Genomic DNA, 144,179 nt, shown 5'->3' with positions numbered 1-144,179 from the left:
ATCTAGATGAGGTTTAGGAAGGCTCGATATTAAATGTTTGACAGAGATTACCTACAACCGAAATGTATCTTATAAACATATGAAACGTTAAATAAATAATTATGTTCTAAATTTAATAAAATTCTTCTCTTTTGTGCCAAGAAGTATCGTCATTATTTTTCCAGCAAGGTATCGGGACTCACAGAAGTGGTAACTCATTAGAGGACAAAACTTACCTCAGGAAAGGAGGCAAAAGTTTGTGTCTTAGAGTAACACTGAGGAGGCCTAGAAAGATAACCTGGGGTGGCAACAAGTTGCCAGCGTGGAAAGGGGCAAACTTTTTCAGTAAGGGGAGTCAGGCCGAGAGGGACCCTTTACTGGTGACAGGAGGTTATTCTATCAAACAGCCTAGAGTTTTTCCTTTTTTTTTTTTTAAAGAAATTTTTATTGATTTTACAAAACAAAACATACAGTATAACACTGTCCCTTCGTTTTCCCTCCACACACCGGTCCACTTCTGCCACCAGTAGGACCCGTGTGCTTTAAGAATCAAAGGGGTCCAATTATGAATTGAGTTCTGCTTCCCCCCTCCCTCCTCCCCCCATATCCCCCCCCTGCCACTGAGAGAACAGGTAGGGAAGAGTTATGGGGATCTGCATCCCCCAACTCTTTCATAATCATATTAACAAACCTAAAAGAAAAAAAAGAAAGAAAAAACAAAAGAAAAAACAGAAGAAAAAAATTGGGAAGAATTCAAACTTCCCAGTTCTTATTATTTTAACATCTTAATTGCGACTCCCTCGGTGGTCTTCCTCATGGTTTTCCAACAAAAACTGATTACTTGTGGCGAATTTTCCAACTCAGTTTCAAATCTTAATCTTATAATATTAACTCAATCCTCCTCCTTTTTCATGCTGTCCCCCCACAGGTCCCCTCCTGCCACAAGAGGTACCTGCAGGGTAACAGCACTTCCAAGGTTCCATTTCCTCCTCACCCATCTGGGCACCCCCTGCCACTGAGTGCCTCAGAATAAGAAGAGGAGGGTGGGCAGCTTTCTGCCTAAACACCTCACTTAACCTGCAATAATTTACAATCACTTAAAAGTTCTTTCCCAACCATTCTTATACTCCCTTAAGGAAACATAACTTTTTTTCCCTTTCTTTTTTGCAGTCCATTTCCTCTCCCCAAGTCTTTTTCCCCCAATTGGTTCAGCGTTTCCATTGTCAAGCCAAGATTTCGAAAACCGTCTTTCAGAGACCAAAACAATACCTTTTAACTAAAGTTTTTACCCCACACCCATTCTTTCCCAAATCCATCTCCAGACCTTTGCCCCCCTCTGCCCCTGTCCTTCCCATCCCACAAAAACCCCACTCCACATTTTAACCCTTCCAGGATCTTCAATTCCATTAGACTTTAAGTCCCTTTGTCTCTCATCTTCTTGTTCTGCTTGTTTTTCTCCCTTTTGGAGATCATCTTTTGCTTCATCCCCAACAAATTTGTCATAGTCCAAGTCCTCTTCAAATTGTTTCTTATCACCCACAGTCTCAGAGTCAATAATCTCCAAATTTGAATTAACCTCTAAGTCCTGGACTTGGACTTCAATTTCAACTGGTGGTGAGTTGGGATGTTGCCGTTCCTTGTAAAAATCTTCCCATGACAGCAAGTAGTTCAGCACAGTCTCCTGGAAGGCTCGAGAAAGTTTTGTTTTCATACCTCTCGTAACCGCAAATAAACAGGGTGTAGGGAACAATGGGTACTGGAAAATTCCTTTCTCAGACGATCGACTCCATTTTAGCTGTTCTTTTTCTTAGTTCTTAACTCAGTCCCAAATCCATTCTTACTTCCAATTTAAATAATTCTTTGACAATTCCAAACGATTTTTCCTGTTCACAGCAGTGCAATCAATCCACCCGGTCTTTTGACAGTTTGACAGCTTTTGACAGCTGTCAAAACGCTCTTCCCTTTAATACCGCTGTACCTCAAGGGGTGCCGGACTCAGGGGCTGAGATGGTTCCAAAAAGTCTTTTTTCCCTCTCGGGTCCACAGTTTCAAATTCTTTTGTTATTCGGCTTAGGATTTTTTTTCCAAACGCCTCCCAGTTTCCCATTAGGAAGAGACCGGCTTCCGTTTCTTTAAAGTCTCTCCTATTTTCCAGTCAGCAAATTTAAGGTCCAAATCAAAGTTCCACTTACTTCTTTAGGAATCTTTAGTTTCAAATCGGAAGAATCCGCCGCTTGCCGGGTCAGGACTCGGAGCTTCGCTTCCCGGAGGCAAGATGTGGCCCAAAATGGCTCCCGCGGTTCAACCCCGCCGGCTCACGATCGCTCTATTGAGCTCTCGGGCGGCGGGGGATCCGCCAAACGGAGCGGCCGCTGGGCTCCTGAGTCATCGGAACTCTCGATCCGATGTTTTTACGGGGAGTCCGCTCGCTCTGCGGACTTCCCCCCCCCTCCGAGAAGCCAGAGACCTCGGCACGCGAAAGTCCCTGCGTCCTTCTCACCGCCGCGACGAACCGAAAGTCCCTAATTTTTTTTTTTATTGCGCGAACGCAGTCCCCCACTACCACAAATTATGCAGTCGAGTTTCCCGCATTTGGGGAAATCGCAGGGGTCAGCACACCCGCAGTGCAATGGATGAGCCTCACCCTGGGAAAACCTCCTTCATGATCAAGGTGTCTCCCCTGCCTGGTAGAGTTTTTCTTTGATACCAGGCCACGTGAGCTGGAAGGAGAGTCTCTTTACTTATAAACTCCCAAGAATAAAGTGGTTTATTTGGGAGGCGGCGGGAGAAGAGTGTGTGTGGCTTCACCTCTGGATTCCTGTGTCGCATTTTAGTAATAGATGGGGACATTCGTCGCAGGTTCCACATAGTCACAAAAACAAATTACCTAAAAAAGCCTCAAAAACAAAAAAAGCAAAATCAATAGCAAAAACAAAAGCCACAACAGGTTTACCACTCCTATCAGCCCATCACCCATTCCCATCACCCACACACACACCCTCCGAATATACATAAGGGTCTGGTTACTTCTGTTTCAGTGTATCTGAAGAAGTGTGCATGCACACGAAAGCTCATACCAAAATAAAAACTTAGTTGGTCTTTAAGGTGCTACAGAAGGATTTTTTTTTATTTTGTTTCGACTCAGTCCAACACGGCTACCTACCTGTAACAAAAACAAAAGCATCAAGCTTAATCCGTTCCAGAAGTTCGTTCGACTTCCGAAATATTCAAACACCAAGGCGCAGCTTCTGATTGGTGCCCCAGAAACAATAGCCGACAACTGTATCGGATGTTCGGCTTCTGAAAAACGTTCAAAAAGCCAGAATACTTACTTCCGGGTTTTCGGCATTTGGGAACCAAGGCATTTGAGTATCAAGGCGTTTGAGAACCAAGATACCACTGCAGTAGAATGCTTGGTATCTGGTGGGCGGGGCTTGTGTGCTTTATTCCGGAATCAGCCCCTCCCTTCCGTGTGTGTTCAGTTCTGTTCAGTTAAGAATGTCTGTTAAGAGGGACCAACTGTGTCTTCTTGTTTCTTGCCTCCTGTTGCTGCATTTAGTTTCTCTCATTATGTTATTCTGTTACAGTTTTCATTATTATTTACATTTATGCGAGACACTTTTTTTTTCCAAAGAAAAATTCATGGGTGGGCTGGCCTTGCATGATGTCATTATGGGCATGGACACTGGTCTCTGTTCACCTGTAAGCACACACCTTTAGTTTTTTTAAAAATAAAATACAAGTTTCTTAATCTACTGCAGGGGTCGGCAAACTAAGGTCCGCGGGCCAGATCAGGCCCAATTGCCTTCAGGATCTATCGGCCTGTGGGCTGTCCATGGATCAGCGTGGGGATTCTGTTTGTTCGGGCTGCACTATTTTCCCCCTGCGCCATTCCATTCCCCCCCCTCTCCCTCACACACACCGCCGTGGCGCCTTCTCCCTCCCTCCTCCTGGCTTCTCCCCGCTCTGCTTAGAGGAGGAAGGGGGCTGGGTTGAGCTGGCTGAGCGCCATTTTAAGCAGCCCCTCTCTGGAGCCAGCCCTTTCACGGTGCTCATCTTCCCTCCACCACTGTGGCGCCGCCCTGGTGCTCCTGTGGGCCAGAGAGCAGAGCAGACAAGCTCGCTCTGCACCCCCTCTTCTTCCAGCCCCCCCCCCCCCCGGTGCTGCTTCTCCAGCCTGCCACAAGGTCTGAGGGACAGTGGCCTGGCCTGTGGCTAAAACATTTTGCTGACCCCTGATCTACCAGCTTTGCACAAAACAGAAGCCATGTGTGTGTGGCCAGGACACAGGCCTGTTATAGCTTCTGGGCTTGGGGAAGGATGTGAGCCTCCCCTGAACCTTCTCCAGCTGAGGAATCAAACACACACACCCCAAGCTAGCGAGCTCCACCTGGGCTGCCTTCCCTCAGAACTGACAGCTGTAAGTTCTGGAATCCTGAGATCAGGGGTGGTACGTCCCATTTCGCCACTTGAGGCAGAACAGGAAGTGCCACCCTGCTCTGCCACACCACCACCACCACCCATGGGTCACTCACCGCCACTGCGCCACCTGCCAGTGTCACGGCTACTGTACCATACCCTCCAACATTTCTCCAATGAAAATAGGAAAGTCCCATTCCATAATGATAATTTTACTATTTACATCCACACATCTTATTGGGCTGTTATATGTGTTGGGCAGCTTCCAACACATATAAAAAACATAACAAAACATTAAACATTTTTAAAAAACCTTCCCTGTACAAGACTGCCTTCAGACAGCTTGGGGGTCAGATAACTCCAAACCCTCCAACATTTCTCCAATGAAAATAGGGACATTCTACCACATCGTCCAGCAGTTCTCTGATGAAAATAGGGACCTCCTAAGGAAAAAGTGGGTCCCGGGAAGTCAGAAACCGGGACTTCTTCTCTAAAGCAGGGACATCCCTGGAAAATAGGGACACTTGGAGGGTCTGCTCTGACTCAGGCCAGGCAAAGAAAACTGAAAAACATGTGACTGTCTCATAGAGCCAAAGAAATGAACCACAGATAAATATTGACTAATTAATAGAAAATTACACACAGAGACACACACACATGTAAGGTGGGATGGGGTAGAGGTGTCCTAAAAATGAGTTGCCTGTACTCATATATTGATCAAAGTGTTATGGGTGCCCTGGCCCACATAAATAGCTGTACTGGTGAGATCTCTCTCTCTCTCTCTCTCTCTCTCTCTCTCTCTCCTCACACACAAGCCTGTTGTTCAGTGCAGAAATGAAGGATACCAATCCAACTGAGAAGAATCTCTAAGACATTTTTTTCCTCGGGCAATCATTCCCAAAAGAAAGATTTGTGTTGACAGAGCTTACACCGTGCAGTGTATTTGCTCTACAATATTTCAGCAGTTAAGCTGCTACAAACGATACAAAGCCTTCAGTGACCCTTTGCAGGCGTCCACTCTCCCAGGAGATATATAACTTCTGCAACCTTTTAAGGTGCTTTTTTCTAAAAAGGAAAAGGAAAGGAAAACTGTGGGACCTGAAGGGAGGGGGACAACAGTGCACCAAATAAGTGAATTTGACATTGTGTGGTTTGATTATCAAGCTCTATGGTTCCCTCACACCCTTAGGTGAGAAACATCTGTAGTTATTAGAAACTGCTCCAAGCATGCTCTCAGCTAGATCATTATGTTATTTTAACGTGCCTCATCCAGGATTTGAACTTCTAGAAGGCATAGCATGCCCCTATTTATGCAGGTGCAGTAAAAGATTTTGCTGTATTTCATCTCTGCCTGTCTCTCCTCCCCATGCAAATGGGAATGCTTTCCCATGGAGCTCCCTGGCTTCATGAATTTTGACAGCACTAGTGATGTCTCTCCCATGAAAACCCATGAAAGGAAAGAACACCTGCACAGTAAACTTATTTGCAGTAAAATATCTGACAACTGGAGATAAATGGAGGTTGTGACTGTGTCCTTCTCTGATATCGTTTTTACCCTTTCCAAATAAAACTTTGTATGATTGCTGGATTTGCTAAGCAGAGAGAGAAGCGAGGCCAGGTGCATATTCTATGCCTGTCATTACTAGGGTGTGTATTCATGGATATCTTTGTATTGCAAGAAGACTGGTGAGATGCTTTCCTACACAACGGTCGACAGACACAGAGTTAACCTGGGATAATGAAGATGTCAAAATGCCATGAGCTGGCCCTACTCCCTCTTGTTACATATCAGACAGGTGCTGTCTCTGTTGTCCCCCAGTGCCAAAGGAGGCCCTTTCTTCTTCAACAAGCCCTTTAAGTGGAGATCTTTAGCCCAGCCATTGGATCTGAAATTGTTTTTGCACATGAAACTTCATTTAGTTGGATTCATACATGAAATGGCCTATTGGTTTTCACTGCTGATGTTTTTAATGCGAAATCTCTTCGATATAATTTAATTCATAAACGGAACAAAAATAAGAATGGAGGAGGAGGAGGAGGAGGAGGAGGAGGAGGAGGAGGAGGAGGAGGAGGAAAGGGAAGGAAAGAGATTGTTCCGACCTCCCTTTTCCTTGCTCACAATACACTTTCCCACTTAGGAATGAAGTTCTAATTATAGTGAAGATCTAACATTTTAATGGCCACTGGTGGAGGCTTACTTTGGGAGAAGTCGTGATGCTGTGGGCAAATGTTTCAAGGTGGAGATGCTCTGGTGGAAAGGATCAAATTTCCCATTACCAGTAGACCACATGTAGAGGTAAACGGTGTTCTTCATTCTGTGTATGTTTAAAGATGTGGTGCTGAGACTGCTAAATCATGCTCAGATTGAACTAGGGATTTGCTTCCCCCCCCCTTGATTTAAACAATGAATCCTTTCTACCGCATGAACAGTAGAGGAACAGTAGAGGCGGAGGAAACTCCATAGATCAAGAATAGTCATCTGACAGCCCGCAGACCAAATCCAGCCCTAGAGCAATTTTATCTGGTCTCTAGTGGTGGTACCAAATTTTAATCATGGTGATAGAACAGGGTTGCTCACAGCTTCATTCCCAAATAAAATAAAGTGCTTACAATTTGTTAGGGAGGAAATGTTATAGAGTTGGAAGGTACACTGACGGTCTTCTAGTCCGAACCCCTGCAATGCAGGAATCTGATAAGAGTCATAGAATCATAGAGTTGAAAGAGACCACAAGGGCCATCCAGTCCAACCCCCTGCCAAGCAGGAAACAACATCAAACCATTCCTGGCAGATGGCTGTCAAGCCTCTGCTTAAAGAGCTCCAATGAAGGAGACTCCACCACACTCCTTGGCAGCAAATTCCACTGTCGAACAGCTCTTACTGTCAGGAAGTTCTTCCTAATGTTTAGGTGGAATCTTCTTTCTTGTAGCTTTAATCCATTGCTCTGTGTCTGCTTCTCTGGAGCAGCAGAAAACAACCTTTCACCCTCTTCTATATGACATCCTTTAATATATTTGAACATGGCTATCATATCACCCCTTAACCTTCTCTTCTCCAGGCTAAACATACCCAGCTCCCTTAGCCGTTCCTCATAAGGCATTGTTTCCAGGCCTTTGACCATTTTGGTTGCCCTCCTCTGGACACATTCCAGCTTGTCAGTATCCTTCTTGAACTGTGGTGCCCAGAACTGGACACAGTACTCCATGTGAGGTCTGACCAGAGTGAAATACAGTGGTACTATTACTTCCCTTGATCTAGATGCTAGGATGTCACCTATCCTGTATTTGTGCCTTTCATCCCCCCCCCAGTGCAGTACTTTACATTTGGCCCAGTTGTCTAATCTGTTAAGATCATTTTGAAGTGTGATCCTGTCCTCTGGGGTATTAGCCACCCCTCCCAATTTGGTGTCATCTGCAAACTTGCTCAGGGTGCCCTCAAGCCCATCATCCAAGTCATTGATAAAGATGTTGAATAAGACAGGGCCCAAGACAGAACCCTGTAGCACCCCACTACCGGTAGTCACTTCGCTCCAGGATGAAGAGGAGCCATTGATGAGCACCCTTTGGGTTCGGTCAGTCAGCCAGTTACAAATCCACTGAATGGTAGCATTGTCTACCCCGCATTTTACCAGCTTCTTTACAAGAATATCATGGGGTGCCTTGTCAAAGGCCTTGCTGAAATCAAATCAAGATAGGCTACATCCACAGCATTCCCTTCATCTACCAGGTTTGTGACTCTGTCAAAAAATGAGATCAGATTAGTCTGACATGACCTATTTTTTTCAGAAACCCATGCTGACTTTTAGTGATCACAGTGTTTCTTTCTAGATGCTCACAGACCGTTTGCTTAATGATTTGCTCTAGAATCTTTCCTGGTATTGATGTCGGGCTGACTGGGCGGTAATCTCAACTAGATCATCCATGGCAGATGGCCATCCAACCTCTGCTTAAAAACCTCCAAGGAAGGAGAGTCCACCACATCCCGAGGGGGTCCGTTCCACTGTCAAACAACTCTTACCATCACAAAGTTCTTCCTGGTAAGGCTTGGTTTCCAGACCCTTGATCATTTTGGTTGCCCTCCTCTTTACATGTTACAGCTTGTCAATATCCTTCTAAACAAGGACTTCTAAACATGACAGCATCTGATCACTCTAAGGCTTCAATTTCACTATATATTTGAAATAGTATCAAACCACTTTCAACAGTCATGGCTTCCTTCAAAGAATCCTGGGAACTGTAGTTTGTTAAGGATGCTGAGAGTTGCTAGGAGACCCCTATTCATCTTCCAGAGCTACAGTTCTCAGAGTTCCCTAGGAAGAAGGATTGGTTGTTAAACCACTCTGGGAATTGAAACTCTGTGAGGGGAATATCTGCTGTAGAAATTTTGTGCCCTATCAACTGATATTGGTGGCATGCCTTTAAATCACCACACTTCTCAGTGGCATCGCTTTTGACACATGTAGAAAATGCATGTGCTACAACTCTGGAGGAGAATCCCAGGCTTGGGGGAAATGGTTTTGGCCTAGCTCTCCTGTGTGCTAGCTTTCTACATGCAGAAGGCATGTAGGCCGGCCCTACCATTAGGCTGCCTGAGGCAAAGGACAAGGTGGTGCCTTCCTCAGCCCCAACCCTCCATTTCACCTACAGAAGTCATCCAGGATGTCATCTCCCGAAACAACTCTTGCAACCAAGCAGATTGTCTGTTCCACATCTCCAGAGGTTATCTGTTAGGATGTCTTCACTGATGTTATTAGGGTAGCGGGTGCTGCTGGGTCTAAATGACTGAGCTTCTTGGGCTTGCCAATCGGAAGGCTGGCAGTTCGAATCTGCGCCACAGGGTGAGTTCCTGCTGCTATGTCCCAGCCCCTGCATACCTAGCAGTTCGAAAGCATACCAATGTGAGTAGATAAACAGGTACCAGTGCGGCAGGCAGGTAAACGGCATTTCCGTGCACTCTGGTTTCTGTCACGGTGTCCCATTGTGCCAGAAGCGGTTAAATGATGCTGGGCACATGACCTGGAAAGCTGTCCGTGGACAAATGCCGGCTTCCTTGGCCTGAAGCGAGATGAGCACCACACGCTATAGTCACCTTTGACTGGAATTAACCATTCAGGGTACTTTCCCCTTTTTACTGATGTTTTTAGCATGAGCGGCATGGAGAGGGGATGAAAATGTAATCGGCACATATATACTCGTTCAATAATGTCTCCATGCTCTGCTAATATTAATTAATTAATAGGGAGAAAGGGGTAAAAGTCTGTCCCCACCCTGATGTCCCACTGTCAAGATGCAGGAATATAAGAAGGGGGAGGAATTAGTTAAAGATTGACTCTTAAAACAAAACAACAACAACAACAACAACAACAACAACAACAACAACAACAACAACATTTTAATAATACATTAAAACATCAGTCATTAAAAACTTCCCTAAAAGAGTTTCAATGCGGGGTCTTCTTCTTGCCATTCGAGACGATGCTGCTGTAATAGTTTCCCTTGCTAGGCTTGGCAACCTGTGAGAGGTAGGTAGTTATAATTTCATACCAGCTCACAAAGTCTAGTGCCCTTATAGGAAGAGCAATTATATCCACCCTTTAAGCAGCAAGCGGCAAAAATAATTAAATGAGTAATTACATCCCCACTTTAAAGCTGTCACACAATTAAACTTAATTAGACATTCTCTATACTCCGCTAACCTTATACAAACAGCACAAGGTAAGATGGGTGGGGCAAGGAAGAGGAAAGGAGTCAAACTAAAAACTTATTATCTCTGTTATGATGAAAGAGGGGAGCTGTGCGGATCTCAATTGACCTGCCTCTATAGTAGCGTAATAGATGAGGAGGTTCCACATCGGAGGAGCAAAAGTCATAGTGACATGAGACAAAGAAAATACTGGAGGAAGCCGTGGGGACATAGCCTAGTAGCTCAGAGCAGATTCAGCTAAACAGTTATCCTAGAGGGAGCAGTGCAGTGAGTCCCACTAGTGCAATGGAACTTCCCTTCCTTCTTCCCTCCAAATTGGTTCAAGAGGCGTCAGGCTCCCCCCCCCCCCCAATAATTTTTATTAAATTTTCCATTTTAGAATATTCATTTAAACCAACTTAAAATATCAGTGACTTCCCTTCTTCCCTTTCCATGGTTCATTTTGCGTAACATAAATCCCTGCATATTTTATATAAACTAAACCATTCAGTATTCCATTATTATATCCATCAAAACTTATTTACACTGTTGAATTTATCTCAATGCTGCCCACATTCTCAAATATACACAATTTTCTCTCAAATGTTCAACAAACATTTTCCAATCTTCTTTAAATGTATGTTCTTCTTGTTCTCTTATTCTGTATCTTAGGTCCGCAGGCTGTGCATATTCCATCAGTTTAAGTTGCCATTCTTCTTTAGTTGGGACTTTGCTTGTTTTCCATTTGGGGGCTAACAAAACACTGGCCGTGGTAGCGGCATACATAAATAACCTCTTTTGACACCTGGGAATTTCCATCTGAATTATCCCCAGCAAAAAGGACTATTTTTTTGGGGGGGGGAGTACTTTTTTATATATAAATCTATTCATTATGAATTATTTCCCAATACTCTTTTGCATTGCCACCACATATGATAGAATGTACCCTTAGTCTCATTGCATCTCTAACACTTATTTGATTCAGTCTTATACATCTTAGCAAGTCTACTCGGAGTTAGATACCACCTGTAAATCAGTTTGAAGTAGTTCTCCCAGGAGGCCTCAGGCATGAGGCAGGAAGTCTAGCATAGGGCAGCTTTCCTGCTTGCCTACACTGTCCCCAAGGCCACATGCTGGAGCAACCTTCAGGAAGACCATCTCCGCCATGTGGCATCATTCACCATTAAGCCCCTGTGGCATGAATCGGGACTGACAGAAAAGCACTACTGTCTAAGGGCTCATCCAGACTTCCTTTTATGCTTCATGTCTGACACATGTCCACACTGTCTTACAGGGGGGCGCCCCCCCCCCCAGGATGCGCAACCGCAGGATGCGTGGCGCGCCCCCGGGACACGCCCCAGCCACACACACACCTGTTCTCCACTCCAGGGGGTTGCAGCATGTTGCTCCGCCACTGCAGGTCCATGTTTTAAAGCTCCGTATCTAAGTGCTTTTCTTTTTTTTCTTTTGCCCCAGCAACTTCATAGCCTCCAACATTTCTCCGATAAAAATATGGATGTCCTGTTCCATCATCATCATCATCATCATCATCATCATATTTATAGCCCACCCATCTCACTGTGTTGCCCCAGCCACTCTGAGCGGCTTCCAACATGTATAAAAAACATAATAAAACATTAAACATTGAAAACCTTCCCTATATAGGGCTGCTTTCAGATGTCTTCTCAAGGTTGTATAGTTACTTCTCTCCTTGGCTCGGGGGTCGCATCACTCTAGACCTTGCAACATTTCGTCGGTGAAGATAGGGACGTCCTAAGGGAACTTCAGGGATCGAATCAGAAACTGGGACAGCTTTTGTAAATCCAGGACAGTCCCTGAAAAATAGGGACCCTTGGAGGGTGTGTGCTTTCCCTGCAAAAACCTGCTCCTCATCACTGAATCAGAGCCAGAGGTGGATTTAGGGGAATGTGACCAAATCAGTCGCAGATCAAGGAACCTTGGGGGTGCTGTGGGGAGCGCCACAACTATCATTTAGAACGGAGGGCAAGAGGCAGAGGGTGCCGAATTTTGGCATCTCACAGAGTGCCACTGAAATTTGAGACACCAAGATCTCTGCGCAATCCACAGAAATCCTGAGTTGCCATTTGTTCAGATTCAGCATTAATGAGTGGGTTTTCTTGAGGAAAGCGGAGCAGGGGGGAGCCTTCAGGCATGGGGCTTTGAAGTGTGGATCTGGGCAAAGCACGGGGCAAAAAGGAACTTTGGATGAGCACTAATGGGACCTGTGCTGGGAAATTTACCAGCCATTCATGGCTGCTATTTCTAGGAGACTTAACTTGCATTATTTTATAGGAAAAACTTGCTAGAGAGATGCAATTTGTTGTTTAAGTTAGGCTCATTAACCAATTTGCTGAAACATCTGAGCGGGCCCGGTTTTCTACACAGAACATGCATCTTTTCTTCTCTATCTTCTTCTCTCTCTCTGACTTTTATTACCATTTCATTTATGTGCTAATTAGCACTTGAAAAACATGCTTGGGAAGGTTCCCCTTTAATTAAAAATTTATCTGAAGGCTGAAGAATCCGCACCCAGAATGTTATCCTTTTCGCTTTTTTCTCTCTCTCTCTCGGAAATGGATGCATCCCATTATAGTCTGCAGAGCAATGCGGAAGCCCTTGTGCATTTATGACAGCTTTCCTGTTCCATTTCCACACTTTGCTGCTTTGTACACGCTTGGAGGGACTGTTTTTCATCAACTTAATAGAGACAACCACAACAAAAGTCCACATGACGGTGATTACATGGCTCTTGTATCAGTGGTTTGTCAGTAATCGTATTGCAGTCGGTCCATAGCCTGTCGGTGGCCTCTGCATATTTGGAGAACATGTAAAAGGAGAAGCATGGCTGCATCTGCAGGCCCTGTTTGCAGCATGAACATTCGCAGTGGCTCCGATCTCAGACATCCATGCATTCAGCAAAGGTCTGAAGGGGCCTGGGTGTGAGGGAGGGAAACAGGCAGAGTTTGCATGCCCATTCAGCTGCCTGGCGGCATTGTTCCATTGTCTGGCAAGGTCACTTCCTGGTTCGCGCGGAGAAGCCATTTTCAATGGAGCCCAGCCACGGAAGCACGCAGCTGTATTGAGGCGGCTCCAAGTGTTGAAATTTTGTGCCCCCAACCATTTTGCACCCAGGGCAACTGCCTCTGTGGCCCCTCATGTTATGCCACTGGTTCCGCTGCACTGTATACAGAGCCTAGAGGGCACCACAACTATGATGTGGTGAGCAGAATGGAAGGCGATGTTAGTATTTCATGCCTCCGATGCTGCAGATGAGATTGCTGTAAATCACATGCCTGTCTGGAAAGAGTGTGGGAACAGAAGACAGTCTTATCTCTTACGCTGTGTGTACAGTACTATTGTACTGTACTTTTGCTTTTACTTGTTCCTGTTCTTCTCTCAGAGCTGGAGAGAGAGGATGCCATGACTCTGTTGTCTGTACATAGTGTGTAAATAAATACATAGATTAGCTCTACGATGTCTCACGCCTCTTGCTGTGTTATGCTAGAAGATTAGTGTGCATGTATCATTTGATATATGTCACTGAAGCGCACTGGAGAAGAAGGGAAATGCCTTTTCCAGAGGTGCACATACCGGAGGAAGCTCGGAGTTCGGGGCTGCAGGGGCACCCCCAGGTCATTTTCCAACAGGCGAGAGGCAGGGGGCATTGCATTTTGGCCTCACACAAGGCACTGCTGAAATTAGAAGGAATCAAGTCTGCCAGGGGTGGTAATGCTTGCACTGGAGGCACAGCCTGGGCATATAGCCGTGCTCCCCAGGGCCAGCCTTGTCATGAGTCATGTGGCCCAGGAGGTGCATGAGGAGAGGCAATGAATTGTGCCCTCCCTCCATCTGCTGCATGCTGGGCCAGCTGGCTGCCCTCTACAATTCACCAGGGGGACAACCCTGCCTGTTCACTGGTGCCACTCTTGCCTCCTGCTGCTCCACCCACTCACACTGCGGAAGACATAGTCTAAAGTGGATGAATATTAAGGTGTGAACCAGCCCTACCTCTCCTGCAACAGGAGACACTCTCCCATTCAAGTCGACACAAATTATGACAGAAACTCACATAGTAGGCTATCGTTTCACCAGCACTCAACGTCTCCCCTCTCACCTTTCGCTCTCAGAGATTCATAATTGGAAGTGGTGCAGTCATAACTCTTTCAACAGCAGCTCTCCAAATGTATTGAACAGAAAAGAATTAGACAATTAGGCTTGCATGGCGCCATCATTATATAGCTTTAGGTGCCAGGCAAAAACTTTCCTCTGTAACCAGGCCTTTAACTATCAGTGGCCTTTTAGACGTGGGCAGGATGTTTTTAATGTACAGGCCTTTCATCTGCTCACCTATGGCAGGTGAGAATTTCTTCCAGCAGCAAGGCAGAAAAGCTGGTTGACCGTTCCAGTGTGAACATATTTGCAAGGCTGATCTAGCCTAGGAAAAGTGATACAGTAATAATTGTGGCACTCATAATAGGCTTATCTCACAGCTTGGTTCCTATTGTTAGGCAATTATTTAACATGGGAAGGACATGATCTGTGGTCCCTCATCACATCACTTTTTTTTTTAAAATGATCTCATTATGAAAGCTAAATTGTGGAAAACTTTTTCATTAAACCAAGCCTACGCAGACACATAACTGAGTTACTTAAATTCATTCGAAAAGTTTTCCTGTTTTCGTATGTGTTTAAATGGCGTTTATTTTAATAGTTTTGTGAACTTTACCTGTGTTTTATCTACTGTTTTACTGTGCACAGAGCTTAAAGAACTCTTTGATTAAGTGGTCTATAAACCTTTCTAAAGAAATAAATTAACTCGCATATAGAATGATGCCACCTACACATTCTGAACTTTTTGTGATGTGGGGAACAATAGATTGGGGGGGGGGGGAGTCAATGTAAGCCTCACTGTGATTATTCATTCTTGGAATTCTGCACTATGCGCATGCCAACTTTCTGCTGAAAGGCAGCTCAAAAATAGGAGGAATCATAACTTGAATCCAAATAATTAAGCAATCCAAACAGAAGAGGGAAACATGTTGTCAGGAGATTGATAGCTTGAACTAGATATTGCAGCAGTGCTTGAATGGGGTTGGCACAGAGGTCCCAATACCTTCTGTGGTGCTTTAAGCTACTGACTTTAGCTACTGTTTTTAGTATAACTGGAGCAAGTCTGAGGTTGAGGCTTGTGGATTTCATTTAAACCCCTCCTCTACTTCCTCTCCTCAACTCGAGCACTGTGTTACAGAACAGGGAGCAGATCGGTGGCTCTGATGTTCAGCAGCTGCCACATTTGTCATACTATCTAAATGTGTATTAGTGAAAAGTTTAAACATGGGTAGGGTAGACTCCACTGAAACTTTAGAAAAGCAAGGAGAGCTCTCTCTTTGGTTTAATGAGTTGATAATTAACTAACTGTGTGTGTGGTGCCATGCCATGCGGTGCCCTGGCTGATGTGATCTGCCTGAGGCTCAGCCCGGGGCACTGGCGCACGCCCTTGCCAGGAACCAGCAGAAGCTGTTCATGGTGGAGCTGATTGTCTGTGTGGCCGGCAACTGCCCTCTTCCTCCCTGTCTTCTTTCCTCCTTTCCAACATCATAATATGCCCCCTGCCCCCGTGGAACGCCCTCCCATCAGATGTCAAAGAAATAAACAACGATCGGACTTTTAGAAGACAACCCTGTTTAGGGAAGCTTTTAATATTGGATGAATCATTGTATTTTCATATTCTGCTGGAAGCCGCCCAGAGTGGCTGGGGAAACCCAGCCAGATTGGCGGGATATAAATATATTATTATTATTATTATTATTATTATTATTATTATTATTATTAATGTTGGCATATCACAAGGTTTAGCTGGAGAAACATTATGATGTTGGAAAGCAGGTATCACTCAGCCCTATTGTCAACAACTCCTTCATCCTCATTAAACAAGCTGCAAAATACATTTTTAGATTTGGTACACTCACCCCCCTCCTTTCCTTTGCATCTTGTAAAGCTTCATAGGTTTTCCCCTTGCTATATAAACCTAGATAAATATTTTTGCCATTGTTTGAACTGCAAGTCATTAGCTATAACATGTAATGTGCATAGGAATTCATTCATATATTTTTTTCAAAATATAGTCCTGCCCCCAACAGGAGTTTGAGGAGCATTGGGAAGGCACCTTTAAAATTTTGATTTTCAACTGTGCATTTTTATCTCAAACACTAGACTATTATAATACATTAATGGCTCCGAGCATTGTAGTAGAAAATCACCTTGGACTGCAAACCTATTAACTGCTCCATACGCATTAGGGGAGAAAATAAAGACATGGCTATGCACTTCCTGAAATAGTCACTCTGTCACATCATGATCGATGAAAGCAGTGAAATAAAACCCCTGGCAGCTTTGCTGGCCTGGAGTGATATGCGTAAACTGTTAGCAGAAGCTTTGCTTCTGCAAATATTTTTAAAAAGGACCCTGCAAACACACACACACACACTGCATCTTTCAACAGTGACCTGTAACATTATCAAAGAAGCCTGAACTCCCTAGATCCCGGTTGTTGTTCTCCATTTAATCAAAAATGCACCTCGTTTCAACTGCAGAACCTACTTTAAACATGACAAACGCTAAGTGGGATAGAGAACAACCAAGAGTTGCCTAAATAACCCTGCAGAAACCCAAAGAAGTAAGAAGAAAAGTATTTATTTTCAGGTCCAGCACCAAGGGTCTTCTAGCGGTTCCCTTCCTGTGAGAAGTGAGGTTACAGGGAACACCCTCCCATCAGATGTCAAGGAAATAAGCAACTACCTGACTTTTAGAAGACATCTGAAGGCAGGCCTGTTTAGAGAAGTTTTTAATGTTTGATGTTTTATTCTGTTCTTAGTGTTCTGTTCGGAGCCGCCCAGAGTGGCTGGGGAAACCCAGCCAGCTGGGCGGGGTATCTATATCCACTTTTCTCCGTAACCGCTTGACCGATCGTCCTGAAATTTGGACACAACGATCCAGGCCACTCCTAGAGCATTGTTGGGGGCAAAAATCCCTCAAATCACACACCTGCGCAGGTACAGAAATGATTTCCCACCAACTCAAACAGCGCCCTCAAGTGGCGTAGTACCCTCCTCCACCCCCTCCCTTCCTGAGAAATCTAAGCCACACCCACAAACCGAATGACATCATCATCAACCAAGCAACTTAAACACACCAAGGCAGCCATTTTATCTAGGACTTTGTTTTAGGCCCCTGACAGGCTGCCACTGGATATCCATCTGTCAGAGGTATCCAGTACCTCCTCGGATATACCCAACACCAGCGTCTGGACCTCCTAACAACCTAAAAGTATACCTTTCCCTCTCACAGTCCCTCAATCTTCCAACCTCTGATCCATTCCCACTCAAACTCACATCCTCCCACAGACACTCAGATACTCTTTCAGCAACCTTGCTCCTTTCCTAACCACCGTCCAAAAAACCTCTCCAGCACGTCTTGCGATCCTTTCCCTCTCAGCATCCTCCGATCCTTTCCCACTCACAAATACACCTCCCCGCAAGCCCTCACAAACTGCTTCCTACAGCTTGCTGCCCTCCAAAACATCCTCCTACAGTGCTCTCCATCATCCTCCGATCCGATCACTCTCACAGGCCCTCAGATCATTTTCCCTCCGTCTTCCTCCCCTCCTAAACAATGCCATCCGAACCTCTGCAACACCGTCCTCCGACCCTTTCCCTCTCAAAATCATAAACCCCACAAGCCGTTAGAGACGCTTTCCGCCATTTTGCAACCCTCATTAACAACACCTTCCAAAATTCTCAAGCAGCGTCCTCCGATCCGTTCACTATCACCGTCCTCCAATCCTTTCCCTCTCAGAAACACACACCCCCACAGCCCCTCAAATACTATTCCGTCCATCTTCCACCCCTCCTAACCTACATTCTCCAAACCTCTGCAACACCCTCCTCCGAACCTTTCCCTCTCAAAATCACACTCTCCTCAGGCCGTTAGAGATGCTTTCTGCCATTTTCCAACCCTCATTATCAAAACCCTCCAAATTTCTTCAGCAGCGTCCTCCGATCCGTTCCCACTCACAAACCTCCAAGCCCTAAAACACTTTCAAACCTCTTAATACCCTCCTAAGCAACGACCTCCAATCCATTACCTCTCACCCTTCTCCGATCCTTTCCCTCTCACAAAAACAACCCCCCCCCACAAACCCTCTCAGACGCTTTCCGCCATATTCCTGCACTCTTAACCAACGTCCTACAATACTCTCCATCAGCGTCCTGCTCTCCGTCCCTTCTCACCCTTCTCCAATCCTTTCCCTCTCACAATCACCCGCCCAAACCCCATCAGAAACACTCCCTTCCATCTTCCTACCCTCCTAACCACATTCCTCCGATCCGTTCACTCTCACCGTCCTCCGAGACTTTCCGACTCAGAAACACACGCCCGCACAGGCCCTCATATACTATTCCCTCCTTTCCAGCACCGTCCTACGACCCCTTCCCTCTCTCAAATACCCCAAAACATACATATACACTTTCCAAAAATTTCCTCCCCTCCTAACCACCTTCCTGCAAAAATCTCCACCACCTACCTCTGCTCCATTCCCTCTCAAAATACCCCCCATGCCCACATATACACTTTCCGCCATCTTGTTTGCCTTATAACCAACAACCACCGACCCTCACCACCAACATCCTTAAAACCATTCCCTCTCACCATCCTCCGATCCATTCCCAATCACAATCACACCCTCTTACCATCACTAAACACCCCCCCCCCACAATTTCCATTATCCAAAAAATCAATCAAATGACCTAATAAACAGGCAAAAAAAAACCACGAAGGGACAAAGCCCACTCCTCCACTTAAAAAAGGACTCTAAAGGTAAGATACCCCATCTATACCCCCACAAACATGAATTCCTTACTTTCAAAAATTACCAGTTTTTCTCCTTTATACCCTAAATAAACCCACCTCCCACCCTTTAATTGCAGGACAATCCAACATCCATTCACACCTTCAAGAGATCCAGGACAACCCCAGGATACCCCACCTTCACCAAAACTACAACTCAACCAATTCAAAAATAACTCTAAAAGTAAGATACCACATCTCTACCCCCAACATTACTTCTAAAATTCCTAATATTTAAAATTCTTTCCATTTCTTATATATATAGATACTCACATAAAATCCCTTCACAAACCCACCTCCCACCCTTTAATTACAGGACACTCAAATAGCCATTTGGACCTTCTCAAGAACCACCACACACCAGGATAAACTTCTGTCAACAAAACTACAACTCCACCACTCAAAAAAGTACTCTAAAGGTAAGATATATACCCCCACAAACATGAATTCCTTACTTTCAAATATTACCAGTTTTTCTCCTTTATACCCTAAATAAAACCACCTCTCCATGGAAAGTCTAAACCAACATTCTTTATTTCTTACACTTTTAACAATATCACGAAGACAAATCAACCACAACAAAAACTTCAACAACCACGTAAAAAAAAAAAAACAAGCATCCAAAGAACAAACTCTAACCCAAACATTGACTGAATATATTCCTACTTTTCAAACTACAAACACAACGCCACAGCAACGCGTGGCCGGGTCAGCTAGTTAATAATAAAATTAGTAGTAGTAGTAGTAGTAGTAGTATTTTCTGGGAGATGCTTTGCTATTATCCTACTTGGGTAAGCATATAGAAAGCAAATAGGCAGTAGATTCTCTGACTTTTGTACATTCAATGTTTCTGAGACATTTTGAGTGCTTCTATAGAAGGAAAGTGAGAGAAAATGATTGGCAATATTAACATTGGAAGTGCAAGCCAATTTTTAAGAACATTCCCAACCCTCAAGTATCTTCCTGTGTCATTGGCCAACCATTTCAAATAGTAACTTTTACTCCTGGTTTGTAAAGAGTTTTGCTGCTTATTGAAGTCATGAAGAATTAGGGCTGGAAAGTGGAAACATAGCTGGATGGTACTGTGTTAGAAAATTGGGGGGGGGGGCAGCAGGGAACAAAGATGGGAGAGTGGTGGAAAGATGGCAAAAGAGTAGGAGTAGGGTGAGGAGTAACAATGGGTTATTTTCTGATTGATTAAAATGGTCCTAAACTGGAACATGTTATGGAGCTGACTGATGCATCTGGGAGATCCGGAGTCCAGGGGAAGGGAGGTAGAATTAGATATAAGTGGTTAAAGGTTAATATGATTATTATTTGAATGTATGGAAAAATTTTGGAGTATAAATTGTGATGCTAAGGGAAGAAATAGAGATGGATGGGAAAATAAATTTAGATTTGGATTAATTAATGAATTATAGGTTGAGGATAGTTGATGTTTTTCTTTTCTTTTTGTAGATTAGAATTGGTTGTGAGATAATGGAAAAATTGCATTAGAATGATTTAAGATGATAAAGGAAAATTGCTTGATTTAGATTTTAAAATGGACCCAGTGTGGGGGGATTCGAGGAAGTCCACAATGTCAAGTTAATGTAAGAATTGATATGTTTTTCTTTCTTTTTCTCTTTTGTTTATGTTTTATTTTTATTTTATTTTTGCTTCTGAAACAGATGAACAAACCTTGTTTACTTTGCAACTGTTCTGCTTAGTTTCCTCTTGACCCGGTGTTATCCCTCAGTGTGAGCGACCAAAAGGGAGGAAAGAATAAAATAGGATGTAATATTTGCTAACTGTCAGTGCTATTGATAAGTATAGATTTTCCATTACAGCCTGCTTTGGTAATAAGTGTTAAAATCCATCCCTGGGTGCTAATCCACCCAAATAAAATATGGGTTGCCTAAGAAGCTCTGCACCTGTCTTTCTGCTGTCTGGAGCTAGAGAAATAGTGAAAAGAGTACAATGCTCTGCTTAGAGAACACCCACTGATTTTAATGGGGCAGGAAGGACTGCAGTCAGGTATGGGAGCTTATTGAAGTACATGATTAAAAAGCAACTGCCATTGTTGGGAAACCTATGTGAACACTTCACAGCTTGTATTAGAACCAGGGTTATCATTCACATTTATTGACTTGGCACCATTTTTGAGGGAAATTGGGCAAAAAAAAAAATCAGGCCTCGATGACTTAACCTGCAGAAGAAGATTTTTTTTTAAAAAAAATCCCTGACCCACAGGTCAGAATTTCACCAAAAATCTGAAGTTATCCAATTCACTGAAAAATGGTGCCAAACTGTTGCAAATCCTCCCCTGATACATTTGGCGGTGGAAACAGAAGGGTTTTTCTCATAGGCAAAAAAATCAGGCCTCGACAACTTCACCTGCGGAAGAACATTTTTTTAAAAAAATAATAATCCCTGACCCACAGGTCAGAATTTCACCAAAAATCTGAAGTTATCCACTTCACTCAAAAATGGTGGCAAACTGTTGCAAATCCTCCCCTGATACGTTTGGTCATGGAAACAGAAGGGTTTTTCTAATAGGCAAAAAAATCAGGCCTCAACAACTTGACCTGTAGAAAAACACTTTTTTGAAAAAATCCCTGACCCGCGGGTCAGAATTTCACCAAAAATGTGAAGTTATTCACTCAAAAATGGTTTTCCACAGGTTAAGTTGTCGAGGCCTGACATTGGGGGGAATGAGAAAAAATCTTCTGTATCCATCGCCAAACGTATCAGGGGAGGATTTGCAACAGTTTGGCACCATTTTTGACTGAATTGGATAACTTCAGATTATTGGTGAAATTCTTTTTCAAAGAAATGTTTTTCCGCAGGTTAAGTTGCCAAGGCCGGATATTTTGGGAATGAGAAAAAAATCTTCTGTTTGGCACCATTTTTTAGTGAATTGGATAACTTCACATTTTTGGTGAAATTCTGACCCGCGGGTCAGGGATTTTTTTCAAAAAAGTGTTTTTCCACAGGTCAAGTCGTCAAGGCCTGATTTTTTTGCCAGTCGCATGAGCACTACACTACAGCATGGACATAAACTCATACGTTCAACCACTGAAATAAACACCCAATATGCAGCAGTGGAGATTTATGTCAGGCTACTGCTTTATGAATATACACTGTATATTGTATACACTGTATACAAGTTCATTGGTTCATTGCTTAATTGGTTTGGCAGGCCCCCGACCTGCTCAGGCCCCCGGCAGATTTTTTCAAAAATATTTTTTCGAAGGTGAGGGTGTTGAGGCCATATTTCTTGATTCATGATTTTAAAAAAACGGTTCGATTTCCACCTCCAAACCTTTCAGGGGAGAATATGGAAGAGATTGGCACCATTTTTGAGTGAATTGGATAATGAGTGAATTGGATAGGGTCAGAATTTCACCAAAAACGTGAAGTTATCCAATTCACTGAAAAATGGTGCCAAACTGTTGAAAATCCTCCCCTGATACGTTTGGCGGTGGAAACAGAAGGGTTTTTCTCATAGGGGAAAAAAATCAGGCCTCGATGACTTGACCTGCAGAAAAACATTGTTTTCAGAAAAAACCCTTACCCGCGGGTCAGAATTGCACCAAAAATGTGAAGTTATCCAATTCAGTCAAAAATGGTGCCAAACTGTTGCAAATCCTCCACCGATACATTTGGCGGTGGAAACAGAAGCGTTTTTCTCATAGGCAAAAAAAAAAAAAATCAGACCTTGACAACTTAACCTGTGGAAAAACATTTTTTTGAAAAAATCCGTCGTCAGAATTTCACCAAAAATGTGAAGTTATCCAAGTCACTCTAAAATCGTGCCAAACTGTTGCAAATCCTCCCCTGATACATTTGGTGTTGGAAACAGAAAGGTTTTTACCATAGGCAAAAAAAACCAGGCCTCTATTTGCAGGTTTTCTCTCAGCAAAATCCACTATTTTCTGAAACCACGCACAATTGGAGCAGTATTTCTTGATATCAGTAAGGCAACCGAGATGATCAAATGTCTGGAAACTGAGCCTTTTGAGGAATGGTAGAGGGAGCTGGGTATGTTTAGCCAGGAAAAGGAGAGACTCAGAGCAGATGTGATGGCCATATTCAAATATCTAAAGGGCTGTCACATGGAAGATGGTGCAAACATGTTTTCTCCTTTTCCAAAGGGTAGGACACAAACCAAGAAAGTAAATTCCAACTAAACTTCAGAAATCTATTTCTGACAGTAAAAGCTATGATCCATGGCTAGCTGTGATCCATAGCTGTTCTGCTCCATAACTGTGGAGCAGACAGTGGAGCAGAATCCTTCAGAAGCTGATAGACTCTTATTCATTGGTGGTTTTTAAGCAGAGCTTGGATGGCTATCTGTCATGGATGCTTTAGCTGAGATTCCTGCAATCCAGGTAGGTGGCCCTAAGGGTCCCTTCGAACTTTACAATTGTATGATTCTATGTTTGCCCACCTCCTCCTGACCTGCTTTGCTGGCACAATCAGGAGAGGGACTCTTGGCAAGTTGTGAGGGGAGGGGATATTATAGATTGTGTTTTGTGGAATCTGTGATATGCACCTGAGAGAAGGACTCATTGAGATCACACCCTTCCCCCTAAGGAGCCACAAAAGACCCTCACATGAAAACCCCACTATCATCTCAGATCTGATTGCTCTCCAAGCAAACTACATGCCTCACACTAAGGTCAGGAACCTTTAACAAGCCTGGAAGACAACTGTTAAAACTTAGAATGAAGAAGTGGAACCTGCAAGCAAAGGCCACGGTGCATCTTCACTCCCTAACAGGTATGTTTCTGTTCTGAGAGCTTGGTGGGCATGACTTCTTCTAGAATAAACTGCCTGAGGCTCAAGCAGGTGTCATGGACTAGTTGCAGCCCAGAGAGTGGTGGGACGATGATGAGTGGTCAGAAGGAGAAGACAAGGAAGAGGTCTCAGAAGCTGAACAGATAACAGGGCTTAGTGAGCTGGGAGTGTCTGTGGCAGACAGAAGTCCAGAATCAGAGGCGAAAGCTGAAGCAAAAGAGTGGGAAGAGAGAAGCCAAGAGGCAGAGATGAGCCTGGAGAGTCACGGGTATCTCCTGCTGCTGTGACAAGCTCCCCTCTCCACTTGTCTCCCAGGACCAGAAGAGGCATGAAAAGGATGAGGCAGCAACAGGCTCCCATCAGCCCCCTTCAGCATGGCCAGTGGTCAGGGATGGTGGGAATTGTCTTCCACATGATCTCTGACAATATATTGTGCTCTATTGTGATGTGAGGGTTATAAAGGAAGCCCCTTATACACAGAAAAATCAGGAAATGAGAAGTAACCAGTATTCATATGAAGAAACTCATCCCCAAGGGCTGTAAAATCAAATTATAAGCCTGGCTAGGAAGACTCTGGACCTCTTAACATTTATCGCAAGTGCTAAATTAGTTAAAACATAATTGCATTTAAAACGGTGAAAGTGAATTGAAGATGGAGATGCTAATTATTCTCCCTGGTTTATTTTATAATTATGGGTTCGTTGAGTTAATGATAAAGAGACAGCAGCTATATTTTCTATTTCGGGACTACACTGGGGCTCAAGCTTGCCTACTTCACATGCTCTCTGTACTTAAAAACATAGCTCCTGCATCCAAGAGTTGATTGAATGCTTGTGGCACTCTCCACATTATTATTATTATTATTATTATTATTATTATTATTATTATTATTATTATTTACACCCAATCCCTTTGACTGGTTTGCCCCAGCCACTCTGGGTAACTTCCAGCATAATAAAAACACAGCAAAATGTCAAACATCAAAAGCTTCCGATACCCGATACAGGGCTGCCTTCAGATGTCTTCAGAAAGTTGTGTAGTTCAGTGAACCCCTTTCCTTACTGTTGTTTCACATTTTAGTGCCTGAGCTCTGTATTTGTAGACACAATGGATTGTATCCATCTAATTTTTACTCAGAGCAGACCCACTGAAATTAAGAACCATGGCCAACTTAAATCCATTTCAATGGGTCTACTCTGAATGTCACACATTAAAAACTTCCCTGATCAGGGCTGCCTTCAGATGTCTTCTAAATGTCAGGTAGTTATTTATCTTTTTGACATCTGATAGGAGGGCATTCCAGAGGGTGGGCACCACTACCGAGAAGACCCTCTGCCTGGTTCCCTGTAGCTTTGCTTCTGACAGTGAGGGAACTGCCAGAAGGCCCTTGGTGCTGGACCTCAGTGTTCGGGAAGAACAATCAATCCACCCTGGCCCTATGGCTCATTTGACTGAAACTCCTGCTAAGTGGTTGGAAGTTCATGGGAGAAACTACACTGCCCTATGCTTGTATCATAATTATATTCCTATGTTTCTTTCTTTTCTTTTAAATCAAAGGGGCTAGCACACATGCAGTTGATCTCAGCAGGGTAGCCTTACCAGATCTCCAGCTTTGGCTCAGACATTCCAGCCTCACAGCCCAACCTTCTGAGCTCTGGGCCAACTACAGGTTTAGGAGGCCCTGGGAAAGTTGTGCTGTGCTGTGCTGTGCTCTGCAAGCACACACATGTGGCAAACTGCCAGCAGTCAGCAAAGACCCTGATGGTTATGATGTAACAATATAGTAGGTTCTTGTTCTTCCGTTTCACAATGCTTGATTCTTACAAGATAGCATATGTAATGTCTTGGAGGCTTCAGATATATGGTGGTGTAGGGGTTAATGTTGCAGATGAGGCTCTGAGGGACCAGAGTTGAAATCCCCATTCAACCATGATGCTGATGATGATAATAATAATAATAATTTTATTATTTATACCCCACCCATCTGACTGGGTTTCCAGCACATATAAAAACAATAAAGCGTCAAACATTTAAAATTTCCTGATACAGGACTGTCTTCAGATGTCTCTTAAAAGTTGTGTAGTTCTTTACCTCCTTGACATCTGAAGGGAGGGCATCCCACAGGCAGGGCGCCACCACTGAGAAGGTCCTCTGCCCTATTCCCTGTAACTTCGCTTCTCGCAGTGAGGGAACCACCAGAAAAGGCCCTTGGAGGTGGACCTCAGTGTCCGGGCTGAACTATGGGGGTGGAGACGCTCCTTCAGTGATCTTCAGCTAGTCCTTCTTTCTCAGCCCAGCCTGCTTCACAGGGTTGTTGGGAGGATAATGTGAGGAGAGGGAGAAATGTATATACTACCCCGAGCTCCTTGGAGGTACCTTTAATTGATAAGTTTAGTTAAACTTACTTAAGTGCTACACCAGAAACAAATGAACGAGGCCGTTTTTTCTTGGTGCTTGACTTTGTCAAAGCACCAAGCAGAAGGAGCACCCAAATCTGTTTTGTGCCTCTAGTTAAAATCTGTGACACTCGCCAATGCTATCAACACCGTCTCTTTAAAGAAAGGCACCATGAGTGGTCATCAAGGTAGTGGCATGAATTCGTCAACAGCGAGAGATTGTTGTCAGGGAAACTCACCAGAATGAGCTGTGTGGCGGGGTAAGGAATCAAACTTCATCTTAAAAGGATAACTAAAGACACTTCTTACAAACTCAAGATAAGGAAACAAACTGCAGGACATTCTGCAGAGACTGAAGGGCTCCTTTGTGGTCTACAGTGGTACAATCCAAGCAAAAAAATTGTGGGTGCCTGGGTCCCCAGACCCCCCTGGAGATGGTGCCAGTGACGGAATACCCGTGTGGCCCTCCAGGGTCCCATCATCCTTGACCACTTACTTACTTACCACTTACTTGCCATGCTGGCTGAGGCTAATGGGAACTGGAGTCAAACCACATCAGGAGGGCCGCATGTTCCCCTTCCTTGCGGAACTGACCTTTCCCCCCTCATCTGCCATGGAAATTGCATACCCACAGAGCCCTCCATCAGAGCTGTCTTTGCCTGGGGGGTGGGGGGTGGGGGGTGGGGAACCAGGAGCTACAACCTGTCCAGCTACATAGGTGAAATATATTGTCTCCCACAGAGTCAAAAATGTCACAGTGACCCTCCCTGCTGGATCAGACCAAAGGCCCATCTAGCCCAGCATCTCGTTCTCATAGCAGCTAACCGGATGTCGGTGGTAAGTCCGCAACCCGGACATGGTCGCCAGGTACCACACACACAGGGAGAGGGAGATTCTCCTCCATGGTTACCAAGGAACCCACAAAGAGCATCATTTGAAACAGCCGCAGGGGTCTTGGGATTAGACATCGTCCATAGCTGTTCCCCCAGTGCCTGTACAAGCCATCACTGCCTTTTTAAAAAATAATCGTATTCTACGTACACAGGTTTTCACTTGGAGCTTCACTGTCTAGTAGAAAGGCAGGCTATAGAATCATCAAATCAGTTAATTGTATCCACGTACAGGCTCAAATGCCCTTATTATACAAGACCGAATATAGCAATCTTGGCTTTCAAGAACATGTTTAGGGGGAAAAACCTTCTCATGTGGGGCCAAGAGGCTGTCAAAGATGTCCCTTGCATTGTCCTAGGATCATCCTGACAGAATGGGCACCTGATATTTCTTTGCCATGCCATTTTGAAGCTGTCAATTGAGGGATTTAGCAGCAAGACTCCCATTGCAGCCAGCAGGAGACGAGCCATTAAAAAGCCCTTGTGAGAAGCTTTAGAAGCAACTCACTAATGTCCCCATTTCTGTGTCCAAACAGAACGGTTATCTGTCAGTAAGGAGGCGGCGGGTGGCACATCAAAACTTGGCTCTCCTGTTCGACAGGAGCTTCCATTTGCACACAGCAGGATAATTTGGGTTCTCTCAAAGCTTGGTTGGAAGTGTTTTAATTCTTCTCTGAGCGGACATAAAGATAGGCCTCCCAGATCTGGCCAAGGCTCCTGACCGCACCGCAAGGCCTCAGTCCCCCTTTGCTCTGTACTTTTCTACAGTCTTTCCCTTGAGAGACAGCCTCTTCAGCTGACCAAAGCATCAGGTCCTATTCTGGGGAGAAACAGACCAAACTGCAATGATGTCTGGGAAGGAAAGAGCGACAGTGAAGGTAACTGTCTTCACATCCGTGCAATGCTTTGAGTACAAAGTGGCTGGGGAAACCCAGCAGGATGGGTGGGGTATAAATAATAAAACAATTATTAATACAAGGCTTCTCAGCCCTTTCCCAGCCCTTAAACGTACGACTTACCCTTTGCGATCAATCCTGGCTACAGACACAAATCCCTCAGGAATCCTCTCCCCTTTCCGTTCCATTTGCCACAATCACATTATTCATATTTTAATTGCATTTTTGTTGCTGCTTTGATTTGGAGCATCACATGGCAGGACAGAGTCTCAAACAAAGATGTGCTCTTCCAAGCCCACAAGCTCAGCATGTTTGCACTCCTGTCTCAGCGATGTCTACGCTGGCTTGGTCGTGTGCACAGAATGGAAGATGGCAGGCTCCCCAAGGACGTGCTTGAAGGGGAGCTGGCTTTAGGCTCCATTCCTTTAATGTCTTCATTGGCATCCAGTGTTGGTGCATAAGCACTTAAAATAGTAGTAGCCTGTTGGTTTTTTGGTAAGTTTTATTTGAAAGGTTGAAAGTTGCTCATTAATGCCAGTAGGGACTTCACAAGATCATTTTTGATAGCAAAGCCTACCCCATGTATTCGATGTTCTTTTTTCAGGTAGACCTTTCCAGAAGAATGTATAACCTCCTCTTTCTTCCTTCAGTTGTCCCTCGCCTGCTCTTTGAGTTTCTTGAAGCGCTGCAATATCGATGTTAAAACATCGCAACTCTTTTGCAATGATGGCAGTCCTGCGTTCAGGACGCTCATTATCTTCGTTATATTGTTCTGTATATTCCATGTTCCAAAGGTCAATTTTTATGACCTCTGGGTGGTGACTCCACTGAGTGCAGTAATCCAGTCAGGGGGAAAGTGAGGCAGGCTATGTCTAGGGCACCTTTTCTAGCCCTTCCCCCTTTTGGGGGTAAGCAGAGTGGATCCTAAATAAGACTGCTCAGTCATGGATACAGCTGCCAAGCTACTCAGCTGCCTCATTCCTTGAGTCAGAACAACTGAGTCTGTATCCACTGCCCATGTGCCATGACTAGGAGCTTCCAGATTTCATGGTCCTTTCCCCGTTACCATGGGACTTTGCGGGGTTTGGGTTTGGGATGGGTTTTTGGAAAATGCCTATGCATGAATTTGTTTTATTTGTGTATTTATTTATTTGTGTAGATCAGTGCATGCTGACCAGCACATCGTCTTTGCAGTAAGGCTCTGTTCTGATGGCATGAATGTCACAATGACTGGTAGATTCTTATCTGCTGCAGCCCCCATCCACCTTCACAGCCATTGTAACATACCACCTGTTATCTTCTGCCTGTGCTGCCATTGAGAATTTCTTGGATCATTCTTTGTCTAGCTCCTCCCCCTTGACCTTACCGCCTTGGGTGACCCTCCTGGGAGTACGAGACTCTCCACAAGGATCATAGGAAGGTGCAAGCCCACTCACTACAACAAGGTGATGATCCAGCGAGTGATCCAGACGCATGCAAATTCCGAAGAGTGATTTTTGCTTAACTGAGCTTCAATTCAGTAGATAAGATTGGATTTTTGCAAGGTGCAGAGCAACGAGAAAAGCTCTCGGATGCCGGGAGAATTAATTGGTACACAATACAATTAAGAAAACGGGCCAAGCAAAAGTGTGGATGAGCACTCAGTGGAGAATAAAGCATTCTTGATATGCTCAAATCCCAACTTTACTTCTGATCTTCCAGGACTGTGTTGTGGCTCAAAATTAAAGCCTCATTATACTATTCATCTACTGACTACAGTTCTACACGACTCCTTCATCACATGCGCACACAAGGCAATAAAAATTGCTCTTCTTAGTTATGCGTTCCCCTTCCCCTTGCCAGAAGTTCAATCAAAGCAAAAGCTCTAGCTAAAGACACGACTTGGAAGTCAGCTCCTGGAGTGGCCTTGAACTTCTTGACTCTTCTCATTAAGCAGCTTGGCTCAGGAAGGGCAGACTGACTGAAGCCACCGCAGTGCCCCTTCGTGCAATATCCAATTACAGCCGCTTCTCTTTCAGTCTTTCAAACTACTAGATAGCGGGGGGGGGGGGAAGGGTGCCACTCAAAAGCTAAATTTGGCACCTAGGCAGAGACATTATGATCTCCCCACCGTCTGATTCTTCCTTAGACACATGACATAATGAAGTGGCAAGGCCTGAAATGTCTGACTTGAGTTCCTACCAATTACAGCAGGCTTCCTCTGACATAAAGACCCTCGCTGCGGGTGTGACAGTATGATAAACTTGAAACAACCATCTGCATGAAGTCTGAGCCTAGGCATGCACCCCATAATACACTCCATCTCCATGTCAACCTCAGACTAGTTGACCTGCAGAGGTCAAAGTCTGAATTGCTGTCACTGGGTTAAGATATAAAACCTGCCTGCAGCAAGTATTCTGCTCATATTTGTAAAGTGGTACCTTGACTTACGAACGACTCGACAACCGAATTTTTCGACTTACGAATGGGGCAAATGGCCGCACGCTTACGAATTTCTCGACATTCGAACGGAAACCGTGGCGGTTTTAGATAGGGTTTTTTTCCCGACTTACGAATTTTTAGATGGGGCTGCTCTGACTTACGAATTTCCAATGCATTCCTATGGGAAATTGCGTTTCCAATGGCGCTTTTCGACTTATGAATTTTCCGACCTACGAAGGTGCCTTCGGAACGGATTAAATTTGTAAGTCGAGGCACCACTGTATCTCAATGTGCTGCATGCAGCTTCTATGCTTCTACCACAGGATTTTTTTCTTCAGTGTGAAATTCAGCATCTCCTGAAGCACATAGTAATCTTAATGCGATGTCCCTTAGGTTAGGGTGGTGTAACACGATTTCTTGCACTGTCCCCCACATCCCAATCATTGCCCCAGCTCCTTCACCTCCAGCTCTTCACTATAACTATTTCACCATGCAAGTTATCAAGATTTTGAACAGCCGCTTCCATTTCAACCTTGTAGATACATGTTGAAGTACAAAGGTCGAAATCACAGCTAAGAAGCTCAAATCATATACATGACTGACACTCTTCTTTGGAATGTCCAGACTTTAACATTCAAAAACTTGCATGTTACACTAGGGTAAAGTGTGCCTGTAAATGTGTAGCTCAAGAAAGCCATAAACAGAAAAGGTTGTGGGTGAGATGTTTTGTTGACTCCTTTTTCACTCTGAAGGGACAGCTAAAAACATTTGGTCATCCTACCTCACCTGGGCTGCATCAATAGGAGTATAGCATCTAGATCAAGGGAAGTAATAGTACCACTGTATTCTGCTCTGGTCAGACCTCACCTGGAGTACTGTGTCCAGTTCTGGGCACCACAGTTCAAGAAGGATACTGACAAGCTGGAGCGTGTCCAGAGGAGGGCAACCAAAATGGTCAAAGGCCTGGAAACAATGCCTTATGAGGAACGGCTAAGGGAGCTGGGTATGTTTAGCCTGGAGAAGAGAAGGTTAAGGGGTGATATGATAGCCATGTTCAAATATATGAAAGGATGTCATATAGAGGAGGGAGAAAGGTTGTTTTCTGCTGCTCCAGAGAAGCGGACACGGAACAATGGATTCAAGCTACAAGAAAGAAGATTCCACCTAAACATTAGGAAGAACTTCCTGACAGTAAGAGCTGTTCGACAGTGGAATTTGCTGCCAAGGAGTGTGGTGGAGTCTCCTTCTTTGGATGTCTTTAAGCGGAGGCTTGACAGCCATCTGTCAGGAATGCTTTGATGGTGTTTCCTGCTTGGCAGGGGGTTGGACTGGATGGCCCTTGTGGTCTCTTCCAACTCTATGATTCTATTACTCTAACAGGACACAGCCTCAGAAAACATATTTGGAACAAATCTAGGATGATTTATTAGCCTAATTCAGTTCAGGTTCTCACCTTCATATCATACAGACTCTGCACACACAGCAAAATGCACCTCAGGAATGCCCTTCTTGACAAATTCTTACAAGTAACAAGGGTAAGCTAGTTTTGAAACTCACTGGGGGAAATGGCAACAAAGAGAAGAAATCAGATATCCCTGACCGATTTTTTGGTGAATATAATATGCCACACCTTCAGCAGGAGGTTCCCAGATAGCTTACAAACACAAGAGAAAAATACAAGACAATAAAAAAAATCAATAAAAAGCAGAGGTAGATCAGCAAACTCAAGATGCTTTTAAACAAGTACAATATATAAAAAGCTGAGGAGAATTTTTAAGCGCTGGTAACTCACCAAACCAGGCCCTGAGTCAACAACTGCAGAGATTATTGTGATCAGAATCTAGGGGTGTGAATTAAGACCTGAATTTGGCTACACTTGTACGCCAGTATTACGAATGGGGCCTGCAACAGGATTATGGGTGTGCCCCACACAACCCCTGATTCCTGTCACCTCCTTTTCCTCACCTGACACTCCATTTGTGACTCTCTCTTTTGACCCCATTTTTTTTGGGGGGGGGGAAACCTTTTCATTAAAGATTTCTGAGTTTACAAAAATACGCACATTGTCTCTTTTTTCAAGTTGTGTTACAGATCAGTTTCATTGGTTGTGAGACATTAGTGTTGCATACAGTATTAGGTTGGGAAGAAAAGAGGGGGAGGGTGCATGGGGTCGTGTGGTAATGCCTCTATCCTTCTACTTAGTGTATGTGTGGGGTTTTATGTCAGCGTCACTTGTGTGGGTTCCTTTTTCTGTTCACTTGTTATATTTCCTTGGGGGTGAGGGAGGTTGTGGGTGGCCCAGGGTTTGGTTAGTTGTCCTTGGTTGGCAGATTCTTGTTGTTGTCTTGTTGGGCTGTGTGTGATGAAGGGGAACCATACCGGAGTGAAGGCGTCTTCTTCTATTTGTCCCCGTGTCAGCTTCAGTTTATTGGTTAACTTTTCTAGTAAGGCTGTTTCCCATATTGTTTGATACCATTGGTCCATGTTTACTCCTGACAGCTCTCTCCAGTGCCTGGCTATGGTGCTTCTGCGTGCTGAGAGGTGGTGGGTTATGAGTTCTTTATAATGTGAACAGACATTGTTATCTTGGAAGATGTTGAGTAGGGTCAGTTCTGGGGTGACTTCTAATACCTGCTTAGTTATTTTGTGTATTTCTTATATGACTGATGTCCAGAAGAATTGGATTTTGGGACATTCCCACCACATGTGGAGGTACATGCCTGTGGAGGTGCAGCCACTCCAGCATTTTGGTGAGGCTCCTGGGCGTATCGGCGCTAGTTTCCGTGGTGATAGGTACTATCTGTAAGTGAGTTTCAGGGTTCTTTTCTTTTAGCTAAGATGGATTTAAAGGGGGGTTTAGACCACGCCCAATCCATTGGGTGAGGTTAACTCCATAGCCTATGTCGTCCTCCCATTGTTCTTTGATTATGTCGATGGGGGCTGTGGGATTTTGGTGCCGTATTTTTCATATTGTGGATACCATTCCCTTGCCATGTCCCTTTGCTGTTAGGACGAGGTTTTCAAAGGTTGTCAAGGGCCTGGTTGATGCTGATTTTACTACTGGATTGTTTAAGAAGGTATGTAATTGGTGGTGTGTTAGCCAGAGTATTTGGGTGTTCCCAAGTTTTTCTTGAGGCCACTTGATAACTCACTGCACCTGGTGGCAAGAGCTGGGAGGGATAAAAGCTCAGCATTTCCCTTCAGCTCTGCCACAGCAATGCGATCCCTGCCTTGTTGCATCTGGCCTCCTGTTCTTTGAGCCTTCGCCTTGCTCCTCGACCCTTGGACCTTTGCCTTGCTGACGCCTTGCTCCTTGACTCCCAGACCTTCGCCTCCGCCTTGCTCCTTGACCCCCGGACCCTTGCCTCCGTGACACCCTGCTTTCCAACCTTTGGTTCCTCGACCCTGCGACTGCCTGCTGCTGGACCCTCAGCCCTGCACCATCCGGACCCCATTCCTGCTTCCACACCACCATCTTGTCCCAGGTCCTGACGTCCTCAGGCGGGCCTGCTACCTCCCGCCAACCAGACCATGACACCAGGGGGATTAGTGGGGATGGTGTTGGGGACAGTTTGCCTGCTTCTTCCTTCCATGCTTTAAGTATGGTTTTGACCCCATTTCTAACCCCATCTTGCTCTTCCCTCCTTCTAGTCCTCTCTCCACCTTATCCACTTCTGCCCTTCTAGCTCTCAGCTGCTCATTCACCTCTTTCTCCCTCTCTGCCACCTTCTACCTCCTGTTTCCCCTCCCCAGCATGAAGAATCAAGCACCTGAACAATGTTTTCTTTGAAAGTGAGCCTTGCTCACACGAGACCAGAGAAAGTCAGGCCTGTCCGCACACATGTGTCATTGCCTTCTAAGCCTTCAGTTCCCATTTTGCCTACAAAGATGTTTGCACAGGTCACCCCAAGTTCAGCAATAGAGGGAGTGACCGAAAAGAGTACCACCTGCTCTTTTGGCTTCAAAGTTTCTGTGTATGCCAGATACGAAAAAACCCTAGTCAACAGAGTTGCAATTATGTGTTTTCCACAACAGGGAAATGTTCAAGTCAGTATCTCTCTCTCAAAAGGAAGCATTCTTCGGAGAGAAGCTGAGCTGCTTTTCTCACAGGTAAATATAATAATAATAATAATTTATTATTTATACCCCGCCCATCTGGCCGGGTTCCCCCAGCCACTCTGGGCGGCTCCAGCCACTCTGTAAAAATGCTTCTGTAATTCCCTGCTGTGAAATATTTGCTAGCAGCAGTGCTCTGTCACTACAGAAGATAGGCAGCACACTGTATATTGCAAAGTAGATCTTGTTATTTTGGTATATTTTGTATTCTGTCATTCTCCTTGAATGAAGATTTAGCCTTCCTCCTAAATGTTAGGCTGGGAGACAGCAGCTTTCCCAAAGCCATGCTGGGAGCCTCTTATTGGAACATAGATTTGAAACAAGTTTTCCAGACCTGAAGCCACATCTAGGCCACTCAGCGCACTGCAACACAAGTTGTTGATGAAATGCAGCCCTCTCAAGTGGAATATCCACTTTGATATGAATTCCATAAAAAAGGTGACTAAGGAACTATGACTCTAGGCACTGATCAGAGAACCTTGCCATTCCTTTCTACATTCTACAGTGATTCCACTCCTTAAGGTGAAACACATTAAAAAACGCCTTGCTGGATCCATCCAAAAAGTTTATGGCTTTGGAAGCTCACAAGAAGGACTCGGAGGTGGCCAACTTCTCCTGTGGTTTGCCCCAGCATCTGGTACTCATAGGCAGATGGCCTCATAACCTTATATTTCAAATTATTCATTAATTCATTGTTGAGAACTCACTGCTTGATAAGGTACTGGAAAAACCATTATCAGGAAGGACTCTGCTTCCCTCATCAGGACTGTACGTTTGTCTACAAAGGCTATTTAGTTCCTCTTGAAGCTACATGGTAGAGAGTAATTGGTTACACATGGCTAGTGTATGGCTTAGAGGCCTAGCTGGGAGGATGCTATATTCACTTGACCAGAGCAGTGAGGTGGCAAAAGTCTTGCAAACTGAGGCCAACAGAAATTATTGTACTCCAAATAGGTCACTTATTTCTAAGAGTCCATTAACTCCTGCTTAACCAATGATGAAGAGGGTCGTATAGATAGAACGGTAGAGTTTGCCCGAATACTAACTAATAGATTAATTCATTTATGACCCAAGCCATTACAGTTAAGGGAAAATGAAATCTTTTTTTAATGGAGCTGTAAAAATATTATAGGCACAGCAGATGAAAGGAGTCTCTGTAATAAAATGGGCATTTTGCTAGCAACCAGTGACCTGATTCCTCCATTAAGTCTAACATTAGTTATTACAGAATGACAAGTGTTGGATCCAAGTCCCGCAGGTTCATCAAGCTCCAGCTAGCAGAGCAATCAGGTACTTGCTGACCTATCAGAACCTCCCTGCTCAGCTCTTGTGCACCTCGGTTGTCAAACATTTCGGAAGTTGTACGGTCTTCCAGAACCAATTATGTTCAACAACCGAGATTCCTTTGTACACACACACACACACACACACATATACACACACCCCAGAAATAAAACAAGGCCTATAGTGCTAATCCAAACTATCTCTCTCTCTCTCTCTCTCTCTCTCTCTCTCTCTCTCTCTCTCTCTCTCTCTCTCTCTCTCTGTGTGTGTGTGTGTGTGTGTGTGTGTGTTTGGAGCAAATCCTCCCCATCTCACTTAAAGGATAAGCACAACAAGAGGCTGCATATGACTAGATACCCTCCAAATTAAGGATCAAACTTTTGGATAAATTAAAACGTTTTTACCTGTCACCTAAAAGCAATTGATGGCACCAGACATTCTTCCCTGGAGATAATGTTCCACAGACAGGGAGCTGCTGAAATGGCCAGATTTCTTTGTCGTCACCTCTCACACCTCCCTGAGAAAGCACATGGAGAGGGGCCCGTGCAGTCATACTAAGACTGGTGATGCTCGGATTGTCTTGCCCCAGTGAGCTACTGAAATCTGAGCTGCAGTTTCCAACCATCTTCAGAAATTCATTGAGGTAATCTAACCTGGAGGTTTTCTGTCAGCCACAACTGTACAGTGGTACCTCGGTTTATGAACACAATTGGTTCCGGAAGTCTGTTCATAAACTGAAGCATTCATAAACTGGAGTGAACTTTCCCATTGAAAGTAATGGAAAGTGGATTAATCTGTTCCAGACGGTCCGCGGAGTAACCGTTCATAAACTGAAGCGAACTTTTCCATTGAAAGTAATGGAAAGTGGATTAATCCGTTCCAGACGGGTCCACGGAGTACTCAACCTGAAGCGTACTTAACCCGAAGCATGGGTGTAATTGGTTCCGGAAGTCTGTTCATAAACTGAAGCGTTCATAAACTGAAGCGAACTTTCCCATTGAAAGTAATGGAAAGTGAATTAATCCGTTCCGGATGGGTCCGCGGCATTCGTAAACCGAAAATTCGTAAACCGAGGTGTTTGTAAACCGAGGTTCCACTGTACTTTACACATTTCAGTTTGTGTAAAGTCATGCTTACGTATTTAACATCACACACACACACACACACACACACACACACACACCGCACATCAGGGTAGTCGGATTGTCTTTGTGAACTTTGAGAGAGATACTGTGTTGCATGTGTAATTCTTCAGTGTTGTCTGGAAGTAAGGAGAATTTCCCCAAATATCATGTGTGGCAAAATGTATCCATTCATGAACCAAAATATTACATGTACACTCTGTAATGCTGCTACACTACGCAAATGTCTATAACATACCCTCCAACATTTCTCTGGTGAAAATAGGGACATCCCATTCCATAAAAATAATTCTACTGTTTATACCCCACAGATCATACTAGGCTGCCTCAGACACTCTGGGCAGCTTCCAACATATATAAAAACATAATACAACATTTAAAAAATCTTCCCTATACAGGATTGCCTTCAGATGGCTCAGGGTTGGATAACTCCATACCCTCCAACGAAAATAGGGATGCCCTAAGGAAGAGTGGGACATTCCAGGATCACATCAGAAATAGAGACAGCTTCTCTAAATCAGGAACATCCCTGGAAAATAGGGACACTTGGGCCAAAAGTTCCTGTTTCAGTTAACTGGTAGTGTAGTAGTGTTGTATTGTTTTTAATATTCGGTTGGAAGCCGCCCAGAGTGGCTGGGGAAACCCAGCCAGATGGGCGGGGTATAAATAATAATAATAATAATAATAATAATAATAATAATAATAATAATAATAATTTTATTTTTATTATTTATTATGTGCATATTGAAGGGAAACAGGTGCTACTATCCATAGCAAGTACAAAAAAGTTTCCCCATAATTTTATGAAGGTAAAATTGCATGACTAAACTTAAGCCAGGCCTGCCTTTAGTTTAAAAAGGGGGGGGGGGTTTGAAGGGAAATCTTGCTTGGTTTTCCACACATGGTTAATGGACCCTCCCTAAAGGCAGATGAGATCAACTGTGAAATGTCATACACTGTGGAAAAACAACTTGGTTGGTATTCAACCAAGTTTTATCCAGAGTGGTCTTATTGAAATTAATGGAAATTAGTCATGTTCATTGATTTCTTTGTTTTGTTTTGTTTTGTTTATACTTTTCAAGTATATACATTTCATTAGTTTTACAATCAAATTTAACATTTCAAAGTTTGACTTCCCCCTCTTTCTGCGGTTCCTTAAATTTATTTTAGTATCTTCTGCATATCCAAATCCATTTAATTTGCTCATTTAATTATCTACTTTAAATACGTACTCTTATGAAACTGCAGGTTATTACAATAAACCTGCTAATGTTTTTATCTGTTTCCAATTTATCTGTAAATATTTAATAGACCATTTCCATTCTTTTATAAACGGTTTATTATATTGATTTCTTATTCTTCTGGTAAGTTTCACCATTCCTGCATATTCCAAAAAAAAAAAAAAATTGTATCCATTCTTCCTTTGCTGGGACTTCTGCTTCTTTCCACTTTGGGGCAAGTAGCATTCTTGCTGCTGTAGTAGCATACGTAAATAAATTTCTATACAATTTGGGTAGTTCTATCCCTATAAGTCCTAAAGAAAAGCTTCTGGTTGTGTTTTTTTTTACAAAAGTTATTTTGAACATCCTTTTCAATTCATTTTATAGCATTTCATTGTATATCATTAATTGAAATTAATAAACATGTTTAATGAACAGGATATATACCGTATTTTTCCACGTATAAGACGCCCCCATGTATAAGACGGCCCCTATTTTTTAACCCAAAATTAAGAAAATTCACTATGCACTATCCATGTATAAGATGACCCCTTATTTTAAACTTCAAAAAATTAGGAAAAAATATAGTCTTCTACACGGAAAAATACGGTACATGTCCACTAATTTCAAGAGGTCTGCAGTGAGTAAAACTTCACTAAATATCAGGTAGTGGGGCAAACATCAAGAAAGAAGTGGTTTTTTTTTGTACCTTGTTTGTGAGTTCTTTGGAGACAACTGCTGGACCTCTGTTGGCTAGCAAAACAACCCTATGCATGTTTACTCAACAATAAGTATTCAATGGGGCTTACTCCACTGTGTAGGGGATTGCACTATGTTGCAGGAAATGTTTGGACTGTCATCAACCACACTTTGATTTCTGGATAGTTCTGGTTGATGTAATCAGGATCCCACGGTTAAGTGATACACAAGTTTCCTGACCTCAGAACCCAACCCAGGCTGTCAACATTTTTTCCACCAGTTACCAGTAAAAATATTTTCTCCTGTAGCAGTTGAGCATCTACTGCAGTATTGCCTGGCAACCACAACAGAGCCCCTGTGTTCCAGCTGGGTGGAGTTAAGTCTCCAAAGGTGTTGATGAGATTATTCACATTTTATTGAAGTAGATTAAAGGCAACCCATGGAGATGAGATCCTTTTATCAAAGCTGCAGAGCTGTGGAGATGAGAAAAGTAACTGAAAATAAATTCTGACAATGTTTGTTCTGTTTGTCTAAGAAATAACCCAAACCCCCAAAGCACAGAAAAATTAATTATTACCGTACCTTTGATGGAAAGACCAATGCTGGGGGCTTCTGACAGCAAGCAAACACCTCCGAGGAGCAGGAACATTGATGAAAAACGATTTCCATGGTTTCACTAGTAAGAGGTTAATTCAATGTCAATTTATCTAATGCTGATGAAAGGCTGGTGTCAACCAGAGTTATGATGATAAAAAGCTCAGCAATACTTACAATACCCCAGGGTCACCATGCAAAGGGGTAATTTACAGGCATCCAACAAGTCACAAGATATAATCAGACTTCTGAAATGTGTGTCGGGGGGGGGACACAATGGCACAAGCAAGAGTTGGTGAGAACAGGAGTTGGGGTACATAACTGATCTCAAGTTAGCTTTCTAAAAATGGAGCTGAATAGGCACTCAAAAGCCATTCTGTGGCAGTCAAACAGTGATTGTGATAGCGCTTACTAGCCTGGCTCTATGATGGGTGGTATGTATGTGAAGCCCTATGTATTAGGAACACAGGAAGCTACCTTACACCAAGTCAGACCATTGGTCTGTTTAGCTCAGGATTGCCTACACCAGCCTTCCACACTTTGGGGGCTTCCAGATGCTTTGGATTACAACTCCCATTATCCCCAGTTAGCATGGTGCATATTTAGGAATTATATAGGAGTTGCAATTGAAAAGGAGAGCAACAAGTTGAAGACTGGCAGACAGTGGTTCTCCAGGGTTTCAGAATTGGGTTTTCCCTAGCCCTTTTGGAGACAGGTGCCAGGGATTAGATCTGGGACTTACTGTACTGCATGCAAAGCATGTGTACTACAACAAAGCCTAGAGTCTGTCCAAATGGATCCTCCTTTGTGACCCGTTGGTGAACTAGTGTTGACCATTAGCGCAGAGGAAGCTCACTAAACTCCTTTCCAGCCTTTCCATTACTGGACATGGTGGTCTTCGGCATGCTTTTGTTGAACCTTCTCCAACTTGGCACCCCCTCCAGATGTTTTGGACTAAAACTCCTGTACCATATGTTCAACAGTATGCCATGCTGCTTGGGACTGACCTGAAGTATAGTCTCTGATATGATTTGGAGAAAATCAAGCCTAACCCTGGCTAATGCTTCATTGCTTGAGGGGTGGTCCCTGTTGTTTTGAAAGAGCCAGTGGTGTTGCTCCCAAAGAAATTAGCTCTGGACCCTTTAGACTCAAGCAACTATCAATCCATATCAAATATACCCCTTTGAGGAAAAGAGAGGGTTGTGGTAGGGCCACTGCAAGCATTCTTGGATGGCACAGATTATTTAGATCCATTCCAATGTGGCTTCAGGCCTGATGGATGATATTTGCAGAGACTGGGACAGGAGGAGTGTGACTTTGCTCCTGTTTCTTATCACCTGTTGTCTTTTGATACCATCAGCCATGGTATCCTCCTGGACTGGCTCTGGTTAAAAAGGCAGCCTGGTTCTTGTTGAATGGTATGCAAGTAGCAGTTGCCTTATGAATCCCTTCCTCACTGGTTCCATGTCGACATCCATTTCTCACGCCCTCTAGCTGCATTTTTTCCTGCAGGTCAGCTCAGCAGGTTGATGCAGTAATCTTCAAGCTCCATAGGAAAGAGCAGAAGTTATGACGAGCGCCGGAGGCAGAAGCAAACATTTGGTCATATTCAGCCTTGCATAGATCAGAAAACTGCCAGACATTCATGCAACGCTAAGAACACTGTCCTAGTTTGGGGAGAGAATAGGCTATTTGGAATGTGGAATAAAGAGGATTGATTTTTCTCTCTCAAGACTGTCAGCACTTTTCTAAAGAAGTGCAACATCGGGTAGCTTCAGATGGAAGCACTTTGAAAGGTATTTATCAAAATGTACGGTATTATACAGGGAGGAATTATTGACTGAATTCCGTTCTGTGCAAAATGTAAACCAACAAGCCAAACCAAAAGAGAGACTTACATAGTTTATGGCCTCAAAGACCGGTGGTGCAATTATCTCATTCAGCCCAAAGCACAATAAAACACTGCTTTCAACAGGTGAGAGCTCTTAAGATGCTTCCAGGCATCAAAATTTGGGCTGATACTTGTAACATTTATGTTCTAGCAGAGGATGGAGTTGCTTTTCATTCTGACGATGCAACTCTAGTGATTAACATGTAGAGAGGGTTAAGCAAAAATTACTGCGCTTAAACAGCAAAAATCCTTTGGAAATTACATATATGTGAAAGTTTTCTGCATTCACTAACCAGTGAAAAAGTCCATGTCATACATATATGCTATGGAAAGCCCACCTTTGATTAATTTAAAAATAAAAATCTGCCTGGGGGAATAGGTCCCCCTGATCCAGAAGCCCCACCCCTGAAGCAGAAAGGTTATTTGGTTCCCAATTCAGACATTATGGGTTGGCTCTAGATCAGTGGTTCCCAACCTTTATTTGGCCATGCCCCACCTAAGCATCTCTAAAATCCTGATTTCCCCACCCCCACCCCCCGTGACATATAATTCTTATTATTCCAAAAGTGAGCTCCTATTCACGTGGAGGAAGCCTTAAAGGCCATTCACTGTTAATAACTCATTCTTGAATTGCCCCACTTAAAAATCAAATTGCCCCACATTGGGAACCACAGATCTAGATGTACAGAGTAATTGTATGCATATCTACCCAGAAGAAAGAACAGGGTATAAGGACACAATCTCTGCCACCCAATTTAAACAAACAAGGAGCTTTGCAGAAGGCTCCTTGCTTCCAAGGTCATCCTCTACAAGTTGGAGAGTGACAAGAACAGTCATGAGGGGCAATGAGCTACCTTGTTCATCTCTAGACACCCATACCCAAATGTGGAATTAACATTTACATGTAACTGTAGCCAACTTCAGGCAATATTACAGTCACCTTTATTTCAATGAAAATCAAGACATGACTTATCTTTTCCCGCTAGTTTCAGTAGGATCTATATGCTATGTATTTTTTATATATTTTTTGTATTTTACTTTTTAAGTTGCTTTCAGACTTCCTCGACTGGGGAAAGCGATGAATAAATTAAGTCTGGATTCAACTCCATAGGTTGGATCTAGCTAACCCACAGTACTAGCAGAAGCCAGTACAAAGTCTCCTGCTAGCACAATGGGGCTCCCCCCCACACACTTCTTGTCCCCACATCTGCTCTGAAGGGTGGGGAAGAGAGCGGAGAACACTCCCTTTGGCAACCAGAAATGCTTGCGCTTATCATCTTAGCACAAGGTTGAATTCCCCCTATGAGTCTACCCTTATTTGTTCAAAACCTTCATACAAGTTCCTTACTCACCTGTAAAACAGGGAAATGGTGCAATTCAGTGGCAATGTATATGTTTTTTGCAGAAAGATATAGGTTCAATCTGCAGCTTTTCTGGGGACTGGGAAAGAGCAACTTGGTTGTAGAACATACAGTGGGGTGGGCTGGAAGAAGCTTGCCCCGAAGTTTGCAATTTATAGCAGTCTTATATTGGACTGCAGAAAGATTTATGAAGATTTTACTGGATTGGCATCTATTCAAAGTGAGGAGAAACCCTCCCAGCCCCACAGTATTCAGCCCTCTCCCCATGTCTTTTCTTCCCATAGCTATGAATTATAAATGCAACCAGCTGGAAATATGAGGCCTATGAATGATATACATTAATTACAAACATACTTTACTTGGGTTATCAATCACTCTCTGTTCCCCTCCTCCCACCAAAGTAATGACAGTTTCTTTCAGCTGAAGAGTTGTGGCTGAGCTAATTTGCTGCTGCTCACTGTCAAATATATTGTGAGTCGGGGAGAGAAAATTCAGAATACAGTTAAGTGTTTAATTTGTGATCCTCCCAACAGTGAGAACAGGAGACGTGAGGGGTAGACTGCAGCAACCACATTTGTCAAGGACCCAGTCATTGCAGAAAGAAGCTGTTTTTAATGCAGGCAGGGCAGGAGTTTCACATACCTTTTAAGAATTCACTTTCCCCCCATTAGCTTGCATCACAGTGCCCTCTGCTGCACAACAGCCAAAGCAAAGCATTTCTTTCTCCCATAAGCTTTGATTTAAAACAACAAGTGGGGAAGACAGAAATAACAGGCCTGCCCACTGGCACTGCAAAGCAGATATACAATTTCTGGGAGGTGCCAAAACTCATGTGACAATTTTACCCTGCTCCTTTCATGCCCAGGTTCTCTGTGTGTGAAATAGAAGCTAGATTGTGCTTCCTCTGGTAACTGTTCAGATTTACCTATTCCACACAAATTGCAAAAACCGAGTAGTAAGATCACCTTGCGAGGACTACCTAGTCAAAAAAATGTATGCTATTCAGAAGCACTGACACTGGAGGACCATCACAGTGCTGTGAAGAAGAAAGACCACATACTTTCACAAAAACAGCTCATGGTGCAACATCACCCTCTTCTAAATCATCCATTACCTTCTCTTGCCTCACACTCCCTTTTCCACTCTTGATTTGGAGAAAAGCAGGTGCTTCCTGGCTTGAGGCACATCTGACAAGAGAACAGCCTGCTCTTTCCAGTTAAAAAGTAGTAGTAATTGGAGTTGAATTGAACTAAGTTACCAGGCTTGGCCAGAGGGGCTAAATACTAGGTGCTTTGATTAAAGACTGGGTGAAGGAGGAACAGCTTCTTCTCGAACTGAGGTGGATTGCGTGCCAGGGGGTGATGCCTGCTTTGATCATTTAGTTGGACTCAGGTTGCCATAATAGATCTTTCTCTTTCTTCCTCTCCTGCAATCAATTTGTAGCATTTGAATAAGGGTAAACAATGTGGTGCCTTTCCAGATGATGTTGTACTACAGTTCCCATTAGCCCCTGCCATTGTGGTCAATGGTCATTCATAATGGGAGTTGTACCACGTGGGCTATGGCTGCATTAGAGCTCAAACTTCTTAGGGCTAGCTCAGAAACGGCATGGGCCCACTTGCTTTGTGAAGACACAAGCAGGAAACAGGAAGCAAGCAGCCAAAGCACTTCACATGCAATTGTTTTACTCAGCACTCGGAATGTTGAGTCCTATTTGTGGAAAGAGAGTTGGTACTTTGTCTCTTGTTTATTGCACAAATCTCAGCCTTGACTTTAATCCTTACCTCTAGGCTATTTAGTATACAGTAAGCCCATAACTTACATGCATGTAACTTGTGCGCATTTAGCTTTATGTGCTTGACCACTTTCTTTTACAATTAAAAAGTGGGCGGGTGTCGAGGAAATAAACTTTGGATATCCCAACTGCAATTGCACCCCATTTGTTTTGACTATATGCGATTTTGGCTTTAGGAGCAATCCACGGAACATAACCTCCACGTAAACTGAGGGCTTACTGCAATCCATTATGGGCTGGAGTAGACCAGTTCCTCTCCTCAAGCTGCCTCTTCCATTGGGTGCAGTGGTTTGATTGCTGGGCCTGGACATGGGAAATTCTGCTTTAAATCCTTTATGTGTTCGATGGGTGTCCTTGCCCAAGCGACTATCTGCCTAATGTACCTTACAGATGAAGAGATGCTAAAATGCTATTTGGAAGAGGACATCCCATGTAGTACAGTAGACAGGATGTTGGGAGTTAGGACTAGAGCAGGCATCCCCAAACTTTGGCCCTCCAGATGTTTTGGACTACAATTCCCATCTTCCCCGACCACTGGACCTGTTAGCTAGGGATCATGGGAGTTGTAGGCCAAAACATCTGGAGGGCCGCAGTTTGGGGATGCCTGGACTAGAGAGAGCTGGGGGCAAATTCATACAAGGCCTTTGAGCTCGCTCACGTTGGCCAGTCACTTTATGAAGGTGTTAAGAGGATTCAGCCAAGAAAACACCAGATCCTTGGAAAACATATGGCCTACAAATGTAGTAAGGGTGGATACAAAAATAAGTATTTACACAGAGCTAGGTGCTAAAGAAACACATGCTGAAATCACAGAAGGCCTGACATTGTTTTTTATGAAAGACAAGGAGTGAGTGGAGTGCATACTACATTTCAAGAACACGTAAGTCAACTCCCATCAAATGTGTGTGGGGCTTCAAAATGTGTGTCTGGATTGCAGTGTTTTATATCCAATGAAATCCAAGTTACCACATGAAATCCTTACTTTCAGAGCAGCAATCTGCAGAAACAGACTGCACAGACTGATGCAATATTAAAAAGCAGGGAAGTACAATAACTAGAATACTGGTCCCCTCCAATTATTAATATTTTACATGTTCAACTATTATACAGTGGTAACTCTGGTTAAGAACTTAATTTGTTCCGGAGGTCCATTCTTAACCTGAAACTTCTTAACCTGAGATACCACTTTAGCTAATAGTGCCTCCTGCTGCCACCGTAGCACAATTTCTGTTCTCATCCTGAAGCAAAGTTCTTAACCCGAGGTACTATTTCTGGGTTAGCGGAGTTTGTAACCTGAAGCGTTTGTAACCGGAAACATTTGTAACCCGAGGTACCACTGTATAGACATTTTCTTCTGAGGAGGACAGCGAGATAGCACCAAATAACAGTAAGGATTAATACCGAAAGAGTGAAAAGATTGTTTTAAAAGATTGTTGTGGAGTGGTGTACTAGTAAATTTTGAAATAAAAGAGCACATCATGGCAGCCCCAAAGTCATTACCCCCAAGGAGTCTTAAAATGTAAGCAACTGTGCAGTCTTATACACCCAATCCAAAATCAACGGGACACGTAGTAACACTCAGTTTATTATGAATTAGCGTGACTGAATTCCTATGCATAGCTTGGGAGTAAGTTTGACTGAATGCAGTAGCATTAACTTTTGACTGGACGTGTTCAAAACATTTTTGTAGGACCCATTGTTGTCACTACCCCATTATTTCCATTATTCTGTTCATCTAAAATTATATTGGATTTCAGATGAGCCAACGGATTGTGATTTGTCCAGATTTCTGTTGACAACACTAGGCGGCAGAATAATCATTTTAAAATTAAGATCCAGAACACTCTGCATCTCCCAGAATCTACCCAAGCAAACCACAAAAATGGAGACAAATAACTTGTAACACACAAAGACATTCAGAATTATGAATTTTATTCACTAAAGCAACACGGAGGAAAGTCTTTACATACAAGTTTTTAAATCATCTTTACAAGCAAGTTCCAATATACAGTATTTACTTTAATATTTTTTAACGAAATACTATGTATTAAGGGTACTTTTGCAGCTAGTACCAAATATAATACTAACACTGCAGTTAATATTAATTTATTGTGGTGCTCTTGACATTTATGTAGGCAGTGAGCAGCTTTACCACAGCAGTGATCAAAATATTTTGGAGTTTTCCGAGAGCATGGTTGTAGAAGGGACTGAAACCCGGATCTACGGCCATGATTGCATTTCAGCAGGACAAATTTCACCAGCATTAAGCACACAAGTCCCACTGATTTCAATGAGGGAGAGCCAAGCACAAACCAAACTCGCCTATGGAAATCAGCAGACCTTAAAAGTGCTTAGCTTTGCCTGAATTGTGCCCATGGTTGTCAGAGAATCATTGCACCCAGGTGAAAACAAAGACAAAATGGAAACCCCATTCCAAAACCAATATCCATTTTAATGGTATAATAAAAATGCAGATAGTTATGGGGGGGGGGAGAAGGTAATTATGTTCCATCCGCAGGCGTGTTACTCTACCAGTATATGAAAGGTTTCATGAATGCACATGTATTGACATGCAAGGAACGAAGAAATCACAAATGCCATTCTAATTATCTATGCTGCATTAGAACAACAACAAAAAAAAAAAACCAGCATTTGAGACCAGGGATTGGTTTCTGTGCAGTCAACTTAAACTTCACCATAGCTGGAGAGGGAGTTCATGTTATATGCTTGTCTGAGAACCACTTGAAAGAATTGATGCTCATTGATTACACAAATGATTCACTCAACTTTGGGGAGGTGGGTGCTTAGTATTGCACATGGTTTCATTAATATATCAAAAATCATACCTAACCATATAGAACAAAGTGGAGTATTTAAGCCTCTGTTCTGGTGTCTCCAGGGGCCTCTCCTTCAAAAGAAATTGCTCACAATTTTTTTTAGCGATAGTATGCAAATGCTAGGTATTAAATAAGTGGATGCTTAGTGAGACAAGCCTTTGGGGGGCAATACCTTGCAGTAACACTCAATGATACCATGAACATTTGGAGATAATAATGAACAGGTGGCAGGGAATGGAAGAGGCTGGCAGCATTTGTAAGCTGCATCATCCATGGAAAGCTGCCGTTGTTTTAAAAGCCCACTCTAATTCCAATGCATAATCAAAAACTATTTCACTAACTCAACCACAGGCATTTAGATTAAATTTAGGCACAACTCCAAGCAACGGAGCTCATAGTTTATAAAGTGCAAAATTAGTTTTGTTTCGCTTTTACAGCTATTGTTAAAAGATAGATATCTTCAATATATATATACGTTTTGAGGAGCTGTTTTAACACTTTAGGAACTATTGCATAACGTAGGAGGATCCAGAAAGGTAGAATGCACATGTTTAAAAACCTAATCAAAATCAAATTTTTAAATATCTGCATTTAAAATACCAATGGCATTTCTTCCCTTTAAGTATTAATATTTCTTGAAATATACAACCATTAGAGTCCCAATACAGGCCTGGCACTCCAAACAGCACTTTCTACAAACCGTCATGAGCCTTCAGTTTTCCCTCTCATCACCTGAAAGAGCTTTGTCTCACACTCTGAACTTTCTCAACATACTTTGTAACTTTCTTTGATATAGTCATACTTGGGGAAAGATTACATATCCAGTTTAGAGATAGAGAAATGCCTGATGGTGAAAGCCCCTAGCTAAGCTTCCTCTGTCAGATAATTGCCTTTGGCAGTGTGGCAACTCATTCAATTTTTCTAGCAACAGTGGCAAACTCAGCCCACCCCAAAGTTTGCATGTGCTGGCAGCACAATCTATTTAGACTATCCATCTAAACCTTACATGTAATCAATCCGCTATCCTCAGCATTGATTCTAAATTGCCAGACTTTTTTTTTTTAATGGGGCATGCAATCTTAAAATTATATTTGGAAAATACTTCCTTTTCATTAGGTACTATATTTTAGTAATTTAAGAACTAAGACCAACTCCAGTGCTAACTATTCATTAAGTGCTCTGAGGAATAGAGTTATTTTAGTAATATTAATTTTTTTAAAAATAAATAATTTCTAATTTATATCCAAGGAAATCCATAAAAGTCCAAGCTTTAAAATGTGATGCAAAGGTCTTTAATAACTGAAAACAGCTTTTAGAGTAGTTGCCCTAGGCAAGCGACAATTTCCTTCCAGAAGAGCAAATTGTCGGACTGCTCATTATACATGTTGGGGGGTTGGCAAATTATTTTTTTGTATCTGGACTGAAATTGAATTAATAAGAGTAGGTGTAGAATGATAAGATACAATCAAATTATTCCTAAAACTTCATTTACCAATGACAAATGGTCTCTTTTCTTCAACAAGATGTCTGAACATATCTAAAAGGGCAAGAAGATGCATCAATAACTTCTGCTCCAGTAATGTTTGAATATTGGAAAACCATTGAGTATCAGCTGTATATGACAATATGGGATCATGCTATATTTGTTGTTCAAAGAGTATGCTGTAATTGCACCTTGACTCCAACCAGAAAGGAACACTATTGTAACACAAACTGCTGTGCCACTGTAAATGCTAAAGTATCTACTGTAAGGATCACATCTACTAAGTAACCATTTAATCAAACTATTTGGACAGATGGAATATAAAAGGAAGTGTTTAGTCTGTCTTAATTAAACAGCATAATGTGAGAATTTGAGTTATAATCCATTTCAATGTTTGAGAAAACCATTGTACAATTTAAATCTTAGGACCTCGTATTACCCCATCCCTGGTCACAAAAATGCAACTGACGTTTTAAAAAGTTGTGTAGCTTTAGGAAGTTAGTTGTACTTTAGCCCTTTTAATGCATTATTCATGCAAAAGGGTTATACAGGGGATGTGGGACTCATTCTGACCCTTCACAAATTGAAGGATAACTTCTTGGGAATCATGTAGACCCATGTGCCGCCTTCAAGCAATTTAGAGGGTTCTAAATTGCGTTGGGAGCCTACAATGATAGGGCTTCCCCATCAGTTATCACCAAAATGTGAGGTGTTGGGAGGCAAAATTCACAACCCTGCAGTTCCCATCGACCAGCTTTGCATCTTGAAAATGTTTCCTGCTGTTGACAATTCTTGGGCGGACGAGAGTATTCCCTAGTTGAGGACAGCAACCACAAACATATGCTCTTACAGGTTTAAGGTGCATAGATAAAGTTAACCTAAGAGGATATTCTTGGTCAGTCTTATGACTAAGGAACCATGTTTGATTTATGCAAGCATCTTTAACATCCCTTCAGAGGGAGGCATATATTCTTGGATTAAAGTAAGCCCAATCTGCAAATGCTCTGGTTTCATTTTTGAAGTATCAATGTTTGAGATAGCATTCAACAAAGGATTCAAACCTACTACTGTAATATACTCGCACCTGCTTCATTTAACAGTACAAAAGGCAGCGTTTGAAAAGGCTACCTTCTAACCGTTGTTCTCTGGTTGGCATTTGAGTAAGACTTAGATGCAGTTAACCTACTACATATTTGGTTTTGGGGTGTGTGCAGTGTTTCTCATAAGAGCATTTTATTGCATATTTGCTAATGTAAGTTACAGGTATATCTTTACACTTCATTGCGCCATAAATATTTAAACTGCAACCATCTTCATACAGAGTACCTAAGAGAATTTTTTCTCCTTTACCAGTCATTTTCCATCCCTCATTCAATACCTAGGAACTAGCCACAAATGCAATATTATTAATCTCTTGAAAGAGTACCAGTTCTGTTCTTATGACTCCACAAGATGTCCCAAAGTGTTTGTGTATCTTAAAAATATTTTCTTAAAAAACAAGCTTTTATTATGAAAAATAATTTTCAAATCCCTACATTTATGGCAAAGGTTTGTGCAAACATTTCAAGTTGGGTTCATAAGACTTGCAACAGCAACATAAATTAATAAATAATGTTACAATTAAGTTAAATCTTAACATGAAAGTTATGCTGTGAAAATCCACAACACAGGTGTCATGGAGTCATTATTCCCAGGGTCACAGCACATACCATTTTACAACTATCTGCATGAAAAGGTTTTGGATGGATTAATGTTTAAAATTTAACTAATATCCATTTCACCCTGTGAAATTTTGTTTGCCCCTTGTGAACAGTGAAATATAAATTCAAAAAGTAAATACAGCAATTTGGGATCCTCCTGGCATGAAATAAAAACCCCAATTCAACACCACATATACATCATTTAGACAGTCTTGGGTTCATTGTTGTAATAAATAGGAGCATTTTGCATAGGTCTCTGAGATACAGAGTCAGAATTATGGCTGAGATTGAGGATAAAAAAACTAATTTATCACATAGTTGATGTCAGAGCCAAACGTGTATCCATAACCACCTAACATTCAGTGGTCCAAACTACTAAGGGTTGGATTTCCAGCAAGCAGCCTGTCCTCCTCAAACAAATGGTGCTTTACTCTTAGCAACCAGTAGCCATTTCAAACTTTAGTATTAAGCCAAACAATCTTCAAAGGGGACATATGGGCAATGCAATCAATGGATAGCACAGACTTTTGTAAACCATATTTTGAAGGGATGATGCACATTTCTAAATGGCACAAAATCAAGAGATTAGACTATAATAGTTAAGTACCAAAAGAACTGAAGCATTCAGTGCATGCATGCTTTTGATGAAGATTCTTGACTGAGACAAGAAAGGGTGAGAGTAAGCAGCTTTACAATACAGGACACTGAGATGTTCATATGCAAGTCATGATTTCAATTATGTCTTTGGTTTAGGGAGGCGGGAATGCCGATTAGGAGCCACACTGTCACCAGAATGAATGTTTGAATCTTGATTCTGCATATTTTCTTTTGCTTGTATTAGTTGCCTTGAGTGGTTTGTCTTTGACCAGGTATTCTGAGATTCAGGAGGCATCATGATTTTTGGATTTGTCATTTGCTTGGGCCTAAAGGAAATCGTTGGAGGACGAAGCTTTGAGATTTTCTGGCTCTTATGACTCAGATCAGACTGACTGGATGCCAGCTGCAGTTGTGTTGGGTGGCTTGGCGGCAGCTGTTCAGGCTCCTTTGAAGCAGAAGAGCCATCTGCAGATGCTGCTGCAACCGTTACTGGAGGAGGCACTAAAGCATTTTGCTTCGGAGTCTTGGTAACTCTTGAACTCTTTGGCGCTGAAGCCTGGTTTGTCCGCGAGCAACTGTTTTTTAGAACTAATTTGGTCTGCACTTCTTGACTATTTACTTGGGAAGATGAGTGAGAAGAGGGATGCGAATGTAGTGTATTAAATTTTCTACCAGACAGTTCTTTAGGTTTCTCTCTAACTTTTACATTCTTGGTGGAATGTGCATTCTCCTCTGCCTTCCTTACATTTAACTGTGTATTTAAAGTGCTCAGTTCATTTAGGCTATTGGTGAAGGAGCCATCTGCAGCATTTTGAGATTCATGGCCAGCACTTTTCTTTTGGTCTTCTGTTGGTTCACTGTGGGCCCCGATGAGTGACGTTTTTGTTAATTTTCCCTGGGCGAGGTCTGTGAAACTGGGAAGGTGGCTGGAAGGCTGTAGTACTTGAGGCTATAGGAGAGAGAGTTAGATGCCAACAATTAGGTAAAAATCAGTTAATATAAATGAAAGACACACTGATCTGTTATAGTAGTTTGAAATCCAGCTTTTCACTCAAAAGTTTACATTTGAAAAACAGGTGAAACACATTCCCAGACATCTGCAACAACAAAATAAAATCCAGCAATCTAAAATAAATTGTGCAACACAGGGGGAAATTTATTGACTCAATTGTAGCAGGAAAAATAGCCAGATCAAACAATAAAAACACACACAAACATACTATTGTAGCAAAAAGAACGTTAATGCCCAAGAAATGGTAAGCAAATTTAATGGCACACACATGTAAATGAGAAGTTACACGTATAATTTCCTATTAAGTGCTCATATGCTATAGCTATGAATAAAATTCTTAAGGTTTTATTCTATAAGGTGGGGAGGGGAAACCTATAAGGGGAAAAAAGAGATTTTTTTTTTTAATGAAGTCACTGCATAATACGATTATACAGAATGAACCCAGATTTTAGGAACATTATATTGCAATTGTCACACCTGAGAAAAGGATGTAAGTATACAACAAAGAACTCATATCTAAGTGAAAGAGCATGAGCTTTGTGTGCAATAGCCACATTCATACTGCACAATTTTAATGAACACAGGTAGCAAGGTTGGAGAATATCTTTACCTGAGACCTCAAAAAGCTACTACCTGTCAGAGCAGACAGAACTGGGTGAGATAAAGCAGCCTATTATGTCCACTGCATGTTATGTATAGGTTCATCTCATTTTACCAATGGAATTTCGGGCACTTAAAAAAAACCCTACCCTACACAAAGGCTTACATTTAGTTCTGTAAGAAATATCAATGTGCCCCTCTCCCATAACTTTAGAAAGTGAAAGACCTGGAGACTATAGTTTGGAGTACCCTGGGCCCCCACAAGATCAACACATTGCAAATTAGTGGAACATACTGACTATCCAATCCCAATTTTTCTACATTAATACCTAAATTGGAATGTATCAAGACCTAGTCAAAGACCAGGACCACACACAACTGGCCATTGGCTTATTGCAAATGTGGAAGTTCTTGGAAAAGATATGGTATTTCTGCTGCTTTGCTGCTTCGCTGTCCTGCTGTGCTGGTCTGAGCTTTTTCATGGCTTGGTTTAGTGTGTAATCTGAACCAGAGTTCATAGTTTGTCTCACTCCAAACCACTGAGTCTAGGTTCAGATGACATGCCAAACTAGTCGTGGGGAACTAGATCTAGTAAGTGGGTCAGATGCTTACCTCCCTCACCCTTCATGTGCCATTTTCCTTTACCCACATGGTCTGACATCAAACCACGTGAGCAAAGGCATGGTGCTTTGCAAACACCAGTTGATTGTCAGTGGTTTCAAAGGCATAGGGCTTTGCAAGTGCTGCTGACCAGTGGTGCCTACAAACCCAATTTCAGCAGAGAGCTATACCTTTACCTGCCACATACTTCATGCTATAGATGACATCAGGGGTAGAGCATGTGAGCATGGCTTAACCAAAACAGCCTGGTGGGCCAAATGTGGGAGCTCAGTGGGTCTGATTAGGCCTGTGGGGCAGAGATTTCCCCACTGTGGCTTAGTTCACAGGAGAGCAGTAGGACTGGGGGAGTAAAGCGAACCTGATCTCCTCCCCAAGGCCTTACTCATTCATGCTAAGCTGTGTTTTGGCTTAGTGTCAACTGCAAACTGAGCCAATGTGACATGTTAAACCACAAATATAAAAATGGCATTACAATGATCATTATGTCAACACTGTGGACAGATATAGCTCTGTATATGTTAGGACTGGGTTGCTAGCCTATTTTTGTTCTCAATGAATTTCTGTATAGCAATCCTAGCTTTGTAGATGTGATATTAGACGACATACCACTGTTGCATGACTGTGCAGGACTGGAGGGAAGACTACAATGTTTTGTGGGGGTGGCAGGGAGAAAGAAGACGACACAGCTTCCCAGAAAAGCTAGTTTTAAAAGCAGGTACAGTAGAAAGTGACCCAAAATAAATATAATTAGTAACAGGGGGAAAGGGTGTGACGGCAAGATATATGCATGGATAACAGCTTATACCAGAATCAAGCTAGGAGGTTTCCCATACAGCAAGAGGGAGGAAAGCAAAACTCAAGCAGGTAATCAGAAAGTGATGTACAAATGCTGTACTTTTTTTCAGGTCAGCAATCATCCAGTGATCAGGTTGCAGAAGCACTTTTAGGACATTCTGCTTCCTCCCTAACCCCCTCTGGATGATGATGATCATCAGGGATCCAGGAGGCCACCATGTGTGAGTGAGAGTGTGCACACACTTCTACATTGCAGTACGTCATCACAACCCTCCAAACCTCAGTAATGTTTTTACAAGCTTCACCATCTTATTTTGACTGAAAAGTGAAAATAACTTTTTCTCAACAAGCCAGTATTTATGGTGCAGAGTGGAGCACTGGTTTCCTTATCAGTAGCTCCCCAACTGTACTCTTTTATTACTTAGGGGAGTTTAAAAAGCAGCTTGGGGACTTGCCTGGAAGCGGCAGGTTGCCTCAAATGAAAACATCCACATATTCTGCATGTGGTTAAGTGCATCTCCCTGGGCCAGAGATGCTTTAAGTGGTCTTCAAATTGCTCAGTCCTGGAGATTCATGACTGGGTGAGGTATAACATTTGTCAACTTTGCTAGGCAGATGTATTTGCAAAGTAATAAAATTCCCTTTTGCTATATGAAAACAACATTTGTGTGTGTGTGTGTATTTCCATACACACACACCTCCTATAATCATGGAAACTCCTTCTCCTTTCTTCACTGCACTCTAGGACTGCTCTTGTATTGTAGAAATCTAACTACAGCCAGCCACTACAAGGTCTCCTTTACAAAAAACCACTTCCGCATCCCACGGAGGCGGTGTTGTGGGCTTGGCCCGACTGAACTCTCGCGATGGGGGCTGAGAGCTCAGCCCCCTCGCGAGGGGGGAGTTCCTGCCTCCGGCATACCCGGGCTGACCAATCGGGTCAGCCGGGAGGCGGGGCTTCCCCACTTTAAACCAAGCCGGAGGCGGGAACTGAGCATCTTTCGCCCCGGCTCCCAGCTCGATCGGATCACCCACCCACCCGCCCTTTAGGTTAGGCAGGTTAGGCCGACGCTGCTATGGACATTGGTTGGTCGCCTTGGTTGGCCGGGGGGCCTGGTAGGACTTTTTCCACTTGGACTAGCCAAACTGGTTTTTTCGCCTACCTCATAGCAATTCGTCACAACTGGGTTTTGGCGGTTAGGCATTGGAAATTTGCATAAATGAAGAAGGGGGGGCAGATTACATCATCATCTGCCCGAAATTGGAGATTTAATCCCGTTAAAGGGGTTCCTGGGGCGGTAGCTTTGTCCTGAGCCTACGGAGGTCAGGGCTTTATAGCACCCCCCAACGGTGGCCACAGGAGGTGTTCCAGTAGATGTACATCACTGGGCTCCTTTCTGGTGGTTAATTTCTCTCAGACTGTAACACACGGGTTACAGTCGGATATAGTCGGTTAGGTTCCAATGCCTAAGCCAATACCGCTCAACATCCGAAACCAATAAAGTTGTGGCCTTTTCACCCACTTAAAATTAATTCACTGTGTCTCGTGTCTTATTTCCTGGGGAGGGAGGGACATTGCCACACAATGAAAGAGTTCTATTGACACAAAGTGTTTTAATATTCTAAGGTTGCAATCCTTGGCACATCTATCTGACAGTAAATACCACTTTACTATAAAACCTACTTCTGAGCAGATATGCACTTGACTGTTGTTAATGATTTAAGGGCCTTAAATATTTCTAAACTATCAACATTTCTTAACATTTTATGTTGTAATATTTACTCACTTCTTTATATTAATTCACTTCTTGTATTTCCCAGAAGTCCATCATTTCTGACCATATGCCCCAGTAAAAATACTGGCAACTCAAGGAAATGAAAATATATTACTACTAGAAGAAGGCATACAAGTACCAGGTACCGTAATGTGGTGTGGAGAAAATCCACCTGTAAATCCTACCCCTTGCCTAAAATTCATTCATTTTTTCTCATTGGTCCAGTGCCTACCTATAATCTTTTTGATGTTCTACTTCTTCATAAATTGTATGCCCACCTTTGCTCTTCTACATTTCCTCCAGCACCTAGAATTGCTCTCAACATAAGGAATTGCTAAGAAAGCAATTTGAAGATTTCTTAGCACAAATCAAACTGTTGGTACTGACCTTTAAAGCCCTAAATGGCCTCGGTCCTGTATATCTGAAGGAGCGTCTCCACCCCCACCATTCAGCCCGGACACTGAGATCCAGCACAGAGAACCTTCTGGCAGTTCCCTCATTGTGAGAAGTGAGGTTACAGGGAACCAGACAGAGGGCCTTCTCGGTAGTGGCACCCGCCCTGTGGAATGCCCTCCCAGCAGATGTCAAGGCAATAAGTAACTATTTTACTTTCAGAAAACAACTGAAGGCGGCCCTGTTTAGGAAAGTTTTAAATGTTTGATGCTATACTGTTTTTAATATTCAGTTGGAAGCCACCCAGAGTGGCTGGGGAAACCCAGCCAGATGGGCGGGGTATAAATAAATAAATTATTTATTTCCTAGTCTCAGGGAAGCTACGCACCACAAATACATTATGTAAACTAGGTGTATGTAAACTGCTGCAGGGGACTCCAAAGTAACACCGAGGTACATGCAACACTGTGTGTAGGTGTACTTAACATTCCACAGTTTACTATTTTAGGAGATGGGAAGGGAGAAATGAAATGGTTAACAGAAAAGGACATGCAGAAGAGCCAGAAAGATTGTCCTGGCTTGTATCTGCCATGACATCTCCGGACTGTCAAAGTGGAGAAGCATGGCAGTGAATGATAAAGACAAAAAGGGATAATTCAGCGCTTTACTGTGCAGATCCTTTCTCCATTTCTACCATTACCGAAGGTTACCATCCAATTATGCATTAAAAAAATCACTAGTTAGTAGTCATTGCAGTGCATCTTTGCACTAATGCATTAATGTAGTGGGCTGTGCCCTGTGACTTAACAGAAGAGCACTCCAGACTCTAAGGATTCCCCTCATTTGCACGAGCAAAGTATCAACACCTTTCGATGGCCTACTCAAACTAACTAATTTTCCTTATTTCCTGTTTCTTATACTGTAATCCAGCATTCCCCAACTTATGATGTTAGGCCTCAACTTCTACCAGTTCCATCCAACATAGCCAAAAGTACAGGATAACGTGAGCTGAGAATCTAACTACATCTGAAAGGCACCACACTGGAAAAGACTGCAATAACCCAATCCCCACTACACTGTGGCACTGCACTGCATTAATGCATTTCTCCTTATGCTCACAGTTCTTTGAATCAGTTTGCTTTAACAATTGGGGTCACTTTTGTAGTAAAAGGTCCCTAAACCTGCCAACTGGCCAAAGTAGAAAATTTCATTCCCTTGCAAGTAGGGCACACAGAAATCTTTTTCCCAATTTGTCATATGGAGCCAAGATTAGAGGAACAATGCAGACGGAACAGCTAGAAATTCCACAAAATAGATTTAAAATACTTCTATGCCAGAAGTTTGAATTAGGACAGAATTGAAATTTATAGCTAAAAAGTTCTGAATCCTTAAAGGTAAAGGTAAAGGGACCCCTGACCATTAGGTCCAGTCGTGACCGACTCTGGGGTTGCGCGCTCATCTCGCATTATTGGCCGAGGGAGCCGGCGTATAGCTTCCAGGTCATGTGGCCAGCATGACAAAGCTGCTTCTGGCAAACCAGAGCAGCACATGGAAACGTCGTTTACCTTCCCGCTGTAGCGGTTCCTATTTATCTACTTGCATTTTGACGTGCTTTCGAACTGCTAGGTTGGCAGGAGCTGGGACCAAGCAACGGGAGCTCACCCCGTCACAGGGATTCGAACCGCCGCCCTTCTGATCAGCAAGCCCTAGGCTCAGTGGTTTAACCACAGCGCCACCTGGGTCCCAAAACCAGAGCAGCGCATGGAAATGCCATTTACCTTCCCACTGTAGTGGTACCTATTTATCTACTTGCACTTTGATGTGCTTTCAAACTGCTAGGTTGGCAGGAGCTGGGACCGAGCAACGGGAGCTTACCCCGTCGTGGGGATTCGAACCGCCGACCTTCTGATCGGCAAGCCTTAGGCTCTGTGGTTTAACCCACAGCGCTACCTGCGTCCCTTTTTTCTGAATCCTTATGTAGTATTAAAAGCCTCTTAAAAAGGATAATACCTTATTAGCAAAGCAGAATCAAATCCAGAAACTGGATTTCAATGCCAAATTTAGGATCATTCCACTATATCTAAAATATCAATGCCAAGCAAAACAAACTACACACACCTTATCATAGCTAAATTAAGAAAACATTTCTCTAAAAGATGGAAATAATTTGCTCTTAATCTTCATTTTAAAAGACATTCCACTTTCTTTTCAGGTATTATCATGGTTTGTCCTGCATAAAATATTTCTCATATTGGCCACTTTGGATAATCTTACATTAACAATAAGCAGAGATATCACAAGCCATCCATGCAGTAAAGCCAGGAAGTCTTTAATTAACAAGGGTCTTCAGTTTCTGCCCCTAGATTCTTTCCTCTCTAGGCAAGCCTGCTTCATGGCCTATCCTAATGGAAGGGCCAATAGAGAACATGTTATCATAAAATGGAATTAAGGGGCTGTCTATGTGGGTACAAGTCTTGTTCGTATATTGGCTCAATCACCCAGGATATGATAATCTGAATATGGCTACTGATATTCCAAATCATGTCTACTTGTTATAAGGAATGGGATCAGAAAATTCATTGTTTTCGATTTGTTGAGCTCAGGTGATAAAAAAACATTTGTTTTTATGTACTTTTATTACTGACATTTATACTGAATCCAGAAGGAAATTTGCTAAGTTATTATTGAATCGTTTGGCCACTTTTAATAACCTTAGTTTAAAGATGCACCTTCTGCCTAAGCAAGAGAAATACGTTTACATATTCAAAATTACAGTATTTTCTATAATCACAATGAATAGGCCATTTATTGAAACAAATGCTATCAACTGTAAAAATCTGCATAGGCATTAATATGTGCTTTCCAGTGTATGGAATGCCTATGTACTACCAGTTTGTTTTAATTTAGGTCTAGTTTTATTTAAGCCTGAGTTTTCATTTACTTTCAGTTACAGAAGTATTTCAATAAGCTAATTGCTTAAATAAGTTGACTGGCTGGCTATTGCATGGCTGAAATTGCATGGCTGAGATGAAATTGGAGTGGGACTTTCACAAACACTTTCACCCACTACACAAAGCAGACTGCTTTGTAGCACTCATGTAAAAAATTGCTGCAGGGGAAGGGGGCAAACACGCTAATTTGTTTTATGGAGCAAATGTCAGAGAAATAGAAGACATATCTCCATTGCCAGGTTCCCCTCTAAAGCTCTATATTTACCCTTAAGTTGTTCACCGGCAAACACCTGCTACAGACCTAACTGAAATGTATACGATAGCTACTTGTTTAAACTGTTTTGTGGAGCTTTCCATTAATGTGGCAGATAAGAAACTAATGTTGCTTGACAGGAGAAGTTGTGAGTCAGGTCCCAATTTAAATTTCATTTCTCCCATGAACTCAATGGGAAGTGTTAAATAATCACTCTTTCAACCGTATCCCCATCTCACTTTGTAATATGGACGTAATAACAGCCTCTTACAAGGATGTTATAAGGATTAATGAAAACTCATATGCAATGCTGTGTGCACTAAAAAAAGCACTATATGTTTATTGTGCTGTAGAATACTTCCAATGCTGTCTAACCAAGGAAGCAGATTATGACAAAGTATTAAACACCAATTGTGCCTTTGGATATTGTCAACAGGTATTTTTTACAGTAAATATAGGTTCTAGAAATTATCCATTTCCAGATTTCTCTAGATGTTCTAGTATAAAGGATTCACACATACCCTGCCACAATATAGCAGCATCCTGTGAAGGCTGGTTCTACATGAGTTGTTGCAGGGTGCTCAATAGCAGAAAATCAATGAAGAGAATTGCCACATATAAGACACACACAGTAAACTGGAAATTACTTCAAATGTTTTGCAATTTTGCATACAACTTAATGCCACTCAGTAAGGTGTAGAAAAATACAGGCATGAAAAAGTGATTCTCTTGCTTATAACACAGGTGAGATGAAACATTTACTTTGATTTCATTAAGAACTACCAAACAGCCTTTTCCTATTAATGTTGTGAGGTATGGAGAAAACAAGACAACTCTGCATGCACAACTTTGACATGCATGCACCATGCGGGCAGCAAACACAATAGTGAAGAAGTGGAAGGAGGAAGAAATCTGAAGTTGTACTGTACCACGCTTTATCATAGAAGTAATGGACTAATTCCTCAACTCCTTGCCAATAGCAAAATGGAAAGCAGAGACAAGAAAAAGACAAGGACAGTGGTGTCAGAGGACCAAGACACAACAATGAGCAATTGCCATGACCAAAGAGTACCCTCTCTTTCATTACATGGTTGTGTATATGAACCTATTGAAGAAAGCTTTTATTCCAATGTACTAAAGCAGGTCTTTTACATAAAGCATGTATATCCCTGAATCTTAAGAACAAAGTTATGCCAACTTTTCAAAGGACAAAACTGACTTGGTACCTAATTTCTACTCACCTTTATCTGGAACTCAGCATTGACTCTAATTATGATAATTTGAAGGATTACACAGAAATTCTAATAGCCTCTTGATTTCCTGCTCATCACATTGTTTTGAAGGTCTTATTTGTCTATATCAGATGTAGGAAACCTATGCACTATATTCCAGATGTTGCTATATTCCAGCTCCCATCATGTTGGCTGGAGCTGATAGGGGCTGCCATCCAACAACATCCATAGGGCCACACATTGGCTGCCCCTGGTCTGCAGTTTATCATTAATGCTCAAAAGGTAATATGTGATGCGCTATAAACTCATATTCCTTTTGGCTTTCCCTCATCCAAAAATGAGTCAGGGTATTTTCACAGCTTATAATCCCCTAAATCCACAACTACTCTGCCCAACCCCCTAGCTGGTTTTGCATAAGTTTCTATCCTGAAATTATGGCAAATTTGTTCCACTTACTTCCACCATCCTGACTCAATATATGTATGATTGGCCCTTTGATCATCAAACTAACCAGCACTTCTGTGACTGTTCACATACCAAAGACTCTACAGAAAAGCTTCCAGGCAACTGGGTATGAGGGATTGAAGTTTACCAGTCTAGTTAGGGGATGGGGGAGCCTCCAGTCCCTTCATGTGTTGTTGGATTCCAATCCCATCAGCCATGGATGCTTGGAGTTGGAGTCCAACAACATGTGGAAGGTCACAGGTTTACCACACCTAGTCTAGACACATAAGCAGCTTCCTATGCTACTGTTCCACACTCCTGATGCTGCCGCACCATGGACAAATCAAGCCAGAATTAGGCTTGTCATTTCATCTGAACCCAGTTTGGACCTGTTTCTCTCAAACAAACTTAAAGCAGTGAGCAAACAACAAGCCTTGGGTTACTACTTGTGATTTGTTTAAAGGAAACAAACTATGAGCCCAGATTTGGACAACACACAAAGCAAACAGGTTTGTTTTAAATTAGGAATTGGAAAACATTTTCAGCCTGAAAACTATACTACCATCTGGACAGTGGGGAGTGGGGACCACATGCTAGTGCTGGGAAGGCAAAAGTGGGTAGCTCCTTTCTACAGTAGGTTAGTTTCTACACATGCTCACACACCTCTCTTTGTCCATCCCGACAAAAAAGGGGCCATTATCAGTGTTCAAGGACACATTCCAGCCAAGCAAAAACTCTAAAGGAGAATGTGAAGGAAGGCCAGTTAGGGGTGTAGTTTGGGGAAACAGTGTTGTTGGGGAGGGGGCTTTACCCGGATAGAATCCCAAAGTCTGGGCAGAGGCCAGTAGGGCTGTATTTAGCCCCTGGGCCGTAGGTGCTCCATCCTGTTTCAAACTTTGGCTTAATGTGATGTGTGAACTAAGCCAGTAAGTGCATGCTACTGAACTCTTTCATATTACTTATTTCATTGATTTTCTAGCCCTAAGCAACTTTCACTGCACAGCTCGTAGCACTGAAAATTAATGAACTACCCAATATGGAAGACATACTAAGATCATAAGGAGCATCCTATTGGACCACAACAGAGGTCTATCTAACCCAAACTCTGTGAGAAGATGGGCCCATGCAAATTCAGCTAAGCAACCAAAGTAGTTCCTTGTCCAAGTGTAGTTCAGTATAATGGAAACTAGGCATTCATTTGGGAATGAGAGACCCTTAATCTCAGGGGTCATTGATTTGAGCCACATGTTGGGAATGTAGTACATCCATGTGTTGCTATTTAGAACAGGGGCATGTCCACACCAGGCACTGCATGTAGCAAAGTCCAAATCCCAGGGAAAGGGTCAAATAATGCCAGTTCTCAGTTCCAATTCTGCCCACAATTTAAATAGGAGCAGGTTCTTGCTCTGTTCAAAAGAGAAAGAGAGAGCGCACACACACACATGCTTACCAGTTAGTATTGTCTTTGTTTAGTTCTTAAATAGCTTTCTTACAACATACATAGCCCTTTAGTTATCATCCTTTTAAATTCTTAAGAACATTGCCGAAGATCTTAATTTCTGCCCATACTAAATTTATTTTAGCAGCATCTAACTGAAACTGAGAATGCAAATTCTCAAACCACCCAAAAAAACTATGACACCACTCAACTTTTAATAAAACTGATTGGAATACATCCGTACTTTGCAAATCAGCTTTCTAGGTTACGGATAATTTAAAACGCAAAAAAACTACCATAAGCAAATGAAAATGTTTACACAAACAAGGTAGCCACTTTATATTTTCCCTGAAATATATTGTGAAACACTAGCTTAAATTATCAGTTTTACTAGTTTTCTACTCTATTTTAGTACAGTACAAATCAACAAATTTGTCTTTTCTATTGTGCATAAAGAACAATATCCCATTTTAGATCAAACTGTTGCTAGTTAATGAGTAATATTAATAAATCATGCATTGCTGGAAAAAGCACTTCTTCCTTAATTTGTTACACTGGCACATTGCTGATTTAGAGATCTCTTAGTAAAGCTTCACAGCTGAAAGAAAAGTGTAATTTTCCAAATATAGCACAATGTGTCACATACTGTTATCAAAGTATGACTTGTATGAACACATCTCCACAAATATCATACAAATATATTTGGATGAGCATACATGCTGATAACATGAACAAACGGGACAAACACGCACTTTAAAAGCCATGAAAGGGTGGAGAACAAGCAAACTTTCAGAATAGATGAAATAAAGGTTTCTATTATTAAACCATTTGATAAAGCTGTTAAGTTGCAGTTATATCGTTAAGTGAAAGAGGTGCTGAGGTTAGACCACAGACTCGCATGTGTCTTATGTTTTTGCTTGAAAGAACAGAATGCTACACAATGAACAGTGCGTGCAAAGGGGAAACTGCTACTGGAGCACAGTGAGGGATATGAGTGAGAAGTACAGACTCACTCTGTCTGCGTTGCGGTGGAACAGTCCGAGGGATGCCCTGGAATGAGCCCTGCCAGGGAGAGAAGGAAGGAGCAGAATACCCACCCTGTGCAGAGAAAGATGGGGGAGAAAGAATAATAAAAAAGAGAACGGAGAGGGGGCAAACAGCACCAAAAGCCACATTGTTCCTCTTACTAAGAACAAGTACTTTTAAATCTGAAATAATTCAAAAGATCAGCAAGGTTTGTAAAAGCTTGATTCTGGAAAATATTTGAAGGAAAAATTGGTTTTAGGTCTTTAAAATGTATTTATTAAATGCAACACCAAGTCAATCAAGACAAGCATAGCCTTTTTATATGCATTTTAAAATTGTTTCAGAGTACCTGGTGGAAGTAAGTGGTTTGTTTATCAAATTCTAATTTATTATAAAGATCAGCGAAGACGTCCAAAGAACAGGGAAGGCTTTAAAAGTGTACGCCTTTCAAACCTGAAAAGATTATAGCAAGGAACTTGGGGTAGATTCTCTATTGCCCGCATACGTCAATATCTTTGAAACATGTTTTAATGGAACACCACAATTCACATCTGGGATGAGATGTTAAGTCTGACGTACAAATAATTACAACTCACAAAATCCAATCAGCATAAACACAAGACAATACACTAATTTAAATGGCTCACTGAAATTGTAAAATTATTAGAAGTCCTGGGTAAATATAAATAGTTAGGCTGGCACCCAAAGGGCAGAATAGATCCTAGGTGCACTCCCTCTCTTTGTCCAACATCAGAACACCTACAGAGGAGTATTGGTAGATATCTGAATTTGTGGGCTGGGTGATGTTGAGAAAGGAGCTTTAGTGTCAACATGAGCAACTCAAACTGGGTTTGAAAATCAAATGGTGGCCAGTGAAGTTCTTTTGATACTGATGGGAGATGTCTCTAATGAGATGCCCTGGTTAACAGTCTCATAGTACAGTGTCTGTCTGTAGTTTCCAAACCATCTTTTAAGAATAGCCCCATATATAACACATTCATACTAACAAAAATGTTATCAGAGCATGGATAATTGCAATCGAGTGCATGCTTGGGTTTTAGGTTTGTTTCAGACTGTAAAAAGATGTAGCTCCAAAAAAGCTTAAATAGTTTAAGAAGCATCTAAAAATTATCCATGGCAATTGCCTTTCATTCCAGCCACTGCATAAAACAGTTGCCACGTGAAGGCCAGTTCATGCATCCTCTGGGCAGTAATCATCATGTGAAAACCAGTCTCAATTTTAACTTAGAAAAAGGGGTGTATGGTTTGTTTGTCTCCATGCTAATAAATAGAGAAATGCCGTTTTGAGGACAGTGAAACCATGCCCTCTCAATTTGTTCTGCAGCAGGTGCACACATGCATGAATCCTGAGTAACTCGGTTTTTTAAAAATGCATTTGGCAGCCACAATAGGACTTGCTCTCAAATAATATGCACAGGACTGCAACTTTAGAAAGAGTGGACAGATTTTGCTAAGTTGGAACCTAGGGAATTTTAGTCATTATATTGTGGTGGGGGTTATACACACACTACATTTAAATAAAATCTGACATATATAGTTAGCTAGAGGAAAATTTTCAGGTGAGACTAAATTCTTAAAACAGCTCGATAACCTGCATGTGTGGATTCTATACATTATGCTGAGCTCCAGAAGACAAAAGCTTTCAATACAAGTAGAACATTCAGCGACGTTGCTTGATATTACATGAGATATTGGTGATACTTTTGATCACGTATAATGAACGGTACAATGGTATGTAGAATAGACAATATAGTATTGTAGAACAGTTATGTAAATATCCATTGCATTGGTTGCCTATGTGAAGAATTAACTCTGAGCAACCTTTACATAAGATTTCTCCCTTTTCTACAAGGCTGTAGTAAATCTATGGTGCTTTGGTTGCACATGAGGAATCCATAGTTAAACATATGAAAGAATAAAACTATTTTTTTCCACTGACAGACTGCAAAGTTACCACTATCACTTCTTCCTTTGGCTGAACCCCTAGCACATAACTTGCACTCTTCTGAATCTTTTTGAAAACCAGCTATTAACGCTCAAGCTTTTTCTTTAATAAATTACAGCAATGAAGTACACAAAATGGTGGCATTATAAAACTGCTAGCATGCCTGCCCTCCCATCTCTCTCTCTCTCTCTCGTGTAATATTTATGTGAGAGATGAATTAACAGCTGTAATTCCTAAGGTAATGCTTTAACCTTATTGCAGAGGGGGTGTAAAAAGGAAGTTTTAAAATGGGCTTAAATGTTTCCCTCTATCGTAAGCTGTGGAGCTGCCCTACCTATTTGTGGAAACATAAAGCTGCTGCGTTCTTTTTTCTCCACCCTTGCCAACTACTGGTAATTGGGGAGGAGAACTGAAAATGAACCGTGGGCAGAACCAGAAGTAGCACAACTCAGGGATAGGTTGCAGATTTTGATACATCACCATAGTGCCTGCCCTGAAAACTGCAGCAACAGAAGCTCTGTAGTGATTTGGTAAAACACAAGTCCTTCCTTTTGAAGCAAGTGTCCTGTCTACTCCTATTAAAATGAAAGGGAAAGGGACACTACCACACACTTTGGGCTAATTAGGGTTCATTTTGTCCCTAGCAACTTCTCAAAATTGGGTAGGAAAAAGAACTTCACATTTTGCCTATCACCATAAATTCCCCCCCTCTCTGTGTGTGTGGTTGGTTATACACCACTTCAAGAATGGTTCCCCTATTTTTAAAACAAATTATTACAGCACACTGCAGAATTCCATTAGACCACAAAAGTTGATTTTACCGCAGGGGATTAATTCTGTTCCAAGCTGATTTTTATCTTGAAAGAAAAGTTACTTAGATCAAACTTACTACTGGTAAGCAAGCAGTATGTTGATACCCTTCTAATTTCTGGATTCAGTAAGTGTTAAAATCTAAGCAAGGATTCAAATTCCTGGAATAGTCAGGTTAGCTTTCTGGTGATAGCTCTAAGTATGGGTCATTAAGGTAACAAAGGAAGTGGCTTTGTGTAGCAGATGTCTGTAGTTAGTAAGCTAAAGACTGAGTTGAGAGCTGAGTTTTGTGTGTGTGAGCTAGAAGCTGAAGGAAGAAGTATGCCTGATTTCTGCTCGTACCCAAGGCTGCGGCTATGGGTGAAGCTCATAGGCTCAGGTAGTAAATAAACCATTAACAATAACAATAATAATAATTTATTATTTATTCCCCGCCCATCTGGCTGGGTTTCCCCAGCAACTCTGGGTGGCTTCCAACAGAAGTATTAAAATACAATAATTTATTAAACATTAAAAGCTTCCCTAAACAGGGCTGCCTTCAGATGTCCTCTAAAAGTCTGGTAGCTATAGAATCATAGAATCATAGAGTTGGAAGAGACCACAAGGGCCATCCAGTCCAACCCCCTGCCAAGCAGGAAACACCATCAAAGCATTCCTGACAGATGGCTGTCAAGCCTCTGCTTAAAGACCTCCAAAGAAGGAGACTCCACCACACTCCTTGGCAGCAAATTCCACTGCCGAACAGCTCTTACTGTCAGGAAGTTCTTCCTAATGTTTAGGTGGAATCTTCTTTCTTGTAGTTTGAATCCGTTGCTCCGTGTCCGCTTCTCTGGAGCAGCAGAAAACAACCTTTCTCCCTCCTCTATATGACATCCTTTTATATATTTGAACATGGTTATCATATCACCCCTTAACCTTCTCTTCTCCAGGCTAAACATACCCAGCTCCCTAAGCCGCTCCTCATAAGGCATCGTTTCCAGGCCTTTGACCATTTTGGTTGCCCTCTTCTGGACACGTTCCAACTTATCAGTATCCTTCTTGAACTGTGGTGCCCAGAACTGGACACAGTACTCCAGGTGAGGTCTGACCAGAGCAGAATACAGTGGTACTATTACTTCCCTTGATCTAGATGCTATACTCCTATTGATGCAGCGCAGAATTGCATTGGCTTTTTTAGCTGCTGCATCACAATTTCTCTTTGACATCTGGTGGGAGGGCGTTCCACAGGGCAGGTGCCACTACCGAGAAGGCCCTCTGCCTGGTTCCTTGTAACTTGGTTTTCGCAGCGAGGGAACTGCCAGAAGGCCCTCGGCACTGGACGTCAGTGTCCGGGCAGAACAATGGAGGTGGAGACGCTCCACTGGACCAAGGCTGTTTAGGGCTTTAAAGGTCAGCACCAACACTTTGAACTGTGCTCAGAAACGTACTGGGAGCCAATGTAGATCTTTCAAGACTGGTGCTATGTGGTCTCGGCGGCGGCTCCCAGTCACCAGTCTAGTTACCTCATTCTGGATTAGTTGTAGTTTCCGGGTCACCTTCAAAGGTAGCCCCACATAGAGTGCATTGCAGTAGTCCAAGCGAGAGCATGCACCACTCTGGCGAGACAGTCCACGGGCAGGTAGGGTCTCAGCCTGCGTACCAGATGGAGCTGATAGACAGCTGCCCTGGATACAGAATTAACCTGTGCCTCCATGGACAGCTGTGAGTCCAAAATGACTCCCAGGCTGCGCACCTGGTCCTTCAGGGGCACAGTTACCCCATTCAGGACCAGGGAGTCCTCCACACCTGCCTGCCTCCTGTCCCCCACAAATAGTACTTCTGTCTTGTCAGGATTCAACCTCAATCTGTTAGCCGCCATCCAACCTCCAACCGCCTCCAGACACCCACACAGGACCTTCACCGCCTTCACTGGTTCTGATTTGAAAGAGAGGTAGAGCTGGGTATCATCCGCATACTGATGAACACCCAGCCCAAACCCCCTGATGATCTCTCCCTGCATATATATCATAAAGACACAGCATATATATCATATATGCTGCATATATATCATAAAGACACAGCAATCTCTGCTGTTCTTCATTCTGAAGGAAACACGAACCTGGGTGCCTGGAAACCCTGGAATCTCACACCGCTTTGGGATTGAGGTGGCATGCAACAATATCTTGTTCTGGGTGGGTGGGGGGAATATTAGGAGAAACATTCAACCCCTTTCATTATTTACTAGGGACCCAGTATTTCAGCTAGTCATTTATTTTTGTTTCTGTTCTGCTATAGCAAAATGACAGTGGTTTCTAATAATACTTCTTGTTTTTGTTTTATTATGCATTTTGGGTTTTTATGCTGAACCACCCTGAGATCTTTGGATGAAGGGCACTATACAAATTTTAAAAATAAACAAATTATTCAATATGAGGGTCTCAACAGGTCAACTAAAACATGTCTATATGTGTATAATCTATCTGTATACTGAATTAGTTTCAAATGAAAATAGTAAGAATAAAAATATAGTATATTATAGAATTTGTTGATGAAGCAGTGAGGTTCATTTAAAATGTCCTTCAAAAATTATTCAAAGTAGATTAGTGTCAAAATGTCAAGAAGAATTAAATCAGAAGTTCTGATTTATAGTTTTGGTTTAACCTAATCAAGTACGAATTCCAGTACCATCATATTGCACTGTGCTAGTTTTATTTGCCTACAATAGGGGTCGACAAGTTTACCTCGCCTGAGCCGGTTCACTCCAGTGGAGATCCCTCCATGGGCTGGATCGCGTGCGTGCACCCGCAATTTCTGGCATCTGCACCTGCGCAGATGCAATTTCCGGCACCATGGAAGCGAGTCCCTGCGCCACACTGCACTGGTTTAGTGCACTGCATGGAGACTCGCCGAGTGAGCGGCTCAGTTCGGGAGCAGCTCGCGGGCCGGTTAAATGACCCCTGTGGGCCACTTGTGGCCCATTGGCCTTAGGTTCCCGAACCCTGGCCTACAAATATACGAAACACGTCAAATCACTATGATCTCAGTATGGTTTTTTTGTTATTTGTTCTTCCAAATCATGTACTGAAAAATGTGAAAGATGATTTTTGAGCACAAAACCCTAAAGCTCACTTCTAGTCCACAACAAGGTGTCCACTAACTACTCTTAGAAATAGTCCAAGAGAGGCTTCTGGGGAAGTTTCATGGAATAATTTACAACTACAGACCATATAGTATTTCTCAAATCATGTCCTGGTTTGCATAGCATGTTAAACTACTATTTTCCCTACTACTGTCACTGCCACTGCACTGCCACGAAACAAGTCAGAGTTTGGCTTGTGATGACATCTGAACCCAGGTTCAGGTTTCACTGTAAACAATACGCAAAGAACAACCTTGGGATACTGCTCCTCTGTTTAGAGAGAAACAAGCCAAGGTTCAGGCATCACAATCCAGATGCTGGCTTGTTTCCTGGCAACATACCCACACTTAGCAACAGGAACTTTTCAGTGGTGTGCACTAGTACACTGCATGCTCACATTAAAATATGGGCTTGTTTTAAACCATGGTTTAATGTGCCATGAGAACTAGAGAAGTATAATGCTGTTTCAGGGCAATTCTTTTAGTGCTATTTTGCCTCTAGTTTACTACTGTAACAGTTGAGCAGGACAGAACTACAGGGCTAATTATGCCACAGCCAGGTCCACTGGTCCATTCGTTCGTGTCTAGCCATATTATGAAGTCCACACAGGTGCCTGTACCATTTGTGGGATACATTCTGCATACTAGCAACCCATGAACTACACTGCTAGGAAATTCCGTTAAAAATCAGTGATGTGTAGAGCATGTGACATCATAGAACACTTTGTTGCCATTTCAACATAGTCAAAATATATTGCTACAGTTTGCATATTAATTTTTCCTTTACCCTAGAAAAGATGCTCAACCATAAATGTTGAGTAAGATGCATAGAATTAGGATCCTCTCTTCCCTCCTCAGAAATATGAAAACACTAACCTCAAATTAGCTAAAAGGGGGTAAGGACAGGTTAACCCCAATTTTTCTCATTCAGATCTAGAACTAGTGCGATTTCTGGATTTCTGTTGGTGTCCAGCATTATTCTGAAATCCAAAAGGATCACAGTTTTCTTACGAGGACTTGTTTGCCCATTCCTTGTTATTATGTTTGTACAGGGGGACAGAAATGGTTAATGTAGATTGACCAATGAGAAAGCTCAGAGGCGGAGTCTACCTGGTTTTGAGGCTCAGTCCAGGGGTTTACGATGGGGGAGATAGAGGAGTGAGGGTCAGACAGAGGCAGTAAAAGTCAAACATAGTGGTTGTGACAGTTAGAGTGAGAGGCAGGGATAGAACTGAGAGAGAAGAGTGTGACAGTGTAAGATAGTGCCACATCTAGTTAATTTGAGAAACCATTCTGAACATATTTAAAACTTGTTTGTTCTTCAATAAACTTTAATCTTCATTGTTGACTTTACAACCTGACTGAGACTCAGTATTTCACCAGGAGAAACCTGGCTGGTGGCAGCGGAAAAATAAAGCAGGGGTGTACAGGTCAATAGTCCGTGAAACGACTGGGGGCTCTGTATGAACGCCACAGGGCTATTTCATATTTTTGGTATATGTGTGCTCCACTGCTGCTGTGCATTATGAATGCTAAAGGAGAAGATGTTCTACTAGAATCCATCAAACTTGTAAAGAATTATATTGTCATATACACCAATACTTCAGATTCCAAAATTGGAAACAGAAATAAACCCAGGACTAAAATTTGACAGTTATTAAAAAGACAAAGAGGTAACCTTGCCAGGAAAATATGTACTGGTAATAGGTTCTCATGAGATTTGAAAATAGTGGGTTATAGCCAACTAAGTTATACTCACAGCAGGCCCACTGAAACTAATTGACCTAAGTCACTAATGTCCATTCATTTCAATGGAACAATCCTGAGTAGGACAAATATTGGATACACGCCAGTGAATTTAATCCATAAGGATTAGAAATAGACTACAGAACCCATCTAAAATGATTTACTAAGATCCAGAATGGTTTTTCGATTCTGGAATGTCTGTGGTTCATATTAAAGTTTAATATGAACTACATTAGCTATATTGCATTTTGATGGCGTTCCTAAAAATGATATTTAGGAATCAGGAAGGACTAGAATCTGAACTTCTCTATTTATCTGATATCCTAAATTGTATTTTTAAGACTCAAATGAGAGTCAACACACACACAAAAATTCACAAAGAACTGTATGTCTCCGCCACCTGATAAATAACTGTATATACAATGTAGCAGATTGTGAAACATCTTTAAAATTGGTATATACAACTGAAAAGAAGAAATTGAAAAAACCTAGGTAACATGGCAAGATGACGAAACCTAATGGATCTAAACCAGGGGCCATCTTACATAAACAACTAACTTTTGATCAACTACTCACAGCACTTTTCCTCCAGGAGGTCTGTGTGTATTTGTCAGCATATGTGCACGCAGGCTGTTCAGATATCTTGCTGTCTCCGTTGCAGACACACCTAACAGACTTTTTGCATACACAAAAGACAAACGATTTGATGAATATTATTTATTACGTTTTTTAGTTACTTTACACAAGCATCTCAAAAGGTCTTACAGATAGTATAACACACAATATAACATTTAGCAAATGAATTAAAACAAAATATGAGGTAGTAAGGCCATAAAACAATCCCTCCATTAAATACCTCCTTCCATAATAGTTCCCCTAAATGTGTTAATATTGTAATTTAGGCTTTACATAAAAGAAACATCATTTGCTGCTGCTCTTTAAAGTTCAGTTAGATTATTCATGCCAAAGCTCATCACTTGATACAAATTGCTAAATGCAGCTGCATTAAGAGTAAAATAAATTGACAGTGTGTTATGTTAAAATGAAGAATGGTGCGGTTTGAACTCCTGCTATTTCAGAATCCTGTGCTCTAAAGTTAACGTACACAGCACATGGGCATAATATGTAAGAAGACTAAGGTATCATACTCCTGATCCAGAAATTCCTTTGACTTCTACAATTTACATAAGCAGCTCCTATAAAAGGATTTCCCACTGACTTAAATATTGAAGTTAGTCCCATGCAAGTGAACAGGAAGTGCTGTCACATTGATTTAAAGAAATTATGATAGATATCACATTCTCTGCAGAGTATATTGTATAATATACTCACAAGCCGATGCTCTAATTGTTTGATTGTTTCATCCTTTTTCTTTAAATCTTCTTTAAGCTGTGTGATCTCGTTCAGCAAATCATCAGTCTGGCAAACAAAAAGTGGAGATCTTAATGTTTTCCATGAAGTAGATAAATATAATTCTTATCTGTCCGGGGGGTGGGGGAAGAGAGAAAGTAAAATCTTTGTCTAGGAGCAAATTGCTTTTTAAAGTTTAGGCTCTGCATTATTTTCATTACCAAATGTTGAGAACGAAAATGAAAAAACAAAAAAATGCAAATATTAGACACATTCTGGTATGATAGTTAACAGTGGTGTAGAATGGGGGGCTGAGGGGGCCATCACCCCAGGCACAGTTTTTTGGGGGGTGCATTACGGCGCTCTGCTGCATCGTGAGCTGTTGTGTCCTTAGCTGCCCTCCAGCTGTAGGGTGCAGTGTGAAGGATTCAACAGCATATGACACCCTCTGTGAGTCCACTGCCACTCAAAAAGCAGCGCCGGGCTCGTAGGGGCCAGGGTGAGGCCTGTTGCTTTGCAACAGCTTGCTGTGCCCCATACGTGTGCCCCGCTTTAAAGCAGTGGGCAGGTGTTCCTCTGGCAACATACCCCACCCCAAGGCATGCCCTGAACGCACCCTGGTGTATGCACGCCCTGGGCACAGGCAGTGAATGCTCCACCACTGGTAGTTAAGCTATGGTTTGAAAGTTCTGGGCAATTAAATGGACCACTAACTACTGTATAGCTTATTGGGGGGCAACAGACCACTGGGTGATATCAAATCTACTGAAATAAATAGACTTAATCTGATTTCCCTGAATCTACTCCAACATTATGTCTGAATTAATAATAATAATAATAATAATTTATTTGTACCCCGCCCATCTGGCTGAGTCTCCCCAGCCACTCTGGGTGGCTTCCAATCGAATATTACAACAATACAGCATTAAATATTAAAAACTTTCCTAAACTACCCTGAAGTTAAGATCCTCCCTTAAGTTTGGTTAGTTTGCAATCTTGCCCAAGCCTCTTACCAAATACATGTGGCAACAGCAGCTCGAAAACAAAACCTGCTCCCTAGGCCAAGTGTTTCTTAGTGGTGCCTTTCCTGAAACTGTCTTCTCTCCTCATTCTGCCTAGCAACATGGTTCTTTGCTTGCCCAGTTTTTCCACCACAATTCTTATCTCTCTAGACAGTCTGCAAAGTTTGCAGCTGCTTTGCAAAGAAAGAAAAATTTAAAGGGACTCCTCTCCTTGTCACACCTACTAAGGGTAAACAATATAATTCTTTAAATAAATAATAGTGCTGACCTACACACTTGAGGCTTTTCCCTTAGCTCCTTCATTCAAAAGGGTCAACTCTGAAATAAGCACAGTTGGTTTACCTTATAAACTGGTTCAGGCTCCTGCAGTTCTGGGCTTGAAGGAAGTGAAAATGTGATGTTGTGGAGTGACACATTTTCATCATTCTGCAACAAGAGAAAGGTTTCCATTTATTTGAGCACCTAAATCCTACAGTATTTGAATGATAAATACTACTAATTCCTGGATTATCCCTGACATTTTTAACAGACCTTGGGAGATCTGGTAGTTCCCAAATGGTTCCATTTTATCAGAGTTTTATTTCAAACAGATTTCCAAAACTAGATAGTAAGATCTGCTAATAAATTGTATGCACTGATTTTACTTTTCATTTTAGTTTCTCAGCACTAAGAATCTATCAGGTTCCTAAAATTGTCAAACAATTTCTGGTTTCAATCTTCAAAGAACCGCCCCCCAGCAGTATCCAACATGTTAAATACTAGCTTTATTATGAAATTGCAGAGAGAGAGAGAGAGAGAGAGAGAGAGAGAGAGAGAGAGAGAGAGAGATGAAAGAAAGTGTTTCTTAATGCATAGACCACATGATGATTTATTCAAAAATTATAAGGGCTGGAACTTAATTTGCTACTTCTAGTTTGTTTGTTGAATAATTAGGAAAAGGTCACATAGCTATGGGGTGTTATACCATTCCACTTTCACCAAAACTTTTTTGGTTTAGGGATTTACAGGAATCTTGCATCCTAGAAGGCTACTGAACTACAGAAAAGTGAAGCTTGTATTTAAACTATTTCCTATGTGTTACCAGGCACTTTGGTTATATTAGTGCAACAGATTCGGTAAGTTGAGATTGTAAATTTGTGTTTTAGCTGCACCACTAAAGGGGGGGAGGGGTTCCTCTATTCAAAACATCTCCACCACAATTGATGTTCACTTCATGAAGTATTCTACTGTATACTATTTACAGTGCACCAATTGGTATAAAAAACAATAAAAATGAATGTTTAAAAAAGGTGTTTGGGGATAGGGCTTGTATCTGCACCTTCTCCTCGGCATGCTAGTTTTCTATATACAGGAAGACATTCAATTATGTGAGCATCCCCCACCTGCAGTTTGAAGTGGTATACTGTAGTCCAAAGGCAGGATGAATGCCTAGTTCTCACTGGAGTGCAACAGCAAACTGAATATCACTATTTCCAGCCAGGATCCACACATAATAGGTTGTTACACTATATCCCTAGCTTGATTGGACACATACAGTGTAGCACCTTTGTGCATGCAAAAAGGACCAGGTTACATATGGTTACTTTTTTTAAAAAAAGGCCCCCCTTTGAAATATTCCAAGTATTTGAAAACAACCTTTTCTCCCAATTTTACTTTCCGTCTACATGGCATATATTGAATTCTTCTTATACTTCCCAGACTAGCTGAAAGATACATAATCACCATACACTACTTAGTTGTTTTTAAGAACTAAGAATGTTGGGCTTCTTCTGTTCAAAGGGACCTCATCATTAGTGACATCATAACTGTAATAAGTGAAATTCCTCTACAAAGCCAGCACTGTACTGATATGTTAGAAAATGGAAGATTTCAGTTAATCATACATTTTACCAGTGTGCCATAATTTGTACTAGCAGCACACATTAGACTTACTGATGTGGTGTTTTATTTCACTTTCCCCAAGAAAAAGCAGTTTGAGGAGCAGGTACTGAAAACTGTTCCCTCACTACGTAGTGCTCTTAGACACAGCTGTAACTGAGAGGGAAAGGTGCGCAGGAGGAATCCGTCAAAATGCTGTGCTTTATATTTTTGTTCCAGCAGGCTTTCCCAGCTGGATAAATGGGTCTTTACCATAAGTGTCCATTTGTTGGGGTTTTAGTACTGTTTTAAATGTATCTGTTGTTTTTGTGTTTTTATCTTACATGTAAATGGCCTTGAGACAGTGGTTTACCAGGTGAGTAACAGATCAACTGTAATAATAATAATAATAATAAATAAATAAATAAATAAATAAATAATAATACAGCAGACTGGCACTTAAGAGCAGTGCTTTACATACACAAGCACCCTGGAAGCACAGCCCCCTAAAGGAAGGAGCGTCCTGCCTTTCCATCCAGGCTGCTCTGTAGCTAACAGCAGTACTCTACTCGCCAGAGGACCTAACTAGAGGGAGGGCAGCTAGAGTGTCCATTACTGTGTAGGGTTTCTTGAAGCTGAAGTCATTTTGTACTTAGAAAAGTCAGGTGTGTTATTCACAGGTACAAAAATAGAAAGGCTGAGCCAAGACAGTTATGGGCAGCAAAAAAGGGATGACGTTTTCGGTTATTGTTCTCGCAACTTCAGAAGTTGGCCTCCCTCTCTAACAAGGCTTAGACTAGATATTTGCAAATCCAATCCAGAACAATTAGGTTAGCACTCAATTTAACTTACACATTTTCAGTTCTTTGACAAAGGTTTGTATGATCCTATCAATAAAGCTATGTATGCAAGTTTCTCTAACAATCACACCTTTTTCTTTTTCGAATTATTATGCAGAAGAAAAACAATCCATACTCATGTGAATTAACATCATAGACAATATGAGCACTATAAATCTGGTTGAGAAGTGTTAGAAAAATCTCCACCATTATTTCATCTAAAGCAGGTGTAGGGAACCCTTGGCTCTCCAGATGTTGAACTATAACTCCCAACAACATAGGCAATAGCCAGGGATGACGAGGGTCACAGTTCAGCAACATCTGGAAGCCCAAAGGTTCCTCACATCTAATCTAACCCCCTGTACACGGGTTTATTTCCTCCCCATGACAGAACCACATCACACATTCGGCAAAACATGTACTTCTGCTCCCCTCTGCATGAAGGGAAACTTATGAAGTGACTTTCAGTGACATAGGGCACTCTAAAAGATTTTGCTTCACTTCCATGGACTTGAGCACATCACAAACAGTGTATGAAACTCCCATTGTTCTAGACGCATTTTGCAACAGGGTATTTCATTAGCACAAGCAGTTTCTGAGCACTGGGCGCAGTACTGCACTTAAGATTTCGGGTTAAAACTCCAGAGTAGAAGGAAAGGAGGACCTTTTCTGCCTCCCCACTTCCAGCTACTCTCTGAAGACTGGAGAAGAGACCCTCTTAAGAATATTAGGGGGATGGGCAGGGGAAGGACTAGACCATGTGAAAAATGAATGTATTATTTTAGCTGCATTTTCAGCTATGTATTCTTGTTATAAAAACAGTGCCCCTAGACATTCCGTTGTTGTGCCCATAACCTAGATTTAAGGTGCCATTTAGCTCCTAGCTTTCATATCTCAGTTTCTAACACTGCTCACAAATGAAGCAATTTAATTCAAATGAAATACGATTGCTCGCTTTTTTTAAAAAAAACAAACAAACCACCAAGCCACCCTAGTGTTTTACATGATAATAAAAACTAGAATCAAAGGAGGGCTAGGTCAGTGGTATGGTGGTGTGTATGTACACACACACTTATTAATATCAAGTACTGTAACACAAACTAGTGACAAGTGTCCCTTCAGTTCCCATGTTGTTAAAATCATGCTAACCTGATTAAATATTCTTTTCAATTTTAATAACTGAGTTTTCACAGATGTGCAGTCTTGAACCATATGCCGAAGGGTCATTTCATCCAGCATCACAGTGTTTGCCGGCAAACTTCTCAGAGGTGGGTACAAGCTTGGTGCTCCATATCCTTCAAGGTGACCGACAGGAGGAGAGTCAAAATAGTTGCAGCTCCTGAAAAGTGTTTTAGAAATGTTTTAATAGACAATCCTATGATGTACTTCAGTAAGAGACACATTCTGAAATCTGAAATATTACTACAGCTATCACTCAATCCTTAAAATCAATCAATTATGCATAGGGCTCAAATAGTCTTGAATAAAAAAGGATACTTTGTTTTTCGAATGCACATGTATATGCAGTAAAAAGTAGCCTTTTCTACGATATAAACTGTAGACTGCAAGCACTAAGTACTTTCAGTCAGCTTTAACTGAATGATTTCTGTTATCTCCCTAAACACCTTTTGCCAAAAAAAGTTGTACATATTTACACCCCCACCACATGTGAACATAATTCCCCGTTTCCTCGCATCCCCTCCAACATAACACCGAATAATCCTTGTTTATTTGATTTAATCTGACTGGTGCTAAATACCACCTCCAAACTAATTCATAGTAATTTTCTTTTATTATATATATGGTAGTTTTAACAAAAAAAGAATGAGAAGTAAGGGCCTTACCTGTTCAGATCGTTTCTACTATGGGAACAATGGTCAGTATGACCAAGATGGTAATGGTCTTGGGCATTCCATCGTTGTGGTGTCCTCTTCCACAACCCCTCCTTCTGCTGTCGAATATTTCTTTCTGGCCGCTCATAACGATTCATATTTTCACAATCCACTACATAGATAATAGAAACTATTTCAACATTCATCTAAATAGAAATATGATCATCTAGAAATGCAAAGTGGCTGCCAGGTTACTGATTTACAATGATGTACGAAAATAAGTACAGGAACTGATGTACAATAAATTTGTCTTATCAACTGCTACTACTGCTAATTTGGTGCTTTTGATTATTTGTATAAAACTGTGATGAGGCTTTAATTACTGTTGTTTATCAGTTCAAGAGCAAAAGGCAGGATACATATGTTTTAAATAACTGCATCCACACAGTCACATTACTACTTCAGTTAAGAAACTTATTGCTTTAATCACAAAGGACAAGAAGTAATCAAAACTTAACTGATGCTGAGAGAATTCAGCAGTATTTTTTGTTGTAATGAATAATTCCCTTGCCATCAGAATGCTAAGATTTAAGAGCAACCTTTAAAAGCAACAGAAACAGCATTTCATTTTATGGCAAGATAGATATATGGATGTTTAAACAGAAAGCTTTTTTTAAATACAGAAAAGTTTTAACATATACATTCTATCGCATAAATTGAAAATGAGATTTCAGAGATCTCTCAGTCTGCACGAGCAACAACAAAGTAGTCAGTGAAAGCTGTGACTGGCAGCTACTTACAAGCTATTAAAAGCCAAGTAAAAAAAATTAAAAATACTGCCAGGAAGGAAAAGTTTCAAGAAACCCTTTAGGCTTTCTACTTACCCAGACACTTTCTCTTCACATTGTCAGGCCTCGACTACGAGAAGCTTTTCATAAAACTGAGCAGTCTTAGTCTACTGCCTACTCAGACATACTTTTGCATAAGACCGTGGTAAACAGGCCTTCCTTCCTGCTCATTCCCTGCTTGCGTATTGTTGGGAAATGAGCCCAATTTGACCCTGTGATTTAGAACTACCGCCTTGCTCACTGAGAACATACTTGCTGCACTAGAACGATTGCTATAAATAGAGCACAAGTTCCCTCACAGACTCCAAAATGTAACAAGTAAAATATAGCCCTATGAACTATTCTAACAAACTTATTTAATAAACTTTTTAATGGGGAATCTAACAAGTATAAAGTAAGATGTATTAAAACATTCAACACAATTGTATATCAAAAGCTATTCTTCAACAGATATTCGAACTCGGTCTACATGTAACAGCTTTCACAACTTAATCCTCTGGCTGAGCTTTTTACACAAAAAAGTATGTGATTACTTTAAAAAATCTCTTATTATATAGAATGCGTTACAAAACACATCAAGAATTCTCCTTAAAAGTACTTTGAAAGCTGAAGGCTATGACACTAAGTAAAATTAGTGCTCATAAACTGTTTGAAAAGGGTTTTAAGGAAATGCTGTTTTCAGAACAGGATGCTTTAGAAGCTGTATTGCAGTAGTAGGAGCAACAATTTCCCCTGCATAAAGACATGAAGCTGAACACAGGGGCTCAGTATTGCTCTGTGGATGTTTCCCAAGTTCAGGAAATGACAGTCATAGTTGGCAAGGAAAGAGACAAAGAGAGATGGGCAATCAAAGTAGCCAGGGGAAGAGAAGTTGCAATAAAGCATTTAGACATATTCAAATTATTTCACTAACCATTATCACAGGGTGCGTCTTCAGGTAAGTCAACATCGAGCATAAGATCATCATCTTCAAGGTCGCATGAATCAAGATTATTCAAAATATCCTACAAGAAAATAAAAAAATACCTGCTACAAGATGTGCACATTTGCGTCGGTCTCTTCAGTTTAAAGTTAACTATGTGCCTTTTGGGGGGGAAAAACATTTCATTGACTCTCCAACTGTCTCACACATCAGAAAACCAAAGTGAAATTACCATGCTCCAAGCCAAGGTGTGTCATCTTTTCAAACTCATGGAAGTACCAGGAGAACTAGCTTCCCTACCCTCTTATGATGCACTAGTTTTATGGTGCTGAATCTTCCACATAAAAAATAGACAGGTTTAGAAACCAAGGCTAGAAAGGAACCAGGAGCAGGTATTAGACCTGCCTGCCTGAATAGCTGCAATGCTAGTCACGCAGAGGGACAGAAGAATCATTCCAATGGCTACAGCAGATCCATCTACAGATGTAAATTGCCAGATGCAGAGGTTAGGGGAAACTTCAGGCCAGCTAGAACTGAGCAATCCCACAGGCCACTTTACTAGGTGGGTGCAGCTCTCCACCTGTCAGTCATCTGCCATCACCAGGCTGCGAAGGAAGATCCCTACCAAAAGTGGGGCTTGCAAGGATCAGCTGCCCTCAGGAGCTCCTGATCAGAAATTGCCTACTGCATTTGATTGGGGGTGGGGTTGCTGTCAGTGCCAATCTGTACTTTAAGGCATCCAACTTTTCCTTTGTACCCAAGTCTTTACCTGCCTCACATTTGACATGATGGCAGATGTAGAGCAGGTGGGCATCACTTAGGGAAAATAACCTCGTGGACAAAATTAGGATCCCTACAAGGTGGAGGTTCCCCCAGCCTGCTCTAAAGTGATTATTAAATATAGTTACTGAGTAAACTTATAATTTTAGCAATCTTAGTAAGTCTATTACATTAAAAAAATCTTAGCTGAAAATTAAGGTAAAGGTAAAGGGACCCCTGACCATTAGGTCCAGTCGTGACCGACTCTGGGGTTGCGCGCTCATCTCGCATTATTGGCCGAGGGAGCCGGCGTATAGCTTCCAGGTCATGTGGCCAGCATGACAAAGCCGCTTCTGGCAAACCAGAGCAGCACATGGAAACGCCGTTTACCTTCCCGCTGTAGCGGTTCCTATTTATCTACTTGCATTTTGACGTGCTTTCGAACTGCTAGGTTGGCAGGAGCTGGGACCAAGCAACGGGAGCTCACCCCATCACAGGGATTCAAACCGCCGACCTTCTGATCAGCAAGCCCTAGGCTCAGTGGTTTAACCACAGCGCCTACTCTGTCATTAAAAACAGCACAAATATATCTGTCAAAAGAAACCGAGAGTCCCTGTATCTCAGTAAATACCTTGCAGTAAAAAAACAACAACCCTAGCCTAATTCTGATATTTAACTTCCTCATCATTAAAATTAAGAAATTGAAACAACATGGGAAACAAACTGATAGAGAACAATATAAACTTAGAAACATCTGAGTGGTGTAATCCCTGTTACCATTCCATTGGTCATGCCATAGTGTCAAGCTTAGTGATATCCTGCACACAAATAAATGAAGGATTGGCAGACTAGGTTTTGTTCTCCCCATTGCCTTACAACCATTACCTGAAACAAGTCAGAAAGTTACAGAAAAGTAAGTCTTGACTAGCAATCCCAACAGTGATATTCTCTTTCTCAAAAAGGAGGGGGGCAACTAGACTGATTTTGATATATATAATTTTATGTTGTTGTGTTTTGAGCTATCATCACACAATTTAACTCCCACCCAGGTAACACAATTAGCATAATGTAACAGCATTCATACCTTTAAGAATGAAAAAAGGAAGATGATTAAGTGTAAAAATGCTCCACAACTTAGGCTTACTATTACAGCTACCATAGAAACCATGTGGTAAGTCAGGGAGTCCTTCTAACCTTAATCAACTAGCTGTCCAATCAGGAAGCAGAAACCACTGACATTGCCTTAACATCTCCAGTCTCCCTGAAGCCAACTAAACAATCACATAGGTCAGTATGCCTGTTGTCATGGTTACAAAGAAGTGCTACTATTAGCATTTGAAGCTAATAGTAGCTTCCCCTCCATCATCTTATTGACTCAGGCAAGCAAGAAAAAAAAATCAAAACAAAAACTTCCATGAAGTATTTGCTGAAGTAAATATTGGAGAATAATTTATTTGGACAAAAAATGTCTCTTCCAATATAACAAATTTAATTCATTTAGACTACGCAAACACCAAAAAATAGGGAGATTTAGCACACATTTGCTCTCCATGGTAGCTATGCATGTGGAGGCAATAACTAAGCACAATAATAATTCATCTGTAATAACAAGCATTCATATTGCTTGTAATGCTGTTATCAAAAATATTAGCACATGCTCCTTTTTTTAACAAATTAAAAGAACTCATTAGATTTCTATCCTCTGCACTATAATGTGATTCCATTTCTTCAAGAAACATTTTACTCTCCCCGCCCATCCTACAAGAATGAGTGCATGAAGTTCATTTTTTTTTTACATGTTTAGAACATACGGATAAAAGGGTATGTCTCTAGCACACATGGAATTAAAATTAAAGGCATGCTTTTGCAAAGTTTCCCTGGTTCTTTTCAAAAACACTTGTGAAGGAGAACTTTCCACTGGCTTCTGCCCACAGAATTTGTACTGAAACCTCAACCTCCATCTCTACGTTTTTATACTAGTTCTGCATGGAGTGTGTGAACTGGGATGGTTTCTATCAATATGGTACTTTTCACTAGCTTGTAAGATTTAAACATATAGGTCAGTGCCAACTAAAGCAGTATTACTCATTCCTCGAGTTCTCGTCTACTTTGATTCCTCCCACATTTCTCTTTATAGGCTCATATTTGCTCAGCGTGGCAGGGCGTGCCTTCTACAACCCTCTATTTTATTTTGTTGCCAAAGGGAATCACCAAGCTTTGATGAGTTTGGAAACAAAATGCAGACAAGTGTCTTACTGGTAAAGCAGTTTTGGTTTTGAACAGCAACAAACCAACACCATTACTCTGAAAGAATCTGGGAAGCAGTCCCACATTCAACATGAAAATACAGATAATCTAGAAGGTTAAACAACGTTCGTTAGCATCTCTCAAGGTTTTGGAGTAATATAATCAAGTTTTTTAAAACCAAATTTGAGAATGAATGCATACATACTACATACTAGAGGAGATTTTAAAAAAGAAAAATGAGGACAGCTATCCTGTGTATAACGTCTGTGAGAAGAATGGAAAACAACACTTACAATGCTGTCTTTGTTTTACATATTATAATATCTAAGGCCCAAGTTTAATGAACAGACTGAGATGACAAACATGTTCATAGATTACCGGTATCTTTTTTTTTAAAAAAAGCATTAGCATTACTGACATAAAATGCACATTTACTACCACTACTAAGGGATATACTTAGTTCATAGCACACCCATTTCCTGAAATGCACAAAAATATACCAGGAATACAACTATAGTTTGATAACATCCTGTAAGGCAGGGGCAGGCAGACTTTAGATCTTGCTTGGTATTTTCCTTAAAAACAACAATAAACAGACTAGAATTACTATGGTTCAAAGATGCATCTTATGTTATGAAACAAGAGACCTCAAGTATGCCTTCCTAACAGTTAAGGCATAACTAATCTGTGTTATGTGGTACTGAGTGTGTACCCTTTCCTTGCTGGTGGGTAAAATCAATGCCTACATAGTCCAGCATTCTTCGGAAAAATCCCAGCTGCCTGTAGGTGTTACGACCTAACTGTTAGGTGGTCAATCAGTTGACCAACAGTCTACCAGTGGCACAAAATCTACTCTTTGCTCCCCCAGCAGCAACCCCAACCCCCAAATACTTAATTTAATACTTGCCTCTTCAAACAACTTTCAGGAAACCTATAGCACATACTATATAACACACACCTATAGCACACACTAGATACATAGGGTGGAGTTCAATATAGTGGACTCAGCTAGACTGGTAAAGACAAAGCGATTTACCATATTTTTCGCCCCACAGGCTGCACCTGACCATAGGACGCACCTAGTTTTTAGAGGAGGAAAACAAGAAGAAGAAAAAAATTCGTCCTTGAATTGTTCTAGCAGCCAACTCCTAGAGGCCTAGGTGCCTTTGCCCCCCCCATTAAATATTTGAGGAAGTTTCTTTTGCAAAGGGGGGAAGCTCCATTTTTTAAAGGATCAGCTCAAAGTTGTGCAGCTTTTTCTGCAAATGGGAAAAGCCCCGTTTTTTGGGGGGGGGGGGGTCAGCTCCATTTTTTAGAATCAGCTCAAAGTTGTTGAGTTTCCTTGCAAAGGGAAAAATCCTGTTTTTATGGGGTTCAACTCACAGTTCTGCAACTTCTCTAGGAAAGGGACCCATTTCTACAGTTTCCAGACAAATAATCTAATCAGCCAGTCACATGTCTCCCTCTGCAGACAACAATTGAGGCCTGGGCAAGGGGCCGGGAAGGGAGCTGGCTCTCTTATCTCCCTCCCAGATCTCTTGCAATCAGCTGCTCAGTGGGTTCCTTTCTCTTTCCCTCTTGTTAGCCTTTAGCTCTTTCTTCTTCTTTTTCCAAAAAAGGCACAATCTGCCTTTAGCCCCTGGGCAATTCAGCTCCAGGGACCACACATTCGCTCCATAAGACACACAGACATTAACTCTTACTTTTTAGGAGGAAAAAAGTGTGTCTTATGGAATGAAAAATACAGTATATATGTTGTATGTGTGATATAACATGCTGCCACCAGATGGCAATGTAGTGTCCTGTTTTTCTCTACCTGTTTTCCCTGTTTAAATTTACGCTTTAATCTGAAACACTTCTTTGATGTGTCTAGATCAGGCATCCCCAAACTTCGACCCTCCAGATGTTTTGGACTACAATTCCCATCATCCCTGACCACTGGTCCTGTTAGCTAGGGATCATGGGAGTTGTAGGCCAAAACATCTGGAGGGCCGCAGTTTGGGGATGCTTGGTCTAGATCCAGCCAGTGTTAAGGGGGGTATGTAAGAGCAAAATGAAGTCTAAATGGGGGAGTTTTAGGGAGTGTGAGGAGCGCACAGGGAGAGGGGAGAAAGTCCCATTGCATTAGCAAACCTTGCTCCACCTATTCAAAACCTTAGTTGAATTGAACCCAGAAAGCTGGGAACAGAAACATGAACATGATCTAGGACATCAGCAAAACCAAAACTTGCTTCACAACAAAATCACAGAAAGGAAATATTAAATTTTAAGTTCCTTTGAGCAGCTTTTTAAAAAATATTAATACTAACAATACGTTTGCTTATGCAAAGTTTAGCAGTTTATTACAAAACACTTAATAATCTGCTAATATAGAAGTATTAAAATTTGCATTATGGGAAGTATTCTCTACTTCTAAATTAAATGGAAAACAAAGGTACTGAAAATGCAATTTGTTATATAGAATGGGAGCAAAATATGCAGAGCAAATATTTAAATATGTAAGTTCACAAAGTCAAGCAAAGAACACATAGTAAATTTACATGATTAAATTTCATGGTATGAAAAGCAAAACTAAATTAGTGAACTCCTTGCAGTGGGCTGGCAGGGCAGAACTGTTTAAATAAATAAATAATGACACCTTAAAAATAGTACAATAGCCGCAAATAGCTACTATCACCAGATATAAAATATAGGCAGGGTCATTTAAGTGGAACTAACACCAAATTTATGATACTTTGTACCTGGTAAGTTTTTCTGAATTTTACTCATTGGAAAGCTATGGCAAGCATGCTAACGTCTGTGCAAATAATTAGATATGTATAGCATAGACACTTTCACTATGGCAAATGAAAGTAGATACACTTACAGATGCTGATATTTGCATTTAATACTGTATTTTTATATTCAATTACATAAAGAATAAAGAAGGCACCCTGAAAGCTGTCTACTTGACATGATTTGAAGGATGTTTAAACCAATAGATTATGCTCTTATACTGCCATCTAGCCTCCATTCATGAAGTTACCAAGAAGTGCACTAGATATTCAGCACCCCAGAGAATTCAACCAACTTTACAGAGAGAGTTAGATTATATGTTTATTTTTAAGGCATTCTTCAAATGGAGAGAGCTACTATCTCATAAAATGACTAATGTACTCTAAAACAGCTATCACTATTACAAAATTTGCACAATTTCCTTGTTGACAAGCTACCGGTAGTAAAATACGGGTTAGATGATACAAGTCTTGGGTAGATCCACACCTGGTTGAAAAACTGTACCCAGTGGGTGCTCATTAATGACTTTGTCAAGCTAAAGGAAGGCTTTCATTGGAATGGCATAGGGCTCTGCCTTAGGCCCTATGCTGTTCAACATTTTTTGCAAATGACTTGGTCAAAGTAGAGGGGAAGCTTATCAAATATGCAGCTTGCATTTAGCTTGGTTGGAACAATGGACCCAAACCAACATGATAAAATTTAGCAGAGATAAAAATAAAATACTGCATTTAGGTACCAAGAATCAAATACACAAATATAGGAAGGGAATAAACCTAGCTTTGCAGCAGTACTTTGAAAAGATTTCTCTAAATTAGTCACAAGATAAAGCTGAACTAGCAGTTCTAAGAGGTTGGTAAAATAACAAATGCAATCTCTGGCAGCATTGACAGAAACACACACTATTCTCTGCTAAGCAGACCAGATCTGAAGTACTATGCTCAGCTCTGGACACTGCCTTTTAAGGAGGACATTGACAATCTGCAGCATGTCCAGAGGAAGGTGACCAGGATGGTGAAGAATCTAGAAACTAAATCACATGAGGAACAGCTGGATACGTGTAGCTGGCGAGAAACAGGATGGTGATATTGTCATTCAGAAGGTAGAGCAGGCCACCTCTCTGTTACTCTCTAGGACAAGACTAGAACTGGAATGGAAATGGAAACCAAGTTTTAGCTAAAAAATGTAAAAAGAGCCTTGCTTGATCAGGCCAAAGGCCCATCTAGTCCAGCATCTTGTTCTCCTAGTGGCCAACCTGTTGCCTTTGGGGAGCTGGCAAGCAGCACCAGAGTGTAAACAGGACCATTAGAGAAACTTCCTAACAGTAAGAGCTGTTCGACAATGTAAGAGCCTACCTCAGGAGGGGGTGGGCTCTACTTTAATGAAGATATTTAAGCAAAGGCTGGACAACCGTCTATCAGGGGTGCAATAGCTGCATTGAAGATCCTGCCACAGGGCAAGAGGTTGGATTAAATGAACTCCATGATCCGTTCCAAATCTAGGATTAAATGCCTGCATTTTTGCATACAGCTTAACACATTTTGATTACAAATATTTATGAACAAGAGTCAGTGATTGTGGTTTTACTACAAAAATCTATAGGTTTCACAAAAAGAAAGATACGTTCTCGAAGGAGATAAATACTTAAGCAATAAATTTATTCTCTTTGATCTCTACAAAAGGGAGTTTCAACTGAACAAGAGCTCTAGGAATTTTACACAGCCTTACAGAAATGGAGTTGTGGTTAGCCAAATAAAGACATCCAGTTGCCTGGGAAACCAAACTAATCTTGCTAGACTCGAGAATTTCAATATATACTTTCAAAATGAAATATATTTTAGGCATAATGACTATCAAACAAATCTTGAAGCTACATTTATCTGAATTTCTCTCTTGCCTGATCTTCGGAGTTCAGAGCAGGTTACACATATATTTATTGTGCTAAAAATATAAAGGTGATTTCAGATTTCTTTTAAGTAAAGCAGCAGCAGCAGCAAAACAGACTGGGAGGCAGTGAAAGCACTGCTAAAAGAAGGACAGGGGGATTTATAAAGAAAATTAATTTCTTTTTGTCTGTCTTCAAGTACAGAACATTTTTTCCCTACATCATTATATCTGAAAGATATTTATCCAGAATTTGTCCTTCTGAAAAAAATCAAAATAATTTATACAGGCAACACATCTAGCAGTCTTTACTGTATAAGTAATCTAAATCAGAGTTTAACAATGTGGCTAAGTGAAATGAATTATATTAAAGTTGAAAGATATTTTTTTACTTTTCACCAGTATCATCATTGCCAGTTTTGTTTTAAATATTTTCTTTGATGATTAGCCAAAGGCAGCTACAACACAGCCCATCTGCAACTTCAAGCAGATCATTCAATTGCAGCTAGAAGCTCTTCTGTGGTAAGAGGACACAAGCACAGTGCTTTCTGCAGCAGCTGTAACCACAGAATGCAGGAAGCAATTGGAAGTTGTGCAATTTTTCACAGTAGGATCTCAGAACCCCGCTTTAGAAGAGCTATTCAGAGTTGCATTTACTTTTACACTAAATTACAATTCTCAACCTAGACAATCCAAAATCAGCACCCTATGTAAGTTATACAAACTGAACAAAAGCACATTTTCTGGATTATGTAAAACCATTCTGCTCTCCAAACAATGAAGCCCACCTCCAGGCATGGGAAATTTTAGCCATTTCTTCAGTTTCTGAAATATCAGCTGGCATTGCCCACAAACATTTCAGCATATCCTTGCAGCAATAAGGGCTAGAAGTTTGAGAAGTTTATTTTAAAAAAATATTCTTCCTAAATTCTAAACCCAATACCACATTCTATCTATCCCAATAACAGAAGCAACTGCTACTGCGGGAAGTGTTTCTTAATGGAAATAATTCTACAGTACCTGTTCTGACCAAAAGCTTTTATTTCTGTTTCATTTTCATGTAAGTGAGGACCACTAGTTGAAGAGTTTGATAAATGCAGACAATCATTCACGAAGATATAAAATATCCTCTGCATCATATATTACTTTGCTACATTTATGAATACATACTTCAGGTGACTAAACTACCGTGACGCCTCCCAGGGAAAAAGATGGGGTACAGATAAAAAGTAATAATAATGAAAACCTGCAGCTCTGATTCCAACTATTTCCAGTCTACAATTCCAGATTTTAAATTAACATGCTACTGTTCTATTGGTTATGACTTTAAAAACTGAATTTCAGCAAGGTAAGGCTGCAATTTACATGGGGGTTACATTCTAGGGGTTGTGCCTAAAGCCAAAATTACATGTAGTTAAAACATTGGGTTCAATGGAGGGTGGGATTACCCAAGTCATTTCCCCAAGAACCCCAACCCCCCCCTTAAAAAAAAGTGTCACACCCATAAAGCTGAATGCACCTTTGTTAAGAGTACCCGTTGCAGGTTTACTGTATCAAATTGCAAGCAAGAACTTGTTTATACATCATTTCATGATTTAAAGCAGATAGTCAGCAAAAAAAGAAAAAATTTCACAGTCCTCAAATATAATTATGATATTGGAATTGTAATAAATGTGATATCAGAAATCTTGGCGTTTGAGCATAATACAAAATATTGCAATATATTTATTATATTCAGTGTTAGCTGCCCTGAGACCAGAAGTGTGTTGCCTATTTACAAAGGAAGCCATACTCCCTTTAAGTTAAACTCTGTTAAACTCTGTTTAACTTAAACTCTGTTAAACTCTGTTTAACTTAAATAAAAACTGTTTATTTAGTTTATTTAGTTAAATATACACAAGCATTTTACCTCCTGTGTCACTGGGAGACTAAACAAGCCAAAGCTTGGTTCGTCATGTGCAAACCCAAACTAAGAGCAGAAACCAAGGTCTGTCAAATCAGCACAAGCTCAGGTTGCGCGTAATGTCAAACTAGGAACAGGGGAGCAGCAAAGCATTCATCTTCATTAAAGCACTCTTGTTTTAAGACTATAATTTAAGGTTGCAGGTGAACTAGGCTATTTGTGAGCCTTGCAGAAAGTTAACTGCTTTTGAATACTATCCCAATAATAATAAACAAGTTATACTTACTATACTATTCATTTCTGAAGAATCATAACTTCCACATGGATGGACACTTCCAATGGGCTCCAACCCTTCTTCATCCCACATATAGGTTCCATCAGAGCTATCAGATGGAGAAAGCTCAAAGGAAGAGCCAGCTCTGTAGTCCATGTCAGAGGAAATCACATTGCTCCCAGCAGGATGTTTTGCACTTTCACTCTTGTCATCTACTATTTAAATAAAAGCAAAAGCAAGAAGCTAACACTATACACAAACTCTCAAGATTTACAATTTACATGCTGCATTACCTACATGCAGTTATCAAGAGTCGCCTCAGTTTCTCTCTCTGTAATATTTCTAGTACAGTAAATATTCTAATGCAAATAGTTTAAGAGTTTTGTAAAGCAGGTCAGCCAGCAACGTTACAAACATATTCAAGAATGGCAAGCTCACAATACTTTGTAACTTAGCTAAGCTACATAGTTCTTTCCTGTTGATATTCATAATTACTATTTTTATTTTTATTAACCTTCATCCCAATATTTCTGGATGGGTTACAACAATTAAAACACAATATTAACATTGGATGCTGAGAAAGTGGACCTATTCATGAGTTCCAGTAAGAATTGGCAGATTAGCAAATACTGTACTGTTGTTCAGAACCTCCTCCCAAACTAGATGGAACCTCATGTTGCAAACATTTTATATGTTCCACTGGAGTAAGCAGAAGCCAATTGTTTCCCCTTTTCCAATTTCAGACGCAACCAAGGAGAAGAAACAGGACTCTTGCTGTTGTTGGAATAAAGATACAGATGACCTCTTATATATTCTGATCACAACTACAAGTATTCCCTCTGTCAACACTTTCTAAGAAATTGTTCAATTTATAAAGCAAACATACCAAAACCTACTGATATTAATTTACTTCCATGTGTACATGCTTAGGATCACAGCTCAACCCATAGTTTGACAGTGTTTTATAGCAGACATGTCCAACAGGTAGATCATGATCTACCAGTAGATCACTGGATCATTGAGTACCAGTAGATCACTGAGTAAGTACCAGATCACTGGTAGATCACTGCTCATCCCAAAGAAGCTCAACAACTTTGGCTTCCCTCAAAAAAGCTCAAGAACTTTGCCCTCCTAAAAAATGGGGCTTTCCTCCTCCCTAAAAAAAGCTTAACAACGCACCCAAAAAGGGGGTAGATCACTGCCAGCTTTCAACTCTGTGAGTAGATCGCAGTCTCTTGGGAGTTGGCCACCCCTGTTTTATAGTATAAACTATTTTTCTTTTGGTGCTAAACATGGCTAAGAGAACATGAGGCAAGACTTTAACTTTCTAAAATTAGCCCTTCCAGAATAGACATAACTGATAAAGGGTGGTATATAAATAAAATAAAATAAAATAAATAAATAATAACAATGATAGCTTGCCATAATTTCTTCTGCCACAAATGTTAGGACTGTCACACCTAAACTGCTTCTTATATGTCGCAGTTTAAAGCTTTCTAATAAACTCCATAGACTTCAGTAGCTACAAGTTAGGCATTTGCTTTTAACTCTTCCATCAAATTAAAGAGGACTTAAACTATGCTCAAATTTGGCTAGATCAGGCACATTATTTTAGCACAGAATTTGCATCTGCACACTGTCCACTAGCATGATGGCACTAAGAATCCAGGAAGATGAACAGCAATCAATGGTAGAACAGCTTCATAGTTACCTTGTTTGAGGAGACGTAGTAATTAGCTTCTTGGTGGGACCATTAGGACAATTAAAAATAGTTTTGTAATAGAGCCAAGTTTCTTAGTGCCACTGTATATAGAACTAGTTAATAATGTGTTTGTGGACAAAACACATTGGGGAAAACATCCTCCAGAGCATCTAAGTCCAGGAAATAACTTGTTTTTTCCTCTAAAACTGGCTGCGCATGTATCCTACTCTTTAAACACACATAAAAAAGCTAATAAAATTTTGAACAATCAACAAAACCTATTGGTAGACTTCTTCACATATTTGTTATTTATAATCTAACCAAAAATTTTAATGCACACTATTAGGTGACAAAATAGTAGTGGCAATACTGTAAGAGCTTAGGTTCCCATTTTCAAAGAAAAAACATAACATATATTTACCAGACACACGTATATTCAGCCATTCATCAGAATTACAGTTGGATCTTTCACTTTTCTTAAGAGACAAAATCTGATCTAGCGGTATTCCATTGCCATGCTCCAGCTCTTGAACAGAAACTACTTCTTCTTGAATTGTTATTGGTCGGTTGGGATCTTCTAGATCTATGAAGTCATCACTAAAGTCTTCGCTCAGATCATTTTTCTCAGAAGAGGACAAGGAAGATATAGATATTTCATCAACATCGCCATCCATGCTAATAATTTTATCTGCATTATTTTGTACAGTTTCTCCATCTTCAGTTCTTTCACTGTTTTGCATTCTTTTTGCATCAACTCCTCCACTGTTAATTGTTGAAATCAAGTCCTCGGTGCAGTTTTCGGTATCTTTACTTGTGCTGCCATCCACAGGGATCTTTCTTCCCAAATGTTGGTTGCTAGGCTTCAATAAAGATGGACGGGCTGTTCTAAATCTGAGAGAAGGTGCATCCCCAGAGCCATTGGATAGTGGTTGTTTTTTCAAACCAGGGGGAGCTAAAGCAGCATATGATCTAGAAAACCCATATCTTAATGGTTCATTGCCATTGGGCATATCCAACTGCCGTGCACTTCTTGACAATAGATTTGACCTCTGAGATGTTCTAATAGTTAAGTGTTGGTTTTGATAAGGCCTTGTAAGATCCACAGCTCTGTTAAAAGAGTGTGACCTGGTTAGGGTTGCAGGGGGCAAGATAGAGCTTTGAATGGAATGTGAAAAGCTTTGTGACCTAACCATTTTTTCACAAGATGATTTATCATTGTCGGTCAATTTTGCCAGACTCTCCCCTGAGCTGCTCCTGGTGGCAGTAGAATTACCTCTATTCCTCTGCAAGCCTATAGTTGAACGGTTCCCACAAATTCCATTCAAGTGTGATTTTGGAGCATGAAGACCAGAAAATGAAGTTCTGCCTAACAAGGAACTTTTAGTGTACTTAGCAGAACTAGACAGCCCAGGCAAAGCCTTTTGGTTTAATTCTTCGGTAGGTGACACAAACATGCTGTTTTGCTTAGCTAGTTTTGAGAAGGTGTTGCTTGAACCCACCCTGAGCACTTCTTTACCAACTGCTCCTTCAGACTGAGGGCACTTTCCAGAATCTGTCAGCCTTTCATTCGAATTATGACTAGAGTCAGATTCACTGCTGACCTGATCGCCCAGTTGGTATTTATTTGATTTTCGCCAGTTAAAAGAGAAGGAAGACATACGAATAGTGCCATTGTGCTTGCCAATTTTTTTGTCAACGCTCCGAGTATTCCCTGATAAATTAACAGCTGTCCCATTTGGGATGGTCTGTAGCATATTTCCAGCAGGTTTTGTTCCATACTTTGGTAACCTGGAAACCAATGATGTCCTGATATGACTTTTCTCTTCCATTAGCTATAGTCCTTCCATGAGATATTGTCCTTTAACATTACTCGACTCTAGAAAGAGAAGAGAAAAAGATGAAAATGTTAACTGCACAACCTTGATTATAGACTGTACACCATATATTATATAAATCTGATCTGACATCCTTAAAGGAGCAACTATCTGTTTACTGAAACAACTCAAATACATTTACAATGAATAAAATGTGCTTACACAAGAACAAGTATTTCAGAAAGAGACCCAAGTAAATCTGCCAAATGCAATTTTACCACAGTTATGCTAGAAAAGGGGAGAAGACAGATGTAGGAACTAGTTCATGATTATAATAATGTTGGGAAAGGGTAATGATCTGGAGATAAATCTGAAGTAAACATGGGAGGTTTCATCAAAATGCATCATATATCCAACTTCTTCAGAAGCCATTCTGTGGGCTGCTGCCAATACAAATCATTGACCAAGGAATATTTCCAAATGTCATGTTAATATCAAGTGCTGTCACCAAGTAAGCTCAAGAGTCCACACTGATGCATGTACGGTAGCTGTTATCTCAAGATTATATTTTGTATTTCCAAGAACACCACAGCAACAGTTACAATTTATCCACACAATATCTAAGCTGTTGAGAGCACAGGCGGAAAGATAGAAACACTTTCATTAAAAGGAAGCCAAACATTGCACAGGATCAGCTGTTCCATTTGAAAAAGAATAAAGGAATTCCTATGAATACAAGCCCAGAACATGATGTATGAGGTGGCAACACTGATCTAATCTACCAATATTCTTGTAAAGTATTAATTCCATATATTGAAAATGGCTTGAAACTGTGGAGGGCCTTATCGGTAGTGTCACCCACCCTGTGGAATGGCCTCCCATCAGATGTCAAGGAGATGGGTAATAACCTTCAGGAGACATCTGAAGGCAGCCCTGTTTAGGGAATCTTTTTAAGGTTTAATGTTTTTTTTTGTACGCAAATGGGTAAAATACTATTGGTGTTCAGTGAGCATGTCATGAGAAGCTTGGGTACCATACCTGATAAGTTTTTAACTACTGTTTGTAACTGCAAAACTAAGGAGACAACAAAATGGAAGCATTTTACTCTTAAGCATTTCAATCATGTTAACATGCATGCATAAAATTTCATTTTTTGGACTTTGAATTCTACATTTTTTTATTTGTGTACACAAGAGTTCAGGGCATACTATGAACCGTAACATAATTACTGCGGGGTGTATCAAAACTACACATACATCAAGTATAATAAAATAAAACTGCCCTAGCAAGTAGCTTGGGCTGCTTCATGCTTGAGGCATTGCCAGCATTTTTTACATCTGAAACAGCTAAATTATATCTTTCATATCTAATAAGTAAAACTCCTTATAGTGGTAACTTGCTACCTTTGACTTCATTTCACTTAGATTAGTAATTTTTGAAATAGAAATGGGTCACCCAAAGCTCTATAAATCCTTATCAGCTTTGACCATAAGCTCTTATAGCAACTGTATAAAAATCAACTGCTACAGGAAAACATTTATAGCAAAAGCAGATAATAGGTATCAAATAACCTTGATGCATTGCTTTATGCATTCCATTATACATTAAAAATATAAATATTAAAGAAGGCTATGGTTTACAAATAGCTTACAGTAACAACTGAATAGTTAAATCAATCTCCAACCAATGTATGTACTCTACCGTAGTTTCCAGCTAGTTATGACCTACATTCCTTCATGAGAAATGTAGGTCACATGAAAAAGCCATATTTTCAATGTAGCACTGTAAAAACTGATATAGACAAGATTCATTCATCTCCTCCTCCAGTCAGCAAGACAGTAACTCTTTCTCCATCCTGCTACAGTCAGTTACCTATGCTGGGTGCACCTCAAGTATAATTTGGGAAGGAAAGATGCAGTCACCATACCAGAGCAGCACCGGGAGATAGGTCATAAACTTATCAGAATGGAATGTTTACTCAACTTTAGCCACCAGGTGTATAAATAATTCCAAGCATGCTGTTGACCAAAATTAACCATCTAAATTAAAAATCACTATTATGATTGCCTGGGAAGTTGATCCCATACAAATATAATCTGGCTAAGTTTATGCCTGTTTGTTTTTAATTTGATACAAAGAAACAAACAATTATTAAGTGAAGCTTTAACACTCCTATCCTTCACTACTCACTATTGTGCTTATTTGGTTGGTAGTGCTTGCATTGTTAAAGCGCTCTGATAACAGACTTGAACATAGAGAGGGGAAGATATTTTTTTTAAAAAAAGTGAATCATTATTTTTGTGTTATGAGGCATAATGTAGTTCTGAGACCAGTGTGTAATGTGTTACTGATACATATTTTACAATGGGAACATGGGAAACAAGTCTACTGGCTATTCCACAATCCTTTGCAAAGGAGAAACACAAAGAAAAACTAAAGAATATTTGCAGCATTCTGTAATCAAGCCAGGTACAATAACTACAATATTGTTTGCTGTTGACACGTGCACGGTAAGTTTAATTATGAGATGGGGAAAAGTGTTCCAGCATTAGCTAAACCCAATTAGTCTTTGCTGGAATGCAACAGAGAGAGAGCACTTACTTTTTTTTAATGGACTACTGAATCCTAGCACGTATAATTTGACACATGTAAACATCCACTTGCCTGGTAATCTCAGTGTGCCATCTATGATCAACAAAAACAGTCAACATCTGTGATGAAGAACAACAGTTGACCAGGCAGGGAATCTTTATAAATTTATACTGAATATAGCAGTGTAAGATTGGAATTATTAAAAAATATGGATTAACCAGCATCTTCACTGACCAAATTCAATACAAGGTTAGGTTTATTGAATACAACTGCACCAACTATGTCTACTAAACATTTTGGATAAAACAATCAGACCAACATTTAGCATCTTTAAAAGGTAAAGGTAAAGCGACCCCTGACCATCAGGTCCAGTTGTATCAGACTCTGGGGTTGCAGCGCTCATCTCACTCTATAGGCCGAGGGAGCCAGCATTTGTCCGCAGACAGCTTCCGGGTCATGTGGCCAGCATGACAAAGCTGCTTCTGGCGAACCAGAGCAGCGCACGGAAATGCCGTTTACCTTCCTGCCGGAGCGGTCCCTATTTATCTACTTGCACTTTGATGTGCTTTTGAACAACTGAACCAACTATGTCTACTAAACATTTTGGATAAAACAATCTGACCAACATTTAGCATCTTTAGGTACTATTAATTTGAATGGGAGAGTCAGGCAACTGCTGAAATCCTCCAGCAGTAGGCATAAATCCATTTAACTTTAGCTGGATCATGCTCTATGTTTATAGACGTTAAGAATCGTCCCCCACCATTATCCAGGAACTACCAATAAGCCTGTGAGAAAGTGATTTTATAACTTTCACTGGCATTCACAAGAGCAGAGTAGCCCTTAGGTTTTGTACATTGTTTGTTTGCCTAATATAGACTGAATGCTGATAAGATCGTGGTAGTGTGGACAGGCAGTTCATTTCCAAGAATTGGTGAAACAGCTTGTTCTGGATGAGGTAGTACTCCTCTTGCAGTGGCATGTATGTAGCTTTGGGGCACACCTTAACCCCATGTTGTCAATGGAGGCTCAGGGGGTCTTGGAGTACCTATTTCCAGATGTGGCTCACCAGCTAAAGCTGTTCCTGAACTGATGGTTTGCCATGAATACCATATACTCTGGTGACCTCATATTTTGATTACTGCAACTCTAAGTGGTGTTGACCATGAAAATGGTCCAGAAGCTGCAGCAAGTATAGAATGCTGCTGCCTGGTTATTAACTGGGAAAGTAAGATGGGAGCATAGAACAATGCTCTTAAAACCATTGTAATAGCTGCCTGTGGGCTGCTGGGCCTTAATGACTTGGAGTCTAGATATCTGCTGGAACACCTCCTTGATACAAGACAACTCAGTCAACAAAAAGCAGGGGGTTCTGCTTGTGGCCCCCACTAAAACTCATAGCTCAGGACATACAACAGGGCACTTTTCACGGTGGCACCCTAACTTGAAACATCCTCTTCCCAAAATTGTTTCTCCTATGTCCTTTGAAGGCAGCCTTGTATTTTAATATTTAATATTTCAAATTTGGAAGATACATAAGCACTTAAATATATATGAAGGGTTCACCAGAACAACAGCCAAGAACCCAATAGTTTGTAATGTTTTATATTAGCATTTTTCCAAAGGGAACCCTGAACAGGCTTATCATATTATGTTCAGAAAACTGAGACACTCAGTCACTAACCATCAAGCAGCTTAGCTTCCAGACAGAATCAGTTACTTCTCATTCACTTTTGTTACAAATGTATTATGTCAACAGGGTTTTTAAAAAAGCTTTTAAGGTGTTGTAGGACAGCTTGTAAAATAATTACACGTTGTCTCCATCTTCTCACTTATGTTGCTCATTGACACACCTAGGCAATATTGTAAGATTTGGTTACAAGGACTGTCTTGTGCTACATTTGACACTGCTTTAGACCAAATGGGCCTTAATTCTGCCCAATTAGCAGGGTGGATAAAAATCAATCATTTTTTTAAAAAAATAAAAAAAACAGATTTTTTTATTTAAATCGGATTTTTTTGATTTAAATCGATTTTTTTGATTTAAATTGGATTTTTTTAAATAAAATGCTTTTTGAGGAAAACATATTACCACCCAAAGGTTATTCCATCATGAAATAAAGATTAGTTTTTTTAATTATGTAGTATAAGGTTGTATATGTTTAATTTTTGGGGTAAATAAATTCCATTAATCCATTCACCTCTTCCAGAGGTTTTTGTAAGATTATTGGGCAGTTTCTCTGCCTACAAGATATTATCACAGGTGCTTGGTTTACTTTTGCAGTTCTCAAAACTGAATTTGACTCAACAGAGATCACATGCCTCTTCTTCACAGCAAAAATGTTATAACATGAACAGAGTTGAGAAAAAGACCTTAATCCTATTGTTCTACAAACCTATGAATACAGAAGCAACCCCTTCAGTGCTAAGTTTCAAGAAGTTCAGTGAATAGAATAGAAACAATATTTTTCTGATTGTTTGGAGTGGACAGTATTTAAGTTTTTCATGTGTAGGCTGGGCTGACAGTCTAAGTTTCTTAAAATATATATATTTTGTTTTTGTTTAGCCAAATTAGTTAACAAACATGGATGTTTGTTTAAGCAAATAACATTTGCTGAAATGTTATTGTTTCAGTTGAATAAATCTATTTAAATTGTTATTATTAAGGTAATGATTATTTTTCTCCTTCCTAAGTACAACAGTAAAGTTGTCCAAATATGAATGATTAACCTATTAAACTGGGGATAAAAAAACTAATATGAAAAGTTGTTATTCTAAAAATATTCATCTACTTGCATAATAAAGTTATACCAGCAAGAATTAGTCTTTATGATTTAAATCAACTATGATTTAAATCAAGCCTTACTGACTAGTGATTTAAATCGTGATTTAAATCAGTTTGATTTAAATCAAATCCACCCTGCCAATTAGGAATCATTTGAAGCAATGCAGAACTCATTACCATTGACAAAATTATTTCTTACAGCACCTGGTATTTCTTGATTTGCATTCATTTTCTCTTCAATATCAGATCAGCAGCACCCTTTGCTAATGGTACTTAGATAAAATATATACTCAGATACATTTCTGCAGTAGATATCAACTATACAGATATCTACTGTGGCCAGCTAGCAAGGGAGAGGAGGATCTCACCATCCATAGAGATTCCTTACACTTATAGTGAAGAACCTTTTGCCCATCTCCCAAAAATACCTTGTCAAGAGTTGTACACACATGGCTTTCCTAATGCTGCCTGAACATATTCACAGAAGCAGAACTGAGCACAAAGAAACTAAACCTGGATTGTGGGCAATAGGGAACATATTGCATTGGCACAGCTAACCTCCACTCCATAAGGAATGCTCAAAGACAACAAACAGTTGCTGTCTTGTCCTGAAAAAATGTGATGAGAGAAAGGGAACTGAGTTCCTCATGAATATTTGGGTTGCAACCTTTCTCAACCTTGGGTCTCCAGATGTTGTTGGAATACATTTCCTATCATCCGTAGCTAGCAATACCAGTGGTCAAACAACATCTGGGGAGCCAAGGTTGAGAAAGGCTGCTTTGTGACACAACCCTTTTTTCTTTTTAAATTTCATTTCTTTCGTTCATTTTTTTGGTTACTATTGCTATTAGAATTTTACAGCCTAGAAATACAAATGTTATTAATGTACTACATTCTGAGAAATGTGAATGCTCATCTCATGAAGAAACTTGCCAAGAACTGCAAGGAACCAGATGACACTGCAAATCATTAGAAAGATAGTAATGATACTAGCCTTAAAAGAGGCTAACGGGCAGCCCAGATTCCATCTGCAACTTCTTCTGTTTGATCCTCTGAAGAAAAGCCACAACAATCTCAACTACAACCTTTATTTCTAGGGACCAAATAAAGACTTCCATATCACTAATACAAGAGGTATGCCCTCTTAGCATAATGATTTCTGAAGGGATCTGAACACTTCTAAAATATTTCTTAACTTTCCTAGAAATATTAAAGATTAACATTGTTTTGAAGACCACTATTTCAAAACCTATACTCAGCAACATTAACAGCATTTCTTATGGGCAACAATGAAAAAACTAGGACCTAGGTGGCGATGTGGGTTAAACTGCAGAGTCTAGGGTTTGCTGATCAGAAGGTCGGTGGTTCGAATCCCTGCAATGGGGTGAGCTCCCATTGCTCGGTCCCAGCTCTTGCCCAACTAGCAGTTCGAAAGCACATCAAAGTGCAAGTAGATAAATAGGGACCACTCCGGCGGGAAGGTAAACAGTATTTCCGTGCGCTGCTCTGGTTCACTAGAAGCAGCTTTGTCATGCTGGTCACATGACCCGGAAGCTGTCTGCGGACAAACGCTGGCTCCCTCGGCCTATAGAGCGAGATGAGCGCCGCAACCCCAGAGTCAGACACAACTGGACCTGATGGTCGGGGGCCCCTTTACCTTACCCTATTTGCCACTAAGAAAAAGTGGATGGAATTCAACACAATGTTAAGCAGATTGTTCTGTCAGCACAAGCATTTCTATTTGCCCAACTGAACAACTTCCCCTCTCCTCCCACTGCATGCTGTTTCGGGGGCTTTCCCAGACCTCCAGTGTAAATTGGGGGAGCAGAGGGGGAGTCCTGCTGCATTAGTGGGAGTCATTGCACTGACCTGCTAGCAGATCAGGGGTTAGCTGAATCCAGCTCAGTATTATTAATAACGTAACTTAAGGAAACTACTGTTTGTGAATAGTAAGAATCTAACTATGCTGTTACCTTCTGAATATGACATTAAATAAATTAAATTTAGTATTTGCAATTGCTTTTAGCAATTGTGTAATGATTGTCATTACTGCTTATCATTACCTGGCAGCACAGACCACACCCAGGGAGACAAGACTCTCATCTCAGGAACCAGAAACCCTTTAAAGAACTATAACCCAATCTATGCTGAATGAGTCACCGACCCATCCAACCAATTTCAATAGGCTTTGGTGTACCTAACTCTGCATAGGAACAGGCTGTTAGTCTTGTACAATTTCTAATCATTTACTTATCCAACAATAATTTTTAAAATACATACTTAAGACAAACAAGGAGATACAATTACACACAGAGAGACACTCTCTATATATGGACAAAATCCTCCCTCTCTAGTTTCAGAAAGTTGAAATCAACTCCAACTATGTACTAGCGCCAAATGGGAGTGCAGGAAGCTTTTGTATGGATGAGCCCTTAGAGATTACAGCTGAATGTCAATCCACTGTGAGAAACCTGAGAGACTGCTCACCAGGTTACCAAAGAGAAGTTTCTCCTCTTTTAAGACCGGCAAAAGAGATAAAATCATATTGCCTTCTACAACCCTATCATACACCCAAGCATAACATTTTTGCTAATAATTAATAACCCACACCACAGTTTGTGCTTTCAAATGTAAACTGGCAAACCATGGTTTAGAATTGCTTATTTGTTTTCATTTACAGTACTGTTTAGCACTTATCTTCATAAGTTCACTCCCAGCTCCACAAATCATCAACAAACTACATTTATGGCTGTAGCTCAGTCTCAAGAGGCTGTTGCCCTGTGAACTCATATTTAATGGCAACTACAGCTGGGACAAGCTTTCCAGTGCAAACCAGTTTAAAACAATGTTTGTATATCCCCAAACACAAAATCAGTGAGCAAACATGGGTTCAGATGTAAAAACAACCCATGAATTGCCATGTCAGCTGAATTCAGCCTCCATCTCTCCCAAATGGATTGAATTGTTTGATGCCTGTCTGACCCCTCTCCTTATACCAGCTGTCAGGAAGCAGAAGGGACAAGACAACAGAGAAGGACAAGGGAAAAGGAGCTAGTCATACAAAACCATTGAAAAGAATTTGAGTGTGTGAAAGAGTAACCATGAATGCTGTTATCCTCAAGTTTCAGAAATGCTCTCAAATGGACTAAATGGTGAACTTATCTTCTAACTATTTGGAGAAAATTAAAATACTGTTGATTATTAGTTCAACATCACTTTCCATTTGCAAAGTGCTTTACAAACATTGTGTCTTTTATCCTCACAATAGCAGTAGGAGAAGTGATGACTTGCCCAAGGTCAGAGAGCTTCAAAGTCTGAAACATAAGAAAACAAAGAAAGACACTCAATATTACCTTCCCTGACGGGACAAGCTTATAATGAGTCATTGTATGTTTGAAAGAATGATAAACACAGTAGCACTCCTTCAGTTACCAGCCCAGGTACAGAAGCAGCAGCCTTTGTCTGTTTTTAAGCAATATGGAGATGTCATCCGGCCTTTAAAGCCGGAAGATGTGTTACCCGGTCACACACACATATACCGGTACATACACTTCTCAAATACTGCCCCCACCCTAGCATAAAAAGGACACCCCTACAGGAACACTAGTGGGCACAAAACACTGCTGCAAGGCCACCTCCTGCCTCAAGCCAGCAAAGGTAGATTGAGAAAGTCCTGCAGTTAGGAAGAGTGCTCGACTCCTGCCAGGTCTCCCCAGCATCTCTTTTCAAGGCCTGGGCTGAATCCAGGAACACATGCTGGAGGCAACCATGAGCAAGCACAAACTGAATTTCCCTCACCCTGCATAAACTAGGGGGTCCCCAAAAAGCTCAGGGACAAGGCTTCCCGGGCAGAGCCAGGGCGTTTCTCCGAGCAGATTTGAGCCCAGGCATCTCTCTCCCTCCCTCCATCAACCGGAGGGTTAGCAAATCTGTTCCCCGACGCAGCAGTTAAGTCCGCCCTCCCCGCTCTCTCTCCAAGACACGACACGAGCATCTCCTAAGCCTGGTTTTTCTTTAAGGGGAGATAGAGAGCTGGCTAGTGGTCACGACGGTGATGCAGCATCTTCGACTCCAGCAGTTAGTCACACGGCCGTGCAGCCAATCGCGCCCACCGAAGAACCACGAGATTCGCAGATGGGAGGGGGGGGAGAGAAGAGAGGTCAGAAGCCCTCCCCGCTCGGGGGAGAGAGAGAGAGAGAGAGATGGGACGAAGGTACCAGCTGTCCGCTGACTCAGCCCACGAGCGGGGAGGCCCCTCTCTGCCCCACCAACCTTACGATGCGAGAGAGGATGTTGGAAAGGGCATAGGGAGGGGGGGCACAACCAGAGACCCGGCTCCTTCCTCCTCGACCCCCGCCCGTCCTTTCAGCCGGCTCCTTACTCTCCATCTCAAGACACCCGCGGCTGACACTCACCCAAGGGCGAGGCGGGGAGGGAGGAGCAGCGCCTTGCAGGTGGCGGGTGGGCCTCGCCCGGCGTCCCTCAGCGTACCGGCAGTGTTGGGAGGGGGGATAGCGGTCGCAGCCTCGGTCGCGCTCTCTCTCTCCCTCTCCCTCACTCGCTCGCTCGCAGCCGGCCAGCGTCCTCCGAGAAACCCGCCTCCCTTCATGCACACGCCCCGGAACTCGCAGCCGGCCTCCTGCCCCATCCGCTGAGGCGGCGGCGGCTGACAGCTGACGCTGACGTAATGCGGCATGCAGTGCGCACGCGTGTTGTTGCCGCCGCCGAGCGCCGCTTCGCTTTGTCGGCCTGCGCCCTTCCTCCCCCCCCCGCCCCGCCTCTTCTTCTATCACTTGTCTCGCGCTGCACAGTTACTGGGCAGGGAGTGCACGCGCCGCTCGTGCTTCGGCCCAATCCCAACGTTCCGAAGGTGGAAACCCCGCCCCCTTCCCCGCGACAACGGCTTTTCCCGCCCAAATTCAAACCGGCGACCGTAGCGTTTGTCCGGTGCCTTGATCCAAAAGTCCATAGGATCATAAGAGTTGAAAGGGACCCCCAGTGCCATCTAGTCCAACCCCCTGCAAGGCAGGAATCTCAACTAGCTAGTGCTTACATGACACAGATGATGGCCGTCCAACCTGTTAGCTGGGATACAGAGTAGATGCGTTGAAATTAATGGCAATGGTTAATCTAATCCATTAATTCCAATGGGTCCACTCGTGAGTAAAAGTTGGTGTACAATCCAATAACCATTTGCTTTGTGAGGGATGAGAAATTCCCCCAGCTAGCTGCAAAACATAAAGTTGTCTAATTTATAGTGGCCTTATATACATCACACCCGAAAAGGACACCGTTATAATTTTTCTGTTAGTTTTCAGGTTCAGACCCAAATTTAGAGAGATAAATCGTTATCATTTAAATAGAAATATATTTCACCTTAGGAAGGCAGCGCCTTGTGCTTCCTTCTCAATCTGTCCAAACAATGCTTGATGGGGACCCAAAGCCCACCTTTATCTTTAAACCAGGCTTGGTAGCTCTTCAGAAAGAAGGCTCCTTTAAATAGAGGGCTACTCTAAAGTAATGACCCACTCCACTTTTGCCTACCTACACTCATACTCTGCGTCCTCCAAAGCCTTTTGCTTTTTCATAGGACATTAAACCAGGAAGGGAATAATTATTTCCTCAAGCCTTTTAAGCCTTCCTCTTAAGCAGCTTTCACCTAGGAAGTGAGCATTTATTACCTACAAACCCCAAAATCAGGGATCCCCTTATAACAGGTGCCCAAGTTTTGTAATCATTTTGTAGTTATTTGTAGGGCCCCCATGTTTTGTAGCACCCCACGAAGGGAGCAACAGACACTCAAACCCAGGGGTGATGGGGTCCCCCCAAACCCAACACTGCCAGTCTGCTTGAAACTGGTAGCGAAAACCCTGCATTTTGCAGCACCCCATATGTGTTTGGAACATTTAAACTGATAATTTGGTTTTGTTAATCAAAATTCACAATTCACGAAGGAATTGTTAAAAAATAAGGATAAGTCAATATCTAAGATGTATAAACTATTGTTGGAATGGGAAACAAAGGATGAAATGGTGAAATCAGCAATAATTTGTTGGGCAAGAGATGTGGGTCACAATATATTAATGGACCTGTGGGAAACAGGGTTGAAATTTACAGCTTGCTATGCTTTGAAGGAAACGTATATGATACCAAGTAAATTAGCAAAAATGTGTAAGTCAGAGTCAGGTAATTGTTGGAAATGCAAGGATATGCACGGAACTTTCTGTCATGTGGTGGAGTAGCAAGGAAAATTGGGAAATGATTCATAATGAGTTGAAAAAAAAAGTTTTAAAAGTCTAGTCCCAAGAAGCCAAATGTTTTCCTTCTAGGTATAAATCTCTTCTCTTTCTTTCGCTCTCAGCCCTAGACCCGGAACTGCAGTTTTTATTGTTTCTTTTCACATAGTGATCTGGATTGCATCATCCTTATCTGGCGAGTATTTTATCTACCCTGTTCTCTGATCTGGTTTTCTTATTTTAACAATTGGCTCCCATTTGGGCACATCACCTGACATTCTGAGCTCTTAATACTCATTTGTCAAGAGCAAGACTCTGGCTCCATACTGTCTTAAGGTAAACCCACCATTATAGTCCTATTGACAGAAAACTGATAGCAAAACCCATAAGAGTTGAATTGTATGTGATTTTTTTTCAACATTATATGATGCCAGAAGAAGTATAGATATAGAGAGAGGGTGGGGGGAGAGAGTCCAGTAGCACCTTACAGACCAGCTAAGTTTGTTCTTGGTATGAGCTTTCGTGTTCACTACACAGATATATTTTGCAGAGGTTGTAAGATACACAAATACATATAGCAGGATTTCTGCCTCCCATCTTTGCACATAGGGCCCGATCCATTCTAACTTAAGATAAATATCACTAAATTGCCTGATTGATTTCACTGGAACTGTTGTATGATTAACTTTCTCTTAATTTGGTGCCAAACAAATTGATTCTTCTAAAATCTTTTTTTCTTCCATCTTCCCTCTTAAAATACATTTTAAACACCTTATATTTAGGCTTGTTTTCTATTCTCACTCGGGAAGGAATGGACCTTGAGAAAGTTGCTGAAACTCCTGTGGCACTCAGTTATTGCATCACAATTATGTGATTTTATGCCCTGAAATGGGCAAATAATTTCTAAAGTGTGTGTTTATAGCAACGTGGAAAGTGGGGTACAGGCACAGAAAACTATATGGCCATGCTTATATAAAACTGAGAAAAGCAAAACCAAGGCGTGCAGACAAGTGTTGTAAATGTATATACCGGTATATATACATGTACATGAATGTACAGGCACATGTCTGAAACAGCACAGGAAGACAGGCCTGACTGACACCATTTTGACTCTCTCTGACCAGAATCACACACACATTTCCACATGACTCTCAACTTGGGAGCCATAATCCTGTAAGCCGGAGGCTCTGCCAACTGGACATTTCCTCATAAATGGTGCCAGACTACTAGCCATCTCATTCACAATGGAAGACTCCTCCGAACAAAAGATAGTGATCAACTTTTAAGAAACTGTTAATTTATCTTTGTGTTTAGGAATTCACACCTGGGAGGGGTAAGAGGAGGACTAGGAGAAGTGTCAAAAGTTGCTCAGATTTCTACCTTGAACCCTCCCTTTTTGTGAGGTATTGATTACGTAGCTGTGATGTAGGAATGATGTATTTTGGGGGTGTTTCTTGGTGATGGGAAAACTGATAAAAGTGGAGGTTCTCTCTTGTTCTGGGTTCCTTCCTTGATCTCTTGTATGAGGGGAAGGACCCTGTTGCAACAGCAAAAATAAAGGCTTTGCTTCTCAAAATTCTCTGGTTGGCCTCTGTTAATTCTCCGACCGATGGAGAACCCAATAAGGGCTCTTGTGTACCCCATAAGGGAATAAGCAGATTTTTGCTTATTACAGAAGACATAAAACAGAAAGAGGATGCTGAAAATCTGATTCAGATGGCAGTAGGTACCAGGAAATTTAGTAAGCAATCACTTTTCAGGGTGAGCAAAGAATGTTTGAAACAATCAGAAGCAGCAATGGAAATTGTTATTGGGGATGCATTACATGTAATAGTAGAAAAAGCACTTAGGTGGGAAACAATAGAGTGGGTGGAACATCGTAGATGGTGTGTTTGGCCTTCTTCCATTTCTAAATTGCTTTCGGTTATCTGTTTGGTTTGGAAGTATTTTGAACCAGGCACTATAAAAGTTGTCTTCAATTTTGTCATATATATTTTTATAGCCCCTAGCATCCTTCTCTTTTCAAGGGCAACGTAGTACAATGGGCACACACAGTGGATGGACTGAAGTGAACAAGAGGCTGATGTCTCAAGTGAACACTGCTTAATTATGTATGGCCAGCTGCTTTCATTGACTATGATACATATGTGGCAGAGGGGAGCTGGAAAAAAAAGATGTATGCGAGGAAATGAAGGCCTGGATCTTCCATTTATTTAGTTGAGAGCAATGCCAAAGGAATTTTAAAAAGTTATCTATGCTAGCATTACATTGTTAACAAGTCTCAGTATTTGGCAGCAGTATGAGGAATTCTACACATAGTCATACAAAACATGTTCCAACTGCATGCATCTTAATGCATTTGTAGAAAAGAGCAGTGTTAACATCCATCCCATCTGTAGGTGGAAGGGAGTACAGGAGAACAGCCACGTTTTAAAAAGAAATTTGTTTTTAACAAAACATTTAAAAGAAAGCACCTCCAAAAAAACAAATAAGCAGGGCAGAGTGGGGTAGTGACACAAACTTGCTCCCATAACGCTTTTAAATTTAAGAATGTTGTGCTCTTGGTTACAATATCTAGAAATCACAATCCTCTCTTAAATCCACATACTTGTCTGGCACAGGATTAGCCACATTCTTCTTCACTTCTCCACATCCTCCAAGTGTCCCTATTTTGCAGGGACAGTTCTGGATTTACAGAAGCTGTCCTTTTTTTTTGTTTTTATCCTGGAATGTCCCGCTTTGACTTAGGATGCCCCTATTTTCATCAGAAAAATGTGGGAGGGTATGGAGTTATCTGTCCCCCCCCCCAAGTCATTTGAAGGCAGTCCTGTATAGGGAAGTTTTAAAATGTTTTGTGTTTTATTGTGTATTTACATATGTTGGAAGCCACCCAGAGTATAAATTTTAAAATTATTATTATGGAATAGGATGTCCCTATTTTCATTGGAGAAATGTTGGAGGGTATGCTTGTCACCGTCTCAGAGTGATTCCTAGTGCTAATTCCTAGTAAAATAAAAAAATCCTTCAGTAGCACCTTAAAGACCAACTAAGTTTTTATTTTGGTGTGAGCTTTCGTGTGCATGTATCTGAAGAAGTGTGCATGCACACGAAAGCTCATACCAAAATAAAAACTTAGTTGGTCTTTAAGGTGCTACTGAAGGAATTTTTTTATTTTGCATCGACTCAGACCAACACGGCTACCTACCTGTAACTAATTCCTAGTGTTAATCATGCTTTTCCTTGGATGGACTTGCCAACACACACCTCACACCTACCCCCAGGCAGCCCACACCACTAGTAGTTAGTCCCTCAGCTATGACCCTGTTGACTAGATGATATAAAACATTGGGACCTGGGTGGGGTGGGGTAAGCCTCTATTTTTTCACTCCTCAACCTTGCTAAGAGGCTCCAAGAACAACTAGAGCCGAACTTTCCAAACTTTTCATGTTGGTGACACACTTTTTAGACATGCATCATTTTACGACACAATCATTCAGTTTTACTAGCAAACCAGAGGTTAAACTAATCCCTTCTCAGCCCCAGGAGGACCGCTGGGTGTGTCGTGACATACAGCCACCCAGAGTGCCTGGGGAAACCCAGCCAGATGGGCAGGGTACAAATAATAAATGATTATTATTATTACAGTTTGGAAAGTTCTGTACAGAGTGTACATTGCTACATTATTAGCCAACCTGCTGAGTACGCTAAACTATTTCTCTTTGCTGCATATATTCACAGCTTTTCTCCCACTCACTTTATATATTGCTTTCATAAAAAGAAATCATTTGGAATATGAGTTTGACTATATTTCTGTACCACCCACCGAGGTTGCATGGTGCCACTAGCTTCACTTGCAACAATCATCTCCAAAGGAAAGAATACACACATATGTATTCCACAGATTTCAGATTACAGTGGGTGTTTCCGGCTATATGGACTCTGTTCTGAAACCATATGCTATCAGTGCTCCCAGCTACGTACGTGACACCACAGATTTTCTGAGGAAAATACAATCTTTGAACAATCTTCCTAACAATACTATACTAGCCACTATGGATGTGGAATCTTTATATACCAACATCCCACACAATGATGGTTTACAAGCCATAAGGAACACCATTTCAGATAAAACCACAGCGGACTTTGCTACCAAACTCTGCCACTTTGTCCTTACCCACAACCACTTCAAATTTGGTGATGACCTGTTCCTCCAGATCAGCGGCACAGCCATGGGCAGCCGCATGGCCCCACAGTATGCCAACATCTTCATGGCAGATTTAGAACAACGTTTCCTAAACTCCTACCCACTCAAACCTCTCTTGTACCTGCGATACATTGACGATATTTTTATTATCTGGACACATGGACAACAGACCCTGGAAACCTTCCACCAGACATTCAATGACTTTCACCCCACCATCAACCTAACAATGAACCAATCTATGCAAGAAATACATTTTTTGGACACTACTATAAAAATACAGGATGGACGTATAGACACCACCTTATACAGAAAACCAACTGACCGACAAACATATCTACATGCTTCTAGCTACCATCCCAAACATACCAAACAATCCATCGTATACAGCCAGGCCCTACGTTACAACCGCATCTGTTCCAACTCTACAGACAGAGAATCTTACCTAAGAGATCTACAGCAAACCTTTTTAGAACTAAAATATCCACCTGATGAAGTTAAACAACAGATCAACAGAGCCAGACTGATACCTAGAGAGAACCTGCTGCAAGACAGACCCAAAAAAGAAAATAACAGAACACCACTAGTCATCACATACAGCTCCCAAGTTAAAACAGTACAACGCATCATCAGAGATCTACAGCCTCTCCTGGACAATGACAGCTCCCTTTCTCAAGCTCTGGGAGGAAGACCTTTCATTGCCTACAGACAGCCACCCAATCTTAAACAACTCCTCACCCACAATAATACAACCACCAGACTTAACATGGACACTGGTACCAGAGCCTGCAATAAACCCAGATGCCAACTTTGCTGCCACATACACCCGGACAACATCATTACTGGCCCCAACAACATCCAACATACCATCTCAGGACTATTTAATTGCTCATCTTCTAACATTGTGTATGCCATCAAATGCCAACAGTGCCCTTCAGCTCTCTATATTGGACAAACAGGCCAAACCCTACGCCAAAGGATAAATGGACATAAATCTGACATCAGGAACCAGAAGACAGAGAAACCAGTAGGAGAACACTTCAATCTCCCAGGACATTCTATACAAGATCTCAAAGTAGCTGTCGTACTACAAAAGAATTTCAGAAATAGACTGGAAAGAGAAGTTGCTGAATTACAACTTATCACCAAGCTCAAAACCATGGAGGGACCTGGTTTGAAGAGATATATCGGATTCTTATCTCATTATACATGATAAGCGATCTTCAGCCATCTCAACCCTTGCTTTTTCATGCAAAACCATTTGCAGTCGTTTTCGGTCATCAACAGCTATCAGTCAGTCAATCACCCACTTCCACCACCCTTCTGAGTGATCCCCCCTCCCCTCCCCATCCCCACCCCTCCCCACCCCTTCTCTACATAAGTGCCTGGGGACTTCTATTTCACTGTATCTGAAGAAGTGTGCATGCACACGAAAGCTCATACCAAAATAAAAACTTAGTTGGTCTTTAAGGTGCTACTGAAGGAATTTTTTTATTTTACAGATTTCAGAGAAGCAGTTGTGCAAGATTCCATATTGGAAGGCTTATATACAAAGAGGTCTGTGTGCACAGCATCTGACCATACCATATAGATGCGGGAGGGGGGCAGTGCTGCAAAACCTTGAGAGTAGGACCGGAGACATAGGCCTGGAGCCCCATTCTACATTTGATTCCCTTTCATGCATGAAAGAAGTGCGAAACTACAGCATAAATTGTTGCATTACTTGGAGGAAGACCCTATGGTTTGAGCACTGGTACTACCTTTTCATTTATATATATACTGGGTATGTTTTTGTTTTTTACTGTTCAGTATGTCTTGGGATGAATATGCAAGTCATCTCGAGGGAACAAGTGGAAAGGCAGATTATATACAGTATTTTAAGATTAATAAACCAATAATCAACACACTAAAAAAGAAGCACATTTTAAAAACTAATCTCTGCATTCACTGAAACCAGAGGATTTTTTTGTATCCTCAACCTTTGAAAGAAAAGTCAATAAAAACTTGAGTCTTAATTATAAGTATACATACAGTAAATGCTGTAAAGCTATTTTTCTGCTGTGTAACACTTCTGACCTTCATTCCACATGCATGGCTGGGGCCAAGCACTTTTAAGCTCCATTGATTTTAGTGGGGAAGATTGAAGCATATGCTTATCTCCCTCGGTGGAATCAATGGGGCTTAGAAGTGCTAGGTTGGGAAGGATCATGTCCTACATAAATAATGTGTATGTAGAGCACAAGGAAGAAAATGCCTTACAGTTCTCTGGCAGTAAATAGGAGGGCTCCATGCCTGCCATACAGAGCTCCGTTAACAGATCCATGCCCATCTTTCATTAGCTTCAACTAAAGAAATATTGTTCTAGTCTCCAATATTATTTCACACGGCATAGGCACATAACGAGTTTGTGTGCTAGGATTGGCGCATTACCATTCTTGCAAGATCATTGTGCCGGAAAACTTGAAGACATAGCTTACAAGGCATTTTAAACAATTTTTATATACACTCATGTGGCATGCGGAGGCATACATTCTGTGCCTCCACGTCACGCATCCCCAAACTTCAGCCCTCCAGATGTTTTGGACTACAATTCCCATCTTCCCCGACCACTGGTCCTGTTACCTAGGGATCATGGGAGTTGTAGGCCAAAACACCTGGAGGGCCACAGTTTGGGGATGCCTGCTCCACGTGTTTGTTGTCTGCATGTTTATCCTTGACCAGGAATCCCATTCTTTGACTAGCATCGCAAGCCTAACCATGTCTACTCAAAAGAAAATCTTTTTGAACACAACGGGACTTACTCCCAGGTAAGTGGAGTTCAGATTGCAGCCTCAGTAAAGTTACAGCACCCCTGTTTTTAGTCTTGGGTATCACAAATTAAATGTTTTTAATTCAGAACTAGGGTGGGGCAAGCCCATATAGATGCTTACATAGAAGTAGACATATTTTTTTGAGTAGGATTGCCTTGTTAAACTCTTTATATATTGGTTGTCCCATTACTAACTGGAAAACACCAATTTAGCATGGCTTTGCCTGGGAATGGGCCAAGGAGGAATGAATGCTTGCTTTGTCTCCTGAATTAGTAGCAGGCCCCTCCCACTTTCACACACACTGTCACATCAGTACATGTGTTGCTATCCTCTGCCACATGACATACTGAATCAGAAGAATGGACTCCCCAAGGAACCATTCTAATTCTGGTTTAGCCCCTTCAGCATTTTTAATGAAGTCACCACGCACAATGTTGTCACAATTAATGGCGGGGATGATGGGACTGCACCAAACCTGAGAAGAATATCCCATGGAACACTAACCTTATTAAATGTATGAGGTGGTTGAGACCGCCTTCAAACGGTTAGACTAGATGATCCATGGGGTCCCTTCACATTCTACAGTACTCTAATTCTATGAAGACACTCATTTTGAAGACATTATGAAGTCATTTTGAAGACACTCATTTTGAAGACATCTGAAAGCAGCCCTGTTCAGGGAAGTTTTTAATGTGTGACATTTTAAGGTATTTTAAATTTTTGTTGGAAGCCGCCCAGAGTGGCTGGGGAAACCCAGCCAGATAGGTGGGGTACAAATAATAAGTTGTTGTTGTTGTTGTTTTAGTGCAGGGCTCTTTGCACCTGTTATGTACTGAGCTGAATCCTAGAACAATAGGATTCAGAATCAGCGGGAGCTACCCAATCCAACTCCAGGTGGAAGTGAATCCGCAACCTGATTGGCCTGCTGGAGCAGCCAATCAGGCGGCTGGCAGAAGTGAATCTGCTACCTGATTGGCCTGTAGGAGCAGCCAATCAGGCTGCAGGCAGAAGTCAATCCACAATATAATTGGCCCACAGGTGTAGCCCTGAAGTAGCCAATCACGCAAGGCCCATTGTGTAAATAATGTATATAAGCAGATGGTTTTGGGAAAAGAGCCATTCGTCTTCTCTTCTTCTTGATGAATATGAGCTGAATAAAGAGCATGAAATTCACTCTCGACTCCGAGTATATTTCACTGGCGACGAGGATGGGATCCTGCTGAGCTGACCGCCACCACGCACTGCACCGCAGCACCGCCACCTGCTGCACCGCTGCATCGCACCGTGCATCCAGGTTTCAGCTCCAGGACCCAAGGAACCCAGAATGGCAACCGACAGCAGCTTCTTGCCATTCAAACCAGCATCAGGAGACTGGGAAGGGTACGCCGCCCGTTTCAACTTCCTCCTGCAAGCGAAAGAAGTCACCAACGATGCCATGAAGAGGGCGACATTCTTCAGCGTCTGTGGAGAGGAGACGTTTGAAATCGCCCGGGCTCTCCTTGCACCTAGAGATGTCGCTACCGTCTCTTACCAAACAATAATGGAACGGCTGAAGGAGCACTTTTCACCACAGCCCTCGGTGGTAGCTTGCCGAAATGCCTTCTACGCAAAGCGGCAAGCCCCGGGGGAAACCATAACTGGGTTTGTGACCTCCCTCCGCCAAGCCGCCCGGTTATGCAACTTCTCAGAGTTGGAGAACATGCTTCGTGACCGCCTCGTCGGTGGCCTGAGGGACGAGATGTTGCAACGACGCCTCTACGCCAAAAAAGACCTCACGTTCCAGATTGCTCTGGAGGAAGCCCTGGCAACCGAAGCCGCCGAGAGGTCAACGCAAGAGGCACGACCGGCCCCGCCATCCCAACCGAGGGTCTACCACGAAGACCTCACCGACGAATCCGAATCTGACAGGGAGGAAGTACACCGAGTACAGCGGCGCACTCAAGCAGCACACACACCACAGCAGCCTCGACGAGAAGGAGGGAACTGTGCAAGCTGCGGGGAGAACCACGAGAGGAGGACCTGTCGTTTCCGCAACGCAGAGTGCAGGCAGTGCAGAAAATTGGGACACATCGCCCGGGTGTGTCGGGCTCGACTCACCCGTCGACAAGCATCAGATGACCGACCCAGGAGCCCCAGGTCACACGGCACCATGCACCAAGGCAACTCGACGGAGATCACGGACTACCAGGTATTCCAGTTGCCCCATCCCAGCACAGAGAAAATTTATATAGAGGTACAGATAGAGGGAGCCCCATGCCGCATGGAGCTGGACACGGGTTCAACTCTATCCATAATCTCGGCCCGAACATTAAGGGAACTGTGCCCTAATGGGGGTCCCAAACTAAGGCCGGCCCCATTCACCCTCCGGGACTTCCAGAAACGTAAGGTCCCTACAATGGGGGTGGGGACCTTCAGGGTGCAATATCGAGGGCGAAAGCAACAATTGGACTTGCTGGTAGTTAAGGGCCCCTACGTTAGCTTACTGGGACTGGCATGGTTTGGACCTCTGGGGCTAGCCGTTACCGGGGTGAACCGCACTAGCGGGGTGAACCGTGGACGCCATATGCAAAGAGTTTCCAGGGGTTTTCGATGGGGCATTGGGACGATATACAGGACCCCCCATTGCCCTACAGCTAGACCCCGCTGTACGACCCATCAGGCACAAGGCCCGCCGGGTCCCGTTCGCCCTGAAACCCCGCATAGACGAGGAATTGGACCGGCTCGTGGAGCAAGGAGTGCTGGAGCCGGTGCCCAACGCCCCCTGGGAAACTCCAATTGTCACACCCGTCAAGCCTAACGGTTCGGTCCGCATCTGTGCAGACTACAAATGCACCATAAACAAGGCTCTCACGGCCCATGCATACCCAGTGCCAGTGGTCAGCCATGTCCTCGCCACCCTGGCTGGGTCAAAAATCTTTGGCAAACTGGACTTGGCCCAAGCGTATCAACAGTTGCCTGTGGACGAAGCCACAGCAGAGGCTCAGACGATTGTGACGCACAGAGGGGCATTCAGAGTAAAGCGGCTGCAATTTGGCGTTAGCGTGGCACCAGGCATATTCCAGAATCTAATGGACTCTCTCCTTAAAGGGATTCCTGGCGTCACCCCCTTCTTCGATGATGTACTGATCGCCGGGCCCACACCAGAGGAATTTGAGGACCGCCTCCGCTCCGTCCTGCACCGTTTCCAGACGGCGGGCCTCAAGGTGAAGCGGGAAAAGTGTTTACTGGGAGTGCCGCAGGTGGACTTTCTGGGATTTAAGGTGGATGCAGAAGGGGTCCATCCAACCGGTGACAAGGTACGGGCCATTTGTGAGGCCCCAGCGCCCAAGAGCAAGCCCGAACTTCAGTCATTCTTGGGACTATTGAACTTTTACCATGCCTTCCTTCCCCATAAGGCAGCGGTAGCGGAGCCCCTACACAGACTCCTAGATAAAAGGGCCCCTTGGGTGTGGGGCCAGCGACAAAGGGCCGCATTCCAGGCAGTCAAGGACTTGCTCGTCTCAAACTCGGTCTTGGCACACTTCGACGAGAGGCTGCCAGTGGTGCTGGCATGCGACGCCTCTCCCTATGGCATCGGCGCTGTCCTGGGACACCAACTCCCGGATGGAAGAGAGGTGCCGGTGGCATACTTCTCCCAGACGCTTGCTGCAGCCGAACGAAACTACTCACAGATTGACAAGGAGGGTCTGGCAATCGTGAAGGGCGTAAAAAAATTCAATGATTTCTTGTACGGGCGGCCCTTTACCATAGTGACTGACCACAAGCCGTTGCTTGGCCTGTTTGCCCCCGAGAAGCAGACCCCCCAAGTGTTGTCTCCACGTGTCCTCAGGTGGTCAATTTTCCTTGCCGGCTACCAGTATGCACTAATCCACCGCCCTGGGAAGGCGATGGGCCACGCAGACGCCCTCAGCAGGCTACCACTACCAGAAACAGGCCCCGACCCAGCGCCTGCGCAAGAGGTTATGACCCTGGAGCTGCTTCCCGACCGACCCATTCAGGCACAAGAAGTTGCGCACCATTCCACAAAAGATAGGGTCATCTCCCGGGTCCTGGACTGGGTGTGGCGAGGATGGCCCAGCAGCAGCCCCGGGCCAGAATTCGCTGGCTACACAAACCGCAAACATGAACTGTCGGCCCACAAGGGGTGCCTGTTATGGGGAAGCAGGGTTGTTGTTCCCCAGCCCCTCCGCAAAAGGGTCCTCACAGCCCTACACGAGACACACCCAGGGGTAGTGAGGATGAAGGCCCTTGCCAGGAGTTATGTGTGGTGGCCGGGGATTGACAGAGAGATAGAGGCCTGGGTCCAACACTGCCAGACCTGCCAAGAATCCCGCCCGGATCCCCCAAGGGCCCCAGTCCAGCCCTGGGAGTCCGCCCGACATCCATGGTCACGCTTGCACGTGGACTTCGCTGGCCCCTTCCAGGGAAAAACATTCTTCATAGTGGTGGATTCCTACACCAAATGGCTGGAGGTCGCACTGGTACCGTCCACTTCTACGGCGGCAGCCATCCGGGTACTACGTAAGCTGTTTGCAACCCACGGGCTCCCTGACACCCTCGTCTCAGACAATGGAACCGCATTCACGTCAGAGGAGTTCCAGACCTTCACAGCGCAGAACGCCATCCGCCACATCCGCTCAGCACCATTCCACCCTGCCACCAATGGCCAAGCGGAGCGCATGGTGCGGACCACCAAGGACAGCCTCCGCCGCATGACACAAGGGGACTGGGAATACCGCCTTGCCGCATTTCTTCTAGCACAGCACAGCACCCCAAGCACAACGACGGGCCGGAGCCCAGCTGAACTACTCATGGGCCGGCGCCTTGCAACTAGACTGGACCGACTTCACCCCGACAGAGCTCAGGATGAGGTAGTGGTGGGGAAAGGCAGGAACCCCCGGACATTTGTGGCCCAGGACCCAGTGTATGCAAAGAATTTTGGGGCAGGCCCAGCATGGGTACCCGCCACAGTCACCAAGGTGACCGGTCCCGTGTCGTACGAGGTACTAACGGAAGGGGGGCAATGTTGGCGCCGCCACTGCGACCAGCTACGGCGACGATTCCCAGGAGGAACCCGGGAGGAGAGCGGGACAGAGGGGTCCCAAGGGGACAGCAGGGCAGTGAGGCCTGTAGAGCGAGAGGGGTGGGCAGGGGAAGCAGAAGCAGTAGGCACAGAGGGGCGCCCCGAGGCTGGAAGGACACCGGAACCAGAGTCACAACCTAGTGGTTCAGTGGCGCCAGACCAGACAGCCCCGGCACAGCCAGCAGCCTCGGAACACGAGCCAGAACCAGAACCCCTGACCAAGGAACACCCCAGGCCACAACGCACACGGAGGCGGCCAGCAGACCTTGGTGACTACGAATGCAACTTCCCGGGCAGGACTGGAACTTAGAGGGGAGGGGTGTTATGTACTGAGCTGAATCCTAGAACAATAGGATTCAGAATCAGCGGGAGCTACCCAATCCAACTCCAGGTGGAAGTGAATCCGCAACCTGATTGGCCTGCTGGAGCAGCCAATCAGGCGGCTGGCAGAAGTGTATCTGCTACCTGATTGGCCTGTAGGAGCAGCCAATCAGGCTGCAGGCAGAAGTCAATCCACAATATAATTGGCCCACAGGTGTAGCCCTGAAGTAGCCAATCACGCAAGGCCCATTGTGTAAATAATGTATATAAGCAGATGGTTTTGGGGAAAGAGCCATTCGTCTTCTCTTCTTCTCCTTGATGAATATGAGCTGAATAAAGAGCATGAAATTCACTCTCGACTCCGAGTATATTTCAGCACCCATCTTTACATCCGAGCTTTACTTGCTCTTAGAAAAGCACTGCTCATGCTCACAGTGGCGAGATGTTTCATGATCACATGGGCATTCTAGGAAGCATTTCTGGCATGTAAGCATTTGTTTGTAGAAAGAGACCCACATCTCAGCCAGCTTGAAATAAGTTTGAAGTGCAGAAGGGAAAGATTCATTGAACACTATAACCTGAGGACATTTGCTACAAAATGTCTTCAACATGTTCACTGGCCTATTTGCAGGTCATTTCAGTATACCCCCACCCAGTGCTTTTTTTTCTTTCTAAAAAAAATGTTTAGGGGTACTCTCGTTTTCCTACTCATGTAGAAATACTGCCCCTCAGTGAGGCCAAACTTAGATTCACAAAATGTTTAGGTATATGCGTACCCCTGTGTCTCCCCTGAAAAAAGCACTGACCCCACCTGACCGCACAAATTTCCTAAAAGGAGGGCTCAAAAGCTCCAGTGAATACTGCTGATGTAGCACAGAAAACAAGAGGGCAATTTTAAAATACAAAATATTAGGGAAGCTATGTTGACTGAAATATTTTAGTCAACAAAGCATCCTTTTCTGGCCCCCGCACCCACCTGAGTGCCTTGTAAGTATGCCTCCTCAAAGCCAGAAGAATGTGCCCTGCCATTATCAACCTCCAGAAGGAAAAAAGAGAGGTGTCATGTAGAATTTGCCGGGACTCAAAGCAATAAAAAATATACATGAATTGATAGAGACGGATCTTAGCAACAAGCTGTGGAGGCTAGGAAGTCACTAGCAGAATGTAGTAGGTGATTTGCTAGGCTCTTCTGTTTGGTATCCATTTTGCATTAACAACTCAGAGGCAGCTTGGATTTGACAGCTCTTTTGTAGCCTCTTAATGCAGCTGCGAAAACCCAAATGCAGCTCTGTCAGTGTCTTGAATACTAACCAGACACAACTATTTTCAGAATTGAAAACATTTACTTCTTATTACAGGAAATGCCTCTTTCCCAGCTACAGTGCCACTATCCTGGAACTAGTAGTACTGGGCATATTTTGGAAAGAATAGTATGCAGCACTAAAGATTTAGGGTTATCTGTTTGAGCAGCCACAAAAAGGGTTGGGGGGCAGAATTAATCATATTTATTTAAACCACTAGTTTAGAAGAATTGCAACAGACATGCTGATAATGAAATTAAATTCTAAACTATTATAATAAATTATTGGAGAATCAGAATCAGAGCAGTGTTGGGGGGAAAGGGATTGTTTAACCCTCTCTTCCATGAGATATTTCCTGATCTTCCTCTCACCTCCAAAGAAACTGCTATAAGAATCATAGGGGGGGAAGATGAATGGGCATAGCCAGGATTGGGAGGGGGCAGAGCCTCAGTTTGCTATGTATTTTTATTTATTTTGCGGGCAACTGCCCCCCTGCCCCACCCCCTTAGCTACAGCCATAGAAAGATACACATGTACCTACATTTCCCCTGCAAATGATCAGAAACGTGTGTTTGAAGTTAACCATTACTAACTTCTTCAGTTGGTTTTAATACAACAGTTATCGTTTGAGTTGGCTTCAGGCCATGATCTTTAGCACACATGTCATTTTAAAGGAATATGTTATCAGAGTTATGTACTTTGGATTCTACTCTCGCCCATGCCACTTAAAACATTACATTCAAAGTCTCAAGGCGAGATGGTAAGCAGGCTGAGATGTGATGCTGATTCTATCCCACTTCCTTCCATTTTCTTACTGCAAACACGCAGGTTGTCAGTTTGATCATAACCGTAAAATGGGAGTGGGGGGGTAACACTTTCCAACTCGTAGTTTTCCAAATCACCTCCCTCCCCTCCCCTCCTATAGTTTTGTCCATGGGAGAAAACAAGTACTCCTTGTTCCCAGGCCTCCCATGTCTCCTCTGGCCTGTTCCCTGGCTCTGCTTGTTTCCTGACTCATCTCAGACAGCTGCCTACAGGTCCAGTATACCTGAAGGAGCGTTTCCACCCCCATCATTCTGCCCGGACACTGAGGTCCAGTGCTGAGGGCCTTCTGGCTGTTCCCTCGCTGCGAGAAGCCAAGTTACAGGGAACCAGGCAGAGGGCCTTCTCGGTAGTGGTGCCCACCCTGTGGAACACCCTCCCACCAGATGTCACAAGAGAAAAAACAACTACCAGACTTTTAGAGGACATTTGAAGGCAGCCCGGTTTAGGGAAGCTTTTAATGTTTAATAAATTATGAATGGTCAAGTTAACCAAAGGTCTCACTTCCCTTGAGCAAGGAACAATCATAGGGCTGCTATACGGCCCAGACAGTACACTTTTGGGGTGTCCTGGTTTTTATTTTTTGAAATATGCCAACCACTAAACTCCTGCACACAATGAGAAAACATTTTTTCACCTTCCTTCATTTCCAACTGCACGTGGGGAAGACATGAATTATTCAATTTCTAGACCGCTTAATATATTTAAAATTTCACCAAGTAGCATGGACAGGTGAAAAAGAAGGCAGGGCTCCTGAAGGTTTAATAATTATTTCAGGAGGCATAGTTTGTAATCATTCGCTTTCCCACGCACCTGTAAAAACTGTAGGACTCCTGTTTTCTTTTTTCTTTCTTTTTTTGTTTCTCTGCTATGCACAGTGTTTGAGGCCATTGCTGTTTTACGTACCATGTGTGCCAACTTACAAAAGCATACTTCTAATTTGACCCAATGAATTCTTAAATGCTGGAAGGCAGGCCTGTATCCGATTAAACTAGCCAGCCCTATGATGCTCCCAAATGTGCCATGTTCTTAGCCTTCTAAATTACCCATCAGCCCAGAAAGTAAATGCGCATTTGCAGCACCCAGCAGACATTTTAATAGCCAAGCAGCCTAGGTATGGATGACTGGCCAGAACAACACATTGTTAATGCAAGCAGCACCAAAACTGGGGGGGGGGGAATATATTCATAACTTGGCACTGGGGCCTGTAGGTAGGAAATGAGGATGAAGAGCAGCACATCAGACTGTATTTGGCTTTTCCAGAACAGCCTAAATTCCAAGAAGTGGTGTGCAATGATGGGAATCTGAGAGATTATTAATGTTTGTTTTATGAGATGCTGTTTACTGCAGCATGCAGTCTGGGTCATAACATTGTATCTTTATTACGCAGTTAGAGCTATTGGATGGCTAGAACTGGCAGAAGGCTGTACTCACAGTCCACTGCTCTTCACCCAGCTCCAGGATTTAGTGTTGCTGGGAGGAGCAGGGGCTTGTCTGTTTGGGGATAGGGAGCGGCAGTGCAGTGCAGGCTGGTCCCTTGGGGAGTGGCAGGAAAGAGGAAAGGCCTGAGGCATGACCAGATTGTAGAGCTGGGACATCCTCTCAGTGTCAGAAAACAAATCCCCAAAGAGGGAAGGGAAGAAGTGGGTTGAAAGCAACGAATTCTCATAATATCCGGGCGGGGGGGGGGATATCAGGTATAGGAAGAAATGGGATCCCTTCCTTTCTGTTCTGATCCCAAAAGGTTCACACACACATGGTTTTGGCTTGCTTTTACATTTATCTGCTCTAATGGTCCCAGCAACTTCTTCATTCTAGCTCATGGGAAGGCAAACTAAGGCCCGGGGGCCGGATTTGGCCCAATCGCCTTTTAAATCTGGTCCACGAACGGTCCAGGAATCAGCGTGTTTTTACATGAGTAGAATGTGTGCTTTTATTTTAAATGCATCTCTGGGTTATTTGTGGGGCATAAGAATTCGTTCTTCTTTTTTCAAAATATCGTCCGGCCCCCCACAAGGTCTGAGGGGCAGTGGACCGGCCCGCTGCTGAAAAAGTTTGCTGACCCTTGTTCTAACTCATGCAGATGCAACATGGCAAACAACAAGCCAGAGGAAAAAGCAGTCACCTGAAATTACTGCTTTTATAAGCACCGAAGCATACATATAAGTGGCTTACGGAATGAAAGCATGTTTGAAAGCCAAAATACTGAGTTACTGTTGGGCAATGAAAGATTCGTGTGTGTTCCCCACCCCCACCCCCACCCCGATTCTGAACCCACACATGTCTGTGGGTACAACACGGCTGGACCTCTGCCAATGTTGCATTTATTTACGACCAAAATGCAGCTGTGCTGTGGGAAGGCAGGTCTGGCCGAGAAACAGAACTGATATTGCAGTGTGGATTTGAGTCATTTGCAATTTCATCTGCTGAGAAGGCAAGATGAGGGAAAAACACCCAATAATATTTTCAGGAAGGCAGGAGACCCCCACCACCACCACCACCCTTAGGAAAGGAACAAATGGGTTGAGGAGAATCAGCTCCTCTAGCTCAAGCTATGCAATTACTCTATACAATAAATATATGGGTTTGGGGGGCCCATGCTGTTGTGACGTGGGGTTTGTGATTTCAGCTCTCTTGACATAACATGCTGGAGACAGTTCTCTAGTAACAGCTCTTTATTAAAGTGAACAAGACTGACTGTGAGGGCAGGAAGGCTACATTTATAAGGACAGGGAACTAGCTAGAAAGGGACACATTTTGGAGGAAACAATATCAGGCAATCACAGTGCTGCCTTTTGGAGGAAACCAATAAGACAGAGGATCCAAATACAGCAGCTTAAATGAACCAATAGTAGCTGTACCCTCTGGAACCAAAAGGCAGTTACTTTATCCTAATGCAAATACAGACAATAATAATACAGATATAAAATCCTTTGACTCAATACACAACACAAAGCATGAACCCAAATCTCAAACCCAGATATCTCTCCGTCTGTACAAGCAGGGGAGCTTACCAGACATCATTGCTTTTTTGCCTTATTGCTGAAATCCCTCTCTTGACGGGCAAAGAGAAAACAAAACAATCTGAGCTAATGGATTCGTAACAGATATCAACAGCAAACCACTTGGCCATTCCATTTTCTTCCTTTAACTCTCAAGAGCATCCGAAATGGGGAAATGCTAGCATCAGTCTGCAAGCTATTCTTAATGAAAATGGAGGCACTTTTGTCTAGAGCTTTCCAGGAAGTGGATGCTAAAAGAATCCTAGGCTGCATCTCCACCTCACCCCCCAAAAGGAAAGAATCCTGGGAACTGTACTCAGTTTAGGGTGCAGGGGACTGTAGCTTTTTGAGGGGTAAACTACAGTTCCCAGGGTGTGGGTGTGTGGGTGTTTTAAATATGATTGTGTGTGTATTCAGCCCTGGACATTCCACTCACAATGGAACAAACCACCGAGAGTCAGCTAACCAGGTCCTTCTCTGAAGCTGTTCCTTCTCTTGGAAGGCAAAACAGAGCAGGTGAGAAGCAGGCTTTGCGAGGGTGTTTTGTACTGCAAATAGCTGTCTTGCAGAAGGCTTGCCACTGTTTTGTCTTTTTAATAGAAAGTAGCTCTCACCCCAAGAAAAACCCCTCCCCTGTTGCAAAATAAAATTTATTTATTTATTTATTTATTATTGAATTTATATACTGCCCTATAACTGGAGGTCTCAGGGTGGTTCACAGAATAAAATCAAAATATAAAACCACAAAATACATAAAATAAAAGCAACAACTCAACAGCCCCCAATAAACTCACTGGGCAGAGACCTAGGTGCATGTTATGTTGTTCATTAACATGGATAGTACTATTAAAAATAATCAGGGCTTTTTTTCTGCCAGAACTCGCCAGAATTCAGTTCTGGCACCTCTCAGGGGGGGGGGCATTGCCATTATAAGAGAATGAAGGAGGTGTTCGTGGTGAGTTCCGACTCCTCTTTTTCTACAAAAAATAGCACTAATTATAATTATGATCAGTGCTTTTTTCTATTAAAAAAATATGTTTAGGAGTACTCTCATTTTCTTACTCATATTGAAATACTGCATCTCAATGAGACCAAACATAGATTTTTTAAAAAAGGGGGTATGTATACCCCTGTGTCCCCACAGGAAAAAAAAAAGCACTGATTATAATATGATTTCAAGGTAGCAAAGGATCTGAGCGCCATCCTTTTGGGAAATCTCAAAGAAGAAGCTATCACTTGTGCAGGAACAGCACGAAACAAATGACCAAATCCAAAAGCAGACCACGTGTGGTGAATTAATGTTAAGAAGCAACAGCAGTGAGCTAACGGTGCAGACATACTTTAGTTCACTTCTGAAGCACCTTTCGGATGTTCTAATTATAAAGCAGGAACAATACGATGGGGGGACGGGGGGACCAGGGGAGGTGTCATCACATCATCAAACTCCGTCTGTTAATCTCCCTGTCTGGAAAAAGCCTTTGTGTACATATTTGCAACTCTACAATTCTACGATTCTATAACTATGCAAGCATATAACTTCTGCATGCAGTGGAGAGAGTCCTAGTACAAAGAAAATTTAAGGGCAGGGGAAATTAGCAGCGCACACATTGTGGTAGTAACGGGTGGGTGGGTGTTTAGTATATGTATGAGCTTTGTGCTGCTTCAAAAGCCAGGTTTCTGTAAATAACCTCACCCAAGGTTTTAGGGAGGATTAAATTTTTTGGTTAATACTAGGTCAGGCATCCCATCCAGACAGTGACCGAGATAAGGAAATGACATTGTTCTAAAACTAATCACATCGCTCTGCACCCTCCCTAGTTCTGTACGCAGCCGCTGTCTCTTGCCTTTTCTCTTTATCTCAAGCCTCTGGGTGGCTGCAGGGTTTTCACTTTCAGAGATGATAAGCAGGAAGAAAACAGCTGAGATTGTTTAGACGTCATTGTGTGGTGGGGCTCCCCCCGCCCCGCCCCGCCCCCAAATCTCCGTACATTCACTGGAATCTGTAGTTAAGAATGAAAAACTGCACATTCGTAGATGGGTTCAGGGCCCAATTGTCTAATGTCTTGGGTTTTGCTTTTTAACAGGTGGTGATCAGGGTTGGGATTACAACATGCGGAGAGGGGGCTTAAACCTTCTCCCTTGTATCTTGCTGCTGGTGAAAACCTCCCTTCACTCCTGCAGCCATTTCCATTAGCGGGGGGGGGGTCATGGTTCCAGTGAGAGTCCCCTCTCTCTTGTGCAAATAGCAGCTGGGGAGGGGGCATATTTTCACTGAGGCTGGGATCATCGCTCACGGTTGCATAAATGCTTCTCCCCCTCTCCATTTTATCCCCACAACAACCCTGTGATGTAGGATAGACTGTGAGAGTGATTGGCCCAAGTGAGCTTCTTGGCTGGGTTGGGATTTGAACCCTGGTCTCCCATATCTTGGACCAATATTCCAGCCGCTACACTGCACTGGTTCTCATTAAAAACCAACTGTCCATGTGTCACAGTCCTGATTTTATCTCCCCCCCCCAAACCCTGTTATTCTTTTTTTATTAAACAAATTTTTATTGGGTTTTTCAGATTAAAATTTTACAGTCACAACATACAAAATAAAAACAAGATTCCAAAGAATCTCTTGGACTTCCCTCTTCCCCTTTGTGTGTCCTATTTTTAATCATTCCCTCCTGCATCTTTTATAATAATCCTAATTTTTTATCTCTCCATTGTATCCAAAATCCAACATTAAACTACAAGTGATATTCCAATCCTACTAACAATTTTAGCCATTTACAATGGTTTTTAGTTACAGGTAGGTAGCCGTGTTGGTCTGACGTAGTCAAAACAAAATAAAAACATTCCTTCCAGCAGCACCTTAAAGACCAACTAAATTTTTTATTTTGGTATGAGCTTTCGTGTGCATGCACACTTCTTCAGATACACTGAAATAGAATGGTTTTTAAGATAAGTTATAAATTTCCCCCAATCCTTATTAAAATTTTGGTCTTCCAGATTTCTGATTCTTCCGGTCATTATAGCCTTTCCGGCATAATCCATCAATTTGATCTGTCATTCTTCTCTGGCAGGGACTTTAACTTCTTTCCGTCTCTGGGTCAATAACATCCACGCAGCTGTGGTTGCATACATAAATAATCTTTTCTGCTCTCTTGGGATTTTGGCACCTCAAACCAGTAGGTGTGTCATGAGAACACTCCCCGCTCTTCCCAGGGCTGGAAAGGGGCTAGTTTAACCTCAAGTTTGCTAGTAAAACTGAATTACCATGTCACAAAATGACATATGTCTAAAAAGTGTGTCACCAACATGAAAAGTTTGGAAAGCTCTGCTTTAACGGGTTATTCAGTTTGGCTATCTGCCCAGTAGGGTGTTATAGGCTGTGTTGGCTTTGCAAGAATCAGGCAGAGCAACTATAAACGAGGCAGATTCAGGCCAGACACAGCAAGTCAACAGCTAGTAACTCTATGTTACTTTATTTTCTGAGATGCCAGTCCCTCAAAGCCCATTGTTGTGACCTGACAATAAAATAATGTCAAAGCACATACGTTTGCATAGAAAGCAGCATGGGAAATGCGGGTTGCTGGCCTTGAGCATGTGTAGATTCACTGTTAAGGCTGCAATCCTGTACACACTTACCTGGAACTAAGCCCAGTAGGGCTTACTTCTAAGTAGACATATATAGAATTGCACTATAGGACACCAACTGCAACAAAGCTATATTTGGCGTGATTGCACCCCTACAGATCTATAGTGACCCCATTCTGTGAGAACTCATTCCAGCTTTGTGGCTTGAAGTTCTCTCTGTTAATATGTAAAGCTGGCAGATAATTAAACAGAACTTTATAGATTTTTCCTTCAGGGCCAATTTACACATTATTAGGTGTTTGATTTGGGGGATTGATTGTTAAACCACTCTGGAAATTATAGCTCTGTGAGGGGAATAGGGGCTCCTAACATCACCCTTAATAAATTACAGTTTCCTGGAGTCTTTAGGAGAAACAATGACTATTTGATGTGGTGTGGTACTGCTTTAAACTGGTTATTTCAACAAGCCTTCTTATGGAAATGATTCCTTGTTTTTTATAAACTTATCTGACGGCCCATTTCTGTATTTCTGTTTCTCTAGCGTATTCTGCTTGATTTTACCTGCTTTGTTGTTTATATCAATGTACAGTGGTACCTCGACTTACGAAGGCAATCCGTTCCGCGGCGCACTTCGAAAGTCAAAAACTTCGGAACTCGAAGCGTCCATCCTGAGCATGCGCAATGTGCGATTTTGTGCTTTGCGCAGACCACACACGGTGCTTCTGCACATGCACAGAACATGTGCACGGCGAAAATGCTTCCAGGTTAGTGGACTTCAGAAGTCAAAACCTTCGTAAGTTGAGGCATTCATAAGTTGAGGTACCACTGTATATATTTTGGTACACTTAAACTGACAAAAACAGCAGTGCAATATTCAGCAAAACACGAAACCTGATTGATAAGCCTGTCTGATCCACATGTTAAGTCAAAGAGGTGTGGACTGGGGTACTTCGTACTGGAATTAATAAATATCACATTTCTCAAGCAACCCAATACAACATCCCGGGTAATTGTGTGACATTGTCAAAACACCGTGAAGTCACGACATATCATAGTTGCATTATTGAATTCTGACCACTGGTGTAGTAATTTATGACAGCCCATAATGCATGAGTCATATATATTCAGAATAAAATGTCTTTCAAAGTTCATGACATTAATCATTAGCTGGTTATTTAATTTAGCATTGGCTGCAATATGATTTGTAATTACAAAATTCCTGCTCTAAGTCATGAAATGCAGAAGGAGGTAAAAATATATTAACAAAGGCAGAATATTTCATCTTACATACACAGAGTATTAACTCCAGCACTGTTACAATCTTCCTGCCCAGAAGTATATGCCTAAGACAGATGGATCCTTTTGATACGTACAGATGAACTGCTCTAATTACACCCCCTGCCTGCCTTTGCAGGGTTGGATCTTATAATTACTGAGCATGTGTCTAACAATCAATGGCATGCTTGACAGCTACTTCATGTCATAGATCATGGAGTAAATCCAATCTGGAAAATCTTTATTATATTGGCATAAACATCATGGTATCAAAGTGACTGAAAAGAATGCTTTCAGGAAAGGACTTGTGGAGGCGGGGGAGGGAAGAAAGAAAGAAAGAAAGAAAGAAAGAAAGAAAGAAAGAAAGAAAGAAAGAAAGAAAGAAAGAAGCCATGCTTTGATTATAGCTCAAACAGTAGGATTTTCAAAATCTGGGCATTTAGAATATACACTACAGCTGTAGATACCCATTGCCTTGCAGAACATCTTTGGAAGGGGAAAAAGCTAAGGAGTAAACCCTACAGAAATCCAGAGTGGAGTCCCTAAGACAGTTGGCTGTTGCCTTGTATGCCTCCTTCCAGCAACTCCTGCAGCCAAGCTGATGCCAAATGTATCACTCTGCTTGCCTTTGGACCACACCAGTGAGGTTAAGAGGGGTTTTGTCATCTGGGCAGCCAAGGATTCCCAGAGGCACTGTCTAGAAGAGGTCAGTGCTGGAGGCAGTGAGTTGCAGGTCTCTGCAGCCACAGCGGGCGCTGTGATTCTTCAGCAATTTGACTTTATTCCTGGAGGTGCTCTCCATTGTCTCTTGAGACAGATGGATGCCAACAACAGCCATAGAACAGCTCCTACTATGTGATGAGCTAGATTAAGGTCAGGATTCAGCCCCTCATATGTGCGGTGCTTATTTCAGGAATCAAATATGTAAGGCCATCCTATTAGGCTCGTCATATGTCCAGAAAATTCTTGAGATGCCAGGAAATCAGATGCCTAAAATGGTGTCTTGGGAAATTTTTGAATTTTAAGAGATGTCCAGAATTTCCCGTACATAATAAGAATAAGAATAAATTTATTTTTATTTTTATGAGAGCCGGGCTCAGGGCAGCTGACATCAATAAAATCACAATTACAACAAAACGTAAAAGAAAAAAACAACAATTGGTTAAAATGCGGGTTAAAATACAATTTAAGAATTTTTAAAAAATGCAGCCTCATTTTAAGTGGCCCAAATCAAAACCATAAGGAAGGAAAAATATAGTGGTCAGACTGAGTCCAGCCCAAAGGCCAGAGGCAACCTGGGTTTTTTTCTCTGTTGTTTTCTGCTGAGCAGTGGGAGGAATGCCCCCCCCTTATGTGGGAGAATGTGGGAGACCCAAAGCAGACTTGCGCTCCCACCTCCCCCCATGCAGCAGCCCCAACTGAGGAGGAGGGGAGCAAGGAAGATGGTGGAAAGCGGGCGAGAGCAGCCCCGAGTGCCCGCCCACCAGCCAGATACTCAGTTATCCTGCCCCTGCCTTCCTCCCCCCTCAAGAGCTGCTGCGTTACCTTCTTGAAGCTTCCGCAGCTGCTGCCTCATGGAGACAATTGCTCCCCTTCCCAGCATGCAGAGCAGGAGGCAAGGAGCCTGGCTAAAAGGGAACAGGGTGCCTGTAGCTACTTGCTCGGGAGCAGGTCCAAAGGAACTTACCTCCTCAGTCCCACCCTCCGAAAGCAGGAGGGGGAAAACCTCAACAAGGAGTTGAGAAATGTGTCCTCAACAACTTTGGGGATGTCAGGAATTCTACTTTTTGAAATACGGCAAGCCTATATGAAGGTGGCCACAGTTATTCCACAATTTATGTCAGAATAACTAGATGGGATCCCCTGCTTCAATCAGCACCAGCAGCAGAAGTCCAATAAGCAGAGCACAAAGAGAAGATGCCTTATCTTCTGGACAGCTCCTCTTCTGCTCAGGACAAGACACTCCCCACCAAACGGCTGACACTGCTGGACAGCTCCCCAGGCACCAGCCAGACAAGGCCAAGCGAAACCTAAGCCTGGCCCATTCTCAACAGCCCTGCCAAGTCTCAGATCAGGGGAAACAAATGGGCTGCTGTAACGAAACAACCCTAGGATGATATATTTGGTTATAACCTGGAGGTATAAGGGTTAATCCATCTCCTACCCTGAGTTACATCACATGCTTGTGGGGGCGGGGTTACGAACATTCTATGAGGAGAAAACGGCAGTTAGTGACAGTTGAGAGTTGGGGGAGAGAGGAAGATGAAGCAGGAGAGTGTGAGCGTGGGTGAGGGTGGAATAGGTTTATAGAGTAGTGTTAGGTGAGGAATTAGTGAGGTTTGAAGTTATATGTTTAACAAGAACAGTTCCATTGAAACCACATGCTTGTACACATGAACCTGGAATGCAACCATTAAGTTCATAAACCATTAAATGTTAAATTAAAGTTCCATCTGTATTATCTTCTGTGTGGTCTTTCCAGCAGAGGTATCTATGGCTCATCTGGTGGAGATCCTCATTAGAAGGACAAAACCCCTTTTCTAAGGAAGAAAGGATAGGTTGTTGTCCCTTGAGTGCACCGAGAGGAGGAGGAGGAAGAGGGAGACTGGTTTGAGGGTGACACAAAGTTTCCTCAGGTGGGAGGAAAGCTTCAAGTGGGGGAAAGCTCAAGTGAGGAGAACCCCTTACGGTTGTGTACATTAAGAATAGTCTCATATTTCCCCTCAGAGCTTAAAAGAAACCGTGCCACGTTTTGGGCTGGAAGAGCACTTTCATTTTACCTTTAAACTCCAAGCGTTGTGAGGGGGTTTATAAGGAGAATAACTGGCATAGTGGGAGGTGAACTTTACCTCAGGACATCCCCATTAAAGCCTTGCACAATCTGAGAAGTAGGTTGTACAATAAAGACGGAAAGTAGAGGACTTCCGTCACAGCTGCCTCAGTGGGCAGAGTCGCCCTTGAGCCCCTGGGACACTCTTCAGTCTTCGGCCCTTGCAGTTCTCAAGGGTCCTGGAAGCTTCATACATTATCCTCTTAATGGTGTGCACATCTATGCATGTAGTGTCTTGTTTAAAGGCCAAGGTGCAGAACAACCTTCAGTCATAAGGTACTAGCGGACAATAATAGCTGCTATACCTTGAAATCTGCAGACAGAATCACACGCAGAAAGGCCATTCTCTGGCATGGCTGCCGTGGAGTGATAGATCACTGCTGCACAAGGACCAGGGGGCTTGTGGACTAGAATCATAGAATCATAGAATCATAGAATCATAGAGTTGGAAGAGACCACAAGGGCCATCCAGTCCAACCCCCTGCCAAGCAGGAAACACCATCAAAGCATTCCTGACAGATGGCTGTCAAGCCTCTGCTTAAAGACCTCCAAAGAAGGAGACTCCACCACACTCCTTGGCAGCAAATTCCACTGCCGAACAGCTCTTACTGTCAGGAAGTTCTTCCTAATGTTTAGGTGGAATTTTCTTTCTTGTAGTTTGAATCCGTTGCTCCGTGTCCGCTTCTCTGGAGCAGCAGAAAACAACCGTTCTCCCTCCTCTATATGACATCCTTTTATATATTTGAACATGGTTATCATATCACCCCTTAACCTTCTCTTCTCCAGGCTAAACATACCCAGCTCCCTAAGCCGTTCCTCATAAGGCATCGTTTCCAGGCCTTTGACCATTTTGGTTGCCCTCTTCTGGACACGTTCCAGCTTATCAGTATCCTTCTTGAACTGTGGTGCCCAGAACTGGACACAATACTCCAGGTGAGGTCTGACCAGAGCAGAATACAGTGGTACTATTACTTCCCTTGATCTAGATGCTATACTCCTATTGATGCAGCCCAGAATTGCATTGGCTTTTTTAGCTGCTGCATCACACTGCTGACTCATGTCAAGTTTGTGGTCAACCAAAACTCCTAGATCCTTTTCACATGTACTGCTCTCAAGCCAGGTGTCTCCCATCCTGTATTTGTGCCTTTCATTTTGTCTGCCCAAGTGTAGTACTTTACATTTCTCCTTGTTAAAATTCATCTTGTTTGCTTTGGCCCAGTTGTCAAATCTGTTAAGGTCATTCTGAAGTGTGATCCTGTCCTCTGGGGTGTTAGCCACCCCTCCCAATTTGGTGTCATCTGCAAACTTGCTCAGGATTCCCTCAAGCCCATCATCCAAGTCATTGATAAAGATGTTGAACAAGACTGGGCCCAAGACAGAACCCTGTGGCACCCCACTAGTCACTACTCTCCAGGATGAGGAGGAGCCATTGATGAGCACCCTTTGGGTTCGGTCAGTAAGCCAGCTACAAATCCACTGAATGGTAGCATTGTCTAGCCCACATTTTACCAGCTTCTTTACAAGAATACCATGGGGCACTTTGTCAAAGGCCTTGCTGAAATCAAGATAGGCTACATCCACAGCGTTCCCTTCATCTACCAGGCTTGTAATTCTGTCAAAAAATGAGATCAGATTAGTCTGACATGACTTATTTTTCAGGAACCCATGCTGACTTTTAGTGATCACAGAGTTTCTTTCTAGGTGCTCACAGACCGTTTGCTTAATGATCTGCTCTAGAATCTTTCCTGGTATTGATGTCAGGCTGACTGGGCGGTAATTGTTTGGGTCCTCTCTTTTCCCCTTTTTGAAAATAGGGACAACATTTGCCCTCCTCCAGTCTGCTGGAACTTCGCCTGTTCTCCAGGAATTTTCAAAGATTATTGCCAGTGGTTCTGAAATCACCTCTGCCAGTTCTTTTAATACTCTTGGATGTAGTTCATCTGGCCCTGGAGACTTGAATACATCTAAACTAGCCAAGTATTCTTGTACTACCTCCTTACTTATTCTGGGCTGTGTTTCCCCTGCTGAATCATCTGCTCCATATTCTTCAGGTCGGGCGTTTTTTTCTTTCTTGGAGAAGACTGAGGCAAAGAAGGCATTGAGGAGTTCTGCCCTTTCTCTGTCCCCTGTTTGCATTTCACCATCTTCTCCTCTGAGTGACCCCACTGTTTCCTTGTTTTTCCTTTTGCTACGGACATACCCATAAAAGCCCTTTTTGTTGCTTTTAACCTCTCTGGCGAGCCTGAGTTCATTCTGTGCTTTAGCTTTTCTGACTTTGTCTCTACACGTGCTGGCTATATGTTTGAATTCCTCTCTGGAGATTTCCCCCCTTTTCCATTTTTTGTACATATCCCTTTTAAATCTTAACTCAGTCAAAAGTTCTTTAGATAGCCAGCCTGGCTTCTTTAGGCACCTTCCATGTTTCCGTCTCATTGGTATTGCCTGAAGTTGTGCTTTTAATATCTCCCTTTTAACAAACTCCCAACCATCGTGAACTCCCTTCCCTTTTAGTATTACTGTCCATGGGATTTCACCCAGCGTTTCCCTAAGTTTTCTGAAGTCGGCTTTCTTAAAGTCTAGAATTTGGACCTTAGTATGCTTGGTTGCTCCTTTCCGCTGGATAATAAACTCCAGAAGAGCATGGTCACTCCCACCTAATGATCCTGCCACTTCTACCCCACTAACCAAGTCATCACTATTGGTTAGGACCAGATCTAAAATGGCTGATCCTCTTGTTGCTTCTCCCACTTTCTGGACAATGAAGTTGTCTGCAAGGCCAGTGAGGAATCTGTTCGACCTTATGCTCTTGGCTGAGTTTGACATCCAACAAATATCAGGATAGTTGAAATCCCCCATTACTACTATCTCACTTCCTTTGGAATGCTTGGCCATCTGTTCCAGGAAGGCATCATCTGTGTCCTCAGTTTGGCTTGGGGATCTATAGTAAACTCCCACAATGAGATCACTGTTGTTTTTCTCTCCCTTAATTTTGACCCAGATACTCTCAATTTGGCTTTGAAGTTTTAAATCCTGGATCTCTTCACAGGTATACATATCCCTAACATATAAAGCTACTCCTCCTCCTTTCCTGTTTGGTCTATTTCTCTTAAATAGATTGTATCCCTCTATTACTACATTCCAGTCATGAGACTCATCCCACCAGGTTTCAGTGATGCCTATTATGTCATATTTAGTTTGCTGTACCAAGAGCTCAAGTTCATCTTGTTTATTTCCCATGCTCTGTGCATTAGTATACAGACATTGAAGACCGTTGATCATTCCCCCATGTCTCTTATTTAAGGATATTTTCGTCCCACCACTAGGTCTGCATGCTGCTTGCTCCATTTGGTCCTTGACATTCGGATGATCATCTTCAGCATTTGATAGACTCCTACCTTCAGGACCACTGTCTCCCTCCCCCACATAAGTCAGTTTAAAGCCCTCCTGATGAGGTTTTTGAGTTTCGTGGCAAAAACATTCCTCCCAACTTTTGTGAGGTGCAGTCCATCACTTGCCAGAAGTCCATCTTCAAGAAACTGCAGACCGTGATCTAGGAATCCAAACCGTTCCTGTTTGCACCATTTGCGAAGCCAGTTGTTCACTTCCCCTATTTTTCCCTCTCTCCCTGGGCCATGTCGTTCAACTGGGAGGACAGAAGAGATGACAATTTGTGCATCTAATTGCTTCAACTTCCTGCCCAGAGCCTCATAATCATTTTTGATCTTCTGTAAGCTATGGCTTGCAGTGTCATTGGTTCCCACATGCACCAAAAGGAAGGGGTATTTGTCGGTGGGTTTTATGATTCCTTGCAGCCGTTCTGTTACATCTTCGATCTTGGCCCCAGGTAGACAGCACACCTCTCGAGACATCTTGTCAGGCCCACAGATTACTGCTTCTGTACCCCTCAGTATGGAATCCCCAATCACCACTACTCGCCTCTTCATAGGCTTGGTTGGGATTCTTCCATGTGCTGTCCCTTCCAAGGTTACCTGCATATTCCCAGAGGACTGACTTGGTTGCTCGTCTTCATATTCCTCATCAACTGTGATGAGGGAGAGATCCTCAGGTGGAGTCTGTTTCTCGTCTTCCATGAGCACTTCAAAACGGTTGTGTAATTCTAAGCACTCAGAGCGATCCCTGGGCCTTCTACTTCTATGAGTCACGTTCCTCCATACATCTGGCTGCTGTGTTGGGGAACTGACCTCCTCCTCAGGGAGATCCCCTGTCTCATCCTTGGTGCAGACAGTGTGCTCTGCTGCATCCAAGAAAAGCTCCAGCTCTTTAATTCTCTGGAGCGTAGATACACGCCCCTGAAGCTGCTGCACCTTCTCTTCCAGAAGGGCAACCTTGTTTTCTAGTAGGGCAACCAACTTGCAATTGTTGCAGGTGTAGCTACCCACATCTTTTGGCAAGAAAACAAACATTGCACAGGAATTGCAGGTGACAATGCTTGTTCCCTCCACCTCCATCTTGAAAACCTTGAGGTCAAACGGGAAAGAGGAAGAGGCCTAGGCCCCCCCTAACAAACGTGTGAGACTTGCTGCCCTAGATCAAAAAGATGGTTCAAACTGCGCGCGCCTAGCGCCTTCCTGACTCACACTTCTAGGTGAAAGGTCACAGCCAGAAACAAACAAGGTCACAGCCAGAAACAAACACCCACACAAGCCTGAACAGTCACCCAAATCCAAGAGGCAGCAGCCCTAGAAAACCAGCACAAGCACACAAACAAGTAAGAAAACAGATAAGCACACAAACTTACTCACACACAGCCCCAAAAGACAAAGCCACAAAACCTACAGAGTGTCTCCCAAGCTCAGCTCACCTTCTGCTCCTTCCTCAGTCGCTGCACTCCAAGCTCTGACTAGCTCCGCCCACAGCTAATCACCTGAACTTCCTGACTCACACTTCTAGGTGAAAGGTCACAGCCAGAAACAAACAAGGTCACAGCCAGAAACAAACACCCACACAAGCCTGAACAGTCACCCAAATCCAAGAGGCAGCAGCCCTAGAAAACCAGCACAAGCACACAAACAAGTAAGAAAACAGATAAGCACACAAACTTACTCACACACAGCCCCAAAAGACAAAGCCACAAAACCTACAGAGTGTCTCCCAAGCTCAGCTCACCTTCTGCTCCTTCCTCAGTCGCTGCACTCCAAGCTCTGACTAGCTCCGCCCACAGCTAATCACCTGAACTTCCTGACTCACACTTCTAGGTGAAAGGTCACAGCCAGAAACAAACAAGGTCACAGCCAGAAACAAACACCCACACAAGCCTGAACAGTCACCCAAATCCAAGAGGCAGCAGCCCTAGAAAACCAGCACAGGCACACAAACAAGTAAGAAAACAGATAAGCACACAAACTTACTCACACACAGCCCCAAAAGACAAAGCCACAAAACCTACAGAGTGTCTCCCAAGCTCAGCTCACCTTCTGCTCCTTCCTCAGTCGCTGCACTCCAAGCTCTGACTAGCTCCGCCCACAGCTAATCACCTGAACTTCCTGACTCACACTTCTAGGTGAAAGGTCACAGCCAGAAACAAACAAGGTCACAGCCAGAAACAAACACCCACACAAGCCTGAACAGTCACCCAAATCCAAGAGGCAGCAGCCCTAGAAAACCAGCACAAGCACACAAACAAGAAAACAGATAAGCACACAAACTTACTCACACACAGCCCCAAAAGACAAAGCCACAAAACCTACAGAGTGTCTCCCAAGCTCAGCTCACCTTCTGCTCCTTCCTCAGTCGCTGCACTCCAAGCTCTGACTAGCTCCGCCCACAGCTAATCACCTGAACTTCCTGACTCACACTTCTAGGTGAAAGGTCACAGCCAGAAACAAACAAGGTCACAGCCAGAAACAAACACCCACACAAGCCTGAACAGTCACCCAAATCCAAGAGGCAGCAGCCCTAGAAAACCAGCACAGGCACACAAACAAGTAAGAAAACAGATAAGCACACAAACTTACTCACACACAGCCCCAAAAGACAAAGCCACAAAACCTACAGAGTGTCTCCCAAGCTCAGCTCACCTTCTGCTCCTTCCTCAGTCGCTGCACTCCAAGCTCTGACTAGCTCCGCCCACAGCTAATCACCTGAACTTCCTGACTCACACTTCTAGGTGAAAGGTCACAGCCAGAAACAAACAAGGTCACAGCCAGAAACAAACACCCACACAAGCCTGAACAGTCACCCAAATCCAAGAGGCAGCAGCCCTAGAAAACCAGCACAGGCACACAAACAAGTAAGAAAACAGATAAGCACACAAACTTACTCACACACAGCCCCAAAAGACAAAGCCACAAAACCTACAGAGTGTCTCCCAAGCTCAGCTCACCTTCTGCTCCTTCCTCAGTCGCTGCACTCCAAGCTCTGACTAGCTCCGCCCACAGCTAATCACCTGAACTTCCTGACTCACACTTCTAGGTGAAAGGTCACAGCCAGAAACAAACAAGGTCACAGCCAGAAACAAACACCCACACAAGCCTGAACAGTCACCCAAATCCAAGAGGCAGCAGCCCTAGAAAACCAGCACAAGCACACAAACAAGTAAGAAAACAGATAAGCACACAAACTTACTCACACACAGCCCCAAAAGACAAAGCCACAAAACCTACAGAGTGTCTCCCAAGCTCAGCTCACCTTCTGCTCCTTCCTCAGTCGCTGCACTCCAAGCTCTGACTAGCTCCGCCCACAGCTAATCACCTGAACTTCCTGACTCACACTTCTAGGTGAAAGGTCACAGCCAGAAACAAACAAGGTCACAGCCAGAAACAAACACCCACACAAGCCTGAACAGTCACCCAAATCCAAGAGGCAGCAGCCCTAGAAAACCAGCACAAGCACACAAACAAGTAAGACTACAACCAGAATGATCTGAGCAGCAGCCCCAGGACTCCATGAAGAGCAGTTGGGATTAAGGTGGTGTTGCTGCTACAGAGGAATACAACTACTGCAAGTAAGAATTATTATTTTTTACAGCAAAATAGGGAACAAGGACAACTTCACAAAGGCTAACAATACATAATGGTCATTTCTTCTTCCTCCTCCCTGTCTAATCCCCAAACAGCTGTTGCCTACCCCCCACCCCCCCGGTGATTTGAAAAATTTGCTGAAACAAGTTCAACGTGAATGAGGAAGGAGCTGACTTGTGGATGAGATGGGACAAAAATATGGGGGGGGGATGCTCCCTTCCAAAAAGTGGCGGGGGGGTTAAGCTCAGCAAACATCACCATCTGTCTCGTAATTCTGTGGCATTATGCAACTGACAGAAAAACTCATGTAGGAATAAAGCAATGACAGATTTCCAGATCCTCTGCATCTGGAAACACTCTACAATGTTATCGAAATATTTAATATACAGTACAGACATATTTAGGGAACAAAATTTTGGGGGGGAAAGAGGTGTTATATAGCTGTTATATGAACTATACTGAAAGATTGATTATGAGTTGCAGGCAATGCTGTTTCATCTTTGTATCTTCGGTGTGTAAGAACATGAAATATACTCAGAGTCCTGTAATGACTTCATGCTCTTTATTGCAGCTTGTAGAACAGTGAATGAAATGCCTCGCAAACCTCAGGCTTTTATATACATTATTTACACAATGAGTCCTGTCTGATTGACTGATTCTGCTTCCCTCCTGGAGCCTGATTGGTCTTTTCCTGCTGGCCAATCAATTGTTGCATTCTACGATTCTACCAGCCTAATAGGGTGATTAACTTCTTCCTGGAGCTTGATTTTGTCTTCTCCTGCAAGCCAATCAGTTGTTGCATTCTAGGATCCTACTTGCCTATTGTTCTAGGATCCAAACTTACTCATAACAGAACACTTTCTAGTGCACCATTTTAGTGCCGGAATATTTGAAAGTGACAGTAACTTTCTCATCAACCCTCTCTGTTCTTTTCCTCCCCAGCCTAATTACACGCTTTTAACGTTACCAAGCAATTACCTTCATGGAAAATTGGGTGCACTTTTTGATGAAATCTGCGCTACTCATTGAACATTAAGTAACTTCATGTTGCAATTAGGATCACTTTCACTCTACTCAGACTGAAATTCCACCATCTCTCCTCAAGCTTGTGTTATCTACACTTGAAACAAAAACTGAGTTGTGTGTCTCTGACCTCAAGAAGAGAAGCCAAAATCACATCCTCAGTCCAGGTATGCAGTAGAAGTCAATGGTAGTGATTCATTAGTTTATCCTGTAGTCCCATTAATAAATTAGGGGATTATATTTGTTTGTTTGATTGGTTTTTTGTTTACGGGGCCTAGCTTTTGTTCCGTGTTAGTCAGTGTGGACAATGCTGGGCTAAGTGAAGCAACAAGGCAGGGATAAGAGAGATTTTTAGAAGACATCTGAAGGCAGCCCTGTTTAGGGAGGCTTTTAATGTTTAATCAAATATTTTATTCTTCTGTTGGAAGCCGCCCAGAGTAGCTAGGGAAACCCAGCCAGATGGGCGGGGTATAAATTATTCTTATTCTTATTATTATTAGGAGAAGCAATGGTCTGATTTGGGATAAGGCAGGGATGGGAGGTCTCAGACCTGTGTGCCATTTTTGGCCCAACAGTGGTTCCACTTTGGCCCATGGGGTCTTTCTTTATTTTTATTTTTATTTAAAAAAACAACAACAACCACACTCACTTGTCAATCAACTAGATGGGCAAGAGGCAGTGTTCAATTCTGCTGAGTTTAGCTTTGCTGTTGATCCCTGCAGAAAGTAGGATTTAACCCACCTACTCATCAGCTGATTGTGAGAGGGGGTTAAATCCTGCCGGGTTGGCTGCATGAGCTAGTTCTCCGTCGTGAACTCCCACCCATAGCTCAACCTTGCAGTAAGCAGGATTTAACCCCCTGCCCATCAGCTGATGAGAGGAAGTTCAAATCCTTCTCCAGAGCTACCTCCCCAACTTTTCCAGGTGGGTGGGACCACCCATCTGTCAATCATCTGATGTCATCATTTCTGGGTGAAGAAAATTATCTGCTTCCCCATGCCAAAAGGGTTCTCCGCTCCAGGTAGAAAGCAACTTCTTTTGTTCCACTGGAATGGAAGTACCTGTACAACGGGGCCCATTCCTATAGCTTTGACATTTTCAACATGGTTGCTTTAGAGGAAACAAGAGGAAAGTGGTTCCCACATAATAATGCAAGGAATGAAGAGGTTCTTTATAGCTGTCCACTTTCTTAGAGCCATCCTTAGGATCCCCCCTTCTGTAGCGGGTGCGGTCGTGAGATTAGAGGTTGGCTGGCAAGCATTCTGGTGCGTGGCCTTGAAGGCAAAACTCTGGCTATGGCTTAAGCTATGTTTTAACCCGGTGGGCATGGCCCCCTTGATATTGAGGTATGATTTCCAATCATCATGGGAAAAGGAGATCATAAATGAAGTGTAGGCCTGCGGATTGTCACATCTTTTCCTGGAGTCTATGACATTTAGTCAAGCCAGAGCTGTGATCTTTCAAAGACTGAGTGACATTGCTAGACAAGAGGACATTGCCCTTGTGAAACCTGGGATGTTCTTGGGGGAATCAGATATTTCAGATTACATCAGCCCCTTATCTTGTGGAAATCCACTGTGTGGAATACCGTAGACTCCTCACAGCTGCTAGGTTAAATTTCCTGGAATCGGCGGTATTGTTGGGAAGGTACAGGGTACAGGTACAGGAGATCTTGTCATTGTGCCCTGGGAGTGGTTGAGTCAACCGAACATATTCTTTTGATCTGCCCATTCTATGCAGATCTTAGACAAAAACTCATAGCTCCACTCCTATGCCAACTTAGCCCAGAGAAAGACAGGTTTTGTTTTTGCTGAACAAGCCTACTGGAACAACAGCCTCCTTGGTGACCAAATTTCTTTTTCTGGCCCTTAAGCGCCATAAGGTTAAAATTGACAGCATTGACATGGGTCTAAATGTATAGCCTATTTCTTATTGTCGGTTTAAGTTTTAAGTTCCTTTAGATGTTTGATGTTTTCATTTTTGTATGGATAAATGTTTATTTCTGACTGACGGTCGAATAAAGTCTGATTGATATACCTGTCCACTATCCACAACATGTGTGTATGTGTGCTGAATGAATTCCAAACTGCCTGGTCTATACAGCTCAGTACTGACTCTCCAGGTTTTTAGGTAGGGGATGTTCCCAGCGCTAACAAGAGATGCAAGGATTGAACCTGCCACCTTCTGCATGAAAAGCAGATGCTTCACCCCCAAGCTAAAGCCCAAGCAGCAGTTATTGGGACATAGATATTGACGCAATGTATTGCTACGTGTTCTTTTCAAGTACAAAATGGTTTCCCCCCACAGGAGCGCTCTCTTTGCTCGCAGCTTTGCAATAAAGATAATTGCAATTTACGCAGAGTGCAACCCAAAAAGCAGCAGTATCCAACAATATTTTTTAGATCTAATAGCTAAGAAGAAAGTTATATTTAAATATATAGTAATCTTTGTGCTGATTTCTGCATACTTGTCGATGGTACACAGATGGAAAACACCACCATACAGAATTTGGACCTGATGCTTTGGTACAAGAACATCTGGAATATTGCTATTTTGGAAAAAGAGATACTCCATACTCGAATGTTGCAAGGCACAGCTACGCCAGATATTTTTATGCCATCAGGTGGGATTTTATTATTAAGTAACAACTCACATCAGCTGCCCATGTGAACTGGAATTCTTGATTTATTGTTTTCTGTGGCAAAAGAAAAGTTATGTGATTTGTACCATCCTATGTCCCAATGGTTCCTTATTCTCCCTCTCTCTCTCTCTCTCTCTCTCATACTTTTTTACATTAAAATCATTTTTTTTTAAAAAAAATAAGAAAGTATTATATTCATTCTCTCCCCTCCTGTTCATAACTGAGCAGGGAATAATAAACAGAAACATCTGCAAAAGAAGCAGTAGATTTTAATACAATTAGCTGCCCTAACAGCAAACTGTAAAGACAATTTGCATAGCAAGACCATTTTCAGAATATCTACATGCCTCGTCATTCTGGGCTTCTCATTAAGCGGAAATGCAGTTTTAATCTAAAGTGTTTATTAATAATACTCATATTGTGGAGCAAAACACACCAAATATTAAAAGAAAACCATTTGCTTTTCGCCTCCTTGCTTGAAAGAGTTAGCCTTTAACAGCTCGCCCTCTGCTGGCTACAGAGCGAAATGAGCTGGAGCAGCAACAATAAATGAAGGATATGGTTGGAAAGCTGAAAAGAAGAAAATAACCATCTGCAAAAGTGTCCCAGAGTGAAATGGAAAAGCCAACCAGCAACCCAGGTGTGGAGGATGTTGATTAGGGAGGGGCCATAGCTCAGTGGAAGAACATCGGCTTTGCATCCAGAAGATCCTGGGTTCAATTCCTGCTATCTCTGGGGTGGGCTGGCAGAGATACCTGCCAGGAGCCCTAGAAAGCCAGACACTTGTCACTGCAGACAATACTGGCCTAGACAGGCCAATGGTTTGGCCCATTGTAAGGCAGCCCCCTATGTTCTTATTCCACCTTCCATATCATCTTTCAGAGAGCCTGTATGATGTAGTAATACAAAGGGAAAATATAGCTGGACAGAAATTTTGATCCAGGCCTCACTGGTGCAAGTTTGGGCACAATAGCTCAGTTGGTGAGAGCGTGATGCTGATAACACAAAGGTTGCAGGTTTGATTCCCATATGGGACAGCTGCATATTCCTGTGTTTCAGAGGGTTGGACTAGATGATCCTCAGAGTCACTTCCAACTCTACAATTCTATGAATCGAAGTTCATTTACTTTAGCAAAAGTTCACTACGCCACATTGTTTCTCCATGTGGGTTTCACAAAGCAAAACAAAGGTGTGCAAGTTATAGCCAATTTGGAAATTTGCTGTTGACTCGAAAAGTTCTGTTGCTGCTTACTAGCTTTGGAGATCTTAGAAAATCCACAATTAATAAGTCTTTGAAACAGGTTTGAGTGGACCTAGCCACTCCTGTGGAGAACTTGCATTTTTAAGAATTTGCTTTCTATACGGTATCTACTTTGTATACTTTGCTTTCTATCCAGTATCTATTACAATGAATAGGCCTCTCATCCCATACTTCTCATAAACCCATGTCTGATGCCATAATATCCCAAGGATTTTCGGCCAGCTTGTGATATTTATTTTGGTGCATACCATATCACTCCTCAGCAGTGGTGCTCCCTGAGCAATCTTGAGCAAGTTTCTCTCTCTCTCTGTCTGTCTCTCTCGGCAACCGTTCTGCACAACTTGGCCAATTCAAGATTGCTGCCTGAAGCAAAAGAGAAGATTACCCACCCCATTCCACATACAACGATACGATACGATACGATACGATAATCTTTATTGTCATTGTCCCACGCAGAACAACGAAATTGAGAATCTACATCAAACTTACAACAACCATCAGCCTACTATCCAAAAAATGCATATCGACTCACTTCCCAACCCACCTAAACATAATTAGCCCCCTGAAACTCTAATACCCCTCCTGATTTGCCCCCTAAAACTCTGATGCCCCACAACTGAATACAGACCCTCCCTCACAGGCTGCCTTTTGCCGAAATCACTCTTGGATAGAATCTAGTTCTCCGGCAGCTTGCTCTGGTCTTTATGACCCTATACCTCCTTCCAGAAGGCAGAAGCTGAAAGAGATCATTTCCGGGCTGCACACTGTCCTGCACAATATCTGCACAATATCTGTGCAAACGCCACACCAGAAGGAAAAGAGATAGAAAGAGAAAGTGAAACCCAGGCTTCTTCTGACCTATTTTTATAGGCAGCGTGACCTTGACAGAAGAGATAGCAGAACCAGTTCAAGCCAGCTGTACTCAGCTTCTTTGAAGGAATAACCCAAACATCATGAACCTTCTGCTTATTTCTTTCACACAGAGAAGCTTCTAGAACCCTCTTGAATTAATTAGAATAGGAAAGATCTCTACACATCAGATCAATACTTTCTACACCAAGAAATGCAAACTGACACCATCTGTGGCAGGTGAGCTGTGTCCATTTTGCTGCTTCCCAAGTTGATGCAGAATATCACATCACAACACTGAGCTGTCTTCCTCTCCCTGTTTATTGAGGTCTATGGCCCTACAACATTTTGGCTCCCCTGGTGGCCTATTAAAGGAGATAAAATATATATACATCACATAAGATCAGCCAGTAAGTTGTTCTCCTTGGCAGATTCGGCCAGCATGGCTGGGAGTGGAGCTATTTGTATCTGCCCTGAGAACTTTATTATCTGAGCCTTTAACCAGCAAGTCATAAAGAGAAAAAATATTTTCTTGAGCTAAGCAATAACACACATGGCCTTGTTAAAGTTAGAATGGGATGGGCACTGCTGCTTAGGTTTTCCAGATGTGTCGAATGAAAAATAATTCGTTTCCGCATGCAAGCGCTTGAGCCCTGAGTGGGAATGCAGAAGTCCTTAACTGAGAAGATCCCTTCTCCGTCCATCATAGACTATGTGGGTCATCATAATCATCACTCACAAACAAGAGCTAATCCCTTTTCAGTGACCTCAAAGAAAATCACCACGCATGTCCTCAGCAAATAAAGCCATCTTAGTGTCCCCTGTCCTTTTAACAACCGTCAATCACAGAGAGAACTAAAAATGGCAAAGTATGCATTTCATTGGTCACTAAAGCTCCAGGCAGAAGGAAAAGTTGCAAATGTAGTTCCTCTTTAATTTGGTGGGGCCTGTTAATATCCCTCATTGACTGCAGGTGCTGTGCATTTGTTTAGGATGCAATTTTGCAGTGGAAGCTCAATAGCAAAGAGAAAAGAGAAGCCCCTTTTTATTGTTGCTTATTAAAAACAACAGTAACCTCTTTCCATTTCAGCAGCTTTGCATCTGGAGATTATCTATTAAAATACACACATGACAAAAAAAAATAATTCATGGGTTTTTGATAAGCATTACCAGGAAAGAGATTAACAATATTATCCAGCTGAATTCAGGGAGCTCAACGAGGCTTTAACCTTCTGATTTTGTCACACTTGTGGAACTCAAGCAAATGTAAT

General features: G+C 42.4%; 1 protein-coding gene and 1 non-coding gene across 8 annotated transcripts; both read right to left on the bottom strand.

Annotated features, from left to right (window-relative positions):
* Positions 1 to 2,515: 2,515 nt before the first annotated feature.
* LOC132592230 (U1 spliceosomal RNA) lies at positions 2,516 to 2,675 on the bottom strand. The gene has a single exon (XR_009557702.1). It is a non-coding gene; the product is annotated as a U1 spliceosomal RNA (small nuclear RNA).
* A 39,195-nt stretch (positions 2,676 to 41,870) lies between these two features.
* On the bottom strand, positions 41,871 to 103,309 carry CCSER2 (coiled-coil serine rich protein 2). 7 transcript variants are annotated; one of them, XM_035137668.2, is made up of 11 exons: positions 103,104 to 103,308; positions 101,952 to 102,002; positions 91,919 to 93,373; positions 89,808 to 90,010; positions 79,948 to 80,038; positions 78,199 to 78,358; positions 77,504 to 77,693; positions 74,001 to 74,084; positions 72,619 to 72,705; positions 71,863 to 71,961; positions 41,871 to 52,056 (listed from the first exon to the last, which is right to left on the bottom strand). In XM_035137668.2, the coding sequence occupies exons 3-11, from the start codon at positions 93,324 to 93,326 to the stop codon at positions 51,247 to 51,249; spliced, it is 3,132 nt and encodes a 1,043-aa protein (XP_034993559.2). In that variant the 5' UTR covers positions 93,327 to 93,373; positions 101,952 to 102,002; positions 103,104 to 103,308; the 3' UTR covers positions 41,871 to 51,246. The 7 variants fall into 7 exon arrangements, with proteins under 7 accessions (XP_034993559.2, XP_034993555.2, XP_034993561.2 ...); XM_035137672.2 differs by lacking the exon at positions 101,952 to 102,002 and adding an exon at positions 63,635 to 63,719 and having other exon boundaries at positions 51,824 to 52,056; positions 89,808 to 90,007; positions 103,104 to 103,309; XM_035137671.2 differs by lacking the exon at positions 101,952 to 102,002 and adding an exon at positions 63,635 to 63,719 and having other exon boundaries at positions 51,824 to 52,056.
* Between the last annotated feature and the right edge of the window lie 40,870 nt (positions 103,310 to 144,179).

Source organism: Zootoca vivipara, chromosome 5 (assembly GCF_963506605.1).
Source record: "Zootoca vivipara chromosome 5, rZooViv1.1, whole genome shotgun sequence".
Classification (NCBI taxonomy): Eukaryota; Metazoa; Chordata; class Lepidosauria; order Squamata; family Lacertidae; genus Zootoca; species Zootoca vivipara.
This window is presented reverse-complemented; position numbering and strand designations above follow the sequence as displayed.

Excerpts from the sequence above, each read along its gene's own strand:
- CCSER2 (XM_035137668.2), bottom strand. The coding sequence starts at position 93,326 with ATGGAAGAGAAAAGTCATATCAGGACATCATTGGTTTCCAGGTTACCA. Across the intron at positions 80,039-89,807 it reads CTTCAGAAATGAATAGTATA|GATATTTTGAATAATCTTGA; the intron begins GTAAGTATAACT and ends ATTTTCTTGTAG. Across the intron at positions 72,706-74,000 it reads AGCCTGAACCAGTTTATAAG|ACTGATGATTTGCTGAACGA; the intron begins GTAAACCAACTG and ends TTTGTTTGCCAG.